Here is a 144179-nt window from a genome sequence, read left to right on the forward strand (position 1 = left end):
CCCACCCCCAAATACATAAATAAATAAATGAAATCTTAAAAAAAAAATAAATTTGAATGTTCTTTAGGGAAGCCTGTGTTCTCATGCTCCACACAGCCCTGGCACTCTGTTTGGTCTTCATCAGATCACCTGCCTGGCACCTGAGTTGCGGCTCCCAATGAAACAGCCGTGGCTTGCTCTTAGTGGCCACACTGCACGGTTCCCACATTGGATCCCCAGGGCTGCTGTTCCAATTACTGCACATTTGGTGGCTAAAACAACAGAAACTCATCTTCTCACAGTTCTGGAAGTCAGAAGTTTAAAATCAAGGATGCTAGCAGGGTTGGTTCCTTTAAAGGCTCTGAGTTAGAATCCATTCCATGCTTCTCTTCCCACTTCTGGGGGTGGCCAGAAATCCTTGGGGTGCCTTGGCTCATGGCTGCATCTCTCCCATCTCTGCCTCCATCTTCATATGGCCTTCTCCCTGTGTCTTCCTGTATCCCCGTGTCAAATTTTCCTCTCCGTTCTCTTATAAAGACACCAGTCTTGGATCCGAGATGATCTCATCTTGGGATCCTCAGTGTAATTGCATCTTCAGAGACCCCATGCCCAGATATGGTCACGTTCACAAGTACCAGAGGTGAGGATTCCAACATATCTTTTCTCGGGAGCACAATTCAACCCAATACAGGTGGACTGCCAGGTGGGCTGGGGAGAGCACAGCTGTGCAGGGGTGGGTGTGAAGCAGGATGATGGCGGGGATACTGCCGGCTCCCCTGGGAAGGCTGGGGAGAGCTCTCCAGGAAGAAATCCTTGAGACGGGTTTGAAGACTGAATGGAGTTTGGGGGCCGGAGAGAGAGGCTATGGCAGCAGAGGAATAAGCAAACCACAGAAGTGTGGAAAAGCCCAGGAGGCCACTAGTGCAGGGTGTGTGTGTGTGTGTGGGCGGGGGTGTCCTAACTCGCTTGCAGTCCTGGAGCAGAGGGTGTAGAAGGGAGAACTGGAAAGGGCAGTTGACCAGGCAGGGCTTTGGGTGTCAAGTTACGGTGTTTGGCCTTTATCAGGAGCACGCAGAGGAAATGAATGCCGAACTGTACGTCCTCACTGCTTTATGCACAAGACCCTAGATGGAAGTGGCAGAGACTGGCAGGTTGTTCACCCACGGAATCTTGTTTCCTCCTGGGCACATTAAGTGAACTACAGGTCCCAGGCTCCCTTGCTGTTTGGTGACCGTGTGAATTCTGGCCAATGAAACATGGAGGAAGCCATGTATGCCCCTTCCAGACCTGGCCGTGGAAATCGGCCACTCAGTCCTGCATACTCTCTCCTTTCCCTCGTCGGCCTGCCAGCTGCAGATATAGCGGGGGACTCGGAGATCAGACAGAAGAGGCCTGGGGGGCTCACTGACTGCACGAGCCCGGCTCCCCACGAGCCCGTATTGGGCTGCAGTGTGGGTACAAATAAACCTTATTCCGGGAAGCCACTGACATTTGGGAGTTTATAACTTCTAACTATTCCTAGGGCACAGTCCCCTACAGACGACGGGAGCCCGTGAGTCGAAATCCGCGGGATTAAAGAACGGGGCCAGACGGAGGCCTGGTGTGGGAGCGGCTAACGTGGCTCGGAGCGGGTGGCCTTCAGACCCCTTACTCCTGCCCTGTTTGGACCAGGTGAGCTCACCTGGTAAGACTAAGTCTCTAGGGACTGGCCACGGCAGGCCCCCTTCCCAACGAGGTACGAGGCAGAAAGACCAGAGGGGCCAGAAGCGTTTAGGGGGCGTCGAGTCCGCAGGGAGGGAGTCCCCCGCCGAAGGGCGCAGTTGCTGGAAGCGTGAGCGGAAGCAAAGGCTGGAGGCCGAGGCGGGGAACTCAGCGCGGCTTAGGTGCACAGTAGGACCGTGAGAAGGTGTCGGGGCTGCATGTGGGAGTCCAGCCCACGGCAGCACCTGCTGGCTGCGAGGCGACGGCGGCTGTGACATGAGGTGTGCCGGGGGTTCTAACGATACGGGACGGAAACCCCGCGGAGCCCCTCCGGAGGCAGCAGTGGTCTTGGCGCTCTTTCACTCATTCATTGATTCATTCCACCCGTGAGACGGCGTGAGCGGCTCACACAGCCTGGCCTCGGAGGCGTAGCTGGTGCGGAGGGAGGCTCACAGGCCACCGTAGGGGGGGGGGGGGGGGGTCCTAGAGCGGAGCATGCGCACTGCCCCGACAGAGGGCAGACGTGGGTGTGGAGGGGGCTGTAAGTGGCCCCTGTCCAGAGCCCCGGGGCAGGGTGCTTCCGATCACAGTGGCGGCCCCGAAGTGGACCCCTCCCTCACCTCCGGAATGACGCAGGGGGTGCTCTCCAGGTACGGAACTGTGCCTTCCTAATTTACCAGTGAAAGCCTCCTTTGTCCCTCTTCCTTAGGAAGGACAATGCCGTGGTCTGGTCCCCTTGTGCTGAGGGACCGGAAGGCTCTTGGTGGATGTTAAATGCAGTAACACCCACTTATTTTAGCAGTTTCTGCTTTGGTGCCCACTGGTAGCTCGAGAACACACACACACACACACACACACACACACACACAGCCCATGGGGTCTGACATATGCAATTAGCCTCTGGGTCCCTCAGAATTAGATGCAGGTGGCTAATTGTCCATGCCAGGAGGCAACTGTGGGCACAATTAGTCATGTCTCTCCCCCCACTCGGGGCTAATAATGGGTGGGGAATCTGAGGGGGGAGGGAGAAAATCCGATGGGGCTCGGTCTCTCCCTTAGCCCTGGGCTCTGACACGCAGCCTTGAGTGGGAGTGCTCATCCTTTGGGCCTGGGGAGGAATAGGGTTTCCAGGGCAGGTGAGGGGGAGGGTGGCAGCTCTTCTGAGGATGCAGGGGCTCCTCACCTCCCCTTCCCCGCCCTGCTGGGCAGACAGGAGTCTCCACGTCCCAGTCTGCTAATGATGCCAACCCCTGCTTTTGTGTAGCTTGTTAGGGCTTTCAGAGCCCTTTTGCATACATTATTACATCCAACAACCCCATGACTGGGTGGAGCTGTGGTTATTACATCCCACTTTACAGATGAGGAAGTGGAGGTTCCCTTGGCCATTGGCAGAGCCTCTGGTAGAACCCAGGCCTGGGACACTCTGCCCCTGAGCTGCCTTTGTCATTCTCCTTTTTTCCCCTATGGGGGCAAAAGGGCAGCTCCCCAGGGACCAGAGAGAGCTGCTTAGAGCCAAGCAGGCTGTGGAAATTCCAGATGTAAAGTTTACTTCTATAAATTTTAAATGATTGTTTAAGCATTTAAGGTCTTCCCTGTCCAAGACCTGTTCAAGGAGCCATGGGGGTCTTGAGATGGGGCAGGCACAGTTCCGGCTTCTGAGGAATGTACGGTCCAGTAGAGAGAATAAGATGTGGGCATCATATCCATCATCCCAGCCAGAATGCTTCCCTAATGAGCCCCCTAAACTGCGGGGTGTCTCTCTGGGCCTCCGTTTCCCGAGCTGCTAAAGTAGGGTGTTGAGCCTCAGTAATGTCTTGGGCTCTGACCAGTTCTTCCAACTGATTTCTAACGGTGCAATGGAATCAAGAAGGACAGAATTCCTATGACTGGGGAGGAGAAACTGGAGAAGGGGGTGCACTGAGAAGCATATTCCACTTGTTCTTGGCAAGTAGGATTTCAACACGGGAGAGGGCAGAGCAGGTCTGTATTCTAATTCCGGCTCTGCTCAAACTTGCTGTTGGTTGCAAGTAGTGGAAATTTAACTCAGAGGGCATCAAAGGGAATATATTGGCTAGCATATTGTGGTAACCAGTGTCTAAAACTGTGGTCTCAGCAAATCAAGCCTGTCAGCACACATGCCTTGTGTAGCTCCTCCTGTTGAATCTAGGTTGATCCAGAAACTTGCCTGCAACCAGAAGTGGCAGAAATGACGCTGCCTGGCTCCTGAGACTGAAGTGTTGGAGCTTCCACCTTCTCTCGGAACCACTCATCCCAAGGAAAGCCAGATGTTGTATGAGGTTCACTTCTTTTTTTTTTTTTTTAAAGATTTTATTTATTTATTTGACAGACAGAGATCACAAGTAGGCAGAGAGGCAGGCAGAGAGATTGGTAGAGGCAGGCTCCCTGTGGAGCAGAGAGCCCGACGCGGGGCTCAATCCCAGGACCTGGGATCATGACCCGAGGCGAAGGCAGAGGCCCAACCCACTGAGCCACCCAGGCGCCCTGAGGTTCACCTCTGATGATACTTCCATGCTGTGAGGAACCCCAAACCAGCCACGTGGACAGGCTGTGTGGAGAGAGATGTCTGATCAACCCGCAGGGGGTCCACCTAGCCAACAGACATGTTGGTGAAGATGCCATTTTACATATTAAGTTTGCTTGATATTTGAATACAACACCATGAATGATTCCGAATCAGAACCACCTAACTGAGCCCATCAACCCACAGAATCATGACAGTAATGATGAATTACTGTCATAAGCCACGAAATTTTGGGATTGTTTCTTATGGCAGCAATAGATGACCAAAATACGTATGTAATGCAAAAGTCCAGGTGTGGCTAGATCCGGAGGCTCAAATAATATTGCTGGATCTTGTTTATCTCTCTTTTTCATGTCTTTTTCTCTTCCATGATAGCTTCTTTCTAAACCACTGATATTGTCCACTGATATTGTCCAAAATTTCCAGACTTGTATCACCCCTGCTTCCAAAAATCCCAGGAACACACTTGTTCTGTCTCAGTAGGTACATGAAATTCCTGGAAATATATCCCATCAGCCTAGTACGTGATCTTCCTTCAGGTTAAGGGTGCAGAAGGAGCATTCTCCCCCTCTAGAAGCAGGACTAGGCATCAGCCAAAGCCAAAACCATGCTTGAGCATGGGGGATGACACTCTCTAAAAGGATCTTTAAGGGGGATATTATCATGCGAGAGTGGAAAACGGACCCTGGATAGGCACAAAAATAGGTATTCATTTCTGTCATCTTGTGTAAGATACAGAACTTCCCTACATCTTTGTCTCCTTCTGTTTTAGAAAAATTCAGGGAATAATTCCTATTCTGCCCAAGTTATGGTGAGGCTCAGGGTTGGGAACCATGTGCTGGTAGGCCTGTGAAAGCTGTCCACGGAATCTATCTGGAAGAGGTGACCATCAGCACTAGTGGCAACCTAGGGATGCCTTAAGAGCTGAGTAAAGCAGGGCAAGATGTGGCTCCCCCAAACCCAAACCCTGTTTCTAGATCAGAAGGCAGATATTTGTGTCACCGGACACTCTGCCTCTCAGGAGTCGTTTACCCCGTGTTCCCTGGGTCATGCATTTCTTTGCACTAGCCGAGTCTGTGTCATCTAAGGATTTTCTGAAATTGGGGTCCCAGCTTGAAGTAGTGGGGAGGAGAGGTCCACCTGCTGGAAGGAGGAGTTCAGATTTTCCCTAAACCTGAGATCAGAGACCCAGCGCAGGAGGCCCCAATCTAGAACAATCCATCCTACCTGAGAGCATATGTACTGTCTTCTCTCTAGCCATCAATATCAAAAGGCCAGGAACATACCTAAAGAAAAGAGACTTTTCCATTAGTCAAGGGCACAGGGCGAAAACACAAGGCAATATAAAAAAAATAAAAAGAATTCAATGCTAGAAGCAAGAAAACCAACACTCTTTCTACTATGAAAGCAATTCAGTTCTTAAAATCTGGTGTGCACTAAAATGCTATCATGCATTCATCCATGTGTTGATGTGTTCACGCATCTGTCTGTCCCCCTAGCCTTTCACCGTTTGCTCTTTTAACATGGTCAACTATGCCCCTAGTCGTACCCATACTAGCCTCAGTCAGAGAAAAACTCCAGTGCCTGGTAGAGGCCTAGAGAGAAATTCTTAGAGCAGAGAAATAGTTAAAATAAATCAAAATAAAATCGGAGTTGGCTGCGGTGCTTATTCTTAATGACACACAGGAAACTATAAACCAGCCATGCTACATAATTGACCACTGAGGATTTTTCGCTCTCAGTCAGTTTGAGATGTACCGAATCCAATATCATATCAGTGATTTGATTTGTTAATAATCAAATTGCAAATACCTTTTCATTTGGCTTCAAAAAGCAAACAGCCATTCGGAATAATTTTTATGGGTCTCGGAAAGCAATATAAACTTAAAATATTGTGTTTGCAAGTCCTATTGGCATGACCATATTATAATTTATATTGGCCTATTTTGATGTACAGTGGCATAATGAAACTTTAAAAAATATATTCTGCAAAGCTGCATCTAAGCCCAAGCTAGCAGCACAGATTAGTGTGAGAACGTCATGGGGATTCTTTGCATATTTTCTTAAGGAGATTTCTAGGGAATGATGGTTCTACTCACCAAAATTCTAACTGAAGCAGAGATTGCAGTGTTTCAGAGTTTTGCCTCTTGTCACCTTTTCAGACCCCCTGTCTGACACTTCTCCTCCTGCCCTATGCACCCTCACCCCTGCCCTACTACTTGCTTTTTTCCTGAGTGTATTGTTTATGTACATTTCCATATTCAGTTTCCTGTTCCCTCTGTCTGGATTGTCCTTCCTCTCTTCTCTGCTTGGAGAATATCTCTTAGATATTCTTCAGCTCCTGGGTAAAACGTCGTCCCTGCTGAGAACTTTTTCTTACCCTCCCCATGGTTATTACTTCCATTCTCCTATAGCAATTTCAAGGGGACTCTATTATAGCACTTGTCACAGTGTGTTATTGTTATATGTTTACACACAGAAGTATCTTGACCAAGATGGATTCAATTTGAAAGCCCCAGTGTCTACCACTGTGGTGCATAATACATGCTCAATGAGTGTCTGTGGAATGGTGCTGTGGATGGGTAGATGGATGAATGGGTGGGTAGTTGAATGGGTGGGTGGTGGGTAGTAGGTTGTGGGTAGGTGGATGAATGGGTGGGTAGATAAATGAATGCATGGGTTGGTGGATGGATTGAAGGAACAGATCCTCCTAGAGGATAATGTTTTCTTTGGCACTGGAAGCATTCCAGCACAGGTTGTAGAGAGACTTCAGGACCTAGATGGGTTGTCAGACAAACTAATCTGTTAGATTTCTTCCACCCAGAGAGCCCCTGATCCCATTATATTCCTGTAGGGTTTTGCCTCAGCACAGAAATGCAGTAGAGACTTACTACCCTCTCAGAAACTTAGAAATCTCTTTTTACTCTTGTAATAGATAGATGTGTGGGATTCCCGATTATAGCTGAAAAAGAAAGAAGGGAAGGAATAGAATTTACTGAGTGCCTACTATATGTCAGGCATGGGGCTAGGCATTTTCCAGTCATTTTTTCATTTAATCTTCATGAGAATCCCACGAGGAACTATTATTCCCCTTTTGTAAGCAAGGAACTGAGTCTCAAAATCTCTTAAATTTTAGGACTTATTGAAATCTCTTACCATTTCTAGTCGTTCTTAGAAGGAAAGCAGATAATATTGCCCACACATAATGGAAATTTTAATTTTCCTTTTCTAATAGTTATTATTTTTTCTCACCTAATTGCTAGGATATGGCTAGGATATCCAGCAAAACGTTGAATAATACAGAAAGCAGGTATTCTTTTCTTGTTCCTGATTTTAATGAGAATGCTTCTATGATTCACGACTTAAAATTATGTTTGTGGTGACTTATGGTAACTACTGCGTTCCCATGCTGGTTAGGGCCTTGGTTACCGGGCACAACGAAGTGAGTCTAGACTACTGTGGCTTAAGTAAGATAGACGCTAATTTCTCTCCTACGTAAGAGTTCACGGTGATAGTCCAGGTTAAGCAGCCCAGGGCTAGTTCCTCCAGTCTCCCTAAGAAGCTTCCACACTCTCCAGGAAGTGACATTTTCCGGCCAGCTGGAAGGAGAAAGGGAAATTCAAAGGAAAACAGACAGTTCCCTCTTTAGGGCCATAACCTAGCAATTGCAGGTATCATTTCTACTCACATCCTATTGGCTTGAAGTGTATCACCTGATCACACCCAACTGCAAGGAATGCTGGGAAATGTAGTCTCTGGCTCAGTGGCCATATTGCCCTCTAACACTGGGGGGTTAGGTACAACTGGTGAAATGGAGAATGTTTGATGGGGGACTAGAACAATGTCTGCCACAATACCCTTTATCTACTCACATAAATCTCCTTCTATTTCTAGTTAACAAGCAGCTTGTTTTATTTTTTAAGTGTAGGATTAGATGCTTGGTTTCACCTGATGATTTTTCAGTAACTTTTGAAGCAACCGTATGATTTTCTACTTTAATCCATAAGTGAGATGGACTTCCTCATGTTGAACCATATTTGCATTTCTAGCATCCGACTCTACTGGATTAAATTGCATTACTCTCTTAAGAGACCATTAATCATGTTTTATTTAGGATTTGCTTCTGTATTCATAAGAGATATTGACCTATAGTTTTAATGCGTCATTCTTGGTTTTAGTATTGGGACCACCCCATCCTGAAAGGTCCAACTTGGAAACTTTCTGTCCTTTCCCACACTCAGTAACAGAGGACTGTGGAGGATGTATCCTGAAACGCTCTATTTCTTAAAGGTTTGGGATAATTTGTTCATAAAATCATCCAGCATGGTGTTTTAGGTTTTGTTGTGGTTGTTTGTTTGTTTGTCTGTTTTTAAGAGAAAGATCTTTGGCTCCTGTGGCCCACACTGCTGATTGTCCACAGTATCTATTCTCTGATTTTTCAATTTTTAGCTGGGTATAAATGCCTGGAATGAGACAACTTTTCCTAGCTTCTCTTAATGGCTGGATGTGACCAAGTCCCAAAGTTCAGGTTGGGGAATGCAAAAAAAAAAAAAAAAAGTTTCAGAATGCAGGTTGTAAAGGAAGTGAGGTTTGTGTGCGGTTCCTGGCACGTGCCTTTAAATGTGGGAGTGCTTCCCTTCTTTCCCCAATGTGCTGCTTGGAAGGGCCACTGAGAGCTGACAAGGAGCTGAGATGTGGATCAATAGAAGGAGCCCAAGGTGAGACCTTAGTGATATAGCCTCTTTGTTTTTTGCTACAACCACTGACCCACATCTAATTAATATAAGCTACATTTTCAAAAGCTTCTATTTAAAAACAAAAAAACAAGGGGCACCTGGGTGGCTCAGTGGGTTAAAGCCCCTTCCTTCGGCTCAGGTCACGATCTCGGGGTCCTGGGATCGAGCCCCACATCGGGCTCTCTGCTCAGCCAGGGAGCCTGCTTCCTCTTCTCTCTCTCTCTCTCTCTACCTGCCTCTCTGCCTATCTGTGATCTCTATCTGTTAAATAAATAAATAAAATCTTAAAAAAAAAAAACCTCCTCTTTGCCTCTTTGTTGTATATTTTTTCTCGCCCCACCGCTCCCCATCAGTATCTTTCTTGCCTCCTTTGCAAACATACCAGGTATATGCCTCCTTGAGCGTATTTGCACTTGGTCTTCCCTCTGCCAGGAATACTTTTCCCCAGATATCTTCAAGACTTTGTTCCCTCCTTCCCCCTGGTCTTTTCCCAAATGTGCCTTCTCAGTGAGTCTCCACCATCCTCTTTGTAATTGTGAACCAACCCAGTCTAAGGTTCTGTATCTTTCTTCCATGCCTTTTCCCTCTCTAGAACATTCATCCTCATCAGACATTTTAGATTGACTTGCTTATTAATTTATTGTCTCCCCACTTCCACTAGAGCATCATCTCTACAAAGGTAGGGGCCCTTTGCTCTGCTCAGTTTCTTTTGCAGTGCCTGGAACAATACCTGGTTCATTGCCTATGTTCCAGAATCTTCAGTGAATCTCTGATTAAACATACTTGCCGAAAGTATTTCTATTCCATCTGCCTCTCAAAGTGCAAGTGTTTGTTTTTACTGACTGCCTATTTTCTGGTTTTCTATTTAACTAATTTCTGCTTTTGTATTTATTAATTTCTTCCTTCTACCATTTTTTGGTTTATTTTCTTGTTTCTCCCAGCTCTTCAGTCTCCTGAGTTAAATGTTTAGCTCATTTATTTTCAATCTTCCTGATAGAAGGATTTTCAGATAGAAGATTTAGGACTATAGGTTTTCCTCTGAGTATTAATTTGGCTGCAATCCATGGGTTTTTATATGTTGTGCTCTCATTATTGCTCATTTCTTAACAGTTTTTAATTTTGATTTGCTTTTCTCTTTTATTCAGGAATTACTGAAAATGACATTTTAACATTTTGCAGCAGTTTGACTCTATTTAGCTATCTTCACAGTTGCTGTTAATTTCTAATGGTATTGATTTGTGGTCAGAAAAGTGTTTGTGTTCACCTTTTTTTTTTTTTAAAGACTTTTTATATGGCTTACTATATGATCACATTTTGTGAGAATTCCTTGAAAAGAACATGGGTTCTCTGCCTGCTGGTTCAAACTTCTATGCTTCTATTATATGAAGCTTGTTAATTGTGCTATTTGAATCTTCTACACATTTCTTTCTTCATTTGATCCCTTCATTTTTGAGAAAAGTATGTTAAAGACTTGCAGTATGATTTTAATAGGAGTAAATTTCCTGCTCTGCATCCATCTTTTAAAATAATGTTGTCAGGTGCAAAAAAAAGTCATAACTATTAACATTTTCTTGTAAATTATACTTTTTATTAATATGAAATGTTGATTTGGGTTGTATTCAATGTAGTCTTCTATTAACATTATTACCACAATGGCCTTCATTTTTGACTCACTGCTGGTCTTATGTCTTTATTTCAGTCTTTGCGTGCCATTTTTAAATTGTACCTCTTGAACGTGATAGGCATTTGATCGAAACAACTCATTCTGAGCTTCTGACTTTTAACGTAAGAATTTAATGCATTTACATTTCTTTTTCCACAGACATGATTTTATGTTTTTGAGTTACCATGCTCCTTTCCGCTCTTTCCAGACTTTTACTGAAAAGATTGGTTTTTCTTTGTTCCATTCCTTTTTCTTTTCCTAGCATTTGGAAGCTCTGTGTCTCATTCATATCTATTAACTTTCACCCTTTAACCACAGCATGTATATTTAAACATATAGCCTTGGCATCAGCTAGAATGGATATTCTTCCACACAAGACAAGAACTGCTGTTGATTTGATGTGTATCCCTGCAGAGCCTTTCCTGGGCATTTAGACACATGTGGATAGTCTCCTACAAGGTAGACAGACTTCTAAGAATGACTGCTAATCACCCTTTTCCTATATGCACCTTCTGGCGTATGATTGAAACCCGCCAATATGGTGAGCTATCGTTCCTACAATTGTGTCCCCTTCCATGACAGAGGGAGGTTATCAGGGTGGATCTAACCTAATCACATGAGCTCTTTAAAAACAGAGTTTTCTCAGGCCAATGGCATAAGAAAGATCTGAGGCACAAGAGGGATTTGATTTGCTGTAGCTGATTTGAGAATGGAGGGGACCCCTGGCAAGGACCAGAGAGCAGCCACAATAAGCTGATGTGACCTCCCAGTCCATAGACAATAAGGAAATATGGGTCTTGGACTAAGAACCATAAGGAACTGAATTCTGCCAGTAACAGAAATAGCTTGGAAGAGGACCTGAGCTCCAAAGGAGAAGGCAGCAGGCCAACACCTTCATTTCAGCCATGAGAGACCCTGAGCAGAGAGCCCAAGCCTACCATGTGTGACATCTGACCTACAAAGCTAACTCTTCCTTCCTCCCTTCCTCTCCACTTCCCTTTCTCCTTCTCTTCCTCTCCTCCTTTTCCTTCCCTCCCACCTTCTCTTTCTTCTTTCTTCTTCCGAGGTCATATTACATAAGACACCATATACATATGCCATTGCATAAGACACCTAGACCCCAAGGTGCTATTAAAATGCTCACAGCTTGGGAAGGGAGGCCCCAGAAGGCACACTCAGTGCCTGCATTAAATGGTACAAGACAACATCCTCCAGCTTCAAAGCAGGTGGGCCTTGACTAACCAGGAGTGGGGAATGAAGATTCTGGTCCATTCAGTGACCTGCCTTTTGGGTGTATCCTTCTGGTAGGGCCACAATACCAAAGCACTGCACACTGGCAGCTTAAGCCACAGAAATGACGTCCTCCCCGTTCTGGAGGCTAGAAGTCTGAGATCAAAGTATCAGCACCAGAGAGGCCTGCAGGTGCTCCGGGATGGCTGACGCTGCTTCCTGGGGTGGGCGTTCAGTACCATGCAAAGTTATTTGAGGTATGGTCTCCTGGGAGTCACACGGCTGACCCGTCTGAGTCTCTGTCCTGGACCCCCAGGGATTGGCTTTTGAATTGTTTTATGGTCCCTTCTGTTGATGAAATACACCCAATGTTATGTCCTTATTAAGGACACTTCTAAAGAAAGCTTTGAGTAAGGACATTCTCCTCAGATCTGAGCTTCCTTCTCTCTGTCAACTTCAGCTCTTCAAGTAGGTGGATAAAGGGGGTTTTCCTGAAAGAACAGGACTCTATGAAAAAACAAAGCCACTCTTTGAACACTTTGAAGATCTGTCTGGGGCCAAAGGCAAGGCTCTATCTCGACGTGAACGCACAGAGGTGTGTATGTGTGTGGGGGTCATGGCCAACCCACCTGGAAAAGTCAGAAGTCCCAATTTTACAATTCCTCTGGTGCGGGTTTTACTTTTGAGAGTATTATACGGAATAAACTGACATACAGCGAGGAACTAATAAGGAAAATGAGGTAAATTAACATAAAAGATCAATTCATAATAGGCCTCCATTTCACAATAATGTCTACGCACAAAGGCCCCAGGTTAGAGCATTCATTTTGAATTTGTTACTCAATAAGAATAACATAGATGAGGCTTGAATAATTGAAAATTCCCAATTACAGTTCCGACGAGTGGGGTTTTCCAGCCTCTCGTGAGTGACGTGCGAGACAGTCTTGCTAAGCCCAGTCATCACGGGAGAGGGAGATGCTATCCGTCCTACCTTTCTTCCTGCGAACAAAAGCCATGATGGCTTTGTCAGGTCCCATTTGGAAACACAATATCAATCTTGCCTGATCCATGTTATTGATGGGTTGTGGGTATTCTACTGTAATTATGTCAAAAATGAAATATTTCAAAATGTGATTGGCAGGCTGATTACAATAATGCATGTGATTAAAGCCAGGGCTTGCTTCTGTAACTAAAGGGAGCATGTCAGTGGCAATTAACTGTATTTTCTTTAAAGTTTGCCAAGATTTCTCTTGTTTTTCATTGTGTCGTTGGGAAATAACCCACCGAGGCACCTGGCGGTAGACACACTCAGTATTCTTCCTCAGAAGAGCCAATGGGATTGGAGGCAGCGACAAAGGGACTCCTTAGCTCCTGTCTCCGTCCAGAAACTTGGACAGCCTCAGGAAGGAACTAGAACCAGGGACAAAGACTATTCAAATTCCCTCTCCATCTCTCTCTCTCTCTCTCATTCTCTGTCTCTCTCTTTCTCTGGGTCTTCATTTTTGTCTCAGGCTCTCTTGGAGTCCACCTGTCTCTTTCATTATCTCTTTTCCTCATCTCTTTAGTTGAAAACCCTTGGAAAATGTACTCAGTGGGTGCATCAGTGAATACAGTGCATCAGGTCCAGCCGCCTGCCATTTTGCATGATGCGCCATCTCCCTCCTACTCTTGTCCATCGCATTGGCCACGGATGCATGGACGTGATGAATAGGTCCTCAGCTGGCAGGAAGGAGCAGGCGGTCACAGTGGTCTACGTGAGCTGTGCAGACACTCCTAGGCCCCTTGGAGCCCAGTGACCCCAGGAATGGGCTGGCCTGGAGTTCAGTTCTGCTCTCATTTCAGTTCAGGAAACACCTTCAGAGAACCTACCAGGTGCCAGGCTCTGATCGGAATGCTGTTGGGCTTAGAGTCCATGTGCTACAAATCTTCCCTGCCCCAGGGAGTTCATATGGAATTGTGAAATCACTAGGAGTCCTCACTGACCTTCTCCAAGCTTCCAGCTGTTCCCTCTGCTAACAGGAATCCCTGTGTAGAAAAAGGATTCTTGTCTTGGACACATCTTGCCACTTGAGGTTTTATCTTGAAATGGAAGAGCATGAGTGAAGTGCCAGAATCCTCCAGGGGAAACATAACAGTGGGCCTTTTCAAGTGGGGAACCTGTCCCTCACAGCCTGACAGGTTCCTCAAATCTGCTATGTCACTTCCTCGTGGAGCCTGCCCCAACCCCCTGGGCTGGGGGAGGTGCCTCTTCTCAGCCACTTTTGCACCTGCCCTGGTTTTGAACTTAGTGTGTGGCCTTAGGATGAGGTTTTCTCTTTGGAAGGCCCTTGAGTGCAGGGAAGGGGTGTGTCTCGGTCATCTCTGTGTATGAGGCCTGATATGTAGAAGAAACAGGAAACACAAGTTTATCAAATGAATGGCCCATTGTATGAGTTTCCTCTGGCTGCCATAACAAAGTACTACCCACTTGGTGGTGTACAATAGAAACTCACTTTCATGCTTCCAAAGGCTGGGGCTCTGAGGTCAAGGTGTCTACAGGGTCATGCTTCCTCTGAAGGCTCTAGAGAAGGATGTGTTCTGGGCCTCTGTCCCAGCTTCCAGTAGATCCTTGGCTTGTGGCAGATTAACTCCACTCTTTATGTAGCATTCTCTGTGTGTGACTATGTGTGCATATTTCTGCTTTCTTTCTTCTCTCCCCCCTTCTCCTCCTCTTCCTCTTCCTCCTCCTCCTTCTTCTTCAGTAAGTAGGCTCCACACCCAGTGTGGAGCCCAGTGTAGGGCTTGAACTCATGATCCTGAGATCAAGACCTGAGCTGAGACCAGGAGTCAGATGCTTAACTGACTGAGCCACCCAGGCAACCCCATACTTCTGCTTTTCTGTAAGGATACCAGTCACATTGGCTTAGGGGCCCACTGCGCTCTGGTATAACCTGATCTTAGTGTAACAAATCACCTCTACAATGACCCTGTTTCCAAAAAAGGCCATCTTTCTAGGTACTGGAAAGTTACTGGTACTGGTACTGGTACTGGAAAGGTACTGGGAGTTGGGACTTTAACATGAATTTTAGGAAGATGCATTCCACCCTGAACAACCCTCAAGGAAGCTGATCTCAAGGCTCCTTGTCCCAGACAGAGGGTTTGCAACCTTGCCTCTTTGCTGTGTTCCCACAATATCCCCGAGACAAATAAACAGCTGTCATGTTACAGAGACCCTTAGGTTCAGAATCAGAACCTGAATTCAGCTCTCTTGATCACAGAGCAGGGCCAGGGCCTCTCTGGGTTTGGCCTGGTAGGGAGGATGTTTTCTGCAAGGTCCTCTGGGACTATGCTTCTCCTTCCCACAGAGGGCACACTACCTCCCACCCCCTACCCCAGTCCCAAGGCCTCTCTCAGCTCCTGCATTTCCAGTACAGAAAGCCAGGGTGAAGCTGAGCTTTGCCTTTGGCTATGCTAGGCTGACTTTGAGCCTTGGGAGGAGGTGAATGGCTTGAAATTCCCCCAAATACCTTCCTTGAAGGGAGGTTTTTGCTGGCTTTGCACTGAGGTCTTGGATTTGACCCAGGAACATAAGAAAGTGCCGCAGAGATTATCTCACCGCCCCGACTGACATGCTGTTCTTGCTAGGCTCCTGGAATTGCACTAAATTCTTATCAACGAGACCCATCTACTAATAACACTGTCCATATTTACATTGTGTTCTTTGTCCAATTGGCCACCGTCCCTACACCTTCAGAATTGTGGCCACAGAGAGACTCATGCCAGAGTGGAGGTCAGAGCAAGAAGGAACTATGACATAGGAACTGTGTCTGAGAAGTGTGGGTTCATATGTGTGCACGTGTGTGTGCACATGTGTACACTACTTCCTATTTGTTTCAGGAGATATATATATATATTTTATATATATTATAAATATATATATATATATATTTTTTTTTTTTTAACTAGATCTGATGCTTTGAGCTTGTCCAGTGCTCTATTTAGCTCTTGCTGTGTAACAAACCACCCCAAAACTTAATGGCATAAGACAATAGCCATTTAATTACATGCACAATTGCACAATTTTGTGGGTTAGAAATTGGGGCAGAGAGGCATGCAGGACAGCTGGTTTCTGCTCCACAGTGGCTTGGCCTCAGCCCAGAGGACTTGAGCAACTGGAGATAGCTGAACAGCTTGACTGGGGCTGTGGTGCTTGGCCTTGGTCCTCCCTGCTGGCTGGGTTCCTTTGGTTCTTCACATTGTATTTACTTGGGCTGCATTATCCAAGATGGCATCTGTCCTCACATGTCTGATGACTGGGCTGGGGTGACTAGAGCAGCTGGGGAGGCCGGCCATCATGCTCTCAATACACAGCTCCCCACGTGGTTAGCTTGGGCTTCCTTACAGCATGGCTGTCTTAGGGGAGTTGGACAGCTGGTCTCCCTCCAGAGTGAGTATTCCAAGCAGGCTGAGTGGAAACACCAAGGGCTTATACGACCTAGACTTAGAATTCACATGCTGTCCCTTCTTCCATGTTCTATTGGCCAACAAGTCACTAAGGACAGTCCTGATTCAGGAATGTAAATGTACCCCACCTCTCAGTAAGATGATCGACAGTGAATTTGCAGCCATCTTTAACCATCCAAGCGCACCCTGCCTATTAGCCATTGTCCAATGCTTTAGTTGTCTCCCCAAGCCCTTCTCCATGGGGTTTCAGAGCTATTGTTCTTAATCACAGATCTAATGATGTTGTTCCCCTGCCTCCTCTGTCTCTCTCACACACACACACACACACACACACACACACACACACACACAAGCACACACACTCATAAACATGCAGCTCTTTACTTCCTCTGAAGGATTCCCACACTCCCTGGCACACATGCTCAGTAAATTCTTCATGGTCTGGCCCTTCCTTACTTTTGTACTCCTTTTCCCTCCTCCTCTATTCTCCATCCTAATTTTATTACTTGTAATTCCAGAAATCCCTTTATCTTCCTCCTGAGCTTTTGCACATGCTGTCTCTGCAGTATTCCTGCCTCCTCTGACTGTTTTTTTGGGCAGCAACTCGTTCAAACAACGCTTTCCTGACATCCGTCCCATGCCCTATCCTACCCCACAAGGTGCACATTTATCCTATGGGCCTTGTCACTTTGCATATAATTATCTGTTCAGGGTCTGTCTTCCCTTTTAGACAATGAGTTCCTTGCAGCCAGGAGCTGAATTTGGAGGGTGTTCTCTTTGCCTCGGAGACACATGGGAAGCCAAGAATGCTCTGTAAATACAGAATACATGCATGAAAGAATGCTTTGGGAATGGATGGGTGGTGTGGCCCAAGGAATGGCTTCGTAGCGAAATACCTGAATGAAAGCATTTGAAGTATTGGCAGGGATAGCACAACTAAGAAATAGCAGGAAAATTCCATTTCTGCTCCTGAAATCTTGGAGCCTTGTTCCCCAAGTGTGCTCTGCCCTCCATGAGTGCTATGGATCGGTGACAGATGTTCCATGGTGGAGTTTGGGAAGCCCATATTAAACAAAACGAATTTTTCCCTTTGACTATAAAAGCTAATTGGAGATCTCACAGGAAGTATGGCATGCCATGCTTCCCAAACTTATTTCACCCTGGAACCCTGGAAGGGCCACTGGTACATGCTACATTCTCCGGGAAATGTTGTTCAGTTGCTCCGACTTCTCGCTGCTCTCTGACCACAGCTCCTCTCGGGGATACCCCTGCCTTTAGCCCCTGACAACCAGGGAGTGAACCAAATTCCCTCATGCTCAGCTATTAGCAAAGCTCGGTCAGTGGCCGAGAAGTGCTAATCATATTCCTCTTTTCCATGGCAGGTGACTGAGCTGGAGGCTCTCATGGAATCATGGTTGCAAGTGGCCATATTGGCCCATGCACAGCATGAGTGACCATCACAATTCTGTGACATATTCAACTGTCCCTTTACAACAAGGAAGCGGGGGCTTAGAGAAGGGAATGGCCTGCCCAGGGTAAAGCTGAGAGATCGGTGGTCTCTGGGCTCCAAGTGTGGGGTTCTTTCCACTACACCACGGCTCCTGGGGGGAGTAGGGTTAGGCTTAGGGTTAGATATTGAAGAAAGCCTCAGTTATTGAAGAATCACACCCGCCGGGACAGGGACCCCACATTCACAGAGCACCTATCTGTACTAGGCTTCTTAGCAACTGTACTCAACTGACCCCTCACGGGGACACTGGGAGCTGGTCCTGCTAAACTTACTTTGTAGATGAAGTGACCCGGTGAACACACTGGGAGTGAAGGGGACTGAGAACTGGAACTCTGGGCATTCTGCATGGCTGGGTGTTTTTAGCTAGAGCAGTGTACTTGAAGAAGCTCATTACGGTCCAGCCAGAATGGCTTCAATATCTGCAAACGGGCGCATGGGAAGTGTGTCTCCCTCCCTAGCTGGAGGTCCAGCCCCGCCATGGGATTTGCTACCACATGGGCTGCTTCCAGAGCGGTCTTCTGGGGAAAAGGATCAATGGCAAAATTGGTGGATCCAGCAAGGCATTTGCAATAAAAGCTCTTTATGCCTCTTGTTCAAAGCGTTTAAGTGCCTTTTAGATCACAGATTGAACCATCGACATTATAAAGTGGAGCCTTTTAATACCAAAATACACTTCCAGAGTAAAATTCCATTATGGGAAAAAGCATTTCACGGCACCGGGCTAGATAATAATTCTCTCACGTGTAATAGGATGTATGAAATGTTTGATGATAAACAGAGTTTCTCAGCATTGTAATAAGACGACTCACACAGCAGAGTGTGTGTGTGTGTGTGTGTGTGCGTGCGTGCACGCGCATGTGTGTGTGCGTGTGTGTTGTATACACATAACAAGATACGTCTCATTCCGGATACCATTTTCTTTATCTGTAAAGAGTGGAATTGGACTTGATGGGTCCTGAGGTGCTTCCTGCTGTCAGATTACAAGGAAAAGCCACTTTCCACTCCCAGCTTCCATTCCTCATCCTTAAAATGAAGGCTTTTGTATCAATCAGGACACTTAGTTGCAATGACAACTTAAAGTGGCTTCAGACACCACGTGGGGACTAAGCAGCTCTTGTAACCACGAACCTCGGAGGTGTTGTGGGTTCAGGCAAAGGTGTGTCAGATGCTTCAACAGGCTTCCCAGGACTTGGTTTCCCTCCCTCTCTTGACATCTCAGCTCCTCAGACACACAACCTTGTGCTGCCTTCCCTTCGCTTCAGGATCACGTTCTCACGCGTGGCAACACCAGCGGAAGGATAACTTCTTTCTCTCAGTATTTTCAATAAAAACCCTGGGATTGGATCTCACTGGCTCTGATAGAACCACACTCCTGTCCCTGAACTACTCCCCATTTTCAGGGTGCAAACTGCCCTGAGAGGTCAGACCTAGGTCACAGGCCTACTCGGGGGCAGAAGCAGGAATGGGGTCAGTCCCTCCCCACTGTAAAGTCAAAGTTACAGAGGGCAGCTCCCCCTTGGAATAGAGAGGGGCTGCTCTCAGTGGAAGGGTTAAAGGATGACAGGCAGACCCAACATCAGACATCCACTGGAGGATTGAGCCAGGTCTATTTGGCTTGCACACATTCTAGAAGCTGATGAACAACAAGGCAATTTTGAGATGATTAAATTCAACATTTTTGTTTCAACTTGAGGAGACTGAGGGAAGACGTGACCTGCTCAAGGTCACTTGATTTTTTTTTTTGTAGCAGGCCTATCCCTAAGACTCAGGTCTCTAACCCTCAGTTCCCTGCTCTTTACTTCTCCTCTCTGAACTATGCAGGGAGGAGGCCTCCTGGGAAGGGTCAGCCCAAGGGAGCCTTTTGGCCGAGTCTGGCGAGGACCTTGCTATTACCGCTTCCTTCCACCAACAGCAAACCTTTGGCACAGCCAACACAGGATATGCCAAACTGGCTGATGCTTCCAGGTTTTCTTGTGCAGAATCAGGACTCCCGGCTGTGGTTTCCGGTTAGGCTGCTGATTTGCTGCGCGCTCTCGCTCAAGTCACTTAACCTCTCTATGCATCGGTCTCTCAATTTGCAAATTTACCCTCCTCCTTAATACCTCTCTCCCCACATACACACTCTGGGATCTCTTGTGTTCTTAAAAAGGTGAAATATGCATCTCTACAATCTGGGGTTCTACAAAGGCTTGTGTAACCTCTCTCAGGAAGTGTCTGCATTTTAGCAAAGGTGTTTAAAGAATATGGCGACTCTCAGGGTGCCTGGATGGCTCAGTCGGTTAAGGTCTGCCTTCAGCTCAGGTCATGATCTAAGGGTCCTGCAATTAAATCCCGAGTTCGGGCTCCCTGCTCAGCGGGGAGTCTGCTTCTCCTTCTCCCTGTGCCCCTCCCCACTTCTCATGCTGTCTCTCTCTCTCAAATAAATAAATAAAATCTTAAAAAGAAAAAAGAATTGGGTGACTCTCTAATAAGGAGTGTTTCAGGCAGTATGGGATGGGATCTCGCTGGCTTCGGAGAGGACATACCTAAGGTCAACCTTGACTTCGGCATGTGAGTGACCTTGAGCAGATGATTTAACCCATTTGGCCTCTGTTTCCTTCTTTGGAGAGTGGGGACCTTGCAGAGTGGAGGTACATGAGCTGCTCCAATTTGGGGAGGATGCGTTGCAGCAGAACATGCCCACAGCACCTGGGGTCAGTGGGCAATTGTCAGAGCAGGCTCCTGTCTTGATTCCATTAAAGGGAGTGTTGGCAGCAACCTTGGCCATGGCTGTTGTAGTGGGTTCAACAGTGTTTGCCCCAAAGATATGTCCAAGTCCCAACCCCCTCCTGGGATTGTGACCTTGTTTGGACAGAGGGTCTTTTTGCAGGTGTAACCAAGGTAAAAATTTCAAGATGAGATGGTTCTGGATTTGGGGTGGCCCTAGGTCTGATGACTGGTGTCCTTAAAAGAGGAAGGAGAGGCCAATTTTGCAGACACAGAGAGAAGGCGGCCACGAAGGCAGACGCAGACATGGGGGCTATGCAGCCGCAAGCCAGGAAATGCCTGGGGCACTGGGAGCTGCTAGAGACGGGGAAGGATTCTCCCCTGGAGCCTCCAGACGGAAGCACAACCCTGCCCACACTTTGATTTTGGACTTTCGGCCTTCAGAACCGTGTGAGAATAAATGTCTCTTAGGTTACCAAGTTTGTGGTCATGCACGTGGCAGCCACAACCTGTTTATGATAAAACAGGAACTTCAGAAGTTCTGTAGCATTGACTCAAACTGCCTTTCTGACTACCAAAAAAAAAAAAAAAAAAATCTTATCTCTGTCTTTCTCCCCCCCACTCAGTCTCAGCATGCCCTATCTTTATGTTCAGTCTGATTACCCATGGAAATTTTCCCTACTGAGCTGATTAATCAAAATACTGAGTCATTCCTGTTACGCTTAGAAATTCCTGATTGTGCTTAAAAATAATTGGTAGCAGATATGTACAAATAAGCCCAGCTACAAACCAGAGTGTTTATTGGTGATTTAATTCACTCCAGGATCATAAGGGGGTGTGTGAGATTATATGGCAGGAAGGCATTTTTGATCATATGTCTTCACTAATAACAAATATATTAATGCATTATACACATGCAGGCTTTGGTGAGTCATTTATGTGTTCCACAGGTACGTGTTGGACAGTGGGTCAGGCGCCCGGCCAGCCCTCTGCTTGTATGGAGCTTCGGTTCAGTGCGAGGGACTCTTAGCAATGTCATCGGGTGTTGAATTTGGTGACGAGTGCTTCAGAGGAAGGATGTGGGCTGCTTGGGTTGAGGGCTGAGTGCGAGGTCGAGGTTGAGGGCTTGAGTTCTGGAGCCGGGGCCCCTGGGTTTGAATCCCAGCCCTGCCTGGACAAGCTAATGACACGGTGGGGCCTCCGTGTCTTAGTTCTCCAGTCCTTGAGCCTAGCCTTTCTTCTCAAGTCATGGTCTTTTGTGAATTTCAGTGGTGGACAGTCTGACATGTTGATCAAACGCCACCAGCTTGGTAAGACTGGAACCCCTGACTCAGTCTCCCCTGTGGTGGGCAGCAGCTGAGATCTCTGTCTGTTCTTCCAGACAGCCAATTGTGCCCCTCCTTGGGCTTCTTGGAGTGTTGCTCCTGCAGATGGAATTCATTAATCAGCCAAAGATTTCAGGGGTCTTTGTATGGGAGTCTTCGGGCTGCCCCTGTGGCTCTATTCTACCGTCCTTCCCCATTTCCAGTTGCTCCAGCATCCAGATCCCATCCTCCGACTCCTCGGGCTAGTGAGATTGCAACTTTCCTTTTGAGTTCTAGCCACCTTGTGGTGTGTAGACCGGGAAATGCCCTCAGTGGAAAGGTCAGAAAATAAACACGGATCTTCCTCTTCTTTCCAGGATCACGTCCCCTTCAGTTTCTGCGTACTTTTGGCTGCCATCCTGTGGGAGGTTGGTATGCAACGAGCTCCTCCCCATTGCCAGCAGAACTGTCTGACTTCCTTCAGTCTATACTCTTTCCTTAGGTTAGTTCCCCCGTCCTCATAAATAACCCAACGTTTCTAATGAGCCAACTATGTGCTGATGACCTCCAAGTTTTTATCTCTACCCTCTGAAATTGGTGTGGATTTGAATGGAATCTCCTTGAAGACTCAGAAATTGGAGCCAAAGAAATGCTAGCAAAAGGCACAGAAAAGAAGTTTTCAGAAAAGGAAACAGAAACCAGGGCCAAAGTGTATTCTAGACACCAAGAGGAGAAAGTGCCTCAAGAAGTGGAGAATGGCAGGTTGGGGTGGGGGGCACTGCTGTGAGGAGGCCCAGTGACTTGAGCAATGGTCACCATGATTAGTAACATGGGGTCATTGCAACCATCATAAGGGTGATTTTGGTGGCATGAAGGAGGCAGAGGGCATACTGGAGGGGTCAGAGAGAGGGTCAAAAAGGAGATGAAGGAGCAAAGACATAGATGTAGAGAGAGGGCCACAGGTAAGGAAGGTGTAGTCCATGGAGCATCATAAGACAAGAGTAGATTTTTACAGTTTCTCAAAAGCACCGGGCCTCATACTCCCATGCCTTTGCATATGTCCTTCCCTCTGCCAGGAATTGCCCTTCCCAGCACTGTCTGCTTGATTCATATCCATACCTCCTTCAAGACTTCATTCAAGGATCCAGCTTTGGCTACTGTCCTACTCCCCCTGCTTGGTTAGATATTGCTATTCATTCATTCATTCATTCATTCATTCATTTTTATTCTCCTTCAGCTCCTCCTGCTTACCCCTGGTCACAACTACTGGAGTTCAGGAATCTAGTGAACTAATGCCCCATCTCTTTTCTTCTGAAATAAATTTAAATATAGACATAGGATCAAACAGATGAAGAGCAGGGTGCCACCTTTACGATTGGTAAAGCTTCCCTGGAGAATGCGGTTTCACCTGGGGACTTGTGAGCTTCCTTGAGACTTTGGTCCCCAATCTAAACCTTAGCTGGAGCTCGCTGAGCTGCAGACAGCCGGATGCCGTGGGGGGCGGGTGGTCTCTGGCCTACACCTGTTAGCTTCAACAGAGAGGTTCGTGCTTCCAGCCCTGAGTCAAGAAGGCAAGGCCAGCGGCGCCTGGGTGGCTCAGTGGATTAAGCCGCTGCCTTCGGCTCAGGTCAGGATCTCAAGGTCCTGGGATTGAGCCCCACATCGGGCTCTCTGCTCAGCAGGGAGTCTGCTTCCTCCTCTCTCTCTCTGCCTGCCTCTCTGCCTACTTGTGATCTCTCTCTCTGTCAAATAAATAAATAAAATCTTAAAAAAAAAAAAAAAAGAAGGCAAGGCCAGCTAGGACCTGAACCTTCTTCCTCCTTGGTGGCAGGAGCAGGCAGATCAGAGAGAAAGGCCCCGAGCCCCATCCCCGTGCTCAGCGACTTCTCAGTCTACCCATCCTATGAGTCCCTTCTTATTTGCGAGGAGTCAGTTGGGGAGAGGGCTGAAATTCCTTCCTATTGCTGCTTTTCCTGGGATGTGGGATGGAATTGTCCTCGTGGGAATTTGAGGGAAGGAATAGCAATCCCATTTCCTAATGCAGCCATCACTGTCCTGTAACAGTCACTTTGTGTCCATCTGCCCCAGCAGAGTGTGGCCTCTTGGGGACAGCAATCTCATTTTGTTCTTCCCCATCCTGAGAACCAACACTGTGCCTAGGGCATAGTAGGTGCTCAGTAAACTTTGTTCAACAATGCGTGTATAATGTTAAGCAGGCAGTTGCATCAAAGGCATGCTGCAAATGGACGCCAAATGTCCTGAGTCCTCTTAAAGCTGCTTGACAAATTTTCAAAACACCTGAGTCCTTATCATTGCGCTCACCTAAGACCAATGACAGTCGGGGGGAAGAATGATCACGTTCACAAATGATCCTTTGGCTTGTATTTTCATTCCCAGAGATAAATGTTACCACAGTTAATTCATGCCTTATGCTTCTGTTGCAGGTGTTAGCTTATGAAAATATTGGCTGAGCTCAGCTCCCTGGTGTGAAATGCAAATCCGGGGAAATTCAAACATACTGGTGGATTGCAGCCCGAGCTTCTTTTATTAATGGTCACTAATGGTCTGCAATCAAGCCACACCTGCTGGCACAAAACGATTGGCTTGTTTGCTTGAAGTGAGTATAATCCATCAACCTGCTGATTCTTCATCTCTCTCAAGGCATCAGCCAGAAAAAGAGAAGAAAAAAGTCTACTACCTCATTTCAGTGGGCGTTGTGGAGTTACCATAGTTCTGGAGTCAGACCGTCCTGAGTATAAAGCCCCATTCGGTCACTAACTAGCTACAGCCACAGTCAACAGGTCTGTGCCTCATGTGCCAGGTCCTGATAATCACACCTGCCTTTCAGGGTGGATAGTAAGGATTCAAGAAGTCAACACCCTCTCAAAGTCTCCCTTAACAGACATATGACACATTTCCATTCCTGTGCCCTTCTGCTATTTTCCCGAAATTCTATTTGTCTAGCGTACATCTGAAAGCACACTTGGGCCATCATCTCTCCCTCTGTTCACACCTTCGGCCTCATAGAAGTTTCCCTCTAAACAGAGTAACAGGATAAGCACGGGCGCTTGGGCTGGTGGTCAGCCGGGTTGCTGCACCTGCTGGTGCCCAGTAGAGACAGAACGCTAAGCCCAGAGCCAGGTCCTGGAACCTCAGGAACGGGCAGAAGTACCCCGGTGCTGTGGGATTGGCAGCCCAGCTCTGCAGCTTGAGGGCGTGGTTACAGTGTGTATTCATTGGCTTGAGCTGCTGGAGCAAAACACTGCAGACTGGCTTCAACAGAAGAAATGTATTTTCACTGCAAGTCCAAGATTAAAGTGATGACAAGACTGCTTTCTTCTGACGCCTGTCTCCTTGGCTTGTAGGTGGCCCCCTTCTCCCTGTGGCCTCACGTGGTTGTCCTTCCGTGCTTGTCTGTGTCCTAACCTCCTCTTCTTACAACACCAGTCGTGGTGCCTGGGTGGCTCAGTTGGGTGAAGCGTCTACCTTTGGCTCAGGTCATGATCCCAGGGTCCTGGGATTGAACCCTATGTTGGGCTCCATGCTAAGCATGGAGTTTATGTCTCCCTCCCTCTGCTGTTTCCCCAGCTTGTGTATGCTCTTGCTCTCTCTCTCTCTCTCTCTCTCTCTCAAATAAATAAAATCTATAAGAAAAAGAGAACACCAGTCATATTGGGTCAGGGCCCACCCATATGACCTTATTTTAACTTAATCACCTCTTAAAGACCCTATCTATAAATAAAGGCATATTCTGAGATGCCAGGGGTCAGGATTTCCAAATATAAACTTTTGGGGGACCCCCAAATCAGCCCAGAGCACCATGGAAGCAGTGTCCAAGACCCAACAAGCAGCCCAGGGTTTGGGAGACAAGGTGGGCTCCCATGCCTTGAGGCACATCAGATTTGTCCCACATGGGGTTCTAGCACACTCACTGTCTGGGGTTGGTCTTGGGAAGGGGCAGGACACACACGGGACCCTTCTCAGGGACACCTTGGCACCTCATCCTTTCGCCTCCCTCTTCCTTCTCTGTTTCCTCCACCCTCAGTGTTGGTCTTACCTCCGAGACCTTGACCTTTGACACTTAAAAACCCAACCTTTTGAAACTCACAAATCTTTTCTGAATTATATTGCTTCGGCCATGAGTTTCAAAAGTTAAAATTTTAAAATTAAAAAGCTGAGAGGTGCTGTCTCTGTTCTCTGGCTCTCTTCCTTGTGACTTTCTGCCCCTGAGGCAGAGGGTACAGAGAGATTAATGGGGGGAGGGAAGAGGAGTAAAGGAATTCATATTAACAAAATCCAGCCCACTGTACTCGGTCTTCTCAAAGAGCCCTGGCTCATTCAGATTTCTCCTGCGTCTGACCTTGACATTTACCTCAATGACGACCAGATCCCAGATTTCTGAAGGTCAGGGGCCCTGTGCCAGTCTACACTGTCAGATACCACATTCCCTTTGACATACAGGAAAAGCATAATCATTGACATTGTACAGATTGAGTTCAAATCTGCCTCCATCACTTACTATATGACTTTGGGCAAGTGGCCCAACTTCTTTCTCCAAGACTCAACTTCCTTGCCTGCAAAATGAGTTAATAATGGTACTTCCCTCACAGAGCTCCTGGGAAGACCAGTTGAGATGGGTATATATCGTGTACTTAGGACCATGCCTGGCACAGGGTAACTGCTAAAATCTTTCAGTCATTTTTTTAAGGATTTATTTATTTTATTTTAGAGAGAGTGAGCGAGCACATGCATGTGTGCATGTGTGCAAGTGGGGGAGGAGCAGAGGGAGAAGGTGAGAGAGAATCTCAAGCAGGCTCCCCGCTGAGCACAGAGCCCAATGCGGGGCTCGATCCCAAGACCCCGAGATCATGACCTGAGCTGAAATCAAGAGTTGCTTTCTCAATTGATTGGGCCTCCCAGGGACCCCATCTTTCACTTACTATTATTGGAAAATATTTGCCTATAGATTAATTGACAGGCTATGGGTTTAGTTAAAGCAAGGTGGTGGAGATGGTGTTGATGTGTGGAAAATGGGAAAAAATGCATTTTGCGGGCAACGACTACATTGGGAAACGAGTCTCTCCAATTCTTTTGTGATAAAATGATTTTGTTTTGCTCAGGGCCCCTTTGAGTCTCATAACAATGCTCACAAATAGTGTCTTTTGTTCTGGAATCTTGGAGCAGCCCTGAAATCAAAACATAATAAGAATTGGATGGTTGAAAAGAAAAGCAACAATTTGCTTTTGTTCTGGAAGAGCATTCCTTCCTTTCCTAGTTTGCAACCTGGCAGCTGATATGAGCATGTACGTGTATTGGACTTGAGTCTGTGGCTAGTCACCGGCAATCAATGATGACAGCCTCTGGCAGGGGTTCCTGGAGGTGGACCTCCTGATGTTTAGAAGGAGAGAAGTAAGAGAGGGATAAACAGGAGAAGGAAAGCAACTTCTACTGAGTGGCCAAGGACCATGAACTTGGCACACACTGTCTCATTTAATCCCGATAACTACAAGCAGTTCCAGGAGAAGAAAGAGGCTCAGTGAGGTTAATAGTATCTACAAGGTCACACAGCAATTAAATGGCGGAAGGAGGTTCCAGACTCCGGTCTGTCTCAATCACAAAACTACTATCATATTACCACCCTGCTTCTCTAAGGACATTTGTCTTCACTTTCAGAAAGTGTGGAGTGGGAGAAAGGAGGAAAGCTCATGCCCCTGAGTGTTTGAGAGTGTCAAATCCAGTGTGTGATGTGGGAAGTGGAGTGAACAGGAGAGATGATCTAGAGAGAAGTTCTAATGAAGCAAGCACCGGATACCCTGGAATTTATCCACCAATCCACCAATCATAACATGCCCCATTATTTTATATGCTACTGATAAAGAAAAGATGAAATCACTGCCAATTACAATTGGCATTGATCACGAGACATATTCTGGTTTCAGAGATGTTAAATAGTGAAAAGCCTTCATATTAGAATTGATACGAGAGGCCCTTTACCAAGGCCAGCTCCTTTCCTGTCTTAAAGTTTAACACAGGACACAACAACCATTCAAGGCATTTTAAGCACAAAGTGGTTTTTTAAAAAGATTTTATTTATTTATTTGAGAGAGAGAGAGAGAGAGAGAAAGAGAGAGAGCATGAGAAGGGGGAGGGTCAGAGGAAGAAGCAGATTCTCCACTGAGCAGGGAGCCCAAAGTGGGACTTGATCCCGGGACTCCAAGATCATGACCTGAGCCGAAGGCAGTCACTTATCCAACTGAGCCACCCAGTTGTCCCAGCTCAAACTGATTTAATACAAGAGGTTAGTGCTTTATAATATTGCGGAAGGGGTGGACTAGCAGAACTAGCTGGAACTCTGCAGAACTGCCTTGCCAGTTGAAGAGGGGAAGGACGAGGAGGATGCCATTGGGACTTGCAAGTTTAGATAATGTTGTGAGAGTTCTAGCCAATTCATGGTATACTCATGGGTAGGATACAGATTAAAATTGCCAAGGGAACAAGCAGAGCCCAGGATTCCAAGTGTAGAGCATCAGTTGTCCTCTTCCCATGGGGTTAGGAAAGCATGACTTCCCAGCATCAATATGGGATGATACTGTTAGTTTTGCCCACCAGACACCCAAGTCTCAATGTCCAGAGTTCTTATTGGGGCTTGGCCCCAAAGTATGATCGATGGCCCACGTGGCTGATCTCAGTCTCTAAACCCTCTGGAGGTTGACTGATATTGCATTACCCAGGGCACCTGCCATAAATGGTGTTGTTGGTACTTCCAACATGGCCCTACCCTAAATCATATTGTTGGACCATCTGGTGACCCAAGGCTCCCAGGCAAACAGAGACACTCCTATCAAACGTGGCATTTCAAGGTCTTCAAGATCACCTCCCAGAAGCTGGGATGAAGGTCAGAGCTCTTTTGGGCAAGGTTAAATTCTTTACTACACATACTCACAACTGTAGCTGCCATCCAGGGATCAGGAAGCTGTTCCTGCCACCAGAGCAATCGCTTTCTGACACTTGTGAAATAAGACACGTGGGATTGGAATGCGGTGGCATAAAATCCCAAGACTCCATGACTGGGTTGATGCCTCACTCTTGCCCTCCAAATCTTCTTGAGGAGTTTCGCCTGGTGGAGCCTAATACACATTTCGAGTCCTAAACACTTAGGGGGCTGGGCAATGCAGGTTTTAGCTTTGCAGCCTCTGTAGTAGGAAGGGGCAGCAGATGATGGTAGAAGTGTCTGCTGAATGTCAGTGACCCCATTTTTCACTCCTCCCGAGTAGGCAGACAGTAATGCATCTACCAGCATCCTCCACTGAGAGCTGGTGAGCCAGGACACTGAGAAGCAGCACAGTCGTTCTTGGAGGTGCACACATTACAATTTCCTGTACCATTAATCTCTCAGAACTTGGGGAAGACAAATAACTATGGTATCTTGAAAACTGGCTGAAGAGATAGAAGCACATGAAATAATAAATGGTTGGTGCGCTGCAGGGGAGGTGGTTAAACATTCAGTCTTCTGAGTTGGTTGAAACCTTGGCTTAAAGTCCACTGCATCACTCACTAGCTCTGTGAGCGTGAGCCAGTTGCTTACCTTCTCTGAGCTTTAGTTTCCTTATCTCTGCAGTGGGGGAGGGAGGGGTAATACCAACCTCCAAGGGCTATTGTGAAGATTTCTTGAAATTTGGTTGGGAAAGTATTAGCACAATTCCTGGAAAATGCTTAAAACAATGAATGGAAGCAGTCATCATCACCATCACCTCCATCGTCATCATCATCAGGATAAAGACAGGGAGGAGGAGGAAGCAATTTCCCAGGCCTTTAAACCTCCCCTTGTCCACTTCTGACCTTTGAATAATCTATAATCATCAATTATTGTGTCATTAAATCCAAAAGGACCTGTTTCTACTGTGGTACTCACCAGATTAGTTCAGTAGAGTAACTAGGTCAGTGTCTGTCACCTTGTTTATGGAGCTTGGCAGAACAACGTGCCCTTCTTTCTGTGTTCTCACTGCAGAGTCTGTGTGCCACCAGTAGTTAGTCCTTACATCATTACCTTTTCCAGTATCAGCAGCTGTAACTGGTATCAGGATGAATATGGAGTCAGACAGCTCTATTGGTCAGCAGCAGTGTCCTTGAACAAATCAGTTCATTTTTCTGGGGCTTTGTCTCCTCACCTGGATACTGGGGATCATATTATGCACCTCTCAGGGTTATCGGGGGTAGTTTTCCCACACATAATACATGCTCATAAAGATTCATGGCTCCTAGAATTTGTAGACATGTCTGGCTTTCCCACTAGATTATAAATTTTTTAAGGAAACTTGTGCCTGGCACATGGTAGATGATCAAAAGTCCTTGCTAAAATGGAAATAATGGCTCTGGGAACCTGGGATGAAAGGAGACATTGAAACCAGGGGCAAGGGACTCAGAAGACCCTCATACACATTCTACCCTTCCCTCTTCTCCCTTTCCCCTCCTCCCAGGAGGTAATATTCCCTGGGGTTGTTGTTAGGTTGCCTATATTAACTAATGACACCCCAGCAGCTTTGTTCCAAGTAGATCAAAGTCCTCTCAAAGTACTGGGGAAGGCAGAGAACTGGTTGGCCCAGGATGATTATTCCCATCCTACAGATGAAAGCAACAAGGACCAGACTCATGAACTGACTCATGAGCAGAACCAGCAACTGCTGGGCAGCCTGCCAGGGCAATGTTTCCTCTTAGTGACTACATTTGTTTGAACTTTGCAGACCTTTTCCACCATGGTCTAGCCAATACCAACATTCTCTCTCGTCGTCAAAATGCCCTGCTCTATTGTTACCTTTCTGTGCCTTTGTACCAGGGTTACAAGAGCTGGTAGGTCTCCTGGAAATAAAAAAAGGGCAATCTGGGGCCTGGCTATCTGGCAAATCAATAAAGATCCCATGCATAGATTTTTGGCTGGTCTCCCTTTGCTAGGAAGCTGGGAAATTTTTATTCATTGAGCTGAGCCCACTTACGGGTCACCCTGCTTTATCTATGATGATCTGTGAGCCAGGAATCCTATTAACTGACGGTGACAGCTTTTTGTACAAATCTCTATTCCTGCATTGAAAATATTTCTTTCTAAGTTTCCTAATATATACTGGGGCTGTGCATATGGAGGCAGTGAAAACAATACTTAGTAGATTCAGGGGACCTGGAATAATTTAAAGTCTTGGAGATATTTTTCCCCCTTTAAGAACTGAAATAATGGATGTGAAAAAGCACAGTGTCTAACAGGTGATAGAGGCTCCTTAAACATTAGTTAAAACAGAATCCCTAGAGTCCCCAGAGGTTAGCTCATACCCTGGCTCAGAGTAAGAGCTCAGTAAGCATCTGTTTGGACTGTAGATGATTTTTGCATAGATGGTAGGGTTATATTCATGAATCTGTCCTCTCTAGTTCAATTCTGAAGTTCTAAAACCCAGCCATAGCAGGTTCTCATGGGTCAACTTTCTGCGCAACCCTGATCTTGTTACCAAGCTACCAACTCCTCAGAATTCAGTGATGTCCCAGGGGTGTATCCCCATCTATAGAGGTATATCCCAGAAGTGTATCCCTGGGATACCTATGTCCCAGGGGTGTATCCCCATCTACAGCATTTCAGACACACTGTCTCCATGACGGCATCTTGGACTGCTCCCTTGCCACGCTCTGCACTGGAAGGACATCTCAGCATGTGTGGGTGGTGCTGGAGGTGTTAGCTACTGCCTTGGAACATAGCTGCACTAGAGTAGCATTTAACAGTAAGCCATCCAACTTTGGGTGACATAACTACAAGCTCCAGAATAAGTATATTCCATTCTCACCTTGGAACACTCCAGGCACTGCTGCTGGCCTAACTGTGCTTTAAGGCCAGCCTGTTGTGAACCCAGCATGGAAGCAGGGACAGTTCTTCTGTGTGCATATGTTGAAGTTAGGGGAACATGGTCACAGTGTGACAGATAAATCCTGTTCCAAGTCTTAGCATAGGAGTGCATGTGCATGTGCATGCATGTGTGTGTGTAGAGTGTAATTTTCTCAATAGATTCTGAACATATTGTCTTGTTGGGGAATTCCACACTCATGAGATGTGTGATCTTGAGACCTCTTTGGTGACAAATATTTGAGTGCTCACCTTGTACATGTGTTTCCTTTGGGGTCTCAACAGAAAGCAGATGACACGTTTGAGATAAGATGATCTGAGGAGGGTTTATTTGCAAGGAGACTATTAACAAAAGTGTGGGTGTGGGAACCACAGGGGTGGGACAGTAACTTGTGGCTCAGAATAGTTGTGGTCCTTGTCTGCAGATCTGAGGCACACAGGGAGGGAGCTTTCATTGTAAGCTGGAGGGGAGGGCCGGGGATCAGTGACCTTCAGCTGAGGCACCCAGCCAACTGGAGGTGCCTTGCCAACAAGGATCCAGGGGAATACCCATCCTCCTCAACAAACCTCCTCACCAATATCCTTCTGCCTATGGCTTTGGTGGTTTTGAGCTAGAACATTGTTCCAGTCCGCAGTTAGCTTACAGCTGCATGGCTGATGGAGGTTTAGACAATTTATTGTAAATATAAAGGAAACCATGGCATAAGATAATTATAGATGAGATGATACAGAAGGTTAGGTAGACATTGAAGTAGGCTTTGAAAGACAGGATTTAGATGTCTGACAATCGTTGGGCAGAATAATATTAATACTATCTACTATTTATTGAGCACCTACTATGTGCAAAATACTGTATAGATCATCTAATTTAATCCTGACAAACAGGAAAGCAAGATTTATAGAGGTTAAGTAACTTGCTTTAGGTCACAAAGCCACAAAGTGAAGGAGCTAGGGTTTGCATTGCGGGCTGTTCTCTTCCAGATCCAGGCCCTGGTGTACTGAACCAAGCTGGGGAGATGGTGAGGGGGACGAGCCTTCCGGGGTGCTGGAGCAGAAGGTGGGAAAACGCGAGCGCAAGTAGGCAGAAGGAGACCCTTAGTCCATGGGACTATAGGGCTTCTTTTACATCCACCCTTTGCAAACACACTTACTTAACAAATCAAGCAACTGCGAACACTGGCAATACTTACATCGATTCCAACAGCATTGAAGGGTACAGTATCTGATCAGGACTGACTCACAAGCGGTAAACCACACTTCCCGGAAGCCCAGGTGGGCGGAGGGACCCGGATCGCCTTGGGCCTGGGAAAGACTCCATTTCCCAGCACACAGTGGGAGCGCCGGCCCACAACTCCCGACATGCATGCGGAGGCGGCACGGGCTGGCGCGGGCCCCGCCCCGCTCCGCGGCTGCCCCGCCTCTCCCGCTCGCCCTCAGCCAATGGGAAGTCTCTATACTGCAGGGTGTGACGGGGCCGACACCGCCGCGGAGTTGCAAGTCGGCGAAAGCGGCGGGAAGTTCGTACAGTGCAGAAGGCGACGCATCTCCGGCTCGGGGTAGGGAGGCCGCGGGCGGCGGGGTCCGAGAGCGCGGGCGCCGAGTGGGGGCCGCGGAGGGGCGGCCGGGGGCTGGGCCTGCGCGGGACGTCCGGGCGTCCGTGACTTCGGGCGGCGCCGCGCGGGCGTCCCTTCCTGCCGCTTCCCCTCAGGCCCGGCGGCGGCCCCGGCTTCCTGCACCTGCCAGGCCGCCCTCTCCCACTCCACCCCTCTCCGCCTGTTTGCTCGCTCTCGCGCGCTCAGACCTGCCTCGCGTCCTGGGCACTCGGGGCCTGGTCTCAGGGCCGGGGACCAGGGGCCAGCAAGGACCGAGGAGGTCCCTCTGGCATCATGAAGTTCACAGTCGGGAGGGGAAACACCGAATAGAAGCAAACGCTGCAGTTTGCAGACCCCGAAATCTCCTTTGAAACCAGGACAGGCGATTGGAGGCCAGAGTGGTGGGGGTGAGGAAGGGCATCCCAGAGGAGGGGAGGTTTGACTGGAGAACTGAGAGGGGAGAAGGAGCCTGTTCCCCTGAGGAGAGCGTTCCAGGCCCGGGACACTTAGGGTGGGAGACTGTCACCTTAGCACCGTGTCAAGGTCCGGGGAGGCCGGGTAAGAGCTTGCCTGGGGGGCATGGTGCCGGGCGTGGAGCGCCGTGGGTCGTTTACATTCTAAGGGATTTCGTATGCCTCCTCCTGCCCTGGCTGACCCGGGCAGCCTGTACTGATGCAGGTGTATCCCAGGGCATCACACGGTTTTTCCTACCGCCGAAATAGTTTTTGGTTCTAGTCTCAGAGCGCTTAGGTGCTGCAGTTAAATTCCACGGGCAGTACCAGAGTCGTTGGGCTGAGAGGTAGAGAGAGGCAGACACTAGGTTCCTCTTGAGGCCCTCCATTTTTTTAAACTTCTTTTTTGTCAAGTCACTCATTTTTGTTTTTCTTTGTATCGACTCTTCCTTTCCTCCCCCCAGCTCCCTTTCTTGCACCAACTTGGAGATAACAGTTTTGCTGTTGGAGAGGCGGTTTTAGGGAGCTGTCGAAGAGCCTCATTAGTCCACCCATCCGACCATCCATCCTCTCTCCCCGCCTCCCCCCTCCTTCCTTCCCTCCCTCCTTCCTTCCCTCCCTCCTCCCTCCCCGAATTGCTTGTCTGTTGAGTCTGAACGCACAAGAGGGAAAAAAATGTTATGATTTATTTTTCAGAGTTCAGAATCAAGACCCCTTTTTACCATATGCTGAGCATCTCTTTGGGGAGAATTTAATCTACAATTTTAAAGCAATTTCAGAGGAAAGCTAGGGTTCTATGTAATCATTTTATTTAGAATATGCTGTTCAAAATGGCGTGTAGTGATTGGAATTGCATTTCTGGATAGATAAGGTTATGTGCATCTACCCATAGAAGGAATGTGACTTAAGTAGTCACCTAATAATAGCTTTCTCTGCTGAAGCGATCCCAGATGGTTATTCCCTGTGCATCTCAAACATTGCTGATCCGATTCTGTTTTAATACAGTGGAACAACTTGAATTTAATAACAAAAAACTTGTGTGAAGTATCACTGTAAATTTAGTGCTAGTATCTGGTACAGATATCAGGTTTATAGTGTAGTGGCTTCTGGTTTAGTACTGCAAAAATTATGAGAGGGTATTTGTTAAACAAATGGGATAATGGAGTAACGTGTCAAGCATAGAACCTGGCATAGAATAAGTTACTAAGTGCCCAGGAAATGGTTCTGTGGAAAGCTTAGGCTAAGTTCTATTCCAGGAAGCAAGTGTATAAATAAAACCAGCAGTACATTCCAAATGTTGACAGACCCTAAAATTTCTTAAATAGGCCACTTTTTTTTTTTTTTTTTTTTTTGGTATTTGAGAACTAATGTGAAATAATGAATATATAAGTGAATGCCTAAATGTCTAGAAAAGAAAAAATACGATTTTTATTTTGACAACTGTATATTTTGCCTTAAAGTCATCGTAATAACAGTGTACTATGAATAGAATTTTGAATTGAAAAATACAGTTTTGAAAGGATTTTTGATTTGAAAAATAAAACTTACTGGAAGCTTTAAAATTTACCTTATATCAAATGAAGGGTGATTCCTGAATTTATGCAAATGTGCAAATGCTGATAACACCATCTATCAGGCAGTGAACCTAATGGGAGTTAAGCACTGCCTCTGGTGTGTGTGGGTGAGGCTTTCATGCAAATTGGTCTTCTTGGGTTATGAGAGTGGATTGATAACTGAATAGGACTGGAGGGTAGTTTTTGGAGATGTAGGATATTTTCCACGCTTGTCGAGGTTATTTTTCAGAGTGAGCGGAAATGGACTCATTGATTCACCAGACATCCTGTACCTGCTCACTGTATGTCGAGAACTGGGCTAGGAACAGTCTGTTCTTGCTATTGGAGAGTTGTGTTTAAACACTTTATTGTTTGTTTCTTTTAAGTTAATAGAGGCCATTTTTTCATTTCAGCACGCAAGAAGTTATTATATGTTTAGGACATATTTTAAAAACTACCTTCTTATTGATAAATTTAGAAAATACGGAATTTTTAATAAGGATGTAATATTAGTTTAGAAGGTGGCAATCTTGACATAGCACTTAGCTAGGATGTGTTTGTAATCTAGAATACGTTTGTCCCCTTGACTGAAACGCCTGTGAATAAGTTCTTACTTGGCACTGTAAATATGAGAAGAAGGCCAGACCCTTTAATTTTTTCCCAGCTTGCTTCCTGAATGCTGTTTACCTAGCATTGAGGTTGCTGTTTTGAAGTAATTGCATTCACTTTCCCAATTCCTTCTGCCCCACCTCTCCCAGTGTCGTCTTTCATCTCTGCACTCAAACCAAACACAGTCCACTACAATTCTTTTTTTTTTTTTAAGATTATTTATTTATTTACTTGACAGGGAGAGAGAGAGAGAGCGCCAGTGAGAGAGGAAACACAAGCAGAGGGAGTGAGAGAGGAAGAAGCAGGCTTCCCGCCAAGCAGGGAGTCCAGTGCCGTGCTTGATAGGGGACTCCATGCAGACTTGATCCCAGGACTCTGGGATCATGACCTGAGCCAAAGGCGGATGCTTAATGACTGAGCCACCCAGGTGCTCTAGGACCTACTACCCTTCCTTCAAAAAGGAACGCTCTCTAGAGAGCCTAGAGAGGGATGAGATGTGTCCTTCCCTCCCAGTAGGAGTTAGATTTTTAATATTCATCAGTAAATACTAATGACAGAAAAACTACTTAATAGTAGCATTCTCCAGTAAATTTATTAAGACATTTGTTAGCCACAGCATCTTTGTCAACTTGGGAAAATACAGTGTGAATCATATTGTTTCTTTAGTCTTCATGTAGATACATGGATTTTGATGATTCTTTGCAATAATTCCTGTCTCTCCATGGGTTTCTGGCCTATTGGATGGGAACCAGTACTCTAGGATTAAATTAAGATCGACACTGTTCACACTGGCTAATATTTAGGAGGAATATTAAACATACGCACATACCAAGATATTTACCAATAAAGCCATATATATTAAATGGGATGATGTAGTAGGTGGAGTCATATAATTAAATTGCAGGGGTTCTTAGTTGGAAGATTTAGGAGTGTTCCAACCTCTACCTTTTAAAGAGATAATATACTTTATTGGAAAGGCACATTTGTCTTAGGACCTCACTATCTAGTTGGTCCCACAAGGGACTGAAGAACTGGATAGTCATTAGGAACGAGGACAGCAGCCCCCCCCACTCCCCCCCGCCAAATCTCCCCCTCTTTCAGGGGAAGTTAGAGTTCTTTCTGTGCATTTTTTTCATCTCTTTGCAGGCTGGCTGTCTTGCTGCTGTTTGCACGTGGATGTCTGCTCCGCAGCTAGCTCCTAGTTTTAAGAACCCAAAAGAGACTCCATTATCCATCTTTGTCAATTATATTTAAAATTTTAAAAAATCATGAATTTGGAAATTTTACAGCTAAGATAACTATAGCTTTACTTCAGATTAATTGCTTTTTCTCCAATTGTTTTACCAAGTAACAGCTGAACAAGTGCCATTGTTTGATGATACTATGTATAAATGCATTGTGAACACATTTCACAATACTAAGAGTTGGAAAGTGCTTTTAAACCTTCAGTCTTCAAAAGCTATGTCTGGAAGACATAGAAGCAAACTTGTACTGTTTCTGTTGGCAGTATTGCCTTTTTTTCACTTCTTATTGCAGTTTACTATATAATATGGCAACAGAGCTTGCTAGCAACAAAGGGATTATATCTAAGTATAAATTTTTTTGTGAGAGGTAGTAAGGAAAAGTCTTTTATTTGGGAATCAAGATAAAAGTTTTAAAAATTCATTTTTTACAAACTAAGCTCAGGTTATGACACTTTAGAGGCTTAGTCGTCCTGGTTTTTCAGGCCTTTAGAAAGTATTTTAGAAACTGTGACTTTGCAAATTTACGTTACCTTTCATGCTGCCGGTAGGAATGTAAAATGGTACAGCTGCTCTGGAAATGAGTTTGGCAGTTTCTTAAGAAGCTAAACATACACTTAACAATTGCATTCTTGAGGATTTATCCTAGAAAAATGAAAACTTTTTCACACAAAGACCTGTACATGAATGTTCATAGCAGCTTTTGAAATAATAGCCAGAACCCGAGAACAAGTCCACCAGTCCTTCAGTGGGTAAACGGTTCAATAAAATGTGGTTTAGCCATATAATGGAACACCCACTCATAATAAAAAAAGGAACAATATTGTCGACATGCGACAGTTTGGGTGGAGCTCAACAGGCATTGTACGGCCGAGTGACAAAAGCCAATCTCAGGGCTGCCTGGGTGGCTCAGTGGGTTAAAGCCTCTGCTTTCAGCTCAGGTCATGATCTCAGGGTCCTGGGATCGAGTCCCGCATCGGGCTCTCTGCTAGGCAGGGAGCCTGCTTCTTCCTCTCTCTCTCTACTTGTGATCTCTCTCTGTCAAATAAATAAAATCTTTAAAAAAAAAAAAAGCCAATCTCAGAAGGGTGTGTGACTGTATCATTTTGTTTATATAGTATTCTTTTTAAAAAATTTTTTTAAAATGATTTTATTTATTTATTTGACAGAGAGAGAGAGATCACAAGCAGGCGGGGGGGGGGGAGCAGACTCCCCACTGAGCAGAGAGCCCAGTGCGGGGCTCGATCCCAGGACCCTGAGACCGTGACCTGAGCCGAAGGCAGAGGCTTAAACCACTGAGCCACCCAGGCGCCCCCTGTTTATATAGTATTCTTGAAGTGATAAAATTGTAGAAATGGAGAACAAATCATTGTCTGAGGGGTCGAGGCTGGTGGGGTGGTGTGTTAACTCTGAAGAGGTAGCACAGAGGAGTTTCTACGTAGTAACAGTTCTGTATCCTGATTGTTGTGATGGTTACAAAAGTCTTTACACATGATGAACTGTCCTAGGACTATACATACACTCAGAAAAAGAATGTAAAAACTGAAATTCGAATAAGTAGTTTAATTACTAATACTGTATCAATGTCAATTTTCTGATTTTGCTAATAGTACTGTGTGTGTCCAGTGTATGGCTCAGTCACATTTCATTTAACTGTTAACCCACTGAAGGAGCTGTGGATTGTTTCTGGTTTTTGGCAATTACAGATAAAGCTGCTATGAACACTCAAGTTCAGGGTTTGTCTGCCCCCCCCCCCCCGATTTATTTTGAGTATAATTGACACAACGTTACATTAGTTTCAGGTGTACAAAAGTTATTGGACACATTATGGATTCCACTGCCTACACCACACATATAGCTACCATCTGTCAGGAGGCATCGCTGTTACATTATTAACTATATTCCTTACAATGTGCCTTTCTGTGACTCATTCATTCCGTAATTGGAAGTGTGTATTCATGTACAGGTTTTAGTGTGAATTTAAGTTTTTATTCTTCTAGGATAAATGCCTGGGAGTACGAATGTTGGGTTGTGGGGTAAGTGAGTGTTTAACTTAAGAAACTGCCAAACGTCTCCACTATAGCTGCCATTTTACAGTCCTATCATCACTCTATGAGAGATGCAGTTTTGTCACATTCTCGCCAGCATTTGGGGTTGGCAGTATTTTTTATGTTAGCCATGATGATAGGTGTGCAGTACTATCGCATCATGGCTTTAATTTGCATTTCCTAGTGGCTAATGATGTTGAACATCTATCTTTTTTGGTGACTTGTCTGTTCGTATATTTTGCCCATTTTGTGTTTGGATTGTTTGTTTTCTTACTGTTGATTTTATTTTATTTAATTAATTTATTTTTTTAAAAAAGTTTTTATTTATTTGTTTGACGTACAGAGATCACAAGTAGGCAGAGAGGCAGTCAGAGAGAGGAGGAAGCAGGCTCCCTGCTGAGCAGAGAGCCCAATGCGGGACTCGATCCCAGGACCCTGAGATCATCACCTGAGCCAAAGGCAGAGGCTTAACCCACTGAGCCACCCAAGCGCCCCTTATTGTTGATTTTAGAGTGTCCTTTGTATATTGTATATTCTGAATACGAGCACTTTGACAGATAAGTGATTTGTAAATATACTCTCTCAGTCTGTGGCTTGTCTTTTCCTCTATTAATATTGTCTTTTTTAGTCCAAAAGATTTTAATTGATGAATTCCAACTTATTGATATATGAATTGTGTTTTTGGCATCATGCATGTGTCAGAACTCTTTTATCTAATCCTAGGTCAGAGAGATACTTGGAATTTGATGTCTTACATTTAGATCTGTGATCCATTTTGGGTTAATTTTTGCACAGGATAGGAGGTTTATGTCTTTAGTCTTTGTTTTTCTTTTCCTTTTGCCTGTGGATGTCCAACTGTTCCAAAACCATTAGTTGAAAAGACTACACTTGCCCCATTGAATCATATTTTACCTTTATGAAAAAAAATCAGTTGGCCATACACGGTAAACTTCATACCAAAATGAAGATAGGGAGTGAGTGTGCAGTGAAGTATGAAAATTGATACAGATTTATGTAAGTATGGCATGGCTTGAGTCTTAAGTATGTACAGATTTGAGAGGAGTGGGAAAACGCTCTAGAGAATAGCATGAGCAAAGACAAGTCCTGGAAAAAATAAGAACTGACTGTTTTCAGGAGCATGTTCTGAAGGGGAGGAAGGAAATGGATAGTTGTTCAGGAATGTAACTGTTGGCTAGATTATAGTGTTGCTAACTGGTTTCATTTGATCCTGCGGATTCTTGAGCAGGAAAATGATACAGCAGAAATGGCATGCATAGAGGTTGTTGTAGACCCTATGTGGCGATAACAGGTTCACAAAGAAGAACAGGGTATAACCATGGCCCTTGGCTTAGCGCTTTGTGTCACAGCTGTCTATTGGAAACTCGAAAAGTGGTGTAATGTCAGAGTATGAAGTCCCTAGTATTTTCTGGAAGAATCCTGGTAGATTTCAGACTTTTGCCACTGTCTTTGGCAAACAGAACTCTGCTGCACTTCCAAACTCTTTCAAATTAATACTACTTCCGGTACATTTCAGTACACGTGGGAGGAAGAGTAGTTTCTATTGACTCATTGTTGACATGGTTGACATTTCTTATCAACCTGAGGGTCCTCCAGGTGAGCAACTGAAATGGTGAAAACAAAGAGTTAATAAGTTGGTCCAATGAGGAGAGCTAATGCCACTGCCTTTATTTCATCACGGCAGAGAGGAGACTTGGGTTATTTGGTCAGTGTGTCCTGCTGCTTGTATATGAAGAGCTCTACAGAGAATGAGGGCCAGCAATCCTAAATTACTGAAGGCTAAACAAGGACACGTGTTTCAAATTGCAGCATCAGGATGAGTTATAGGTCAGAATCTGGAAGAATTTCCAGACAATAAAAACATTAGATACTTCATAAAAGCGACCCGACAGATCCTTAAGGTCAGAATAGGAACTTCCCTGTACTTTGGGAGCGTTTTCCTTTAAGTCAGGAGGATGTGATAGGGACAGGCCATGAGTCCTCATTTGCTAATTTGTGACCCAGATTACTCAGTTTTTGTTTCTTAGCACCTGTTTCCTTTCTTGATTTCTTTATCTAAACAAATTATACTCCCCCCTCCCCCACCATTCATCTGTGGGAATCTCTTTTGGTTTCTGCTTTCTTTCTTGCATTTAAAAGATTATCTTGGATATTGATTGGACTTCTGTCATTTAAAAAATAATCACCCAACAAATAGAACTTAATCTCAGGCAGATTGCCAAATATCAGTGCATTTCTGCTTTTTTTACTTAGAACATGGAAAAGCATGTCATCCCATTTTCTAAAACAATGATGACTTCAAGAATTTACTGCCTAAAAGATCACTGTGACGTGTGTTAATGAAAGATTGGCAGTGTGAAAAGCTTTGGTGCAACCGCTTGTCTTCAGAGTACCTTTCCTGTTTGATTTAATTTCTTTAGTCTGATTCTTTTCTACCAGTCTAGATCTTTTTCCCATTGAAGTGTTGAAATTGACCAAGAATATTTCATTTGTGATTGCAGCCCTTCAGTATTGTCACGGAGGTTTTTTTTTCTTTTTTTCTTTTTTTCTTTTTCTGCAGAAGAGCAAGCTCTTACAGTGCTATGCAAGCTGCCCATTTAAAACTATCATTGCTTGGCACCTATGCCCTAGTGACAGTTTGACCAACATGTGAGCAGGCACACCGCCATCCTGACAGATGGGCGGGCGCATAGGCAGCCAAGAAACCATGTATCTGCATCTAGTGTATTTGTTAAGGGCAGGGTTCCCAGTCGGGGATGTTCAAACGTCTGTCCATCCTGAGCTTTCACGCCTATGGATAAAGGGATGTCATCATTAATTTCAGCTTCTGACTGAGATTCCATGGGTATATAAGAGCTTCTTGGCTCTTACAGAAGTAGGCAATTGGGGACAATCAGGATAATTGTTCTCTCCTTCATCACAGGACTACTACAAATAATCCTTTCCTCTTTCTTCTGGCCAGCTAGGTTTGCAGTGAGTACAAACCTGTTCAGTCCCTATACTTCTAGAATATGTGCTATTCATTTATGTTCTAGAGAACAAAAGCTTTGAAAGTCATTTAATATTTGTGCTTTGGACAGCAAGCTATATGATTGAAGTCAGGTAGATCTGGGCTCAAATGTTAACCCCTGTATGACATTAGGGCCACCTGATTTTACCATCAAATCAAGTTAATATAATACCTTCGGCCTGGCTGTGATCATGAACTGTGAGATGTGTATGTGAGTTACTTGATATAACGTCTGGCCCACAGTGTGTGTTTAGTCAGTGTTCATCATCACTACCATCATTGTTGCTTTAACATACCTGAGGGAATTTTTCTCTGGAGAATTTTTGGAAACAGGAAATCTTTTTTTCAGCTTATCTCCCACCATTTTTTAAAGTCATGTATTGGATATTAGTAGATTAGTCTACAATGGAACGCTTCCAGTGACAGGGAACTCACTACCTCTAGAGCAGGTTATTCATCCATGGCACTAGTGACATTTTAGGCGGGTCATTCCTGGTTGGGGAAAGGGGTTCTCCGAATTGTAGGCTGTTTAGCAGCATCTCTTGCCATGGGGACAAAATCATCCCAGGTTGAGAATCCCTGCTCTACAGACAGCCTATCCTGTTTTTTGTTTTGTTTTTTGAAGGTTTTATTTATTTGGGAGAGAGCAAGAGAGAGGGAGAAAGTACAAGAGGGGGAAAGGATCAGAGGGAGAAGAAGACTCCCCCTGAGTGGGAGAAGCCAACGCAGGACTGGATCCCGCAACTCCTGGATCATGACCTGAGCCGAAGGCTGACACCCAACTGACTGAACCACCCAGGTGCCCCATATCAGCCTGTTTTTAATCAAGTTAGCAAGCTTTTTCTTATATTGAGAGGAAGTTCTTTCTGATTTCTGCTACCCAGTTCTGTCTTTTGGAGACACTTAGAACAGGTGGCGTCTCTGTTCTGTGTAGTCTTTTCAAATACTTGAAGATGGTCATCAGGTTTTCTCAGTCTTCTTGAGCTGAGACATCTCTAGTTCATTAGCTGTTCCTTACAAAGCGTGTTTTTGTGTCATTTCACCCCATTGGTGGCTTTCCTTTGATTTAATTCCATTTTTAGACTGTAGTGCATAGGATTGAATGCAGTACTCTGGGGCTGGTTTGATCAGTAAAAATAGAGTCGTATCTCTTGTTTTGGATATAGCATTTCTATAAACTTGTATTAGTTGGGGAAGAATAATACCTTTCTTCTTCATACTGTGTTCCTATTATCAGCTATATAATAGCTTTGATGACCACATCATACATCGAACTTGGATGATGTTGAGTAGATATATCTAAGCTGTATCTTTAGCCTTTTCTTAGGCATTAGTTTTAGGGTCCAACACGGGAGCTTATGTGTATCCTGTTAAATTTTTTTTTCAATTGGATTTAGCTAACTACAATATTAATTCTTGGTTGACTTGGAAGTTTTTTTTTTAAAGGAAGTAGGTGATGATGCCATCAACTAAGATTGAAAATACAGGAACAGGGCCTTTGTGTTTGCATGTGTGTGCATTTGCGCATGGAGATTGAAAAGAGGATTAAGATGGAAGCCTGGGGAACCCTGATACTAAGAAGCATCTGGGAGAAAGGAAGGAAAAAAGGCTACCAAGGGGAGAGGTGGTAGAAGGTAGGATGAAATTGAGAGGAGTGTCTTGGAGGCTGGAGTGACTGTGTGAAGTACAGAGATAGATACTTGAATACAAAATGAATAGGATGTGGTCTGCTTTCTCTGCCCATTGGTATTTGCCCTATCATTTAACTGTTCAGTTAATGGCATTACCTAGTCAGTTATAGCTGGAAAATTAGAGTCATTCTTCATTTCTTCTTCACACTCTTGCATCTCTTTGAGTTACCAAGTTCTACTGATTAAAAGGAAATTTTTTTCCCCCTGAAGTATAATATACATACTGGAGAAAGCACAAATATTAAGGACCTACCTCAGTGACTTTTTTTTTTTTAAACAAAGTGGACATACTAAAATCACCACCACCCACAGCAAGACGTTCACTCTTCTAGCACTCCACATGCCCCTGTTGTACCTCTTTCCAGTAATTGCTCCCACCCAAAGTAACCAGTAGTCTGACTTACATAACTATAGCTTAGTTTTGCCCGCTAAGTGCAATCTTACTGTATATACTCCTTTTTACCAAGCTTTCTTCATGCAGCGCCGTGTCTGAGGTTCATCTTTGCTCTGTGTAGTTTGTTGTTTTACAGCTCTGTTGTTCTGGTTATCTTTTACTGTACAGTCATTAGTTTTGGTTTTTGATTACTGCATGATGCACCACTCCAAACTTAGTGGGGTGAAACAGCAGCCGTTGTGTTGGCTCACGGATTCTGTGGGCTAGGAATTTGGTGGGCATAGCTTGTCCATGCGCTGTGATAGTTGCGGTCTAGAATCGGTTAGAGGCTCCTTCACTGACATGCGTGGTACCTTGGCTGGGATGTCTCAAAGACGAGGTTCATGTGGGATTGTTGACCACAACAGCTGCACATAGAATTCTCCACTAGGCCTTGGGTTTTCACAGCGTGTCGGCTGGGTTCCCAGAGGAAGCTTCCTGAAAGTGACTTATCCTTGAAATTCATACAATGTCACTCTGCTGTACGATTGGTTGAAATAGATACAAGCCTGCCTGGATTCAAGAGGAGGGAACATAGACCTCATGTCTTTCTGGGAGAGGTGTCTGAAATTGTGGCCATTTCTAAAAGTCCTCACAAATTATAAACTACAGTTTATCCACCTTTTTGCAGATGAATTTGAGTAATGACTACTTTGGAGCAGTTATGGATAATGCTGTCTTAATAATTCTTACTCATATCTTTTGGTTCACATATATATTCATTTTAGTTGGGTATGTGAGAGTAGAGTTAATGACCATAGTGTGTATGTATCTTCAGCTTTGATGAACATATACTGCTGACAGTTTTCCAAAGCGGTTGTACCAATTTATGCTCCTACTGATAATGTGTATGAGATCTAGTTGCTGTGCGGTCTTGCCTCTACTTGGTACTGTCATTTAAACATTTAGAACTTTTTTAAACCATTCCTTGGTTGTGTAGAAGATCTCAGTGTGATTTTAATTGGCGTTTCCTTGATAGGCGTTTTGAGCACCTTTTCATATACTTGTTACTCATTTGGTTATTCTGTGTTGCAGAGTGACTGTTCAAGTCTTTTGCCTATTTTAGTTTAAGTTGGGTTGTCATTTTCTTATAAAAAACTATTGGAGTTTGCATATATTCTGGATATAAATTCTGTGTCGAATACATGAATTATAAAAAATCTCTTCTCACCCTGTGGCTTGCCATGTCATTCTTGTAATGTGTCTTTTGATGAACTAAAATTCTAAATTTTAATCAGTTCCATCTTACCGGTCATTTCTTTGTGGTTAGTGCTTTTTGTGACCTGTTTACTTTTGCTACCCAACAGTCATGAAGATTTTTTTTTTTTAAAGATTTTATTTATTTATTTGACAGAGAGAGACACAGTGAGAGAGGGTACACAAGCTGGGGGAATGGGAGAGGGAGAAGCAGGCTTCCCGCCGAGCAGGGAGCCCGATGTGGGGCTCGATCCCAGGACCCCAGGTTCATCACCTTAGCCAAAGGCAGAGGCTTAACGACCAAGCCACCCAGGTGCTCCGAAGATTTTTTTTTATGTTATCTTCTACTGGCTTTATTATTTTACCTTTCATATTTAGATCTGAGTCTCCAGGAATTGATTTTTGTGTGTTATGAGTTAGGGAGGTCAGGATCCTCTCTACCCTCCTCCCCCTGTATATTTAACCATACAAGTAGTAGCCGGTAGCATTGGGTCAGGTGGACACAGCTGGGAATTAGGGTTCCTATATTCCTAGCCTTAACCTACCTTTCATGCACCTTCTGAACTCTGGCTTATTATTAAACCCTTCTGGCCTTAGCTTCATCTGTAAAAGGAAGGATTTGAAAGAAACGTGTTCCGATTTTTGTTCTGACTCTGGTTTATTAGATCATTCTGTGTAGTTCTACAGTTTTATTTAGGCTTGTTAGACTCTTAGATCTGAATTCTATCTGATGTGTTCCTGGTAACTCCCAGCTTTCTGCTATTGCCAGTAGTGATGAGTATGCCATTTAGAGCTTCATCTAAGCTACCGATGAAACACAGCTTTTTGATCATGTTGGCAAGTTACTGCCCAGACATGGTCTTCTGATCTTCTTGGTATTTTTTGTCCCCTGCCAGGAACTCATTATTCTGTTTTAGTAAGCCATGGTGCAGGACACGAGTTCAATTTTTGAAAGCCTTTTGCATATACTATTCCTTAATGCTTGTCCCTTACTTCAGTTTCTACTTGAACTTCTAAGAGTCACAGATATGGTGTAGAGTTTCATGAATCATCAGAAGTCATTTGTGACTGGTGAGTTCTAATCTCAACAGTCTCCCTTCCGAGCATCTTGCACATGCGCTTCTGGAAAGTGGTGTGCCTTTGAATGTCAGGTTTACACACTGTAATTGTGTCCTAAGTAGTCAGGAACCACCGGGATGACAGAACAGGAAATCTGTCATTTGCTGGTTCCTTTGTGTTCTTTGGGGCCTGCTTTGGGGTAACTTCTACCCTTCTTTCAGGAGGTAAAGTTTTGTTTCTACAAAACAGTGTAACTCCAGTATAGATATATTGTTCCTTCCTTCATTATCCTTGATACTGCATTTTTCTTCTCATTAACTTCTTTAAACACCTTTATTGAGATGTAGTTCACATAACCTACGATTCCCTCATTTAAGGAGTATTGTTCAGTGGTTTTTAGCATCTCCCCAGGACTGCAACTATCGTCATAATCTAATTGTACAATATTTTCATCAACCTTAAAAGAACCCTCCTACCCATTAGCAGTCACTCCATTCTCTCCTCACCCCCCACAGCCCTAGGAAACTATTAGTCTGCTTTTGTCTCTGTAATGCCTATTTTGGAAGTCTTGCATAATTGGAGTTGTAAAATATGGGGTCTTTTGTAACTGGCTTCTTTCACTTAGTATAATGTTTTCAAGGCGCATCCATGTTGTAGCAGGTGTCAGTGCTTCATTTTTTATTGCTGGGCAATAGCCCATTGTATGGGTAGAGCACGTTGGTTTATTCATTCATTCGCCCAAGGGCAATGAAGTTGTTTCCGAATTTTGACTATTATGAATAATACTGTTATGAACATTTATGTACAGTTTTTTTGTGGGTGTATGTTTTTATTTCCTTTAAGTTATGTGCCTACCAGTAGACCTGCCGTGTCATGAGATAATTCTATGTTTAACATCTTTAGAAGAACTGCTGGGTTGTTTTCCAAAGTCAGCTGCACCATTATACACTTTGAGTAGCACTGTAGGGGGGTTCAGATATCCCCATATCCTCACCAGTGCTTGTTATATTGTCTCTTTTTGTTAGAATCTTTGTGAGTGTGAAGTGGTATCTCACTGTAGTTTTGGTTTTCATTTCCCTAATGACTACCATTGTCCAGCCCCTTCTTGTGTGCTGTTGGCCATTTGTACATCTGTTTTGGAGAAATGTCTGTTTAAATCCTTTGCCCATTTTTAAATTGGGCTGTCTTTTTATTATTGAGTTTGTTAGCCTTTTAACGTTTAGTTTGATTTATTTGCAACTAGAAATATTCTTTTGCCTTGGTTTTCTTTCCTTTGTTTTTCTTTCATTTTGTTACGGGACCATCCATTCTTTCTGTAGTAAGGGAAGAGGGTGAAGAAGGTTTTCAGGCCATTTGCATTCTCTTGGCGGCAGCGTCCCTTGGCGACCCACAGAATTGTGGGATACCGTAGGCTGCAAAATGTACATCTCCTGGTTATTGGAATAGATCCTTTACGGTTCATACTGGTTCTAAAATGAACCATGCTTCTTTCTCTACACATCAGTAGGTAAAACTCCTGGCTTAGACTTTAATCCAAGTAATTTTACAGGTGAGGAAGAAAGACCTGGAGAAGTTGCATCATGTATAGGTTTACAGCAGATAGACCTGGAGCATAGCTTTAATTCAGTCCGTTCTTAAGAAAAATCTGTTGGTTTCTCACAAGGTGACAACTTCATGTTAGACTTGGGATACCAGGGCTAGGGTCTTTAATTTCCAGATTCTCACAAAAAAATGTCAAAAGAGCGTGACATAAGGGCGCTTGGGTGGCTCAGTGGTTAAAGCCTCTGCCTTTGGCTCAGGTCATGATCTCAGGGTCCTGGGATCGAGTCCCGCATCGGGCTCTCTGCTCAGCGGGGAGCCTACCTCCTCCTCTCTCTCTGCCTGCCTCTCTGCCTACTTGTGATCTGTCTGTCCAAAAAAAAAAAAAAAAAATGTGACATATATGCAATTAATGGTAATATAGTGTCATAGTGCTGTGAAATGTGGGCAAGGTTGTAGAGTCTAGTGCTCTTAACACCACTCAGTGCTGAAATTTGCATTTTACTTTCCTTTGCATGTAGGCAAAATTAGATTTTTGAATTGTTGATTTTGTCTGGACCACCTAGTAAAGAATGGTAACAAGCGTGCCATCATTCAGATGCTGAGTTTGCGGGAGAAACGGACTTTAGAATGTTTTGGGTTTTACACCGGAACCTGAAGGTAGTCTCATCAAGTACAGTGTTTCTATACATATGCCATTAACTGTTTTTTTTCAAATACTCTGCAGTGGTTTATAACATTTCCCCCCCCCCCGAGTTTATGTCAATATTTTATGTTAAAAACAACAACTAAAAACTTCTTTTTGAAGATCTTTACATCAGTGATTTATTTCATTACTACTTTTGTTCTTTTGATCTTTGGAAGTCATTCTTTTTATTCAGAGTTGGGCTGGGTATTTATAGTAACATGTGAATGTATTTCTCTTTTATTTTTTATATTGTTTTGATGGTGTTTGTAATAGTATTCGGTTGTAATATTAAAGCAAATATTTTACCACCTAAAGACTTCTTGTTTTGCAAATGATTTATTACGTGGTATGTGCTCTCTTTTAATGCTTGTGTTAAGTAACTAAAAGGCATTTTTGCAAAAATTTTATTTTTCATACACGTGTTTTGAATCTTGGTTGGCCCTCCTAACTTATTGGTTGTAAAAGCCATGGACAAATTATTTAACTTCTCTTACTCCCAGTTTTGTTATATGCAGTCAAGATAATGCCACCTGTGTTTTGTGGTTATTTTAAGAGTCAGAGATCATGCATTTAAAGTAGCCAACATAGAGCCTGCCATATAGGTGCTTAATATTGAGGGTAGCTGTTGTTATATGTTAGTTCATTCATATGTAGGAACTGTAATTAATGGTTAATTCTTTCTCGTATAGATTCAGTCATCTATATTTTTACTCATTTAGGATTACTTGGCCAAAAGTAAATGATCATATTAATGTAAGAACTTCATGTCAGTATTCACTTTCAGTCGGTAGTCTTTCAGATTGTATTGCTCTTTAAAGACTGACTGAGGCTTTACCTCAAAACCATAAAGGTATGGTCTTGTTTGCTAATGTAGGCACTGAGAGTTGTTTCTCTACATAGTCGATTGCTCTGTTTTTAATTTGAAGCGGTGGCTGGGCTGACTTAGGCAGATCTGAGTACAGGCAGATTCCAAAGTAACAACACTAGAGAGAGCTACTTGGTATTTTATGTAATACAAGTTCCTTCATTATTCATGAAGAACATTTTAAAAATATTTTAATTGAAAAATAAATGCAGAGAATGAGAAATTTAGACAATATAGGAGGATAAAGAATGGAAACTAAACCTACCATGAAGGCATCTTTCCCCTATTGATTATATAGGGTACCAGTAATATGCTGTCCCCAAGCATGGTGCGTTGTTGCACAAGTCCTGGGAGTGCTGGTCATATATATCCAAGCATATGCAGCATACATTTTTCACTTAACTGTATCTTGGAGGCTGTTCCATACTGATGTATATATAGGTTTACCTCATTTTTTAAGTTGCATGATCATTCTGTGGATATGACATCATTCACTTAATAAGTTCCCTTCTGATGTAAATTAAGGATGTTTCTAGTCTTTTGTTACATTATGCTGCAGTGAATATCCATGTACATGTTAACCTTAAAATAACATTTATTTTACTAGCAGAAATGGATTCTTTCAGAAATAACTGTAATTCAGGACAAGCAAACTATGGCAAAACCTGAGGGTAGTTCCACAAAGGAGAGGAACATTATTTTATGGAGAAGAAAGAGGGAGCTGGGAGAGGTTGTTCTCAGTGAAAGTCCGCTGGAGAGAAGCAAGGATTCTGGGTGCTGAGGTTCCTCATTGGCTGAGCTGGGCTGGTGACTATTTCTTGTGGGAGATATAATGTACGTCTATTCCTGTGGGGCCTGTAATTGATGGTTTTTTCTGTTGACCATTCTTTTGCTGGGTCTGTCATGGACAATTCTTCTAGTAATTGATGTTGAGTGGTATGGCTCCCCTTCTAGCCCCCTGATTCCACTTCAGTGAGATTTCCCTTCACTAATTTTCACATACATTTGACAGGATGTGAGTGTACCTATAGGACGAATTGCTAGAAGTGGGCTGAGCCATAGGGCTGTGTATGTAACATTTTGGTAGCTAATGCTAAAGGAATGGGCCTCATACTCTTGTCAACCCAGTGTATTTTCTAACTCTTGGAATTTAGCTAATCTGATAGCTTAACAATGTGATTTTAGTGCTAAATTAAGTCTTAACTGTAATTTTGCATTTTATTAATGAATGAAGCTGAGCCTATTTGCTATTGATCTTTAGGATATAGTGTTAGTAAAAGAAATCATGATGACAGACAAGGTATAAATATTTTGCCTGTTAACCTAAGACACAGGTGATACAGATAAATGTATTTTACTTGCTGCTTAAAAAGAAAAAATGAAGGATAAACTAAAAACTAATAAAAACAGTTACGTGGAGGGAAAGGACAGGAAGACTGGGGAATAGAAGCTAGATTTCTGAACACACCTTGTGTTGTTTTAGTTTTGGAAATATAAATGTTTTATAAAACAACAAAAATTTGGAAGGAAGAAATATGTATCAGTTAAGTATTTAGGTTAATGTTTGGAATGAAGAATTTTGATACATGAGAATAGAGACAGATAGAAAGGCAAAGAAGTTAAGCAAAAACCCTTTAATCTTAAATTTGAATAAAATATATCAACATAAACTTGTGATGTGTTTTCTCACTGAAAAGAATTCTTCTAGCTTTGTCCACTAAAAAGATCCAGAAATAATGACAACCTGGGACCAATGAATATTGTAGGGCCCAGATTTTGGTCTCTAATCCATTTTCCACTAAAAGGAGACAGGCTTTTTGTAGAAGTGATTGATTTTAGGTTTGGGACAGGAAAATGTGCATGAGGAACCTGGAACATCTTATTCTAGAAAGCAAGGAAAATATCTAGGACCGTTGGGGTTGAATCAGAAGGATACAGTGGCCAGCCCAAAGGGCTTCCATTGTTCAGTGCAAAAAGGAAAGAGCAGCCCTGGCCGCAGAAGCTGCCTGACATTCACAGACAGGTCGTGTTGTCCTTGGGTTAAATATAAGCAGTCTCACAGAATACCTCAGACGGGGTTTCACTCACGTTATGATAAAATGAAACCAGGCACAAAGCCAAGGTCTCTGCGTCATCCACAAAATTCTTGACCAAAATGAGTGATGGCTACTTCTTTACTACTTACAGCCTTATCTTCATTCTAGTATCCCCTCCCTGACATAGGATTTATGGAGATACCCATTCATAGAATTACCCCACTTTCTGACATCTAATTTAGGGAAACTCCTGCTTCCTTATATCCTCCCCCAAATTACCCAACCAAAGCCTGAATCCTATAATAGATTCTTTTTTAAAAATTATTAACATATAATATATTATTTGTTTTAGGGGTACAGGTCTGTAATTCATCAGTCTCACGCAATGGACAGCACCCAGCACAACAGATACCCTCCCCCGTGTTCATCACCCAATCACTCCATCCCTCCCACCCCGCTCTACTACAGCAACCCTCAGTTTGTTTTCTGAGATTTAGTCTCTTATGGTTTGTCTCCCTTTCTGGTTTTATCTTGTTTCATTTTTTCCTCTCTTCCCCTATGATCGTAGGTTTCTTTATAACATAATCTTACTGAGCCACCCTGGTGTTCCCTGTGGAATGTGTTCTCCCACCTTGTTTCACTCTAGGTGTGTTCCTGGTGTTCTTTTACTGAGGGGCTCTGACATCAAATAGATGGCAGAACAGTTTGTGCAAAGACAGTAACAAAGGATGGAGGGAACACATTCAGTGACAGTAGAGGGACCTATTTAGCAAAATTCACAAAGGGGAAATTTTACAAAACAAATGACAAGGGAAGGAAAAAAAAATATAAGAGGGAGGTGGCATTTGTCCATTAAAGAGATTGAAAGACTCGTTTGCCAGATGTGGCAAGTAAAAGATAAGCTCTAAGTGCTTGGGGCACCTGGGTGGCTCAGTGGGTTAAGCCTCTGCCTTTGGCTCAGGTCATGATCTCAGGGTCCTGGGATCGAGCCCCGCATCAGGCTCTCTGTTTAGTGGGGAGCCTGCTTCCCCCTCCCCCTCTGTCTGCCTCTCTGCCTACTTGTGATCTCTGTCTGTCAAATAAATAAATAAAATCTTAAAAAAAAAAAAAAGACACTTCTTGAGACAACTAGAGAGTCTTTGAACTTGGTAGTAGATGATATTACAGAATGATTGTTAATTTTGTTAGGTGTGAAGATATTTATTGACTATATTTTTAAAAAGTAACTTAGAAGAATTTGTGTATGAAACGATGTAATGTGTGGGGTTTACTTTGAAACTGTCTGGAGGGGCGAGTGGATTGGGTAAAGGGAAGAAACAGATTGGCTGTGTGGGTTTAGTTGTTGAAACTGGGTGACGTGTATGCGGGAGTTTATCATACACCTTCTCTGCTCCGTATGAATTTGAAAATTCTCATAGTAAGGAGTTTCTAGAATCCTTTTGTATTTGTTTTTCTGTGAATTTCCGTCTGCACCTCACTTCTCCATTTTTCTCTTGGATTTTTGTCTTTTTTTTTCTTTAGAATCTTTAAATACTAAGAAAGTTAGCCTTTTTTCATGTTTTACAGATTTCATATGTCTTTCAGGTTTGTTTATGCTATTTTTAACCTGTGGAGTATTTTTATTTTGTCATATATATAAATTTTCTTTATGGCTTGACTTTTATTTTGTTGTCTCAGAAAACCTTCTTGTCTTTGGGAGTCTTTAAAGTTTTTCTTTTATGTTTTCATGAAGACTTTTTTAATGACTGGACTACACTTCTGATACGCTTGTACTGTTTGGTCATCCTAATTTCCTTTCTGAGTATTTAGAGCTATTCTCCCCTTAAGCCCTGCTGCAAGAATATATAAGGAAAAATGTTGTGTAGTTGCTATCCTGTGTAGATTTAAATGTGAACATCCAGTGAATTAACTCTAAACAAAGCTTCGTTGTTAATTTTGCCCCCAGATCAGAGAACTAATGGGAAATCTATCATTTACAAAATTCCCAAACATGCTAAGTGGTGTATAAACATAAACAGTATAGTTCAACCTTTCCAATTTTAGAACAGTTTCAGTGTTTGCTTAACATATGGAAGCATTCCTTTTAGTTCCTTTCGTAGGGCCTATGGGTCACCTACCTTTGAAGTCAGCATCTTCACACTTGGTCCCCTCTTAGATGCCATGCTTTATTGTGGGCAGAGCAGGACATTCCCAGCATCTGCTCTCTGTAGGATGAACAAATGTTACTGTAAAGTCTTCTTCATGATTGGTTCCTGGAGACCTGTTAGGACTCCAGGGATGGATCTTCTAACCAGCACATCTAAAGTCAGAAGGAGAGATAGACAGCGAGACCTCACTAGATCCTTTGCTTTTCCGGGAAAGTGTTGACAGCAAGGCTTCCTGAGCTTGTGTTTGAAATTGGACCATCCTGTGTATTCTCGCTTGAAAATTAATTCTGCAGTTAGTGCTACTCTTTTAGAACTTCTAGAAATCATTTAAAGGAAATAAAAGTTGAGGAAGTACACTTGATATACTGTATTTTAAACATTTGCTATACCAAAAAATGTTATAGTGTAATGTAAATCAGTTTCTCAATACAACTGGAAAACATTCTGACTAGGAAGAAATTTTTCTTCTCTGAAAATACCCACTTTCTTTCTCAGAATTAGAAGCGTGAGTCTTCACCTAGTTCTTTCCAGCATAGGTGTGAAAACCTGACTAGTGTGACAATTGCTTCCAAAGATGGTGTCACAGTTTGAGTTTAGCTTAATGTTTTTCAGGAATAAGTCTATGAATTTATAGGATCATTATCTCTGGAGGTTCACTTCTGTATGCTCATGGATTGTTGTGCTGTAGTTGACTCTTGTTTTGTTAATGTCCTTACAGATACCATACAGCCGTGAATCCTTTTGCAACTTAAGTTGATATGCCTAGTTCTCAGAGTGAGACCTGGGAACTGATTGATTGAGTGTCCCTAATAGGAACTCAACAATGAGCTTTTCTTTGTCACAGGTTTTTATGTTAAATGGTATTGGTAATAAGTATAATTTTATTCCATGGATATCCTTACAGTTCAGTCTCAGCCATAGGATTTGTGGGAATAAAAAAAGTAAGTATATGAAGACCATTGGTATGATTGGGAAGGGGCTATATAAACTCAAGATGCTGTATTTTAGTTTTTAGATGATTTCTTCACGGTAATCAAATGTATTAATCAACTTCTGATTAGCTGGCTCATATGTAAGAGAATTGTCTTTAAATATATTGCTTTGAAATTGTTCCTGAAGTAATTTAGCAAAAGAGGTGATGAAGTTCTTTGTTGACTGATTATCTATTTGCTTTTATTCTTTGACTTACTATAGTTTGGCAGGAAGCCATTTATACCAAAACATGTAATTACTTTTTAATCCCAACTAAGTTTGAAGTGTAAATGAGTGATCTTTGATTTGGGATGCGGTGGGATGGGAAAAGGGTGGTCTTTTGGGGAGCTCCTCTTGAGTCCTTCATTCACTAATTTGTATTTTTTTTCCAACTTCTGAAACGAACTAGAGGGAGCCTTTATTGACATCCTCTAATACGGTAGAGTTGTGTGTAACAGAGCTAGTATGTTGAAAATGAGTGACTGAATGAAGAAAGGAACATGTGCCGGCGTATCTAGATCGGTGGTCCAGTCTGTGCATCACCTCCTCTGTGTGGCATTTCAACTCACGGACTCACCAGGGCTCCTGAGGAAGAGGGCCTTTCTGGTTTCAGAGTTCTGCTGGTAATTACCATGTGTAGCCAGGACTGAGAGCTACTCCCTCAGACCATGATACTTATGTAATTGAAGTTTATAATTTTACTCTGAACTTGCTGGCACTAGTTGAAAAAATGAGAAAACAGGTTTTAGAGCTCTTGCTGTCTGAAAAACTTGTACCCTACTGGAAGAGGTACTTTCTCCCTGCCCTGAAACCAACAGAGTTTGGTTCTGTAGATGTCTACGACTGCTCACTGTCTCTAATAAATTGTTTTATCAGAGGATTCAGAAACATTCTTTACCTGGAGGGCTTTTTATTGATCCTTGTTTGAAGCTGATGATATAAAAATCCTAACTGTATGAAGGTGTTTCTGCATGAAACTAAGTGCAGCTTCTTGAGGCCAAAGGTTGCATTTTATCCATGTGCATTTCCAGCTCCACACATCAGTTTTGGAGGTGTTTTGTAAATGCCTTTGGAATAAAGGAGTTGAGATATTTGATATTCTGGTGAACTACTTTGTTGTAAAGATCGAGCTTAGAAAATCTAGAGTAAGAGATGATTAGCATGTTTCCTAGACCATCTGTCACTAATATCAATTGTTTCTACTTGGCACTGAAGACTTGTTTGAGGGTTGGGGGCTGGTAGCTGGTGTAAAGTTTAAAAAAATCTAAAAAACGTCCTAGGTTATTCTGGACCCCTCTGTTTGGTGGTTAAAAGTAAGTGCAGTGTTTAAAAAATTGAGATCCTTATTATCCAGGAAGGATTAATGCAGTTATTGGTTTTTCCAGTAGCAACACCATTGTAATAAGTGGTAGCTGTTTCTGCTTTGCCCCCTCCTCATCTGTTTGATGGATTCACCAGAGCGAGCCTTTGGAAAACGTAAGCCAGAACATGCCACTTCTCTGCGCAAAACCTTCCCTGGATTTCCCATCTCCCTGAGAGCTAAAGTGGGTGTCGTTACAGTGAGTGGCCTGTGTGTTGGGTGTGACCGCCAACCCTGTGCCCTTGTGTATCTGTGACATCAGCTAATGCTCTCCCATGGCGGTTTCTTTTGCATCTGCCCCCACCTCCCTGCTACTTCGGCTTCCAGAACAAGCTGGTCATACTCTTGCCTTAGGGCCTTTGCACTTGCTGCTCCCTCTGTGTGGGCTGCTCTTCCTCTAGATCACTGCATGGCCAGCTTCCCTCACTGTGTTGCAGGTCTTTGCCCAAGTGTCATTTTCTCCTAAGGGTTTACCAGATCATCTTTTAAATTTCACCCCCCTCCCTCATCCCCTCTCCTTGCTTTTTTTTTTTCCTTAGCACTTATTACCATTGGACACTGAGCATGTTTTAATATTTAACAAGTTATCTTAAATTTAAAAAAGCTTAATGAGGGCTGGATTTTTTAAAAAAGATTTTATTTATTTATTTGACAGACAGAGATCACAGGGAGGCAGAGAGGCCGGCAGAGAGAGAGGGGGAAGCAGGCTTCCTGCCGAGCAGAGAGCCTGATGCAGGGCTCCATCCCAGGACCCTGAGATCATGACCTGAGCCGAAGGCAGAGGCTTACCCCTCTGAGCCACCCAGGCGCCCCGAGGGCAGGAATTTTTATCTGTTCTGTTCACTGCTTTATCCTTGTGTTCTAGAACAGTTCCTGGCACAGAGTGTGCGCGACATAAATACTTGTCAGCCAGGTGAATTAGGGAAGCAGGCGCTACGCATTAGAGTGGTACAGAAGTGCATGGAGCTCAGTCTTATTTTTATTTGAAATTAGGAGGTGTAGCATGGTAAAAATTTTTATATTTCCTGCCAAAAAGTTACAAACCATTTACTCTAATAGCACTAGTAAGTTACTTAATGTTAAAGTTAAGGAGAAACTAGGGCTTTGTCCTAGGCTCTACTTTTTAGGAATGGAAGCTGATCCGTTATAAACCCATTCCTACCTGGGGTGACATTAGTGACAGAGGCACTAAGATTTTGAATTTCTATCAGGCTTACATAGTTTAGCCTATGGATAGAGTGGATTCTGAGAATGGAATAACACATTAGCAAAAACTATCAAACATATGAAAACTTCGGTGAGAAATAGGTCAATGAGAGAATTCTTGACTCGTGTTCAGAATATGATTTTTATTTTGAAGTATTGTGAATTAAAGTACAAGCATAATACATGTCCCCAAATCTTGAAGAAGTACGTTTCCCCTTTTGCTAAAGTCAGAGTCCTGAAGTGGACTGCAGGGCTCTGTTGGAAGCGTTGCTCCCATGTTACCTGGCTGTCCCCTCCCCCCACCACCTCCCCTGTTCCCGAGTAAGCCACACCAGAATCCTTCTTCGTTCGTGTGGTGTGCTCTTACCTTAAGATCTTTGCACTGCTTGTCCCTCTGCCCACAATATCCTCCCAGTTATACCACCTGTGAGTCTGCTCAGATCTCACCTACCTTCTCAGTGAGGCTCACGTGCCCCCCGCCATCCTGCTCTCCCTGTCCTCTACCCTCCTGATCTCTGTTACTTTCCTTTCCTTTTTTTCCCCTCTAAAGCACAGCACCTACATTTTATAAAATATTATATAGTTTACCCATTATGTCTGTCTGTCTTCCTTTCCTTCCTTTCCCTTTCCCTTCCTTTCTGTCTGTCTGTCCATCTGCTAGAATATGTGTCAAAAGAACAGGACCTCTGGGGCGCCTGGGTGGCTCAGTGGGTTAAAGCCTCTGCCTTCGGCTCAGGTCATGATCCCATCGCCCTGGGATCGAGCCCTGTGTCGAGCTCTCTGCTCAGCGGGGAGCCTGCTGCCCTCTCTCTCTCTGCCTGCCTCTCTGCCTACTTGTGATCTCTCTCTGTGTCAAATAAATTTAAAAAAAATTAAAAAAAAAAAAAAAGAGCAGGACCTTTGTTTTGTTCCTTGAGGTCAAGTAAGCATCGAGAACAGTGCTTGGCACATGGCATATATTCAATAAATATTTGTTAAGTGAGTGAATGAATTAATGCAATTCATATAACAAATTCATATAATTCACAGTTAGCCTTTATTTACTATTGTGGTAACTAGTAGATTTCGCTACAGGCATACCTTGGAAATACTGTAGGTTCGGTTCTAGACCACCACAATCAAGTGAGTGTTATGGTAAAGCAAGTCAAATGAGTATCTTGGTTTCTTAGTGCAAATATAAATGTTACATTTACACTGTTCTGTAGTGTTTTGAGTGTGCAATAGCATTATGGATAAAAAACAATTATATACTTTAATTAAAAAACCTTATTGCTAAAAAATGCTATCATCTGAACTTTCAGTGAGTTGTAATCACTGATCACAGATAATAAGTAAAATAATAATGAAAAAGTTTGAAATACTGTGAAAATTCCAAGATTACACAAGAGACATGAAGTGAGGAAATGCTGTTGGAAAAATGGTGCAAATAGACTTGCTCTGCCGAAGGTTGCCACAAACCTTCGATTTGTAAAAAAACACAGTATCCCTGAAGTGTAATAAAGCAAAGTGCAATAAAGGGCAATAGGCCTGTAATTAGCATCTGTAAGGACAACCTTTGAAATAACACCACTTGTAATGCTTTTCCAATTCTGAGTGTGCACATGCAGGGGAAGGGTGATTTCATAGTCTCCAAGAATATATTGGGGTTGTACTATGTCTGTTTTACCTTTTGTGTCTATAAACTCTTCATTCTTTTTTTTTAATTGTGGGAGGAAAATAACAACATAGAATCACAAAATTTACCATCCTGTTTTTTAGTGTACAGTTCAATAGTGTTAGGTATGTTCACACTCTTGCGTAACCAGTCTCCTGAACTCTCTTTATCTTGCAAATTGGAAACTGTACCCATCAAACAATAGCTCCCTTCTTCTCCCTCCCCTCAGCCCTGGCAACCATTCTATTTTCTGTTTCTATACATTTGACTTCTGTAAGATACCTCGTATTAGTGGAATCCTACAATAGTCGTCTTTTGGGGACGGGCTTATTTCACTTAGCATAGCGTCTTCCAAGATTTCACCCTTACTGTCGCAGGTGTTAGAATGTCCTTCCTTTTTAAGGCTGAATAATACCACAATGTATGTATACACCACACCTTGTTTATTCACCTGCGCACAGACACTTGGGTTGCTTCCACCGTTTAGCTCTTGTCAGTAGTGCTGCTGTGAACATGGGTATGCGACTCTCTTTGAGACCATAGTGTTTTCTTGAGATCTGTTAGCTTACAGGAAAGGCGTATCAACCAGTTCTGTTTTTGTATATGCCTCCATCTTAATTTCAAAGCCTTAATTTTATTTCTAAGATCTTCAGTTTATTGAGTAACATGTTTTTTCTTTTATGTAATTTACTTTCACATTATAAAATGTGTACTTTGGTGTAAGCTAGGGAAGTGTAGGTGGTCTGCTTTTTTAACACGATTCCTCCTGGAAAACTGTATGTGAACAAGCAGGACAAACTCCCTGAAAAAACAGGCTGTTACTCATTGTTGTGTTTCCCAAATTACCTAGACTGTGAGTGGCCTAAACCATAGAACGAGCCCCAGGATAGTATTGTGTTGTGAAGCAAAGGAAGAGAATGTTTCCAGAAGGAAAGAATGAACTACAGTGTCACACCTCCTGAGCAGGCAGATGGGAGGGTGCTGTGTCATTTGCACTCAGTGCCCTTAGCAAGAGCAGTAGGAGCGGATCCTGAAGACAAAGTCGGCAGGGATGGACATTTGGCCCCAGGGAGGAGAGCAGAGATGGTAGTAGGGCCACATGATCACTGAGACATTTGCATGAGAAGAAGAGGAAAGTTGGGATGATAATGGGGAGAGACTAATTAATAGTGTAAGTCCTAAGAAGGCTGGGGGGATGGGATACAAGACAGAGGTGAAGGGCCTGATGTTTGGTAGAGGAACAGAGCTTCCCTGAATTGTGATGGGGGGACGGAAGATACAGAGGAGTGCCCAGGTGGGCTTGATGTGGGTGCAGGTGGTACGCAGGTTTTGGTCTTAGAAAGATAAAAGAATTCCTACTTAAAGCTTCAGTTTTCTCTCTGAACTGGGAGCTGAGGTTGTTTGTTGAAATTTGTGAGTTAAGAAAGGGAAAGATGGTTATGAGGAACATAAGCAGTGTTGGCATAGTCATTGGAGGGAGTGGGAAGAGCTGTCCGCTGCCAGGCTTGTAGGAGGAGGGCAGTGTCCATTGCAGTTGAGGGAGGTACAGTAAGCATAAAGTTAGACATCAGATACTTGAGAAGAAAAACCCTTTTTGCTGTTTGACACATTTATTGAATTCTACCTACTGCATGTGTTGGAAGATAGTTCTTGTACCCAGGGAGCTTAGAAACTTGCAGAACATTTATTACAAAAAAGAAGAGGTGACAACAGTCCTGAAACTTCAGAGATCAGATCTGATTGAAGAAGAGAGAGCTCTTTGGGTTTGGAAAAGACTTGAGTCAGTGTAGATGGGGGAGGGTGAGAAAAAGCTTTATACCGCTGAGTGGAGAGGAGTCTGAGTCCTTAGGTACCATGTTAATGGATGGAATAGTGAATAGTGCAGTTTGTTCAGAATTATCCCTGAGTCAGTGTGTCTCCATGCAGTTTAAAAACATATCAGAGAAACTTATGATTTAAAGATTCTGTAAAAGTGTGTGACCCCCCCCCCCCACCGCCCCAGGGGAGCTTCCGTGCATATCTGTTGTAAGGGAACGAATGACTAGTCGTCCATGTATGGCAGGCTCTGTTGCTGCCCTGTAAATTCCCAGTTTGGATCGGATGAATTTGTAGAGCTCATCAAGTGTAAGTGGTACTTTTCGATCCATTCAAGCTTTTTTTCTGTCTTGAAAATTTCAGATTGGAATCCAGGACTTGAAAAATGTCAGTTGTCTAAATACAGTACCATATTGTGATAAATATAGCTATTGAAATTAAAAAAAAAAAAAAACTCTTCACAAAACTTTATTTTAATATTCACAGCAGAACTTTTTGGGGAATGTTATCTGAGAAACAGGACCATTTTATTATCAGAGCTGACTATTAATTAGGGTATTGTTTCAGATATAAAAGTTGATCTGCCACTGAAATTCTATTTGAATATGTATAGTTCCAAGCTTGCTTTGTGTATTTAATAACTTTAGTACCATAATTACTCTGTTTACAATTAAATTTTGGTGGATATGCTAATACAGAATATGGCAGTGAGTGATTTCAGCAAAGGGCAGTGCTGATTTGCATCTTGATGTGCTTTTCACTTGCATCTGCATTTCATTTAATATCACTGGGAAGAGAAATGGTCAGATTATGTAATGGATTTTGTGACAGTGAAGTTTTCCTTCTCTTTGAAACCTCCTGTAAGCTACCACGATAGTGGATTTGCTTTGTTCTGAGTGGGCAGATAGTGATGCCGAAGGGTTGAATCTGGTTGAGGCTTGTGCCCTCCAGCGTATTGTTTAGTAGGAACCTGATGTAGGTACGGGCTTCATCATTAGAAGGAACCTGTAATGTATTGAGGTGATTGTAGAATTCAAATTAGTGTTGTAAGTTCTTTAGGAAAGTCACTGAGGAACTGAGGCAAATGCTTATGGTTGTAAAACTTAATAGTTTTTGAGCAGGGGAGTCTGGTTTTAATACTTAAAACTTTTTTCTTTTCAGAAATCACCTGAAAAGGAACAAGGAGATTGAGAAACACAGCTCTCATATTCTCTGAGGGGAAATCAGAGGGGTGGCCAAACGCTGTGCCAGTCAAATGGGGGTGTGGCAGGATGTGGAAAGGGGGTGCGCTAGGGGCTGAGACCCAGATCTTGGACCAAGCTGGCGGCAGAGGGGTGTTCTTCAGAGCGAGTGGAACACAGCCGGTTGAGGCACAACCAGTAAGCCTTTGTTTAGAAGAACAGGAAATGGGTATTGCCAGAACAACTTTATATGAAAAAAAGAGAAAGAAAGAAAAAAATAATAACTGTGTATGAGCTTTTTTTGTCCTTAGTTTACTTAGGCCGTATAGTATTTTTAAGTTCCTCGAACCCTGTGGATCTCCCTAATATGCATGCGTGACCGAGGAAAAGAAAAGAAACTGGATAACCATTTGGAAAATCCAGGATTCCTACCTCTGATTATCTTATACCAGTATAAGTGTAAACAAATCAAAATTTTACCAGCAAAATATGAAATAAACTGCAAAATAACTAAACCGTAATAAACCGTACAATAACTAAAAGAAGACATGATATTTGCAAAGAATAATTTGGGTGGGGACTTTCCAAGGATGACATAAAGTCCAAAAGCTAAAAATAAACAATATCAAAAGACAAACAGGGAAGACTATTTGCAATATCAAGAGCCAATTTCTTCACTAGAGAATATATAAGAAGTGCCTATAAATAAAAAAGCAAAAGGCAACCAATAGTTCTTAGAAAATGAGGTACAGATTTTACTTAGGACTGCGTGGGTGTGTGTGTCTGTCTGATTGGACAAGCTCATAAAATATGAAAAGATTCTCAGTTTTGGTCCCTTGATAATTGTTAATTATAGGAACAGCAGTTTTTTAATGCTTAAAACCATAAAATATTTCACAATACAGAAGACCTTATTAAGCAGATACAGACTTAATGAATTATAAGGTACTAATAGAACCACCACCCATGTCATGAAATAGAACCACTGGCCTGTCCCCATCACAACTTCTTATACTTTCTGAAAGTAACTTCTGTCTTTTATGGCAATCACTTCCTTTTCTTTATCGGTTTACCACTCAAATGTGCGTCCTGAAACACCGTGGTACAGATTTGCCTGATTTTGTTTTGTTTTGGCTGTGTTCTTTCAAGTATTTCCGCATCTGGCTCTCTTCTCTCCCATCTCTTCTTTTTTTCCCTTTATCTGTTGAAGAAATGGGATTATATGTACTCTAGGGTTTCTCACCCTTGGGACTTTGCTGACTGCATTCCTGTGTTATAGTTTATCATGTTCTACTGTTCTTTTCATATCCTGTGAATCAGGACCAGGCTTGATCAGATTCGGAGTCTATTAATTTTTTATTTTTCTTTTTTGGCAAGATTACTTCATAGGTAATGGCGTGGTCTTTTATCAGGAGACGTATAATGTCTGGACATTTCTCATATTTTGATGTTAGAAACTATCAGTGCTCAGTGTCTGGATCCATTAATTCATTAGGAGGTGGAAATGTGTTAACCTAAAACCATCCTTATTCATTTATTAGCTGAAATTTTTCCATAAGGAGATTTTTCTCTTCATCTAATATTTGGTTACGCAGTGGTACAATTCATGTAAGAAAGAGGGTAAGTGCTTGATTCTTTTCCCTCCTTCCTTTTTTCTTTTCTTTTCTTTCTTTCTTTTTTTTTTTTTAAGCAGCTTTCAAAATTGAGTGGTTTCCTATTATTCTCTAGTGGTGACCGCTTAGGTTTTCTGGCTATTAGAAACTCTTGGATTTACTTCCATTTTATGTGTTTTAATCCATAGTGGTTATTATCTTTATTGACTCAAATTGGCCCATCTTTGGTCAGTGGAAACACCTAAGTTGGCTTCTTAGACATATCTGACATCACTCTAGTAGTTTTTGATAGCTTCCTTGACACCTAGAAATGACAAGATGTTCCAAGTCTGTCTTGTACGTTTCTGGTTTCACATCTGGAATCAGTCCTCTCTTCAAAGAATCTGGTTTCTTTTACAAGAAACTGTAGTTTTAAGAATACAATTTGTATACTAGAGGTACTCATTACTACTAGGTTGGTTATTTGTTTCTAAGCTCTTTTTGTGGCTCGGGCTGGGAAATGGAAAGCGGTGTGTGTGTGCACGTGCGCGTGGTGTGCTTGTGCATGTGTGCTTTTTTAAAAGATAAAATAACTTCTGAATTAAAAATATTTCCGAATAAAGCATTTTTAGCTTTCACTCTTCTTTCATTTCTTTCCCCTTTCTTTTGTATTTGAATCTCGATTTCTAAGGACACAAGGGGGTGACTGAATTAAAATATCATGGAATTATTCACTCGCATTATTGCACAGATACGTGTACAGTAACCTTCGTTTACAAAACCAAGTATCACTTACGGTGTGATTATTGGAGAGTTGGGTTTTTTTGGCATATGTTCTCCCATTTTTTACAGTCGTACTGTATCTACTTCGTCAGAGCATATACCCATTATGTATTCTGTCCTCTTCTTACAGTCCTTGTTGAGTCTCATTCTACAAATCAGTGTCTGCTTACTGATCACTACCAGTTCTTACAGTGACGTTTCTTTAGGCATTTCGGATATCTAAGGCTTGTTCTCTGATGGATTCTTAATTCTCTTTTTCTATGTTGAGAACGCTCTGGTCTTTATACTTGAAATTTGACTGCGTATAAAATCTTCGGTTCTTGTTTTCTTTGTCTTAAGTATGTTACTTCCCCTTTCTTTTCTGGCATAAGTGTCACCGTCAGAGTGACGACAGTCTGATTTATTTTCCTTATAAAAGATCTGCTTTTGGCCTGGATGCTCAAAGAATACTTCTTTTCCATGGAGTTCTGTAATTTTATGAGGTGGTATCAGAGCGTGGGTTGTCCTGGGCTGATTTCTCTGTGTATGGTGTGAGATGTGAGCTTTCATTTTGTAGTTTTTCTTTTTTATTTTGTTTTTTAAGTTTAGGAAAGTCTTCTTAGATTAAAGCATTTTAGTATTTTGTTCTCTTGCTTTGATTTTCTTTGTTACATGTTCACTGGCTTTTCTTTTTCTGCTTTCTGAATCTATGATTTTCTCTTGAAATGTTTCTCTTTTTCACCCTTTTTGATTTTTAGAATTTTTTCCTTTTCACTTTCTATCTATTAAGTCACTGTGTTTCAGTTGCCTTCAGTCTGATGTTCCTTCTAGTTTAGTTTTCATCTTTTAAATGATTGTGACTTTAGTTATTTCCTTCTACCGCTTAGTCTCTGAGTTTTTCTAATTCTGATCTGTTAATCTTTCTATATAAATTTTTTAAGTTTGTATTGAAATATTGGTTCAGAGCTCTCGACTTTTTGGCAAGCCTGTTTTATGTATTTTTCTGCAGGAACTTTTAAAAAAATTCCGTTTGCACAGACTAGGTTTTGTTCCTTTTCTGCTGCTGAGTTCTTCAAGCAGTTATTTTTCTTTTAAGTGCGATTAGTTCTAGATGGTATAGTTCAAGTTGACTTTATGTCATTTTCTAGAGCCTCCTCTTCTGTTTTGTTCTGTTTTGTTTTGGTGTAGTGTTCCAAAACATGGAGGCTAACTTGACATATCTATCTTTGTATTTGAACCTTCTTTTTCCTTTCTTTGTATTATCTTTGTGATGCTCATTTTGGATTCCGTTCCCAGCCCTTTCTCACCCACCCGGGGAGGTTTTGACCTGAGAGCTTTTCCACTGGTTGGTCCTGCGAGCTGTGGAGGCCAGCCTGCTCCACCCCTCCAGCAGAGCCCCACACAAGCTCAGGGCTGGAGAACTCAGGGCTGGAGTGCGCACGGCACTTCCCGGCTTCGGCTACTGTTCCTACGTTCTCTCTGTGCTTCTGAGAAGTGACTTGGGGTCACTTGGGGATTCTCAAATTCACCAGAGACACCACCCTTGCTTCTGCTGCTTCCCTCACCGCTGCTGGTAGCACGTAGGTCATCTTGCTCTAAGCGACCTCTTCACCCATTCCCATTTTGCGGTTTTGTAGGGAATAGTGTCGCCTAGTTTTGTTGTGGTTGCTGTCCACTGGGTTTGACTCCTGCTCTCCAGTTGTCCTATTTGGCTTTATGGGGGAAATCTTGGGAGATTAGACGTGTGCACAGCCAGCCCTACCGTCTTCAGTGGCAGCGAGACTTTGGACGCCGTGGTGTGTTCAGGGATTCGGCAGACTCACAGTGACGGCTGACTCTGTGGGACCGCTTTCAGGAAGGAAGAAAAGTTATTCCAGACTGCATTAATTGTTACAAGTAGGCTGTAGGAATAAAACTCAGAGTAAAAGCTAACCACTTAATTTGGAGGAAAAAACACACTTTTTGTTGATTACAATTTATATTGAGTGGAAGGTGAGCTAGCATATTTCTTGAAATATGGTCACTTTGGGAAAGAAATTCCAGTAAAACCCAAAAGATAGTATGGTTACTCTCTTGAGTTACAGAAAGAGGAAAAGTTTTTTTTTTTTTTTAAACTCATTTTAAATTGTCTTAGCTTCTATAAGGAAATCATCAAATAGGAGATTACTCTGATGATTTGTTACAGTGGGGTAAATTCAGAAGGCATCCATTTTAGTATTTAGAAGTGCTATGCCTTGGTTTGTTCTTTTTTTTTTTTTTTTCTTTTTTTTTTTGGGTCTTGGTCATTTCTTGCACTCAGTCTACAACCATAGCTATAAAACTCACCTTGTCTGGTGTACTGAGTCTGGTCTGTTGTGGTTTACACTGAAACTCCATTCAGGAAGATTTTACAGTGATTAAAAATACACATTAAGAGAGCTGTTTGATAGGAAGAAATAATAGCCACACTCATTTATTTTGAAGATTTATTATTTATTATTTGTTAGAGAAGATTTCGACAATGAAGGAGGATTGGCATCCTATAGGAAAAATTAAATTTAAAAATCCCCAATAAGTTAATAAAGAGCATTTGCATGTATGGAGTTTATGTATGTGGTGTGATAGTGGGTGGATATTTGCTAACAAAAATCCGCATCTAGTATTGTGTGTATGTACTTAGGGTATCCAGGCTCCAAAGCAAACCACCTTACATATTGTAAGTTGTCCGGTCTTAACAAACCTGTCTTTCACCTGAAGAGCCATTTCAGGTGTTGCAGACTATAGCCTCTGAGAAAGTATTTGTTTCAAAATATTTATTTATTTATTTGAGAGAGAAAGAGAGAGTGAGAGACAGCACGAGAGGGGGAAGGGGCAGAGGCACAGAGAGAAGCAGGCTCCCTCCTGAGCAGAGAGCCAGACAACCGCGGGCCTTGATCCCAGGACTCTGGGATTATGACCTGTGCCAAAGGCAGGTGCTTAATCGTCTGAGCCACCCAGGTGTCCTCGAGAGAGTATTTGTTTTAAATCTTTTTCAATTAGTAGTTGTAGAGCTGAGAGTTTGAGCCCTCCTCGTCCACCCCCCCAGTGCTTTCTCTCAGTGAGGTAAGCTACGTCTCAGGGCAGTTAAAGCCCAGAGAGAAGTGACTTGGTTACGGTCACCAGACTAACTGGTGTCATAGCTGCACCGGAATCTGGGGCTTTTGATTCTAGCCCGGGGCGGTTTACACTACAGCACACTGCTTTCTCTCAGTGTTACGTTCAACTTGGCTGTGAGTGAGAAAGGTGAATCCAGATTCACTGCCAAAAGCATAGGGGTGAGAAGGGAAGCCTGGAGCGCTGGGTGTCGCCAGCTTTGCCTTTTCTGTGAAGCCAAATGACCAGACAGCCACCATTCCCTTGTCGCTGTTCTGGAACGTCCTCTCCTCCACTGTGGTGACTTGTAACGGTGGCCCACGGCGTTGAGGCTGTGGAGCCAGGTTAGTCCTCAGCAGATTTCTGTTGCTTTGCCACCTTCTAGGTGCATAGCCTCGGACAGCTTGCTAAGCTTTGCCGAGTCTCCATTTCCTCATCTGTGAAGTGGGATGATGATGTGATCTTCATGGAGATGTGAGGATGGGTCGGGGGCTGTGTATAAAGTAGCTGCTCTCGTGTCGTACGTCCTCTTCCACATTTGAAAAGCGCCTTCATAGCACAGAGCTTTCCTTAGTGGAAGATGTTTTCAGCACTTCGAGGATTGTAATTCTGAGTGTCGCTTTCTTTCGTTTTATAGTGAAAATGCCTCGTGTAAAAGCCGCTCAAGCTGGAAGACAGGGCCCTGGAAAGAGACGACTTGCGGAAAACTTTGCCCCTGGGGAGGTAATCACTGACATGACGAAGAAGGAGTGGAAGCTGGGCTCTCCCATTGGCCAGGGCGGCTTTGGTTGTATATATCTTGGTAAGTGTAACCAATTCTTAAAATAGTTTCTCAGTTGGGAGAGGTTCCTAATTATCTACATTCAACTTAATACTGTATGATTTGGCAAAAATGTATCAATGACACAGGAGTGGACAAAAAGTTGATTTAGTCACAGTAGAAAAAGAAGGTGATATATCTGCAGTATTGTGCTTTAGATTTTAAAGATACTGTGTAAACCTGCCCTGGTGCCGCTCATTTTCAGGCTCGTTTGGATCCTCACTGCGGCAGTGACTCTTCTCTGCTGGGTCTTGTCCCTTTGCATCCGTTGTCCACGCTGTGGCTTGAGTGACCCAGCCTAGTTGAATTTCTGGAATGGCTCCCCCCGGCCCTGGGGATAAAGTCGCAGACACAGGAGAATGGCATAGAGACCCTCCCTCTCGTTGGTCCCTCCGTAGCTTTAATCTTCATCCCTCGCATTCCCTCAGGGTCTGCGCTTTGGCCGTCCTGCTGCCCTTTGCCTCTTGATCTCCATATGTGATGCTTCTCTGGTTTCATTTTTCCCAAGCTCAGGCTAGGGCGGGTACTGTCAATTTATAGGCCCTTTGTGTCAGCCCTTTCACAGTCCTTTCCACGGTGTGTTGAAATTACTTTTCCGTCTCAGCAATAGGGCATCTCTTCTTACTGTGTTCCTCGTGCCTGGCATATTTTATAACACGATGTTTGAATGAATTATCAAGCTTCCTTTTCCCCCTTTCCTCATTTGAATTGTGCAGTATTATTGGGATACTATCCTTATTTTGTACACTAAATGCTTATTTAAAAAGTTCTAATCTTGCCGTATTACTAATCAGCCTCTGAACGATGTGTCTTGGAGCTCACACCTTTCCATCTGCCCATGGTAGTTGTTTTTTGCGACTGGGTGTTCCTTCTTCTCTCTGAACTACTGTAGCTGCCATTTCTTCAAAATCCTTCTGTTCCCAGTTGGTTGGTGGTTTCTTGTTTTCCTTTGCCGTTCTCCGTCTCTTCACATCTAATGTGAGAATGCCTTAGGACTCGGGCCTAGCGTTTCTTCTTTTCTCTGGTACACTCATGCCCTAGGGGCTCTTCCAGAGTCATGGCTTTAAATGACTAGTGTTTCAATGTCAGTGACTCTCAAACTTATTTCTCCAACTTGGGCCATTCTTCTGAACTCAAGACATGTATATCAACTGCCTCTTTAGCACGTGAACTTTGGATGTTTACTAAGCATCTCAGACATAAGGCTCGCCAAAGCACCAGCTCTTCCTGCAGCTTCCTCCATCTTAGTAAGTAGCAACTTCCTCTTTCCAGTTGCTTAGGCTGTAAACCTGGAGCCCTCCTTACCTCCTTTCTACCTTTTGCCCTCCTATCCAGTTTATCAACAAATTCTGTTGGCTCTTCTTTGAACATATGTCCACAGTGTGACCACTTACCACCACCTTGACTGCTACCATGTCTCGTCATAGCCTGGCTGACCTCCCTGCTTCTGCCCTTGCCCTCTGCACTCCGTTCTCCACTAAGAAGCCTGAGGAATTCTTAAATCAAAGTCTGATCTTGCTAGTTCTCTTCCTAGAACCTTCCCGTGGCTCTCCAGCTCAGTCATAGTGACAGCCTTATGTCACCTGTCGTGCTGGTGTTTGGTCCCTGCTGCTTTTCTGATCTGTCCCTTGTTACTTTCCACCTCACTTACTTTTCTCCAGCTGCTTTGGCCTCCTTGCTTTCCTCAGACTTGCAGAGGCTTCCATGTCAGGGTGTTTGTGCTGGTTTGCCTGGAATATTCTTCCCAGGTATTTATGTGGCTTATTCCCTCATTGTCACCTCACTGTCACAGGGTATCAGCTCCAGGGACACCCTGTCACGTTTCTCTTAGGAGCTTGCAGCACATCTTCCTGCCTCATTTTCCTGCTGTATCACTTACTACACCATCAAGCATTCTTTATATTTTAATTGTGGTCTGTGTCCTACCACTGAAACGTTAGCTTCATAAGAGTAGCGATTATATCCCTGCTCGTTACTAAGTCAGTTCCCTAGAAACTGGCATATCATAGGTACTTGGTAAAAATACATGTTTCATGAATGTGGGCAGTCTTATGTTCCTGACTGGAATACTGATTCCAGGGCACCTGTGCTTTATTTGCGTGAAATAAAATGACAGCCGTGTGACAGTTATGGTTGGCAGTTCAAAGTTCTAGTGCCAACATCCTAACTATTGATACAGATGAATTTCCTCTCCCAAATTAGTGTTTCTGGAACTTTAGCTCCCTTTTACCTCCCCCCGCCCACCCCCGCCCTTCTTAGGAAGGTTCCTTGGTTTGTGAAATTTAAGAAACGTCATCAGTTATCATCCTCTTTGGACTTCACAACCTACATTAGCATATCAAAAGCCATGAGTACGTTTAAATTAAGGAAATCTTTAACTCAGAGTTTTCCATACTTAATTGATGATCGTATTGAAGATACCAGCAATTATAAAAATGCATTCCAATTTCAGACATGTTAAATCATGAAAAAAAAAAGTCTTCAAATTGATGAAATACACTGTAATGATATGCTGAGACACATACTTGGGAACTGAAATTTATTCTATCAAGGAGTTATAGATATACAAACCGAAAGATTAACAAAGGGTTAGTAACAGACTAATTAAAATAATGCTACTTCTTGTTCTGATATTACGTATGTCACTTTTTCAAACAGCTGATATGAATTCTTCAAAATCGGTGGGCAGCGATGCACCTTGTGTTGTAAAAGTGGTAAGAAAATATTTTAGCTGATTTTCTTTTTTGTTGAATGGGTGTAGTGTTTATAAGGATAAAGGATATTTTATATCCTTTTTGATAACTAGAATTAATTAAACCATAAGGTACTACGTTTTTAACAGTGTTTAATAAGACACAAAAGTATCTTTATAGTTTTAAATAATTTGAATTCAAAAAGTCCATTTCCTCTCTTTTAAATTAGAGTGATCCTAGTATTTGGGGGAAAAAATGAACGAAAGTATGGAGGTGTACAAATGTAGAATAAAAATATTCAGCTCATTCTTATTATTTCAGCTGTATTTACAATAGATGAGATACTTTCTTATTTACATCCCACAAGACCATACTACTTTAATGAAACTTTACTGTATTTTATCTAGCATTTGCTTCTGAACTTCCACTTGGTCAATCTTTTTTCATTTTATTCCCAGTTTTCTTCCCTTCCACATCCATTTTAGTAAATTATATATTTAATTGTGATCACTTTGAACCTTCTTTTTGCTCAACTAATGTTGAAATTGGTTTGTAATGAGTAAAGGTTAACAGCATCCCATCTGATATGAGCATACTTACACACTTATACAGCTTATGCACTGGTGCACTAAAAGGCATTTAACTACTATTTTTTGTTAAGAATATATGATGCATCTTTCTGCTTACAGACTTCCATTTTTAACTCTTCTCTTAAAGTTCTTTACTTGTGTGAAGAATATGTTTTTGTTAAATAATAGGAGAGATAACAGGGTCTGTTATTGGGGCAAATTACTATCATAAGTTCCCCATTTGTCCTTTTTTTCTAAGGGCTACAGAAGACAGAATTATCCTGGAATTTTGTGTGTTGGTTTATTTCATGTTCTTTTAAATGAGGAATATATTTGATCCCTTGTGAATTAAATCTTTTGGACCTGAATTGTTTTAGTGATTGTTTTTAATACTTTTTTTTTTTGAAGATTTTATTTATTTATTTGACAGACAGAGATCACAAGTAGGCAGAGAGGCAGGCAGAGAGAGAGAGGAAGGGAAGCAGGCTCCCTGCTGAGCAGAGAGCCCGATGCGGGGCTCAATCCCAGGACCCTGAGATCATGACCTGAGCCGAAGGCAGAGGCTTAACCCACTGAGCCACCCAGGCGCCCCGTTTTTAATACTTTTTTATTAAGGCATAGTTTTTACAAGGAAAACCATAATATATATTAAATAATTTGAATACTTTTGACAAGTGCCTATATCTGTACGGCTTCCACCTATATCAAAATATACAGCATTTCTGTCAACCCAGAAAGATTTCTTATATCCTTTTTTGGTTAGACCCCTACTTCAGGGACCCTTTGAGGTTTTATTTTGTTTTGTTTTGGTTTTTTTTTTGGTGCTGTGGATTAGTCTTGTCTAGAACATCATATAAATGGTATTATACAGGGTATACTGTTTTGTTTCTGACTTCTCATGCTCTGCAGAATGTTTAATAGGCTCATTCGTATTGTTGGTATGTCAGTCACTCATTCAGTCTTACTCGTCAGAATATTATATAGACATAGTCTTTTTTTTCCATTTCCTGTTGATTGTCAGTTTTTGGCTATTATAAATAAAGCTTTTATGAAAGTTTTTCTACAGGGTTTTTATTTTTCTTGGATAAATACCTGGAAGAAGAATTGCTGGTTTATAGGGAAGATGTATATTTAAATCTATAAGAAAGTACCAGACAGATTTCCCAAGTGGTTGTGCCATTTTGTGCATCCGCCAGTGATGGAGGAGAGTTCTGTTGCTCCAGATTCTCCAGAGTGTGTGGTTGTCGGGTGGGTTGGAATGTTTTGCCGCCGTGATGTTGCGTGTGTAGGAAGGTCTCAGAGTTTTATCCGATGGCTCACTTTGATTAGTTTTTCCAAGTAATTGTGCTTATTGGCCATTCATGTATTTTCCTTTGTGAAGTGCCTCCTCAGTTTTTGTTTGTTTGCTTGAAAGACCTAGGTAGTTTTACTCGTTATAATTGAGTAGTAAGAAAGTTGTTCTGGATGCGGGTCCTATTCCAGATGTGTGCATTGTGAATATTTTCTCCCTGTTTGTCGTTTGCGTGTTAGTTGAATGCTTTTTGTGCACCTTTTGAGGTGGATCATAGGATTTCTCTCCTTCATTCTGTTAATGTGGCAGTAATATCGACTGGTAATTTGAATGTAAAACTTGTATTCTTAACATACACGCCACTGAGTTCTGATGTATTATACTTTATACGTAACATTGGCATTGATTTGCCAGTATTTTGTTAAGAAATTTTCCATTTTCGTTCGTGAGGGATATTGGTCTTTGTTTTATCTAATATTTCTAAATTTTAAAAATGTCCAATCTCATTGTTTGGTTTTGGCATCAGGGTTATTGGCGCCTGGTCTCCTTTTTGCCCTGCAGAACCCTGAATCGCCTCCTTTTTACTCCTTGTGCCTCTGTGAGGAAAGCGGAGGCTGGCCTGGGGCTCACCGTGTTGGTTCCCCCCCGCCTTTTTAAGATGCTATTTATTTATTTACTAGAGCGAGAGAGAGAGTGTGTGTGCGAGCGGGAGGCAGGGCCGGAGGGAGAGAATGTCAAGCAGACTCCCTGCTGAGCGCAGAGTCTGACTCGGCCGGTCGCGGGACCCTGAGACTGCGGCCTGAGCTGAAACCAAGAGTCGGCCGCTCAGCTGTCTGGGCCTCCCACATGCCCTGATTTGTTTCCCAATTTTTAGAGGTCACAGTCTCTACTGCCGATTCTGTCTAATGTCTGAAAGGAGTGATTCCATCTGTTTTTGTCCAATTTTTACATTTGTTTACAGCAGGGGGCTAATTGGCTCCCAGTTACTCTGTCAGGCCTGTAAGTAAAGTTGATACCCTGATGGGTGTGTCCTGGCATTTCGCTTTTCTTTAAGCCCTTTCATTTTGGATTTTTCTCTCTCTTTGTGGACTAATATTTCTTTTGAAATATTTACTTGCTGCTCTATCAGAGGAAGGAAAATTCTTACTATTAAATTGAGTTGTTTATATGGAAACGCAGAATGTTATCTGCATTTGCCTTTGATATGACAGATTAAAATTAAAAAGCTAAGGGCAAGACTACTTTCTTCTTAGGATCTTTAAGAAGTTTCCATTGTGAGAAGAGAGCAAGTCCACTTATATATCTATGACTTCTCATAATCTTGAGGTTCAAAAATGTGGTTGGCTGTGACCACCTTGCAGCTGGCTAACCTGCACTGCCCTCCCCATGTGTTGGAAGGACAGTGCCAGGGCCGCACCTTATGGGTGGGACTGGTGGGGCACTGTCTTTCTTCTGGAGAGCCCGAGGTTCTCCCAGCCATGGTTTAGTTTAGAATGATGGTACTCTTTTTTATTATGGGTCATTATAAATTTTTTAGTTGTTACTTAATGTAACGTCACTTGTACTACCTGTTTTACTTACAGAGTTATAAAAAAAATGGGTAGGAACAAGTATTTCTTAACTGCTTAAAAAGGTAGTAAATTACTCTCTATTTCTAATTTTAAAGCCTTTTGTTATCAAAACTAGTTTAGCGCTCTGCATCTCTCCTGTCTCCTAATTTAGTTCTGTTTCCATTGGCTGGTATTACTCCTTCTCTTTGTAATGAGGACAATGATAAATATTCAGTCCATTCCTCTTTTGCATTTAATATCTCAGTAACATTTTCAGTGTGGTAGTTTGTGATCCTGGAAGAATGCCGTAAACAAATCAGTGTTACTGACGTTCCCTTTTCTCTCTCAGGGAGAGCCCAGTAGCTGCTATTGCTGATTCCTCTCCGGATCCTCATCCCCTCTGAACTCCTTGAAACTCTAGTAGCATTCATTCTGTTTACATTTATTTTACCATTTCAGATGCTAATATCCTTCCCAGGCCACAGTTGCTTTTAATCTTGCAAGTGTTTTTTTCCTTAGCTGGATTTCAAGTTGTTTTGTTGTAAACTTACTTTGTTGTTCTTGTTGTAAACTTGTTTTCTTTATGACGTTTATAAATGCCTGTTTATTCTGAAAACTTTGTAACCTGTAACCGTAATTTCCCAGCACCTTTTGATTTCTTGGGGCCACCCACTTTCATCTGCAGTCTGTGTCTTTTCAAGTAGCATCATTTGCCTTCACTTGTGGCGTGCTGTGACGTAGCTCTGTCCGCAACTACTCTGTAAGTCTTTGCTCTCAGAGCTTTATAATATTAAAGGTGGAAATGGTTTGTCAAACACAAACCTGTACAATGAGTGTCAGTTCTTTCCGGTGTGAAATCAACTGCTTATGAACATTGGCCATTTAAAACATTAGGGTCTATTAAAAATCATGTTTTCAAAGAACAGGTACTACTCTTTGGAGACATTTCATAAGTAATTACTAAAAAAAAAAAGCAAAATACAAAACTATTGTAGTATGGAGGTAATTTTATAAAATAACCATATATGTGAAGAAAATATGTCAAAATATTTCCAAATTTTCTAACATAAGCACATATATTATCTTTGGAGAAAAATCACCTTAGCAAATGTTATTTAAAAAATAATGGAAGACTGGGGCACCTGGGTGGCTCAGTTGGTTAAGTGTCTGCCTTCAGCTCGGGTCATCATCTCGGGGTCCTGGGATGGAGCCCGCATAACCTTCCTGCTCAGCTGGGAGTCTGCTTCTCCCTCTCCTTTGGTGCATGAGTTCTATCTCTCTCTCTCTCTCTCTCTCATATAAATAAATAAATAAATCTTAAAAAAATAGTCAAAGGCAAGTTGATTTTTAACGTGAAGTTAGACTTAATAATGCAGTGGCATATCAAATCAAACAGTGGTTCTCTACTAAGAAGTAGAGTGACTATACCGCAGTGGTAGTGCGCTATAATCAGAATCTCTGAATGCAGAGCCTGGTTATTGGTATTTTTAGTAAAGCTCCCCAGGGGATTCTTTTGTGCCTCAAGGTTGAGAACCGCTGGTAGAGTGTGGTGCACAGAGCACCTTAATTATTTTCCGTGGAATCATGCGTGCTCATGTGTACCTTTGGGGATCCTTTCATTCAGTGGAGGCGGCAGGTACCCCGTGCTTCTGTTAGGGCTTCCCCTTTGGGTGGAAGATTTGTCAGAAGACGTGGCTGCTGCTAATACGTGTCCCTGCTCCGTGAAAGAGCCTCTGATGGTTAACCTGCAGATTCTTACATTTGGTCTGGAAATGAAGTGAAGACAGACATATTCAAGATAGATATTTAGGTACATACTAAGTATTTTCTTTCTCCTACCAAATGACCGCTCTGGTTTTGCTTAGGGCCTTACTCTGTATTGACTTAGGGAGCAGCCTCAGAGTCATGGTGCTAAGGTCACCAGAGATGGTAAACTTGTATTCTTTGCCTTTAGATAACTGAGACACCCTGTCTGTATTTTATCTCAGGAAAGATGATGTGCCCCGAGAAATGGGAAATTGGTAATAAGTTGGATAATGCAAGAAGAAAAAAAATACTCTTTTGTGTTTTCTTGTTAACAGCCTTGATAACAAATTAGTTTTCAGTTATACTCCCCTTTTGCAGTCACGTCAGTGAGCTCAGAGCAGAACTGAGGGGGAGGGCGGACTTTTGGGTCTTGTACCCTAACAGTTCTTTATATCCTGGTCACTTTGAACGGACATAAAGTCTTTGTTTCAAAGTTCCGTGGCAAGAAGTTTGCAGACTGATGTTTAATTTCTTTCACTGACTTTATGAGAAGTGACCTGAATTTTCAATTCATATATCATAATTTTTTGGTAGGAAGGGGAAACTTTATACAGCTTCATTTTTAAATGGCAGCCAGTTGCTTTTAGAGGGTGCCACTGAAATATATCACATTTTAATTTTTTTTCTGTTGTCATCTTCATTTTGACACTTAGAAGTCTTAAAGAAACGTTTAGTGATATTCTAGTTAAAATGTCAGTCCCAATTTCTTTTCTAAATCTTGGCTATTATGGAGTTGGCAAAGTATTTTAGATTTGAAATATGTTAATAAAATTTTAGTTATGAGTTAAGGTATTTTCTTCCACAGAAATAGCGAGCTTTGGCCAGAGTGCAATGCCAAGGAAGTAGCTCCTTTATTTTGTTATAATGGAACCTTATTGGATTAGAAAAAAAGTATGAAATGAGCTCAAAGAGCCTTCATTGTTGTGGGGCTTTCATTATAATAGTCTGATTTATATAGGTTGATTCTTATTATTATAAGTTTAATAAATTATTGCCCAAAGGGAAGCTTGGAAATTAAAGTTGATATGACATAGGTTGAAACGGAATGAATCAGAATTTTATACTGATGGTAATAAGCCAGGATTTGTCTTAGGAAAACCCCTTTCAAACCTGAATTATATTAATAAGCTATTCTAAAAGTTAGCCTTTGGAGAGTAACTTCACCAAAATGTCTTCTCTTGAATTTCCACTACTTTCTTCATTTCTTTCACTGAGACTGCTGCTCCTGCTGAGGGCCTGCTGTGGGCCCTGAACAGGGACAGGTGTCTGTCCAGAGAGCATCGATGCCAAGGAATGAGCCACAGGTTATGGTGAAGCTTGAGGTACTGAGTCCAAAGATGAGGGACTTGCATTCATACCTTATGTGTTGGTTAGTTTCTGTTTCTTAAGAGGTGTTGAGATGCCAAGCCCTGTGTACCATTCTGTTTCAAGGCTGTGCTGACAAGTACACCTGGAACAAGGCACGTTTATTTTCAGGTTCTGGTCCATGTGTTGGTTATGCATGTTGCCTGTTTGCTGTTGACTGCTTGTTCTTAGCTAGGTGCTGCCCGATTCCTTGCAGATTGGCTGACCCGTCTTCCTATACGCACTTTAACTGGGGATTCCTGAAGCTAGTGGGCCTCATGGTCATTTCTTCTAATGCTCTGCTGACCTTGCAACTCCAGCTACACGGCTGTTCTGTCCAAGATAACTTTCTTCCTGCATTTCCTAAAGGAAAAGCAACCCTATAATTTGTTTAGAAATGTTAGCTTCCTTGTTCGAAGTTTTCACTGCTTTTCAGAATTTTTCTCGGGTTCTTGATAAACAAGATAATACCAACAGAAATGATCAACATGATATACAAACCACTTTTTTTTTTTTTTAAAGATTTTATTTATTTATTTGACAGACAGAGATCATAGGTAGGCAGAGAGGCAGGCAGAGAGAGGGGAAGGGAAGCAGACTCCCCACTGAGCAGAGAGCCCAGTGCTATGTGGGGCTCGATCCCAGGACCTTGGGATCACGACCTGAGCCAAAGGCAGAGGTTTTAACCCACTGAGCCACCCAGGTGCCCACAAACCACTTTTGATTCAGATACAATGTACTATTTAAGAAGTCCACAAAATTGTAATATCTTTTTTATCTTTCCATGTCTATTTAACAAGGCGCAAAACTCCCAACAGGCTGATATTTCTTGTTTGTCCGTGCCTTTTTGTGCATATATAATTCTTTACAAATCATTTTAACTGTTAGTAGCCTTTAAAATGTAAAATGAATGTAGTCTGGTAAAGTTGGTTGGAAACAGTTATTACTGAGCCCTAGTTTCCTCTTGACTTTGAATTCTCACGTGGGAAGGTAATCGTGGGGCTCCTTAGTTTGAAAAAGGCAGGAATCAGTGTCAGCAAGGAAGGGATGCCACTGAGTGGACAGTGCTTGCTCGGGGCTCTGGAGTTCCAGAAGATTCCCTTTGTGACAAGGTTGGTGTCTGCCAGTCCTGATCAACTAAATACAACTGTACTGAGAAACAGGGAAAAGAGTTGGATTTTGTCACTAATTGGTTAAGTCAGGTATTGGAATTTTATTGGATCTCAGAAACATCTGGTAGCCCCTTGGTTCACATGGTTGCCAATCATTGCTTAAGAGAAAGCTTAACAAAGATGAAAATGAGTTTAAAGATTTTTCTTAAACTCCTGCAAAGACAGTGCTGTTTATCTGATTTTGAACATTTTATCACTTACAGAAATGGACTTTGAGAAAAATATAAGATTCACGGACTCTTCTGAGAATATCTAAAACGTTTTGAAAGAGTGTGTGCCATAAATATAGTTACAAACTTAAGTATCACAATTACATTGGAAAGAAACACTGATGTTAGTGTTCTTTGAAGTTTCATTGAAAATGACTCCGTAATGTTAATGACTGCTAGCGCCAATAACCTCTTACGTTTTAAGGAGCCCAGTGACAACGGACCTCTCTTTACTGAACTGAAGTTCTACCAGCGAGCTGCCAAACCAGAGCAAAGTAAGGAGCACAGCACACATATGTCTACCTTGTTAAAGTGACCGCTGCTTGTTGTGTGAAGTCAAGACAAGGGCACTGGATCTGATATTATGATGCTTTGTTATATTTATTTTTTCACTTTTTAAGTAAATTTCATTTTAATGAGATTTGTATGAAAGAATTTTGATCTCTTACTGGGTTTGATATGATAAGATTTCATCTATATTGATATAGAATAAAGTTAGTTAGAGGATATAGGATTTAGGAAATATCATAAAAAATTGAGAAGTAATCCTAATTCATGCATGGGACTCCCAGTCTTTTTGAAAATTTTTTCTAAACTTTGGGGAACATAACCTGGGTGGAGGGGGGATGCTATAATTGATGATTTAGAACAGCCTGCAGGGAAGAGAGCAGGACCTCTTCAAGCTCCTGCCACCCCTTGAGTGTCATTTCCTGGTTACTGACCTTTAGAAATGAGGTAAACAACTTCTAGGTTAGGTAAAAAGTAAGTCTTTCTGGAGAAGTGAGTAACCATTTACATCATTAGCGCTCGTAACGACAGCTAGCATGCTGTGGTTGGATTTTCTTTTTTTTTAATGCCTATCGGAGATTTTTCATTTTAAAGACAATGTTTAGAGCAGGATAAAATTTTATATGTTAATAAAAATGCTTTGATTGAAAGGTACTTGTTATTGGTTATTATAATGTACTGTTCACTTTTTTATGAAAAAAAGATGAAATCTTATTACGTGTGCAGGTGCATTCTGCTCTTAATGATTTAAAAAATCATGTAGAAGAAAAGTGAAATCACAAGCCTGTGTTTTTTACTTGTAGTTCAGAAGTGGATTCGTACCCATAAACTGAAGTACCTGGGTGTTCCTAAGTATTGGGGGTCTGGCCTACATGATAAAAATGGAAAGAGGTAAAAATTTGCATGCTTTGTGTTTCTTCTCCCTCTTTTGATCACTCACTGTCCACGGTTTACTGAGCACCTGCGTTTCTGCTGGGTCTCCCTCTGGGCTGCGGGGCACGCACTTGGCAGAGACGAGCAGGACATGAGCCCTAGTCCGGAGGACTTGTGTGGAGCACTGGCACCTGCCTGGAGCCCAGCTGACGAGCAGGAACAGAGCAGATGCTCCTGCATTTTCTCCTCTTATAAATAAGCAAGCAAGCAGACGAGAACTCCATGTCATGTATGGGAAAGGGAGCCCTCCAGGCTTCAGTTTGGCCTTTTGTATTAGATACACGATCTGCCCGCAGCAGCGTCCTCTTTATGACATTTCAGCGTGGCTGGTGAGAGAAAACAACACGTATGAGACAATTACAGCCACGAAGTGCTCCTAAACTCTGTGACTCTGATTTGTTCGTGTCTTAGGAGTTCTGAGATTGGAGAGAGAACATTGCTGGCACTGCTGAGTTGGAGAAAACCTCCCGTGCTTTGGTGCATGATTGACATTTTTTAAAATACTTGCATGAATGAATGGAACTTCCTGGAGTAGGCTGGCAGCCGTCCGAGGAGTAGATTTAGTTCGGCCCTGGGGGTGTATTGGTTAGGGTGCTTTCAGCTGTAAGTAAAGGAAAACTTTGCTCTCTGATGTGGCTGTCAGGGGCCCCGGTTCCTTTATCTTGCCCTTTTGCCCTCCTCCGCTTGGCTTTGTGCTGTATTAATTCTCCACTGTACGGCCTCAGGTGGCTGCCCCATTTCTGGGCGTCACATGCAGACAGACACAGCAGTCCGCGGCAGTAGGAGGTATTGCTTGTTGTGTGTTTTCCTTTCCTGGCAAAGGAACCTCCCTTCGTCTCATGTTTCTTGGTCCGGGTTTTATCGGTGCTCGTTGTCAAACCTGCCACGGGCAGGGGCTGAGCGATCAAGCGGCTGGCACGGTGAAGCGCGCGGCCGTGTGGCAGGGGGACTGCTTGGACGCGGTTGCTGCTCCTTTGGGAAGGGTGCAGAGGAGAGGTCGTTGCTGGGTGGGCAGCCCGCGCTGTTTTATGTTTGGAAGTTCTTATCCTGTATCTGTATCTCTTAGGAAATAGGATGAATTTACTGAAGTGACAGCGTTTTTTTTACATACGGTTTGCTGGGACAAGTCTCTGTAGTTTTTATGAAAATTTCTGGAGAAGTCGGAAAGAACCAGGAATAATTACACATATAGCAGGGGTTCTACATCTGAAGTAATTAGAATAGTGCCGTGTTCAGAAGGCTTCAGTCCATGCTCACTGTTGTTATGATGGTCATCACTCATCTTAGCCCAGCTGGAAGGGACATTGTGAATGTGGTCTTAGTTTTTACTGATTTATGGAGTGATTTAACCAGTCGAGTCAGAATCTGGAAAACTGGGTAAAGATAAAAGTGATCCTCAGAGCATACAGTGAACTGTGTTACTGGAGTGAGGTGTTGCTTTTCAGGTACACATAGAAATGTCACTTATGGTTGTCGAATGTTGGAATTTGAGTGCCAGAAAAGACCTCAGCACGCATGAGGCCCCACGCTGTCATTCAGTACCTGTGGGAACTGGGGCTTACAGAAGTAATGTGACTCGGCCAAGGTAACATAGTGGGTTTGTGGCAAAAGCAGAGATCTGCCCGTTTCCCCAGGATATTTGTTCTTCGCTAGGTTTTGTCCTTTGAGTATTTAACATACAGCCCCTTTATACCTTTTACATAATTTTATGGAATTTAGTTATTGTGACAACATCTCTTTATAGTCTCAATTTTAGTAAAATGTTAATACTGCTAAAATGGACCCTAAAAGTAAAGAAAAACAGTCACAGACAACAAGCTAAATACAGAAACATAAATTAACTTCAGTTTGGGGAAAATCCGTGATACCAGTCTTACACGGATTGTTCTATCTTTCCTGTGAATGTATCTGCCAGCGTCTTGTCTGTGGACTGGTCACCTTACGTTAACCAGTGTCTCAGGAAACTCCCTGGCTGCCACCAGGAGGCCCTCAAGGCAGCACAGGGAAACACTCCCAACTCTTGAGATTTCTAGTTGGAAGAAGGGGTTTCAAACATTTGTCTTTCTTTCCTTCTCTCTCCTTTCTTCCCCTTTCATTCTGCTCTCTCACTAAACGTGGCCTTGGAAAAATTACTGTCAAGGGAGACTAGTCACCGCAAAGTAGGTTTTTTCGAGTTCTGTTTAGTTCATTGACTTTTCTTGTTTGTCTTTAGTTACAGGTTTATGATAATGGATCGCTTTGGGAGTGACCTTCAGAAAATATATGAAGCAAATGCCAGAAGGTTTTCTCGGAAAACTGTCTTGCAGCTAAGCTTGAGAATTGTATGTGAGCTACATTCCTCTTGTTTTAATCCAGTAAAGGCGAGTTGTGTTGAAGCTCGGTCCTCTGCTGGCTGGTGTTAGGTACTGCATTAATTTATTCTATATGATGCTTTCGTAGCTGGATATTCTGGAATATATTCACGAGCACGAGTATGTACACGGAGATATCAAGGCCTCAAATCTTCTTTTGAGCTACAAGAATCCTGACCAGGTAGTTTTATTAACTTTAATTTCTACTATTTAAAAGCTGTTGTTTGAAAATAAATATGGTTGCTTTGAACTTTTGAACTTGTGCAGAAGTTTTACTTTTTGGAGTAGATATGGTAATAATAATATTTCTTCTTGACGCTTTTATCTAGTTAACATTCTACACTTTTGATGCGATTTGTTGGCACTTTATCAAGTTGGCTATTTTGCCCTAAATAATATTCAGAAGAAGTGCTTGTGATACAAAATGAATTTCAAATAGCTATTTGGGGGTGGAAGCTTAAAATTATATAGTGCACCGATGAATTATGTTTGCCTGTCTGCTTTGTCATTTTTTTATTTCCTTTGTTCAAGAAATCCATCAAATATAAGTGTTCTGTTACTTGGAAAATTTGGTCTTTAACATGTTGATTATTCAAATCAATTGGTTTACAGAAATATCTTAGCTGTCTAAATTTGTATACCCTTAGTGTTTAGAATTCAAATGTGCATTTTTTTTTTTTTTTAGTTTATTACATTCACTGTAATTTTTACTTTTTAAGGAAAAGAGAAAAGCTAATGTTATTATACCTTTATTCAGATCAGTTTAGTTGGAATAGAGGGGTTTATACAATTTTCTTGAAGCTGTTTTCACAGTTTTGTTTAAATTAAGGTTTGGCTGGCACTCCTGGTCAGGCCACTGCATGGAATCGGCTCCATGTGTGTTCTTGCGTCTTATGTTGTAGAAGAAAGGGTTGTCTACATATTTTAAGTGTGTTTATGTTGACATTCCATTTTATTTTTTTCCCTCAAACCAGTCTTTAACTTTGTCTTGCCTAGCTTTCCCTTTCTCCTTCGCCTTCCCTTTATTTTCTACCATCTCAGGTATTGCCCCCAACCCCTGTCTTTGTCAGGGATCTCCCTGTACAATAGAGGAAAGTTGCTTAACTCTAGCATGCTCATGGGGAAATCTTACAGGCACTCACAGGACTCCTAGAGGTCTTGTGTTAGATGTTTTTAAAAAGGTTAAAAGCGAGCGAGCAAACAAACAGGACACACTGAGAACCTGAACCATAAGGATTCCATTAATTGAAATGAACTGGACGTATACAATGTAATAAATAAAAATATAGTTCAGTTTGCAGTTAGCTAAAATATGCTGCCTCTTGTTTATAGGAAAATATTTTTGCAGCTCTGTTATCCTTCGGGCATATGCTTTGGATGGGATTATTTTTCTGGTGTTAGATGTGTGTGCTAGATCTGTCCCCATATTTTTACTTTAGTTTCCTCTTGTGATCACATGCATACATTTCTGAGACAGTTACCCAGAATTGGAGTTGTGGTATGTGACTATGGAATAGAAGAAAGCCAAATTTACTGGCTTTGTATGCTCATCAGACCCACATGTACATGCCCACAGATATGTGCTATTAAATATTAAAATTTAGTTTCAATTATGAAACTTGACTTTTTAAAAAAATTTTATTTATTCATTTATTTGACAGAGAGAGAGAGAGAGAGAGATCGATCACAAGTAGGCAGAGCAGCAGGCAGAGAGAGAGGGAGAAGCAGGCTCACCACTGAGCAGAGAGCCCAACGTGGGGCTTGATCCCAGGACCCAGGAATCATGACCCGAGCCAAAGGCAGAGGCTTAACCCACTAAGCACCTGAAACTTGACTTTAATATACAATATTTAAATGGAGATAAGAGCCTTAGCTGAAGGTTATTCAGATCATTATTGTTATCCGAGATCTTTTTGAGAAATGAATTGATAAATTGATTATTTCATAAGTGGAGGAGCAGAAGAATAGAAAATAATTAATGTATCATGTGTCATCTAAGTCAGTAGTCTTATACTTGGTGTGGGGCTGTTGTTTTGCAACAAGTATTGGTTTCCTCTGTGCTCAATTGTGTTTTGGACTCTGAAGAAAAAAGTATAAGATTTATAGTCTTTGCTCAAGTTGAGGAAACAGGATTAATTACAAGTATAATATATTTACCTAAAGAAGTATACAGAGTCAGGTGATATTATCTGGACTATAGTGACATGGGCATTCAGCATTTTTCTTGAAATAAAAGGTCTTTCAGAATTGGGGCATGTGGGTGGCAAAGTCAGTTAATTGTTTGATCTTGGTTTTGGCTCAGGTCATGAACTCAGGGTCCTGAGATCAAGCCCTGCATTGGGCTCTGCACTCAGTGTGGAGTCTGCTTAAGATGCTCTCTCCCTGCATCCCTCCCTGCCTGTACACTCATGCACCCACTCTTTCTCACTCTAAAAATAAATAAATAAATCTTAAAAAAAAAAAAGTCTTTCAGGATTAAGTATTTGCTATTTTTAGCATATTGGATTTCACTTGTTCGGGGTACAATGTTGTGGTCTTGCAGATGAATCCACCCTCGAATGACAGTATTTTGTCTCTGGGCCATAGAGGAGTGTATGTGCAATCATTATGGCTTTGATTTTTCTTGGTGCTTGGACATTTGTAGGTGTACTTGGTAGATTACGGCCTTGCTTACCGGTATTGCCCAGAAGGAATTCATAAAGAATACAAAGAAGACCCCAAAAGATGTCACGATGGCACTATTGAATTCACCAGCATCGATGCGCACCATGGTGTTGGTATGTCAACAGTGCCTGACCAAGAAATATGCTGCTGACATTTCAGCTGGAGTCTTACATAGTTCCTGATTTTGTACAAACAAACAAGCAGATGAATCAGAATTGCACAGGCAGCATAGGGTGGGGAAAGGGTCGGGGGAGGAGGCCGGACTCCTATAGTTGCAGAACAGGGCCACAGCTCACTGAGGATTTCTTTTTGGTTCTGTTTAGCTTAGTCAAATGGAGGGTGTTTTTTTTTTCCCCCTTAAAAGTCTGTCCGTTTCTTAGGCAGCCACAATTTTGTAGCAGACAAACTGACTTTGTCACCTGAAGTCAGCCTGTTCCTTTAGCAGGTGGTTTGCCTTTCTGTGCCCAGCACTGTGGAGGAGCCGAGACCCCCAGCTCTCTGGGCTTCTCCGTAGCTTATAGCATTTTAGTGTCTTTGAGTTTTCCAAGGACAGTATTAAATGTGTCTCTGTTTTATAATTTATTTCCTAGACCAGCAGTCTTAGTTTGCAACTCTAGAGTTTGCTAGTTGGATTTTAAAGTAAGTCGTTAGGTGGATGTAAATTCATATTTTGATATTGCCCAATATTTATTCAATACTTTTATTAAACACAGGGATAAGTTTTGATGCAAAACAAGACCATAAGATTGACTGTTTTACCTTACTGGTTTATGTATATTTGAGACTGTTCCTCAACGTGATTTTGGTGCTTGGCCTGTTTCTCTTACACGCACAGCCCCGTCAAGACGCGGCGATTTGGAGATCCTTGGCTATTGCATGATCCAGTGGCTTAGCGGTCGCCTTCCTTGGGACGATAATTTGAAAGATCCTGACTATGTTAGAGATTCCAAAATTAGGTAAAGGAAAACTTATAATAAATTATTTTGGGCAAAATCTTGATAAGGTACATGTATTTAAGTCAGAATTTCTTGACGGATACTACAGTTTTAACTGCTCCTAATGTAGAAATAAGAAAGTACTTGCTACATAGGAAGAGTCTTTGGTCTTCTGTTCAGTTTGTTTTAGAAGAAAGGCTGTAGGCGGATTTAGGATGTAACACAGCGCCGCTTATTGTGCTATTTACTGTTATCAAATATTAATAAATTTCCATGGAGTAAACCTTCAAACAGTGATTCATTCTTTAACTTTTAACAGATACAGAGAAAATATTGCAGATTTGATGGACAGATGTTTTCCCGAGAGAAACAAGCCAGGTAGGACTTCTTAAATGCTTATATGGGTTTCATTTAATATGAAAAAAAGATGAAAAGTCATGATGTCTACAGCATTTCCTGTAATTTGAAAGCTTAGGTATTTGCAAGTGTAGTCATTGTAGTGGGGCCTGTTCTCATCACCACAGCAGTAACCTTTCCAGAGGTGGGCTAAAGGGGTCCTTGAACTTCCTTAAATTATTATTCAGCTTTCAGGAGAGAAACCAGATTTCTTTCATTCATTCAACGATTTTTTTTGTTGAGGCTTGATTGTGTGCCAGGGAGCATTCTAGGCACTAGAGATAGACCAGTGAGCAAAATAAAGCAAAATTCCTGTCTTTATGAAGTTTGCGCTCTAGTCGGGAGCGAGGGACAGTAAACACGTGAATGAATTGTACAGCATATCATGTGGTTAGTACTACGGAAAAAAAAGAAAGCAGGGGTTAGAGTTAGTGGGTGTGGGGATGAAGTGAGGAATAGAGTGGGAGGGAGTTGGAGTTTTAAATACAGTGGCCAGGATGGCCTTACTGAGGAGGTGACATTTGAGCAATCGGAGATCAGGAGTGAGCTGTGTGGAAGTCTGGGGAACAGTGTTGGAGGCAGAAGGCATCTAAGTTCCTGGTGTGCTTGCGGGGTGCGTTCTTCTAGGGCATCCATCAGAAGAGCTTTGGTTTTTACTTTGAGCAGGAGTATGAGGTTTGGAATAGAAGAGTGGCATCGATGTCTGCCTTTAAGCAAAATCTCCATCTCCTGTCCTGAGCATAGACTGCCAAGGGAGGAAGGCAGGTATGAACAGGAGCAGGCTCGATGGCCCCCCAGTAATCCAGGCAAGGGGAGTAGCAGTGGGGGTCTTGAGAAGTGGTCACTTGGCATATATTTGATGTGTTTTTAAGCCTTTGCTCATTTGTCTCCTTTTCAGGGAAGTCCACCCTGACCTCATGCTGTTTAAGATTACAGTCCTGCCACCGACACAGGAAATGGAACCATATAGGCTTCTCAGAGACCCCCCTTGTGCCTTCTACCAATCACAAGCCTTTCCCGCTGGCTTAATAAATAACTAGCCTAACTCCCAACCCCAAAGATTTGTTTGTGAGCTATGTAAAAATGTAATCATAGAGTGAACAACATAGAAAAAAATCCCTGTCCTCGTGACATTAACTTCTAGCTCTGTTAGAGTCCTGTTTCTTTTACTCAGTATTGGATTTGTGAAATTCATTCCTATTGTTGCATGGCTTTTTTTTTTTTAATATTTCTATTTATTTTTTTTAACTTTATTGATGAATATAATTGTATACATTTAAAGTGTACAGAGTAATTTGACTTACACTTATATCGTAGAATGATTAACAAGAACAAGATAATTAACACTTCTATTACCTTACAGTTAGCGTTGTGTTTGTGTGTGTGAGTGTGTGTGGTGAGAATGCTCAAGATCTGTTCTCAGCCACTCTCCAGTCTCAGTACCAAATTATGAACTGTAGTCCCCATGCTGTGCACTGGGTCCTCCTGGGACCCTGTTGTTGCACGTTTAACAGGGATGTGTTCGTTATCATTTCTAATAGTATTCTGTTGTGTTTATATCCTATTACCTATTCTGCTGTTGGCTGTTTCCAGTTTATGGCAATCACAGACCACCAGTTACACATATAGGTGTATAGTCCCCCCATAACTGATTATCACGCCTTACACGAAGAGGGGCCAGATTTCTTCCCCATCCCCATATTTATAAACAGTTGTTTATAAACAGTTCCATTGTTTATAAACAGTTGACCCAGTAGCTTTTCTTGAAAGAAACAAAAACAAAAACCCGCTCTTTCCATATGGTGCTACCTTTGTCTTAAATCAGCTGTGGATCTGTGGATTGGTTTCTGGACTCCTTTCTTTCTATTATTATTTTTGTCCCTTCTTGGGCTGCAGTGTCAGAATGATTTTAGCTTTATCGTGAGTCTTGACCTCTGGTCGTGTAAGTCCTCCAGTACTGTTGTTCTTTTAGCTTGACTTTGCTGTTTTGCAAATCTTGACCCTTTGAGTGTCTGTATACATTTTAGAGCCACCTGTCAGTTCCACGCACATCCCCTCCCTTTCCGGGTTGCTGGAATTTTGAGTGGAGTTGCACTGACTTTAGATCGGCTGATGTTCTCACGCTGTTTAGTCTTCCGATTCACTAATGGGGCGTGTTCTCCACTTCATTTCTTTCACTGTGTTTTGAATTTTGTCCGCAAAAAAATCTTGCCTGTCTTCATTGTATTAGTTGCCAGGTGTTTGATGGTTTTTCATGCCATTGTAAATGATCTGTTATTTTATTTTAAGATTTTATTTTATTAGAGAGTGCATGTGCATGAGTGAAAGGTGGGGCAGAGGGGGAGGGGAAGCAGACTCCCTGCTGAGTGTGGAGCCAGCTGTGGGGCTGGATCTCATGACGCGGAGATCATGACCCCAGCTGAACCAGGAGTCGGGGGTTTAACTGATTGAGCCACTCAGGTGCCCCGGAATTTTTTTTTTTAATTTTATTTTCCAATTGCTTGTTGCTAGTACCTAGAAAACAATTTTTTACTATTTACTTTGTATCCTGTGACCCTGGTAAATTTCCCTATTAGTCCCACTAGTTTTTTATGGATTCCTTAGGATTTTCTGCATACATTGCTGTATTTTTGAATACACCATTCCACTCTATGCCCTTTCTTTTCTTGTCTTACTGTACTGACTATGACACTGAATGGAAGTGGTGAACATGGACATGCTTGACATTTCACCCTCTCAGAAGGAGACTTTTCCATATGAGACCACATAAGGTGATGTTGCTTTAGGTTTTCCATAGATCCCCCTTATCAGGTTAAGAAAGTTGAAGGGAGGGATTCTCATTTATTTTTCCCTCATCTTTCTCAAGTACCTAGAATTGTGCCTGCTGCTGAGTAAGTGCTAGTCAGTGAATGAATGGAGGGTGTGTGTGTGTGTGTGTGTGTGTGTGTGTGTGTGTAGCACTGACACGATCTCTTGGTTTATTGCATGTGGGGTGTGGGAGGAGATTTCTGGTTTGAGGAGCTGGAAGAATGGAATTCTCAGTAACTGGGGTAGGGGAAACCACAGGGGAGCAGGTTTAGGGGTAGGTCAGGAGTCTGGATTTGCATCTGTTGGGATTCCAGAGGACAGTTAGAGATCCAGGAGTCAGTGTATGAGGCCATGGGCACACAAGTTCCTGGAGGCTGGTGGAAGGGTGAGGCTGGGGAATGTAGGAGTTGTTAGCCCAAACATGGATTTCTGGTGTTGAGGAGTATCGATCTTGACTAGTAAGATTTCTTTTTAGGGGAGTGGTCCTGCCTCAGCGTACAGTGGGTCTTTCATCATTCAGAAGCTGATTTTTCTCTTTTATGGGAAAACTAGGTCTTGCTTCTTTTTTCCTTTTTCAACCTGGTTTTGGTATGTTTTATTTCCCATTTATACAAAGAATGCAGCTGTTTTCTATAGAACTAATGGCTTTCATGGCAAAAAAAAAAAAAAATGGACTGTGATATTCCTTGTACTTTAGTACCTTTTACTTTATAATCTATTTGAGGTCCTTTCCTGTTTTGTTTTTGTACCCTTAAAAGTACAGCAGTTATTTCGTGCCTGTTTAAATTCTAGTATGTCTCTTATCTTTTGTCCCTTTTACATAATATCTCTTATATCTTATCTTTTGTCCCTTTTACATTATATCTCAAAATAAGTTTCTTATTTCACTACCTGACAATTCCTGACTTCGAAAACATACTTTCCATTGAAGAAGTGATTTATGTAAAAAACATGGTCTAACAGGATACACATTTGCATTCTAATGTTGCTATAACCGTGAGTCATTTTCTTCAAAGAGATAAATTTGTTGTATTTGTAATTAAAAAATTACAGAATAATTGTGTTACTCTTTTAGATGAGATTGCTAAATACATGGAAACAGTGAAATTATTGGACTATGCCGAGAAACCTCTTTATCAGAACTTGCGAGACACTCTTCTGCAAGGACTGAAAGCTATAGGAAGCAAGGATGACGGCAAACTGGACCTCAGCCTCGTGGAGAATGGAGGCTTGAGAACAAAGTCAATAACGAAGGTGAATTTTGTCCCTCAGTTATCCTTTGGCTTCCTGTGATGGTAATTGCAACAAACACTAATTTTAGGGAAATAAATCAGTAAAGAAAAGTGTGGCAGACTGCTTGGCAGTTACATATCTGTCACCATTAGGTAAAGGAACATTCTTTATGAGACATGAAAGATGTAGACGGTTGTAGAAGAATAGATAGATATCTTTTTCTTTTGTCCGGTGGCAAGGCTGTAAATTCCTGGAGGAGTCTAACTTGGCATACTGACATCTGACAGGGCGATTTGGATGGGGCACTCGATTCACGGCGTGGGTATTTTTTCCTCCCAGGCTACCTAGAAGGGATGGTCTTGTCTCTTAGCTCTTCCTCCTTTGTTGGTGGGCTCAGAGCGTTTCCATTCGAAAATTGGTATTTGAAAGTTACTATTTGAAAATGAGTGTTCGAAAGTTACTGTGTGAAAATTAACATTCAGAGGTTTCCTTGTTTGGTGGTGTTTACCATTTGAATGTTATTTTGCTCTTTATAGAAATATTATATAAAACTATGTATCTGCATATAAAGAGGTTAATTTATCGGAGAGATAGGTTAACAGTGAACTTTATGGGCAAATTATGGTGCAGGATGTAAATAACTCCTGGTATCCTTTAAAATTTAGATTTTACAGGTATGCACTAACTTACTGGTTATTATTAATAGTTAAGTTATTGATTAACTCAGAGATTTCCTCGATAGTTTGAAATTATTGAATAAAACGTGCTAGCTGCTTTTAAATGGGAAAGATCTACTTTTAGAAGAAAAATATATATATATATTTTAAAGATTTCATTTATTTATTTGAGAGTGGCAGTATGAGAGTGAGAGCACAAGGAGGGGGAACTGCAGAGGGAGAGGGAGAAACAGGTTCCCTGCTGATGCGGGGCTCAATCCCAGGATCCTGAGATCATGGTATGAGCTGAAGGCAGAACAACTGAGCCACCCAAGTGCCCCAGAAAAATATTTTTTCTACAATATTGACTATTTTTACTGTCATTGACTCTGTAAATTCCAGTAGATTCCTTTGGAAATCTTATATTCTGAGCTATGAGAAAAAGGGTTTAAAAACAAATTTTCTGTCTTTAAAATAAGAAGCAGCATTATTAAAAGGTTTCTGTAATTCTTTTTAACTTAGAAAGGAGATGGGAATTTTGAAATTGTATTTTGAATTTTACTTTTTGGCAAATAATAGGTATTTTTGTAGTTCCGCTCCAAAATCTGAATTAGACACATACATCTACATATACATTTTTTTTTCTTTTGTAAGTTTTGTCTTAATTGCATCGCTCCATTTTTGTGGTCAACAAGTGTGCTGAGAGCCACATCCAGCTCTGAAATGAAGAGGATAAAATGGCAGCCCGAGTGGAACTTTTCAGTAAGGAAGTGGACTGAGAGTTTGCATGTCTGTATAAACATACAGCATGGGTCTTCGTGCTCAGGACAGATTTCTATGCATTAATATTTATAGGTAGCTTTTGTGGTGTTTTCCTCTAAAATTTTGCTGATTGAGCTGTGAAGATCTCTGTTGCAGTGAGAACTAGTCCAGTGCCATACCCCTTACTTTGCAGATCGCTGTTACTTGGACTTACGCGCTGGAGAAAATTTGGTTTCTGCAGCTGGGCTGACTTCTAGCTGGATAGGTCAGTCTGCTGCAGAGCTAACATCTGTGACCTTAAAATTCTCCTGTGCCCTTGGGTAGTTCAGAAGGCTGAACATTTCCTGCTGGATCATCCCCTATGAGTATAAAGCTTTATTGAGAGGGGGAACAATAAATAACAAGTGAAGTATTAAATTTCCTTTATTAGTTTACTGCCCCCCCTCCCATAGCTGACACAGGGCTATTCTTTGTATTAAAAAGAAGTTGATAAAAGTTAAGATTAGGTAAGATCATGAAGCTGCTTGATGGTTATGTAACTGGAGGTGAGTTGGTAATTTGGTGGCCTTTTGTCTTGCATTTTAATGTGAAAGAGTTGGACCAGGCCAGTTTTCCTTTTTAAGGGTTAGTTAGTTTGTTTGTTTCTTTTCTTCTTCTTCTTTTTTTTTTTTTTTTTTCCCAAAAGCCCCAGAACATTTTCTTCAAATAAACTGTAAATACTCCACATTTAAAGCAGGTAAGAGCAGAGTTCCACCAACTGAGAAGTCAGGGGCTCTCTGCAAGGAAAAGCTTTTCCTTTGATAAGTTAGTATTCCCTCTCCCTTTTTTTTTTTTTTTTTTTTTAAACAAGGGGAATATAATCAAGATGTCGTTTTTTGCTCTGGTTGCTAGGAAGCTCAGAGTTCATTATGATGCTTAATCAGAAATTGTATTAATCCTTATAATTAGCATATATTCTCCTTTCCTTTTGTCATGATTTCTTAAAACTTTCTAAGTATATGCTCTTTGTATTTATGACACTCAAATCTCTTTCAGAAAGGAGGGATAGTTTTAATCAATTCAATAGTTATTTCTCTTTATGTTTCTGAGTGTTGTCCATTATGGTAAAAACCTATGAGAATTAATTAGCAGTGGACTGAAACAAGGTTTCTCTCCATTTTTAAATAACCATGCTTGATTATGGTACAGTAAATTTGGAAACTAGAGTGAACTGTGAATTTACGACTTGAAAATATTTTCAGCCTCAGTAGCCCAAGAGTTTTATTTAAAGCACAGGATATTGGGATGACATAAAGCTGAAGTAGAAAAAAAACTAAGTATCAATCTACCCTTAGGAAGTACATAGCCAAAGATTTTCATTGTTGATTAGAACTGAACACTTGCATTAGAATTGGGCAGTCTAGTTCCAGCAGTTATTGGATTCAGTGTGTACTCTTAAACCAACATTCAACAATATAAAGGTCTAATTTCTGTACCTGGTCTAGGCTAGGTCCCTGGGGCTATAAAGATCAATAGCATGTAGTTCCTTCCTTAAAGAATTCCTCCCTGTCCCGTCTGGGTTAAGAACAGCTTAATTTACTGGAAAGAAGTCAGCAAGTTAAAAGGACATTAATACCTCCATTAGCTATTTTCTTGTAAGGTTTTGATTAAGTTGCTTGCCCAAGCCGACAAAAAGGGCTGTTCATTAGAATTTCTCAAGTCTCATCCCTGGAGATTCATTGAGTAGGTCTAGAGTGTGGCCCTGCGATTTGCATTTTTTATTTTCAGACAGTATATGCTGTTGTTTCCTATGAATGACTCGCACATACCCTTCTCTCCACTCCCACATTTTTTAGTTCTTTTAAGTTATATTCTAGCTGGCCTTCCTAGAGTTTCTCTGAAAAATGATTAACCATTAAATAAATCCCTGCTGGCACTCAGCCTGGAACATGGTACAAAGAGACAAGTACTAGTAAAGGCCTTCCCTTGCCAACCAGTGGCCTGGGCTGCTCTGGCGGACAGCTTCCTGTCTCTTGAGGAGACGGTACCCCAGGCAGCCGGTAGTTTCACTTAGATAGCCCCGGATAAACCTTGGGAATTTGGTGGAAGTCTAACTTTGGTTAGCATGCTAGAATAATAGAGACAGTATTTTCCTTAGATTAATTTAGATGGTTGAAGTCGAGACGTTTCTTTCTGTTTTCTGATGGGGATTTAGCCTTAGTTATCTATGCAAGAGGATTCATTGTTTACTAATGATTCTTTCCTTAGGTGCTTGAGCTCTCTATTTTAAAGCTTGTTTTATTTGGCTGGATTTTGTCAGGTAGCTTTTTTCCCCTATGTATATACATATTTTGAAAGATTTTATTTATTTATTTGTCAGAGAGAGAAAGCTTAAGCGGGGGGAGCAGCAGGCAGAGGGGGGAAGCAGGCTCCCTGCTAAGCAAGAAGCTTGATGTGGGACTTGACCCCAGGCCCCCACAATCATGACCTGAGCCAAAGGCAGATGCTTATCTGACCAAGCCACCCAGGCATCCCTTTTCTCTTTATTTTTAAGTCAGATTATGACATATGTACAGAAAAACGCACAAGTAAGTGTGCAGTGTGAACTTTACAAAGTGGGCATACACATTTAAACATCCCCCAGATCAAGAGCCCCAGAAACCTCTCTCAGGCTCCCTCTTGGCCTTATCCCTTCATTAAGAATAACTAGTGTTTTAACTGACAACACTGTAATTTTGCCATTTAAAGAAAATTCATAGTAGTAGCACCATACAATGTGTACTTTTATTGGGTCTGGTTTTTATTCATTATATGTCTGAATTTCCATGCTGTTGTGTGCAACAGAAGTTTTCTATGTCTTGTTACTGTTTAGTGTGGCACTCCATTATGTGAGTACGTCATAATTCCTTGATCTCTTCTGTTGGTGGACGTTTATACTGGTTCCGGTTTCTGGCAGTTGTAGTAATGCTGGTTAAGAACATTCTTGTAATTTCTTTTGGGAACTGCATGTATTTATTTCAAGTGGGCTCTATCTGTGGCAGAAGTACTGGGGTAGAGGCTTACTTAGGTTTAGCTTTCGCAGGTGCCGCAAGCAGTTTCTCCCAGCAGCTGTCCTAGTTGATGCTCTCACCACCAGCGCATGAGAGGTGCCGTTGCTTGTCAACACTAGATGTTGCATTATATTTAATTTTATCCACTTTGGTAGATGTGTACTGGTGTTTCTTTGTGGTTTTAATTTAATCTCCTTTATAATATTGATTTTGAATACCTTTTCATATGCCTCCCCGTCTCCATTGCCCTTTTTCTGTAAGGTGCATTTCAATTCTTTTGTTCATTAAAAAGGGGGAGGTTGTCAGTTCTCTTTTGATTTGCCAGACTTGACTACTTTGGACATATACAACCTATGTATTACACATATTTTTTTTTACAGTTGGTAGTTTGTCTTTTCATTCTGTTAATGTGGTAATATCTCTTGATGAACAGAAAGTTCTTTGTTTTAGTGAAGCCTAATATATCAGTCTTGTTTATGGTTAGTCTTTGTATTCTATCTTGGGAAAATTTTGTCTACCAAGATCGTGAAGATATTCTGTTATTATCAAGAAATATTATCTTTTATATTCAAGTCCATAATTTCACAGCAGCTGATTCTGTGCATGGTATAAGTCTATGTTTATTTACCTTCTATGGATAACCAGTCTGTAATGTCCCCACAACAGGTAGCAGACTTTCAGGTAACCATATGTGTTTGGGTCTGCTTCTAGAAACTCTGTTTTGTGCCACTGGCCCACTTATCTTTTTTGCCAAGCTGCACTGTTTGAACTCCTGGCTTCATAATGATACCATGATGATGGTGTAAGTCCTCCAACTTTGTTCTTCTTCTTCTTTTTTTTTTTTTTTTTTTAAGATTTTATTTATTTATTTGACAGACAGAGATCACAAGTAGACAGAGAGGCAGGCAGAGAGAGAGGGGAAAGCAGGCTCCCTGCTGAGCAGAGAGCCCAATGCAGGGCTCCATCCCAGGACCGTGGGATCATGACCTGAGCCGAAGGCAGAGGCTTTAACTCACTGAGCCACCCAGGTGCCCCTGTTCTTCTTCTTTTTGTCTTAGCTATTCTTGGCCCTTCAGCTTTCCATATAAATATCAGACTCAGCCTATTAATTTCTATACAAATATTTCTGGGATTTTGATTGAGATTGTATTGACTCTATCAATTTGGGAAGAATTGACATCTTCACAATATTCTTTTCTGTCCATGAATATGGTACACCTGGGTGTTTATTTAGGTGGTCTTTCATGTATCTCAGTCATGTTTGCAGTTGTCCCTGGCTGTGTAGAGATCATATGCATCTTCCATGGCTATTTTCTTGTAAGTGCTTAATTCTTTTGTATTATCTGTAATTACCACAGAACTTCCCTTCATGTCATTTGGTTGTCAGCTCTGTCTGCTGTTTTTTGATGTTTCTAATATATTTATGAGTTCTGTAGTGATTATTATTCTATTTATTGGCTATGCAGTTTCCTTGTAACCTCTTCATTTTCTTTTTTAAATGATAATTTCTCATTTACTCAATTTTTAAAATCTTTTTCTTTTTTTTTTAAGCCTCCAGTGCATGTTATAAGATTTTCTTCTTTTGGGAGTACTGTGTTTTCTTTCAGAGTGGAATCTTCAGCTGTCTTTTGCATGCTATGACCATTTATTTCATCTTCTCTTTTTGTCCCCAAGGATTCTAACTTTGTTGGCATGCTTCTTCTCTGGGTCGTATTAATATTGAATAGAATAGCTTTACGTGGGCTTAACAGATAATTGTATTTGTGAATCCTTGGCTTTCCCATTTGATTAAACTGTTTTGTTTTTCCTCAGAGATTGGGTTTGAGGGTTTGGCATTGCTAAGGGACTTTCCTTGCCTGTAGTTCATACTCTGGGAGGATCTGGAGAGCCATGGCTCAGCTGGTACTGCAGGTCAGATTACGCGTCTTTCCTCAGTAACTGCTCCATTCCCTTTCTGGCCAGACGATGCCAAAATTTGGTAAAATCTAAACCCGAAGAAAGAGAAACCCCGTTGGGGATTCTTCTCTTAGCTATGCTTTACTCATTTTCTCTTTTGTAATCTATTTTGGTAAATCATTGTTTATTGCTGAAAATAATTAGTCTTGAATGATTATGGTTATTTGGCCCTTTCTCCAGGCTTCTATTCCAGGGAAGAAACAGAATCACATGTTCTGATTTCGCTGAGGGACTGTGTGGGAATAGGGAAGGTCTTTTCCAGGGGCTCTTCCAGTCTTTCTTTTCAAGCTTCCTATTTATATTTTATAAATTGAAGGTCAGTGGTGAAAAATTTCTGAATGGTGTTTGCTCATATTCTTTTCCCCAGTATGGTTCAGGGGTGCGTAGGAACCCCATGCTGCTTTCTAGCAGTGTCTGACTCTTCTTGGCCACCAGTTCCCAATGGTTATGGTGAGAGGCTCTGTCACTGTTGCTGCTGAAATATTACTTGTTATTTTGTGTTCATTTCTTCAGAGTTTAGGCGAGGCAGAGGTTGAAATACTACCCCCCAGATGTCCCTTATTTTTACACACAGTTTAGCTTGTTTGTGGGTGTGACATATCGGGGCCACTGGAATCTATGCCCTTCCCCCACAAAAGACCATGCGTGTTGTACTGTCACCTTCTCAGCTCCTCATAGACTGTCTCCCACATTACAGTCGCCTGGCAGTTCACTTTTGTACACGTGATAGCATTAATTCATTGTCGGATAACAACAGTAAATTCTTCATTCCTCATGGTATCTTAGGAGTGGAGAACTTGAACTAGTGAAGAACACAGTATTCCAAACTTTGTTAGTCACATGTGGAAACATTTTCTTTGGCTAAACCTTTTCCCCCAGACCTGTTAACAATTAGCGGAATTCATGAGTTGTACTTGCTTTCCCTACCTCCGGAGTAGATGAGCTAAACGTGTTGACAGGACATCTGAACGTAAGCAAATAGCAACAGCAACTGCAGATGAAATGAAGTCCTGCATGGGCTCCATTTACGGTGCGTCGATACTGCACCACATGGCGTTCGTGCACGTGGGCTTACCTTGGACGCTTCCTTACGATGATTTGCAGAAGCCTGAAGTGATTTCTTCCAGGACTTAACAGTTATAGAAACTTGATGTGTATGTATTTAATGTTTTGGTAAAAACTAAGATTACTCTTTTGCTTGAATCTGTTTTTTTAGCATGTATTTTTCAGCTTGAGAATGCAGCCCGTGACCTTGCCAGGCACACAGTAGGTGCTTAGTAGATAATGTGGTGGGTTCTCTGCCCCGGCAACGTGAAGGCCCGTGTTACTGCAGAAGGAAGTTGTAATAGTCATGATTCTTGTTACAGCCTTTATCACTAGAACTCATTTAAAATAATAAATCACTTTAATGCATTCTAGCAGAATATTTTTAGATTATTCTCCAAATTAATCTGCTCTTCTTTTTAAATCACTCACTTCCTGGCCTGCTTCCCATCTTTTCATTTCTCCTTTTCCTGATTATGTCTGACCTTTTCCTGCTTTTTCTCAAAATATATCTGTAATGACTTAATGTGCACTTAAACGTCACACAGGCTGTAGAAGGCTTGGTGCGAAATAGGAAGTCATCTCTTCATTATCACGACACTAGTTGAATGGTTGCTCGGCAGCTGCAGCCCCGTAGGTATTTCTGTGTAAACTACCATGCTAGGCCCCACGGGAGCTGCACAGGTGAGGAGCCGTCGTCCCTGCTGTCTGGGAGTACGTGCAGAAGGGGGAAGCAGGAGTGCGGACGAGGCTCTGCTCTGTGGACTCTCCCTCTTTCGGAAGCGAGGCACTACCGTGAGAGCACAGCCGCCAGGAACTGTAAGGGAGGCGGTGTCAGTCTGAGACGGCCCCTGGAGCAGGAGCGAAGGGCTCTGAGTTCTAGTCTCTCCCACCCCAGCTGAGAAACACTGAGCCAGTTCTCTTAGCCTCCTGCTGTCTCCAGCCTCCGCGTTTTCTGCCTCCATTGTGAATTCTAACTAACTCCACAGGTTTTGTTAGTACTGTGTAACACACGTGTCTGCTTTGCTTTCATAGAAGATATGTGTTCTGTGGTTTTTTAGTTACTGTCGAGTAACAAATAATGTTTTTTTTGGTTGCTATTAATGAATGTAGGAACTTAAGTAAATAACGCTATTAGTTTATAAAGTACATACCGTTTGCACGGTGACTTCAGGTGGCCTTAAGTAAATAAATAAGACAAACTGGCACAGTCAGTCTCTAAATAATTGTATTTAGAGTTCTCTGTTCATCGACACACGTACAGTACCAAACATTTAGAAATTTTAGGCTGTATATTCAAAGTTTCTATAGTAAACATTTGTGGTTTTTGTAATAAAGAGTTAAAAACCAACAACAGTCCTAAATACTACTCACCTTTGATATAGCCGTGGATCTGATTGGCTTTTCTTAGAGGCTGTTGAAAGAATCTAGAGGTGATCTTTTGATGTGTGACCTGGGAAGCAAAGAATGAACGGGTCTTCGGTTTTTGTCTCACAAGATTTTTATTCTTTGTCCTGTTAAAACAGCTTTAAGTCTCTAAGTGGTCTCTAGTCAGTGTTTAGACTATTAGTAAATTATCAGTCCAAATGCATCTAGCTGATTTGTCTTCCTGTTTCTAAGCTGGAAGTGAGAAGCTGCTAATTAACTAAATTTTAGCCTAGCATATCTGAACACTTCAGAAATACAATGTGTAATACATACGCTAATGCCCTTTGAAATAAACCTAATTTTCTGCAGATATTTTAGCTGTGTTGAATTAAAAGAAAACTCTATTCTAAGTTTATAAGTCATTCTGGTGTGTCGTATAATATTTTGATTTCACTTATAAATGCAGAGGCACTTTGTGGGACCTGGTGTGGAACATGACAGAATCAGATTCACGTAGTCCCTTTCTGAAGCCGTTTTCTGTTCAGAAAGAACCCAAATATACACGATCTGAAGCCCACGATGTTGACAAATAACAAAATGAAGCATTAGGAGATAATCAGGAGAAAGAAGCTGCCAGTGGATTGTTTGGAATTTTACTCATTGCCTTATAGAATCAGTAACACACTTAGATGCTTTTAAACATGAAGGGTTTTTTTGTTTTTGTTTTGTTTTGTTTTTAACTGGTCTTTTCCTATAGACATGGGCCCCTTTTGTCAAAACTAAATACACTCTTAGAAAAGTTGGGCAGGAGATACCCAGCTGGAGTATGGTCTAATGAAATTCAGTACTTTACCTATTGCATGGATGCTTAAAATACAGGTGTTTTTTTTTTGTTTTGTTTTGTTTTTTGTTTTTTGGTTGGTTGAATACTGGCTGATTTTCATTCCTATGTAATTTACTTGCATGGAGATTAAGATAGCTCTTTTTTATTAAATAAGCTTGAGAACAAGATGAATGCACTAGGTTCTTAGGTAGAATGTATTGGAGAGCTCCCTTTATAATGAGCATTTAAAAATCTGCCTTCTTAAAATCAGAAAATGCATTCTTTCCTGTATGGAAAGCAATGTAGTAGTGAAATATTCCTCCTTAATTTTGGTCCGAATGAACAAAAGTGTCTGTGTTTATTCCTACCTAATGCATCACAAATCTGCTGACATGCTAACCTTGGAGTCTTGGCTGGCGTTAATCAGGCCTGTGCACCGGCAGGAAAGATGTACCTAATGCACTCCATCAGTGCGGTTTGCATATGGAAGTTCTCACAGGGGAGCTGCCCTGTGCCAGCTGAGGGTTACCTGCCCACTGCAGTTATTGTATGTAATTATCGAACCAATCTGTTCAGCCCAGCAGGGTCTAGATGGTAATCATGAAGCAACACTTTGGAAAAGAAAGATGTAAGGCACTCTCCCCTTCTCTCATCAGTTATATGAAGTTACAGCCACTCTGAACAGCTATTCTTGAGAGGCAATACCTCCATATACAAATCTGCTAAATGAATGCCTTTGAAGTTTTCTTAAGGGTTAGTCAAGTTATTTTTGTCTGGGTGAAGCCTTTTCTTAAGGAGCATGGCGGGGATCTTGGAGCTCTGGTCTTTCTACGGCCACCTTAAGCATATTTTGAAACAGTGGGATTATTTGTAATATGTAGATAATAACAGTTTTGACCATTTGGGGGTTTTAAGATAATGCGGTTTGAGTAGAGTGGAGCTTTTCCACGCAGCTCTCTGTGGAACAGAATCCGCGGTTGCCATCAGGCAGGAGAGCGGTGTGCTGTCAGCAGGCAGTGTGCAGAATGGCCTGAAGCAAGGGAAATTCTCAGATGAAGTTCAACTTAATATTAATTGTTAGAAAATAGAAGCGAGGACTTTCTGGTGCATTGTGAACCTGAAATTTGGGACAGATGAGAGGATTTCCTAAATGAAATCTGGGCAACCCAGGGAAGCTTTGAGTTATCATTTGGATTTTAACACATTTAAATTTGAGACTACATGGGATAAAGCTATAATAGGAGAAATGCAAAGTTGTAAAGTTATTACTGAGTTCTTCCATAGTCATTCCTACATGTAGATGTGTTGAGTAATTTAAAAACTTCACACAGGACTGAATTAGAAAATGTCGTAGTGGTAGAAAATAATGAAAAGAAACTGAACGAACACTTGGGAAGGCTGGCTGGTGACAGACTATAAGCATTAACTCCTAAGTAACCCTTAACTAGAAAAATAAATAGAAAGTTGGAAACGCTTGAGGGGATGGTGGAAAACCCAACCTGTTTTTGAGATTTTAGGAGAGCTGTGTACTTTTAAGACTCTTCCTTTACAGGAAGGTGTCCCCCCTTAAACTTTTAATGAGAAGTATACCAAAAGAAGACATTTCTTGGAAGTTTGTCTTTATTGATTCATGAGTAGAATTTTACCACTGATTGATAGGGTATAACCAGTGATACACTATATGGACAAGGTGTATATTTTCCCATTATCAAGTGGATTACCGCACCTCCCCCCGCATACGCCACACACATTGTAAAATGGGGAGAGTAAGTGTCATTGGCCTGAGTGTGAAACCAGATTTGTTAAATGGTTTGCTTTTAAAAGAGAGTTTCTGTATCATCAATTCTGCTGGTTAGGCTGTCAATGATGAACTATAAGAAGGGCAAAAAGTTCGAGTTGGCTGTAACAAACAAGCTGATGTTCAGACTAACTGCCCCATTTTCTTCATCCACAGTCCCTTCCCCTTAGGTAACTACCACACTGTAGTCGTGTGTATTCTTACTGTATGTTTTGTTACACCCACACCTTGATAGATTTACAAATATACTAGTATCTGGCAAGTTTGTGTATTTACTTATTTGACCATCAGACCGAATCTCTCTTTCTCTCTCTTTTAAAAAATCTATGTGTAACAAGCGCAAGAAAGGAATTGAGGAGAGCACCAAATCCAGTGTTGAAGATATGGAATGCTCCAATACACAGACAGAAGAGGCCACAAAAACCCGTAAGTTGAACAATCTTGCCTATTAGCTTTTTCCATATATAAACACACATTTCATTTCCTTCCACTAAGTAAGGGGTTAGCTTATAGTCATAACATTTTGATTTTATAATAAAATATCCTACAAGAAGATCTTCTATTTGTATAGTATCATATCACAGTGTTCTTTGTACATACATTGTACTGTTTACTGTTCACAGTGATCACAAAGTTGGGGTGGGAAGCTACTCTGCTTTTGCATCGAGGGAGCCCAAGACACGGAGCCCTTAAATGGCAGAGCCGGAACTCTTAACCTCTCAGGCTACCTACCGTCTCTCCATTTCTGCACATTGATCCACGTTACGGGATCCGAGGGAAGGTCTGGATCAGACGAGTGCAGTCTGGGCTTATGTGGCTGCCAGTTCTACTGGCCTGAGCCACCCCAGTGCTCCTCACTGAGTCTGCCACCTCTTCTTTTCTCTCAACAAGTTGGGACTCAAGGAGTTAAAGCCTCAGTCATCACTTTTCCAAGCCCTTGAAGCAAAAAGCAGAGTATAAAGTCATTTCTGAGATGGTTCGTGAACTGGTGGTGAAGCCTTTTACGGTATGGAGCCGAGGCAGCATTGACATCAGCAGGGCCACATCTGCGAAGGGCGCAGCGGGGCTGGGGCTGGGCGTCCTTCCGCGTGCTCCACTTAGGAGATGGCCGGTGCGGGACGTGTAGGCACACCTTGGGTAGCTCAGAAAAGGGAAAACAGTTTCTAGGTTTCATGGGAGATAATTTCTTTGATGCAATGAAGAGATTCAGTGCTGGCTGCAGTACCATGTTTTTCTTTTTCCAGATTTCTTTTCTATCTTGCTGCCTTTTCATTTATTTATTCTTTTGTTGGTTCTGAAACATTTCCCACTTTGTAATAGAGAAGGCTCATTTTTGGTAAAAGTTTCATTAAAGCCCAAGTGCCCTGTTGAATCAGGCTAGGGAGGTATTTTACCTTTCCTTTGATCGTGTCGCCTGTGCATGTTTGTGGAAGACAAACATTTGACTTTCAAAGAGCATCTTCTGCACTCAGTTCTGTTAGCGTTGTCTTTCTTGTATAGTATGACTAGAACATCCTTAGGTTTACACGAATTCACCGCAGAGAATCCTGGGGGTATCTAGAGAGGGAGGATAGAACTTTACCCTGGAGGCTAAAGGTTTTGAAGAAGTTCCTTTTTCTCTCCTGCAGCCATTTTCCAAGCCCTACTGTTCTCCCCGCCTCCCTTCTTGTTCGTTTTGTTATTAGGAAGTGAGGAGTCCCGAGGAGCAGTGCATGGAAGCCTGTCTCAGCCAGAGGCTAGCAGCAGCAGCTATGACAGTGAGTGGGAGCAAAATTAAGGAGCATTTGTAAAGATAGAGCAATATTCTTACTTTAAAAAAATCCCTTATATTTTTAAAAGGCAGTTTTAGTTCAGCAAAGGGCCCACATTGTGGTAGTAAGGTTGAAACCCATTTAGACCAGAGTGAATTCACAGCTGTGCATGGAGAAGACTCATGCTTCTTTTGGCTGCCTGAAGGTCATTTGTTACCTGAACTTTGCTTCAGTGAGCATCAGAGTTATTTGTTTTGATACATCAATGATTTTAAAATTGGACTATAATTATGAAAAAATGTTTTTTATACCTAAAATTTTAATTTAAGGTCCTTACGTTGCTGGTTTTTATGGGGAAAAAATATATTAGTATTTTCGTTTTATTTATTAATAACAAAAGAAGAGTGTGGACCCCGTTGCATATTTAAGGAGAACAATCCAGATTTTTTTGTTTCAATTTAAACAAAAAGAAGATAGAGAATAATCGAATTCTCCCTTATTCATATAAACTCCAAATTGCTTTACTTAAATACTATTTCTCTTCTTATTATAATTTTTCCTTTCTCCTAAAGTTCAGGGCTAGTTAAAGTATTTTACTGTCTAAATATTCATAAATGAGAGAAATATTACCTGAGATGGTAAAATGTTATTGCTTCTGAAAAAAAAAAAAAAAGGCCAGTGTTCATGAAAATATATATTTGTATTCATCATTTTAAAGGAACTTGAAGGAGGAGGCGCATTATTATGTTTGAATTTTGTTTTAAGGAAATCTATAATACAATTCAGTGACTTCTGTGTTCTAGAGCTTTAAGATTTTGTGTCATAAATGTGTTTCAAGAATGGTTACCTCTAACAGCAGCAGCTTTAGAAATGTCAGTTTCTTCATTAACAATTTTATTTTCAAACACAATTTATGGTTTACAATATGGTAAGAGATTTTTCTCACTGTGTGATCTTTCAGAATGCTGTGCCTGGCAAAATGGGAGCAACTTTCCTTTAATATCTATTTAGACCATTTTAAAAATGCGTATAATTTTCTTGATACACCTAAACTCATTTTGACTAGTTGGGGGTCTATTGTGTAAGAACACATTCTGAAAGCTTTCAAAATGTGTATTGTGTAGGTTTTCTCAAAGAAAGAGAGGGGGTGACGGGGTGGTTTTCAAGAAGAACAGAGGCCTCTAATCCTTTTATTTTTATGCAAGGCATAATTTTTACCAATTGAGAAAATTTGGTTATTTGCTGCAAGTAATTTTTTCCCCCACAAAATGATAAGCCTTAAAAACCATGCATATTCTGGCATTTCAGAACTGTCCCACTACTTCAGAATTGTACTAAAAATTAGTTAATGTAGCCATGATATTTATGGCTAGCTGCTTTGTCCCTCCCGTTCATAAAATGGACAGTAATCCACAACCTTCTCTTGTTAATGTTGTATTTGAACAATCTTGAATTTTGGTCCATTCTTGAGAAATCTGAGGGAAGCAGAATTGACAGTTACCTCTCGAATATCTATGATCCGGTCAAAAAAGGGATCTTTTAAAGGGCACACTACAAAGACACTTCCCACTTGTTTTAAATTTTTGCATTAATAAAATTAAACAAGAGTATCCAGACTTATGCTTTTCCTTTTTCAAAAAGATTTTAAATTTTACACATTAGTCTTTTACAGTAGTAATATATTATGAAAATGGGTACATTTTCATAATATATGAGAAGAGGAAAAATATTTTTTCTGCCACAGTTAGAATTATTAGAGAAAATACTGAATTGATACGTGCAGCAAAGACTCCACATTGTAGAATCCTGATTATATAATAAATTCCAGGTAGTGTTTTTAGTTGCAGTGAAAAATTTTAAATCTAGATTGCAAGGTATAAGCAGCGGTGGTATTTAAGAGTAAAATGACAAATTAGGATGTTAGTGAGAATAATACTCCTTGAACATGGTGATAGCTATTGTTAAGTGCCCTTTGTAATGTGACGATAGATTCCAAATTTTATTGAAATGAAGATGTACTATAGTACTGATTACTGACCTGGATTTTGTGATACCCTCTTACACCCCAACTTAGCCCATCACAACATTCTTAGATTTCTGTGCAAAATTGATTTCAAAATTCTTGAAATAAAAAATTAGAAATCTACCTTGGGATATATTTTTATCTATCACAAAAATTGAAGAAAAAGCTCAAAAGTTTAAACCATAGCATAGGTATGCATATCAATGGCAGGAAAAAAATATCCATGTAAATTTGAAGTTTGCTTTAATTGAAGTATATGGCAATTAAATAAAAACTGGAACTTGGAAAAATAAAAAAACACTAATTTTTAAACTGATCTTCCACAAAGTAACTAACTAAGCCTGTAAACAGGAAACCTTTAGAATTTATTATTAGATGTACGGTAAGTATTTTGTCCTAGATTCAAAGAATGTTTTGTACGTTTCAGGAGAGAAGTATTGATCTGTTGTTTAGTGCATTCATTGATTAACTATGGGTGACCATGCTGCCCCTCACCGTGGTACTGTTGCTCTTTTCCTGACCAAGGGAGTCATGAGGCGGTGGGAAGGCACACTTTGTTTGCCAGCGCTAGGCAGCCGTGATCAGGCTTACATATACTCTTCCGACTGCTGTGCTTGCCTTGAGGTAGAGTGGGGGTGCTGGGTGGGAACAGAGTCTCCTTGGTGAGGTGGAATTCCCATTCAGAACTCTGCCCCCAGTAAAGAATCACTGATTTATTCCAACTCAGGAGTAGTTGGATAGAAACTGTCATAAGGTACTTAGACCAGGATCAGGTGTGATGTTTCTTTAGAAGGCTACTCAGTTGGGGTCTCTTTAACTCCTAGTGGAAAAGACTTCATGTCTTGGAATGGCCCAGTGCTCTCCTGCCTAAAGAGTATAGGTAACAGGCTTTAAAAAGCAACACATTTTATTCCTTGCTTCTCAGAAATATGCATTACTTCATCGCTTCCCTCCCAGAAATGAATGCCTGTCTTGTTGCTATAGGTTACATTAGGACATACTGTTTTAAATTGCAAATAAAAATTTTGGGGAGAAATATTTCAGTGCCCTTGTAAATTGGATGTGTTTTTTACCTTTGGGAGAGTTCTGTTGTGACTTAAGACTGAAAGGTAGATGTTAGCATATTTTTTGACATATTAAAAAATTGACACAATTTCCAAAGATTTTCAGGCTATTAACCCTTACCTTTGTGTGTGAATTTTATCTCCACCAGTCATCATAGTCAATTAGATTTTTAAATACGAATAAGTATCTATGGAAATGCTTGTATTTCTCTTCTTTAGCTTTTATAAGTTAATGATTAGAATTTCTTTGTTTTTTCTCTTCAAGGTTCAAAAACCAGAAAGAGAGTCCAGAAGTAAATCAGATGCTGTAAATCGACTTTCTTCCTGTCATTTGACTTATTCCTCTTTTTCTATTTTAAATGTTATATTTTCATGTGAGTCTTTGAGGATGGGGCTGACCATGAAATAACTGTCTTTGAAAAATATAAACTTTTTTTATTAAGTACATACTGTGTACAATTTATTAAAGGCTAGTTTATAAGATTGAAAATCTTTAGGTCATTCTCTTTAAGCTTATCCTGAGCTGTATGTGTTAGAGGCTCTGCAATAGCTACAAGAAAAACCGCCATGGTGTTACTTTCTAATCACTGTCCGTTGTCCCGAGTGTTTAGAAATGCTTGGCAAATTCCTCACCTTTAAGCAGATATACAAACCTTAAAATAAAGGTCTCTTTTTGTGTGATACAAATACACCATTTGTTGTGGCTATAAGATTGGGATTGCATTGGTTCTGTTTAGTTCCACAAGCATTTACTGGGCACCTGCTGTATGAAGCAAGAGGAACAAAGAAGGGAAAGGGTTAAGAAGGCCAGAGCGGGGTAGTAAGTAGGTCTGTGGGAGAGCAGACTCAGGTATTTGAAAGTTAGATTGTAGAAGGACCGCATAAGCACGCAAGTGGCATGAGATGAAAACAGGTTGATAAAGTGTTGGGTGGCAGTGTGAGTGCCGATTTACAGACTGGCTTCTTTTAAGGAGGTCCTGTGGAACAAGTAAAACACAGCAGGCTTACTGCTCATTCACAGGAGGTTATTGTAAGTGTTGGCTTTTTGTGGCATATGATGTCTGCAGTAAACCAAGCACTCGAGAGTTTTAATGATCAGACATTTTTAGATTTGGACTTTTTATAGTTGCCCTGACAATAAAAGCTTGGGATTTAAACCTTTATGAACAATTTCAAGGTTTACTTTGTTGCAGAAATTGAAATTGGGTTGGATTTCCTAAAGGGCCGTCCGTCTCACCGCTTAATGGCATGTTCCATGTTTGTAGATGGTGTAGAGACGCACTTTTATTTCAGTATTTAAGCATTAAGCATGTATTCTAATATGTATTCAGAACCTAAGTAGTACATGAAACTAGTGATTTCTCTTTTGCTCAGGACAAGCCTCAAGTAGGTATTTCTGTTTTTAAAAAACTGCGTTGATTTAAAGAAAATGGTAAGTAATAGTGCAGGTGGGACGTCGACATACCCCAAATTTGTCAAGGCGGTGCCACGTTTGAGCAACTCTGAGCCGACACTGAGACTCGAAAACTTTGGCCCCTAGTGTGGGTGTTTAGGTGTCACGGCCGTGGTCACATGCTGGAAAGTGCAGACCAGATTTGCAGACTTTCCTTTGAAAGTTCATCCTTTAAAGGCCTCCTGAAGTTCTCGAGCGTGTGTCTTTGCAGAAGCGAGAACTAGATTTTGGGCAGAGCCTCCTGTTTTCTGTAGAATGTTGGATTTCTGTGCTCATCAGTGTTATGGTCCCAAGTTTATTTGTAACACCTAAATCAACTCTCAAGTTCTGTTTCAGACACACTGATGCTTAAAATAGGATAAAATGTGTGTGGTGTGTTTTTGTGTGTATGCCTTAGCCTTTTTTATTTTTCAGAACACAAAAACATAGCAAAACCTGTTGGTTAAATATTAAGAAAACAAATATTTCCTCACATATTGTTTTTAACAAGTGCTGGCATCTTCGCGAATGTTACTCCGTTGGCAGAGCTGCAGAAATTAAAAACCAGTAGCCAGAGTAGCCAGTTGGATTCATTGGCTGCATCTCCTAATTCTGCTGCTCTTCTCCTTCCTACCTACGCTAGGCTTCGTAGGCTCCCTTTGTTTTAAACCAGTGATCAAATGGCCTTGTCATTCGGAGTTATGCTTTTTGTTTTCCTTGCCATTTTCAGTTTTGTACTTACTGTTTTTATCTTGCATCATTTCTGTTTCCTTTCCAGTCTGTGTTTCAGAGGACTTGGCCAGTCTCTGTTCCTTCATAACCCAGCGTCCACGTTCTGACAGGTGTTCTGGCACCACACGATCCTGCCTTCTCTGCCGTTTTCCTTGGTCGTTAGCGAGCTGAGATGGTCTGGTCTCTTGAGGATCGACACCTGTGCCAGGCTCTTGTCCTTCACACCGTGGGGCAGTATGTGCTCTAGATGTTCTAGAAAGCAACTGATACATCTTTGGTAACCAACTGAGCCCTGAAGTAAAACAGCTTCTAGGTAGTCTTCAGGGGTGATCTCATAAGACAAAATGCTAATAGACCAGAGCTATAAAATTCCAGCTATTTTTTCAAATTACTAAATTAAATGTGCATATAAAGGCCCAAGTTACATAGCAGTAAATTAGTGGTGGAAATACAAATAAATTATATGTATTTATGTGTATGTGTTTATATGTGGTTGAGCAATCTGTGCTTGATTATCCCTTAAAATGCTGTTTTGTTGGCTATATTCTTGTGATTACCAAAGTTTATTCATAATACCTGGTCACTGTAGGAAATTTGCAACACACAGAAAAGTATGAAAAGACAAACTAGCCATATTACTCCCACTCACAGGAAACCACTGTGAATGTTTTGACACATTTTCTCCCAGGCTTTTCTATTCATTTTTATCTTAAAATAATTATACTTTATATAAAACTTTGTGTATTGCTTTTTAAAGCTAGAATTAAATACTTTCCATGTTAGTATAGATACTTTATGGATATAATTTTTATATTTCTATAATATTTTTTCTTGTGGCTTTATGACACTTTCCTGACTATCTCCCTAATGGTCATTTGGACATTTAAGTTGTCTTCGGTATTAAGATATTACAAGTAATTTTTAAATTTTTTTTTTTTTTTTTTTAAAGTTCATTCAGGTAATCTCTACACCCAGCATAGGGCTCGAACTCATGACCCCATGATCAAGAGTTGTATGCTCTGCCCACTGAGCCAGCCAGGAGCTCCTATAAGTAATATTCTTGATTAAACTAGGCAGGAATCTTTGTCCACATGTGTGAATATTTCCTTAGATTTTCAGAAGGCAACCACTGGGTCAAAGACTATGAAAATGGAAGATTACTGATGCATATTAACAAGTTGCTTTGCAAAAATCCACCAGCCAGCTCTTTGCCCAGAAATCAGAGTGCACAGCTTAGATTTGTCATCCTTGAGTATTACTGATTTTTATCATTTGATAAGGTAATTTTTTTTTATTGTTAGTGAACCTAAGCAATTTTTTATTTATAAACAAATCGCTCTGTTTTCTCCCTTGTGTATTTGTTTGTGCTGTTTGTGTAGTGATGATCTTAATCCTTGGTTATGTTTGTTGCTGACTTTTTCCCATTTGTTTTTTGTTGATGGTAATGTTTTTTATTTTTGTGAAATTTAATATTTATGGTTTTAATCTTTTGATCTTTTTCATTGTAATTTCTACCACTGTTTTAAAATATTCCCCATCCTGAAATCAGAAACATTTACCATAACTTTTTCTAGGCTTTTTGTCTTAATGCTCCTAAATTTTTCATCCATATGGAATTAATTTTGGCACATGTATTCCAAGAGGTGAGGATCACAATTTATTTTTTTTCCAGGTAGCTAACCGGTAGCTCCAGTACTGTTATTAAATAAATCTTCTTCCCCGGCCCCTTATACCCTGGTGTATGATGCCTGCCTTATTCTATATTAAGTTATTTTACCAGGGTCCGTTTCTGTACTGTCTGTTCAATTTTATTGATCTGTCTTTCCTTATGCCAGCACCACCCTGATTTAATTAATGCCATTTTACTTATTAATTCTTACTGTTTCCCAGGTCGCATAACAGAAATCAAAATGAAAGAAAAAATTCACTTACGAGCTTACTGCACTACAGAAATTAGACTCTCGTTCTTTGGCTATGGTATCTTTTAAGTCCTGCTATCATGCCTTTGTTACTTCTCACAATTACAACAGTTGAATAGATGAGGTTTTGTGAGTTTTGGTTTCTTTTAAAGTTCCACAGGTATTCTATGCCCCTCATTCATTAAGCTTTGCGTAATGAGGATAAGGCACACTGAAGACTCAGTACTGGAGAAGGGGCTCTGGGTACACATGCTGCGGCCTCGCGCATTGGATCAGGGATCTTTGCAGTGTACCTCTGACCGGGTGGTTTAGGCAACTCCTTGTTCCTTGGGTGTGATCTTGCAAATAAAATGCTTACCATTTCCACTGTACTAAGCGTGTTATTCATAGAGTGGTGAGTTTTCTCTTATTATGACAGAAGTGTGCAATTTATGAGTAGCGTTCCTGAATTTTTGTAATTTTGGCTCCAGTTAACCTATAATCTTTCTGCATTGAGCAAATTTTGGTTTTATTTAAGTGAGCCACCATAAATGATCTTTGAAGAATTCTTTCCTCTTTTTGATGTAAAGTGCAGCGCTCGTTAGAAGTCTGAATTGTCAGAAGGGTGACTGGAGATGATCTGTAAGGTAACTTTTGTGCCTGGTGCTCGGCGGTGGGAAGAAGTTCTAAAGGCCAGTCCAGAGTTTGCAGGGAGAGGAGAGGGGACAGTGGTCTGAATCTGTTTCTGCTTTTCTGTAGGTTGTCTTTCTGCTGCCAGTACCTTTTAGAAGTGAGTGAGGAGTGATCGTAGTCATACACATGAGAGCTTTGTAACACTCAGGCTAGTTTGTTTAAAAACTGAGAAATTGCTCATTCGGTATTCTTTCTGAACTTGAGACAAGAATCTTAGTACAGAAGTTCACGCTGATCCTTCGTGGTATACTTCTGAGGTGGGAGCAATGCCCCGACGTGCTCTCGCAAACTTTCTTCATGAGTCCAGTTTGTGACAGTACTAAGTGTCCGAGTGGAGCCACTGAAGGGTCTGCTAACTGAACGCTGGAAAGTTCCAGGGCAATAGATCACAGGGAAGGTTACAGTTGGGTAGTACATACTGATTCTATCAATTCTGTTCCATTGCCCAGTGAAAAGAGAGGAAGAGTTCTTGTACTTCCCTAGATAGAGAGATGTGCCCAAGACCCTAAGAAGAGCTCATCGCCCCCCAAAGTGGGGTAAGGAAGCTGTGTTCTTCTGTCTTCTTTTATTTCGTTAACTATACAGAACATTTTGGGGCTAAGGCATGAGTCCATTGAGCTGGAGAAGTATTGTGCACATCCCAGTGGGTTTAACACTAGTTGCAAAGCTGTGTGATCTGGTCCCCCCGGCCCCTGCCCCTTCAGGCTTCTGGTTCAGAGATGCTTGGCAGAGATTGAAGAGCTTATGACAAAGATCCATGATTTGTCCTACCACTTGTAATTTAAAGAAGAATCATTTAGACATTTCTTAAGATACATACATAGTTGTGGTGGGCTTTTTTTTTTTTTCTTTTTCCCTTTTTTTTAAAAGTTCCTAACCAGGTTTTTGAAAGAAGTTGTCTGTATTCCAGGTGCTACAGCCCCCAGACAAGTCTTTTTGCTCTGCCGTGCGAAGTGTTCAGAAAGCAGAGGTGGCAGAAATTACATGAAAATGGTTCCAAGGCCCTGTCTGTTCGCGTAGAGGTCAGAGAAAGCACAGCCTGCAGAAGCACGATTCGAGGTCAAGAATCCCAGACCCCTGCTGTTCCCAGTGAACTGTGTGATGCACATAGAAAATGTTTGGAAGCAAGGGTCGAGCTAAGTGAACAGTCATGATAATACCTGGTTGGTCTTTTAGCAGCAAAATTGGGGGGAAATAGGAAACTTTTTAAAAAATGGTGGCTTATTTTTTAATTTTTTTGGTGTTATTGTTGATACCCCTATTTGGATGTAAAGTCCCTAACAAAAGAAGCAAGCTGCCTTTAGACTGCATTTACTGCTCTTGATGACTCCAGTTGTGTGTAAATATTAGAAAACAGCAGGGTCCTACATTCCAAGAATCACTTGAGCAGTGCCACGAAGACAAGTGTCCTTACTGGTATTGTAGTCATACTCCCAAGCTCTCCCGCTGTTTCTAATCTGTGCGCGCAGCCGTGAAAAAACTGGACTGACATTTACAGGCACAGCAGGGAGACACTTGACTAGGGAATGTTAAAGACTCCAGTACCTCCGATTCAAAGTGGCCACCACACATGATAAATCTTCACAGGAGAGCTAGTCTGCACTTCAGCTGATGCCGTAATGAGGGTATCTGTAATGAAGCAAAGAAGTAGAACGTTTTTTTTTTTTTTTTCCTTAAGCTCAACTTTTTAGCAGTCATGTTTATTGTTGTCTTTTTCAGACCTAGCCATCTACAGGGAGACTCTCCTTCTGGGTAGACGAAGGATCTTTTCCTTTCGAACTGTGCTTTTTGGAGGGCCTCTTCCTTCCATCCTCCGTCCTCAGTCCCTGCCGGGGCTATACAGGAACTTTCCTCAGTGAAACGGCACTTACCCATCAAGTGTGAATAAAAAAAATTTTCCCGGAATCTGCTCTAACTGGGATGTAAAGGAGGGTCAGTTGCTTTCTGACTCAGGTTTGACAGACTTTACTCCCGGTTTTGTCCCAGGGAGCTGCCAGATTTGTAGCCATGATGCCAGTAACGCAGCTAGGTTTGCTGCACATTGTCTGGTTGACGTCTCAGTTAAGGCTTTCTTTCCCTATGGGAATAAGACGAGACAGACTGTCGTTTGCTATTACTAATTCTGCTTAGCATTATCACTGGAGCTTTTTTTTTGTAATTAGCTATCTTAGTTGGCTCTTAAATTTTAATAGCCAATTGAAGCTACATTTTAGCCAAGTTCCATATCTAAATTGCATTCAGTCCATTAACAAAGTTGGTTAAAAGGCTATTAAAGCAAAAGCCAATATATGGTGGTTCACATTTCCGTCTTTGCAGCCGCAGCAATGCCAGCCTCCCGCGCCTTTTCTGAAGGAATTCTCCTCGAGCAGAGTCGCGCACAAGCTGGACTGAACTTGCAAGCGGCAAGAAATTAATGTCGACAACATTCGTGTCACGGTCACACATTCAAAAATGGCACCGCTCATACCCGGTTCCTTGTTGTGAGGGTTCGTTTGGGGTTGGGCTTTATTTGCTTGGTGGCTGGCAACAGAGGGGAAAAGGGGGGCATTTTGTATTGCAACTTAAAATTGACAGTTTTTGAAAGTGAATAATTGAAATGGTGTTTTTCTCCATTTCAGCTGATCAAAATTATTAGCAAAACCATCTGAGGCACCTTCTGGTAGAATTGTAGTCTTGCTGGGTTTAGTGTGTAAAACATTCTGCCAGACATTAAAAAAAAAAATTGTAGCCGAGCCAGCACATAGGCTCCGAGCACCCATTGCCTAATTGATAGTCCCCATTGTCATTATTTTTAAATTCAGAGGACCATTTCTAACACTAACACCCCCGCCCTTTGCAGATTAGTTTATGGTGATTTTAGTTTCTACGTGGTCTTCCTCCTACCAGATCGGAATGGTGGGTCTCTGTTCCGTGTTCAAAGATACTTGGTTTCAAAGATGTGTGTAATTTGTGAGGCAGGCTGTCAGAGGAATTAGACTGGTATGGGACGTGTTCAGTTGACATTTCGTCTCTGAATCCTTGGAACCCCGGGAACGAAGATCTGGGGAGAAACCAACAGGCAAATGAGTCTGTCACCTTGACCGAGCCAAGTGCGCCTGAAGCGCTTCTCCATCCCCACCCTGCCCGTTCGGCCAGTGTCCTGGTTTGAAATGAACAGGTAGTTTTTCTGCTTCAAAAACATGGATTAAGAAAAAAACCCCAACAACTCCAAACAGCGGCCGTTGAGAAGGTATTGGGAGTTGTAGTTTTAGCTTTAGATTTTTTAAAGCAGTGAGTGGGTTTGAGAACTTTTCCATTTCGCAGTGTCTGGCCATTCTCCTTGGCTCTCTGCGGCCCTCAGGACTGCTGTCCGGCTTCAGCTTGGCTGGTGCCGCCGTCCTCACCGGAGGCTGCCCGGCAGGCAGATTCTAGCAAAGGCCAGCCGCTCCTCATACTTGGGTTTCCGGGTGAGAAGCCCCAGCAGCCCGCCTCATGGAGCTGCTTTTGTCCTGAACTGCTTCGCCGGCCTTTGGCAGAGTGGCCGGGGAGCCCTCAGTGGAAGTGTGGCCTCAGTGACAAAGGTGAAGAGCTTCACTTGTCTGAGCAAAGGACAAGCCAGAAATGCTGGAGGGCCTCTCTGGTGATTTTTGTTCTCTGCCAGAAGCTGATGGAAGAGGGCAAGAGAGGCCATTTTATCTGGCGTTAGATTATGTGTTAAAGTGAAAATTAACACACCGTTCAAAAGGTGTATGTGACTAATTAGCCTTTAATAAAGATGGAACTGGTTCTGAAGATTAGATCACAAACTCTAAAAGGTCAGGGCCCGAGGGCCTCTCCCTTGGAAGACTGAGGGCAGGACCAGCCCTGCTGCTGACCTTTCAGGAACTCCTCTTGCTATTTATGGGTGAATTTTGAGGGCTTTAAGTGAATGTCTGGAATGTATGTTAGACCTCACCTGCCCATACATCATTTGAAACTAATCATTAGGAAATTCTCATTTTTTGAATAGGTAGTACATGTATGTGGCACATGATACAGAAATCAGTAGGGAGACAGCAAATAGTGAGAAGTCTTCAATTGAAGATCATGGCGCTCCAAGGGGTCTGGATGGAGAATAATCCTGTTTTATTTGTTGCATTAAAAACTGTGAAAGAATCTGGCAGAAAAATTGAGACCTTTTCCTTCCCCCTAGGACCAGCTGCCCTCTGTTACAGGCTTGAATAGTTTTCCAAAGCCACAGTCCATATATCTGTGTGTGTGTGAGAGAGAGAGAGGGACAGACAGACTGACCGAGACGGAGGGAGAGAGGGTTGGGGTAGATGAAAAGTTCTTATATTTTCTATATTGTGGTTTATTGGATAAAGCCTTTGAGTCAGAGTATGGGACCAAATGCCAGATTTTAATGTAACTCCTCGTGATGTTAGGGGACATAATTGTCTCATCATTTGGTCTCAGTTTTACATCATTATCTTTGAAGATCTCTTAATGACCTGTCAACAGAGGTGACTGGCTTGGCCTGTTCACACTGGAGACAAGTGGCTCTGGCTCTGGAGCCCAGCGCAAACCGTGGGCAGAGATTTGCAGAGCCACCACGTTTGTCTGCACAAGTCTTCCTGGTCCCCTTCTCCCCTACCTGGGGCTTCCTCTGCACATCCCGTGTGTGGGATCTCCTGTTTCCTGGTCCAGCGTGTTCCTCTTTCTGGGTTTACTCCTCTTAGCTGGTGGAGCACTTCCTCCATTAGTCGCTTGAGGAAAAAGATGTGTGGGCGGTAATTGTTTTGAAATCTTCAGGTCTAAAAATGTCTTTGTTCTCCCCTTCCTCTTGACTGATAGTTTGACTCACATAGAATTACAGATTGGAAATCATTTTCCTTTGGTGTGTTGAAGGCATCACTCTGATGATTTCTGGGTTCCAGGATTGCTGTTGAGCACCTGTCTGTCTTGTCCTTCTGGAAGTTCTGTTATGCAGATGTTGGGAATCCTGGGCTGATCTCAGCCCTTGTTTCTTCTCCACCTGCCCTCCCTCCCCCTCACCTGCTTTCTGTCGCTTTTGTCTTTTTTCCTCTACTCCCTGGGAGATTTCTTCAATTATTTCTTCTGTTCTTCTAGTTCTTAAATTTTTTCCAGGCACTCCTTAGTCATCCTACTTTCTTTAAAATATCTGATCTTAGTTTATAGACGCAGGATCTTCTGACCTTGAGGACACTGATTATAAGATCTGGAAGCTTTCTTGTCCTTACCTAGTCTCTTGTTCTCCCAAATTGCATTCCCACTCCCCTTGTTTGTTTGTTTTGGTCTTTGTCTTTCGTTTGAGATGGTTTTCTCAAATGTCTGGTTTTCTTGGTTGTCTGTTCATATAGAGCCACTGAAAAGGTTATTGGGAGTCCGAGTCTGTGTGATGGGGAGGGGTTTGGAGCTGTCATTTATTTTTGGCTTCCCTGTAGTGTGGGTTGTTTTTAGAAGAACCCTGTTTCTTAACATGGTACCTTCAGAAAGCCACCCCAAGAGAAAGACTTATGTGCAGGTGGTTTATTGTGAATGTGGTCCCTGGGAGAGGTGAGGGATAGGCAGGAAGGGAGCCCAGGTACAGGGATACATCATCAGGTTGGCTGTGAACACAGAGTGACTGGCACTTAGACTTTGTAGGACCTTCTAAATAATGCAGTGAAATGCTTCTCACAGCCTTTCTTTGGGTGCTAACTTCCTCACAATTCTGAGTTGCACAGGTGGAATGCCCGCTGTTCCCTGCACATTCCAGAGAAGGAAACAAGAGGAGCTATCAGGTTATCCCCGGGAGCCATCGGAAGCCTGTGCAGAGTCCATTTCTGGAGCTTGGGCTGGAATGAGAGGCTTTGAAGCAACACAAGAGGGACCCCATGCCCTGCCATCTGATTATCTTATTCTTTGCCCTTGGACTGGTCAAGGTTCTTTGCCCTTGGACTGGTCAAGGTTCTCTGGAGAAGATTCTTCCTGTCCCTTGCTCAGAGGATTGAAGTGTTAAGAGAGCCAAACTGTCTTACCTGAGGCTGCTGTGACAAAAATCTAATAGACCTCAGTGGCTTATAAACACCACAAATGTACTTGTCATAGTTCTGGAGGCTGGAGGTCCAAGATCGGCGGGCCAGGATGGTCAGGTTCTGGTGCGGGTTCTGGGTTGTAGGCTGCTGACTTGTATCCTCCCGCGTAGTCGTGAGCAGGGAGGGGAAATAAGCAATCTGTCTCACAACTCTTACAAGGGCGCTAATCCCATTCATGAAGGTTCTCCCCTTGATGTCATCTCGCTCTCTGTTTCCTCCCAAAGACCCCACCTCCTAGTACTATCACACTGGGTGTTGTGAGATACATTTCAGTGGGGGTAATTAAGAGGGCCTGTGAGATTTGTGTGCCAGAGTTCAACATGAATCTGGGGGGACACAAACATTCACCCTTAACACCCATCCAGTGTATATTTTTGCCTTGAATGCATTGTGCCATTGGTGTCAAGTCTAAGAACTCAGCCCTACATTGAAAAGATTTTCTATTTTTCCTAAAAATTTTATAGTTTTATGTTTTTTTTTAATGTACATCTGTCATCCATTTTGTTAATTTTTGTTTAAGGTCTGACTTTTAAGTCAGGTTTCAATTTTTTTGCCAATAGATGTCCATTTGTTCCAGGACGATTTTTTGAAAAGGCCACCCTTTTCCCATTAAATTGCTTTTGCACTTTTGTCAGAAATCAACTGGACACATTCGTAGGTGCCTCTGTGTCAGGATCTTCTGTTCAGTTGATCTGTGTGGCCATCCCTTTGCAGCTGGGATTCTTGTCGCTATATGTCCGCCTTCACTTTAGGTAGAGTGATTTCTTCCACTTTCTCCCCCCCCCTTTTTTTAAAGCTTGTTTTAGTTATTATAGAACTTTTGCCTTTCTGTGTAAATTTTATTTATTAAAGATTTATTTATCAGGGAGAGCAAGAGTGACTGCGTACAGGTTGGGAAGGGGCAGAGGGAGAGAATCCTCAAGCAGACTCTTCACTCACGGAGTAAGGATAGCCCGTTGTGGGTCTCAGTCCTGCAACCCATGGGATCATGACCTTAGCCGAAACCCAAGAGTTGGATGCTCAACTGCCTGAACCAGCCAGGACCCCTGTAAATTTCAGAATAAACTCCAGTATCTTCAAAAATAACGTGCTGAGATTTTGATAGAAATTGCATTAAAACCATAGATCAATTTGGGAGAATTGCTGTCTCTGGTTTGTTGAGTCTTCTGATCTGTCAACACCATATGTCTCTCCATTTACTTAAGTCTTGATTTTTTCATCAGATCTAGAATACAGATCCTCTACTTAATTTCTTTAAGTGTATACCTGGTCTTTCCCCCCACTTCCTTGAAGCACTTGTAAACGGTGGTGTGTGTTTACTTTTGGTTTCCACATGTTTATGGTGAGTATAAAGAAACACAATTGAGTTTTGTGCGTTCATCTTGAATCTTGTGACATTGAAGAACTCACTGTCAAATTTAACACTCTTGTATTGTGTTCTTGTTATGGTAGAGGAGCTCTTAGTTCTTTTCCCTCTTCCATCCTCTCAACACAGTTGCGTTTTTACATGAATTGGTACTTGGTGTTTATATTATTCTGGCTAGGTAGGTATTATTTATTTCAATGTACTGGGATAGTTCTTTCTTTTGTAAAGCTTTTTGTTTCTGTTGGCATTAAAAAGGACCTTTCTAAATTTTGTTATTTTCAAACTTTTCTACATAGTTTCGATCCTTTACAATTATTCCATCGACCCATCATAAGATCTGTCACTGTTTTTTTCTTTTATATGCTTAATCCTATCAGAAAATCCATCAATTTTCTTTATTTTCCTTTTTTAAATTGGAGGCTTCCTTCTTGCTCCCGTCGAATGTCAGTGAGTCCTGGGCTCCCGCACTGCTCTCCACCCAGAACTCCCCTCCCTGCACCACTTGCTCCTCTTTACCACTTGGCTGTATTGTGTCTCCTGTTTCTTATTTCTGTAGCTTCTTTCTTTATTTCCTCTTTTGCTTCCCACTAGTATATCCTCCAGGAGCTTCCTTAAAAACGTGCATGGGAGGTTCTTAATTTTTTAATCCTTGCCTGTCTGAAAATGTCATCTTTAGTCTACCTTCCCATCTGAGAGAAAGTTTGGCTCGGTATAGAAGTCTGGGTTGAAAATTCTTTCCTTTCAGATTTTTTTTTAGTGTTGGACCAGAATCCTCTAGCATTTGATGATTGCTGAGAGCAAGTGTAAGGCACTCTGATGCCCTTTGCTCTCTGGAACTCTTAGGATCTTCTCGTTATCCTTGCTTTGGTGAGGCTTCTTGTCATTTGTTATACTGGGAATCCGGTTGTTTGTCAAATAATTGACTATTACTTTGTCCCAGGTGCTGATAATCCGGCAGGGGGTAAAGATAAGAAATGGAAAAATAGCTCAATAATTTCAGATAGTGACAAGTACAATGAAGAATACAACACAGAAAGGTGGTGTCGGAGGATGTCTGTTGGACAGTGTGGGCTATGTCGGGGCCCAGGGAGGCTCTCCGTGAAGAGGTGATGTTGGCGCTGAGGACTGGAGGGCGAGGAGGAAGCCCCCCGGGGAACAGTTCCAGGCAGAGGCACAAGCTAGCGTAGAGGCCCTCAGAGGAGGAGCGGGGAGTGGAGTGTGGCCGGGAAGGTGTGCACAGAGCTAGCAGGGTTGCAAAGTGAAGTCCCAGAGTTCAGCAGAAGCCGTAGCTCATGTTCAGGATGGTGGAAGGGAGTAAGAATTCTGTCCGATTTGCAGGGAGAAGCCTTGGGAAGGGCCATAGGCTCCACTTTACCCTTTACAAGACACCCCGCTGTTCTGGGAGGACAGGCCGGAGAGGAGCAGGAGTGGGCTGTCTCGGATTTCCACGTGGCACGGCCTGGTGGCCCTTTCAGACCAGAGGACTTTGTTTCTCACTTCCGAGAAATGTTCGTGCATCATAGATTTGTTTCCTTCCTCCTGATTTCTGTTCTGTGTTTCCGAACCTCTTAGCCCTTACTTCTGTTAGACCTCTGTTTTATTTTATTTTTTTGTCTGTATTTTGAGAAATTTGTTTTAAACTTCAACATGTTGAGAGATGTCTTTAAAATTTTTTGGAGCTCTAGGCCATGCTGAGTGGGGAAGGAAGGCCAGGGTCCCTGTGAGCACCCTTGTTTCCAGCCCTGCCCCTTTCCTCGCAGGTCCCGGGAATGGGGGTCCTGTGCTGACCAGGGGAGCCTCTGCTCTGCTGGGTCAGTTACCACCTTTCATCCTCTCTTCAAAAACTTCACTTACTTAACAAATGCTTATTTCATACCCACTATGTTTTCCAATGAAAGGATAAACAGAACAATTTTGTGTTAATTCGTTTCAGTTTTCCTGGTGCAAACTTTTCTTAAGGGATGCTCCAAGCTGAAGAAAAGTACAGACTTGAGAGGCGTACACTCCAGATGAATCCCAGGCACTGCCCTGTTGTCCCCCAGTGGGCAGGGAGGATGTCCTAGTGTGTGGTGGCAGAAACAATGTTGGTGATTTTTTGAGAAATGGAAAAAGTGAAAAATGTCAGAGAATTGGAATGGGCGATTCTCTAAATTTGGATTTAGTTATTCAAATTGTTGATGCTAAACTGAAGCAAGTTTGCTTTTTGTCCTTTGTTCCCTCTTCCTTCCTTGTACACTGACTTTGCTAGCATTTAGGAGGAATAAACAGAGGGAAGCTCTATTTTAGCAAGGGAGAATGTCCTGGAAAAAGTGCAGAAAGATGGGCCTTACACTGTCAGAAGGAGTCATAGCCGGCTGATGAGCTCACCCAGAGTCCCCCCCACCCTTATCCTGCTGTGATTCTCAGACCTTCTCTCCACATTTTAATTGTGTTTTATATAAAGACATAAAAATCTGCGTATTGTATTTACAGATGAAATAGTTTACTAGGACTAGCAGTTTATACTTTGGACGATTCTAAGAGTGTGAAGAGTCGGGGCAGTACTGCTGATTGCTGAGGGGTCTCCCGCAGCCGCTGGTGAGCATCTTGTCGTCTTGGTCATGGAAGCCCCAGTGCCGAGCAGCACAGTGTTTGGCACGTGGTCGATGGGGGATGGATATTTGCTGAACGAATGAATGAGTGGTTGGAAGACAAGGAAAACCAGGAAGTGAAATTAATCCACCAGGCATTTGTATTAAGGGGAGGAAATACGCGTTACCTAAGAGCAGGACGAAGGAGACGTGGCCCAGTAGCAGATGCCGGGGAAAGGGCAGGGAGTTTGGGTTGATCACCATCCTGTGGGTGAGGTCAGCAGAGCGGGATGGCGACAGGGAGGCTCCTTTATGACCCACTAGTCTGCACGCAGTAGCACATCTTGGTGCCCCAGCCTGCGTGGCCCTGGACAAATCGCGGGGCTTCCAAGAGAGGGTCCATGAGGAATCGCTGGAGAAGCCAGGACTGTTCACTCTGGAGAAGACAACAGAAGTCACTGGATGTGGAGGAGAAGGTCCGTGTGTGCAAACATGTGAAAGTCTGTGCTGTGAGAGAAGAATAAGACTTCACTGAGTCGCCAGAGAAGCGGAATGAGGGCCTGAGGAGGCGGAAGTTAAATGGAGCTGGCCCCGGGCAGAGAGGTGACCGAGGGACACGGTCCAAACAGCACCAGCAGCCCTTGGCGGCTTCCCGTCGCGCCTGCCAAATGTAGTGCGTGGGGGAGGGTACTGTCAGACCCTCCGTCTTGAAATAATAAATATGAAGACAAACTAACAGCCCACTTTCATTGAGTGTCTCCCGTGTTCCAGGCACGGTGCTCTATGTATCTGCCTTATCCCCTGTAATCTTCCTAAAGAGCCCATGGCAGGGGTGCTGTCAGTTTCCAGGAGGTTGATGCTGAGGTCCGGCGGCTCCCAGAGTCACAAGTAGGACTAGTACAATGGGGTATGAGGCGAACCTTGTCCAGAGCCACCCTTTCTGCTACGGCCCCCGGTGGCCACCATCTCTGTGAATGACCTGATACCCCATGCTCAGCCATTGTGCCCTAGCCTTGCGCCCCCCAAATATTTTCAATCCTTGTGTCACTGCGGCAGAGGTCATCCTGCAGCTGCAAACAATTCTGGAATCCCAGGGCCTTAAAAATCACAGGGATTTGTCCTTTCCCATGTCTTAGGACCCAGGCTGCCCTGGAAAGGATATCTGGAAATACTTGGTGACCGACAGAGGCTCTCACGTTGGCCAATAGGAAGTTAAAAATAACATGATTGGAGTCAGAGCACGACCTAAAGGTCATGAATATTATGTAACGGGACTTGACGTGTGGCTCCTGGAAGGGGATCTTGTGGTTTTGTCGTTACAAATGGACTGTGGGGACTCCTTCAGCAGCTGCCTGCGGTGTGAGCGTTGGTGGCTCATGTAGTCTGCAGAGGTGTGCAAACTCCCTTCTGCACCCAGCCTTTCCCTTGCCATTTGGTCTGAGAACACTGGAGGAATCAAGGCATTTTTCGTCTACAGCGGAGGGCAAGTCCTGTGCTACACTGGGTTTCCGCTTTCCCTCTGCCTCCCTCCCTGCCCCGCCTTCCCAGGTGTAGCATAGTCCTGACTGTGCTTGGAAACGAAGGCGCCAAATCCAGAAATAAACTGCCTTGTGAAAGGACAGAAGTTCTCATCTTGACTCAGGCCCCCTCCATTCTCAGAAGGGCGTGGAGAACGTGCACGTAGGGGCAGGGTTTGGGCTAACTACTCCTGGGTCAGGAACTGAGGTCAGTTAGAGGACATTCCAGATGGCCCATGCTGTGTTCGATGGGAGCAGTTTGGGGGATCTTTTCCTCTGTTTATTCCCCACTGCTCAGTGATTCCTCCAGAATTTGATTCAGAGCTGGGAAGTTCAATTTCGAGTTGAGAATATTGCCCTACTCCATCTCCTCCCACTGGCGGACCTCTGTCAGCCGCAGTGTACAGGGGTTCCGGTGGGCCAGGGGGACCGTCGACGATGACGCACATCTCCGGTGACATAAAAGAAGGAGACGGACGGACACAGCTTTGTGTTGAAGGTCACAGATTTCTTTTACTCTTTTTGATTTCTGGAAGTTCCCTAAAATTTGGGTTGCCAGGTAAAACAGGATGCCCAATGAAATTTGAATTCCACATAAACAAATAATTTTCTAGTATAAATATGTCCCAAATACTGCCTGGCGTATGCTTTTCCTAAAATCATTTTTCATTATTTATCTGAAATTTAAGTGTAACTGGGTGTTCTGTGTTTCTGCTTGCTAAACCCCACCCGAAACACAAGTGCTGCTAATTTTTAAATACTCCGAGACCGTTCAGGAAAGCACATTGCCGAAGAGCTACACGGAAGCAGTATCTCCGACTTCATTCCCGGTACACGTGGTTTGGGAATTGGTAAGGCACACGAAAGAATGCTGAAGACAAGTGGCTTTCATCTGCTTCCAAGAAGGCATGAGTCTACGTCTTGGGTTACTGGAAATCCCCCTGCTGACCCTCCCCAAGGAGGGAACTCCGTAGCAAACGCACTGCGAGGTGATGATCAGCCCTCCCCGGAAGCTGGATGAAGGTAGAGGGGGCAGAATGAATCTTTTACGAAGCCAGAGTATGACACCGAAACCCAAGACCCTTCCTGATGGAACAACCAGCAGCCTAACAGTGGGGCACACAACAGAGTGGTTCTAAAGACGAGGTCTAATTTAACTATCTGTCCGTTACAAGCCGCTCCTAGAATTCTCAATTGTCTTCTGTTTCTGGCGGCATCAGAGGAGACTTTGGTGCGTGGGGTAGCTGGCTGGCCTTTCTGTCCATGCTGTGTGATCACCGGACACACTGTTGAGCCACCAGGTCCGGGTGAGTAAGGAACCCTGCTCTCGTGGGAGCACCGTCCAGGAGCTCTCCGCTTGTGTGCAGAGAGACTGTCTCAGGCTGGGTGCCAGCTTGGAACCTTTTGTTCACTGGTCTCATTCATTCCTTGGGACAACCTGAAATGATCTCCATCATGTAGATGACTATGGGCTGACATCTCTGGCCGTGCTGGGATGAGATACTTTTTCCATGACCTTACCGACACCCTGCACACCCACACTCCACATAACACGGCCCAGACTCACACATGTAGGCCACGCCTCTCGCTTGAGATGCAGAAACTAAGGCTCAGTGAGATTAGGTGAAATATCCCAGTCCCCGTGGTGGAGGCAGGGCTGGTTTAAAGAGGAGCCCTGCCTGAGGTGAGCTGGCGCCTTCAGTTGGGTCCCCAAGAAACAGACCCTGAGATGGGGAGGAGTCTTGAGCTCAGGAAGCCTAGCGAAGCATGTCATGGGATCGGCCGCATGGGCAGCCATGTGCTGTGCTGGTGAGTGTTTCGTAACAATTTCCTGGTGGGGAAGAGTCCTGTCTTGTGGTTTGCCAATTTCCATGGCGTCAGTTCTTCTACGGTGGCCGATTCCTCATTACCAAGCTGCCCTGACCCCCAAGTTGGGAAGAGCGGCCTAAGATTGGCTCCTGGCTGCCTGCAGGGGAAGAGAGGGACACCGATGGGGCAGAGGGGACGTTCCGCTGCGGTGCAGGCACCATGGAGGGAAGCTGGGACCATCCTGCGGGGCGGTCCCACACTTAGGTGAAGGGCTGTGCCTGTCCGCCCTTCTCCCATTTCAGCCTGCTTCTGGGTTCGGGCTGCCCACTCTGAAGAGCAACCCGCAGCACCTCACCTGTGGCCCTCGTGAGTTCCAAGACTGGGAGGCAGTCACGTCCAACGCTCTTCTTACTGTTCGTTGGCAAGAAACACCTGGCTTCTGATTCCCCTGTTCCCCCCCCCCCCCCACATTTTGGGACATGTGGCTAGTGCTTGGCGAGCACTGGATGACGATAGCTGGGGGAGCGTGTGAGGCAGTGAATGTTTAGTAAAGGTCTGCTGACTAGATCTGTTGAGCACAGGCTCCCGGCTGGATTCTGTTACGTGCTCTTGACTCTTGTGCAGAATCTCGTTCTCCCACTGGAGACTGTGAGCCCCTGGCACTAACCCGAGCCCTCTGCTTCTCCTGGGAGCCACAGAGCAGCTCGCCTCGCTAGTGCTCACTCTCAAGAGAGACTGGGTGAGTCTGGGAACCAGGGCCTTGGCACGATCAATATACCGGATCAGGAATTGCCCTTGGGCAACTTGACTTTTTGGAAGCATTCTGGTTTTATATTTCCCTTTGGAAAAAGATTGGGAAATTAAGAAGTTAAGAAAACAGCTCCACGTTCCTACAGGGTTACGGAATTCCAGGGAGTGGAAAAAGCCCCGGAGGAAAATTGCATTGTATGTTGTGTCAGGGGAACTGCAGAGAAGCAGCGTTTCTGGAAGGCCGCAAGAGGTCGAAGTCGTCTGCTCCCCCCACAGCCACAGACCCTGTCCCTCCTGAGTGGACACGGCGGGGGGGGGGGGGGTCTGGAAGATTATCCTGAGTCTGTGACTGGTGATTCCTGGGACGCAGACGACTCTGGCTCCGCGGTCACTCCTTTCTGACTGAGTGTCTGCCTTTATTTCTGGGTTTTCTCGCCCAGGCCTCTCAGTCACTACTGCCGGTTCCATCCACCCAAATAAGTGACTCGGAGCCGTCCCAGACAGCCTCTGGTTTTGTGTGCGTGTGTGCACCTGTGCGTCGGCGCACGCCTGCGGGGCGGCAGGGAGGGCAGAACGGAGCCCTTTGTAGAGGTGGACTTGAGTCCACTGTTTCTGCCTGTGGTGGTCAGAGGCACTTCCTGCGGCCTGCGGATCCGCGTTTCACCGGAATGTCCGAGAGCCTCACTGCCCTCACTCCCATCCGTCTCTTCAGAAATCTCTGTCACCCTGGCTTAGGGATTTCTCTCTCTGACTGGCTCTCTTCTAAAAAAGTATAGACTTACGGCACTGATTCACGGTCATACCGAGGGAAAAAGAAGGAAGACCCGAGGAGGTGTCCTTTTTATTGTAGGGGAAAACCAACCCGAAACGAAGGGCTTGCTCGTCCTGGTCCGTGTTGGTGCCGGCATCGTGAAGGAGCACAGCGCAGGTCCTCCAGTGAGCTGCCCTGTCCTGCCTCCCTGTCTTTGCACCCGAAACTGCCTCTGCTCCAAAAGCCCTTTCTCCTCTTTCCCCTTTAACTACTTCCTATTAATCCTTTAAGAGTCGGTTCTGCTTCCTCCTGGAAGCCTTCCTTGATACCACCAACATGGCTTAAATATCCTGCTGGTTCATTCTGTTAAACAGCTATTTTTATATTTATATCTATAGGTTGTCTTTTTCTAAAAGCTTATAGAAATACTGAAGCAGTAATTGTCTGCTGACTTAATCCTTAATGTACAATGTCTGGAACATAAGGGACACCCAACAAAATAATTTTTACTGGGGTAAATGAATTATGGTTATTTTAAGGGAATTGTAGTTGTATTGCTTCCAAAGGCATTTGATCCTCGAATGATAAAAACCCCTATTTGCAAAGTTTGGGGCACAGAGAGATTGGAAAGCAAGGAACTCAGGAGGACATGATGGCGGGCGTGATGTTCCCCCTTCTCTTATTTCAATATCTGGCTGAAATAGAAGCCAACAAAATATAATTCATTCAAATAACACACTATGTATGCTTCCAAGCCTAATGGGTGAAAGTTATACCTCCTGAATTTTCATAATGAAATTCAAGGACAAAGAGTAAAAAACAATGATTAGTCACATTATTTAAGTATGAAAGGAATACAAAAGATTCTAATACAAATGACGTTTTCATGCTATTTTTACGGAGGTGGATTTATAGGTAATAATGTGGTGGGGGTGGGAGCTAAAGGTTTTGCTCTTTCCTATGCAGCTGGAGCCCGCTGAGGTCTGGCGGGTCTACACAGCTCCGCGGTGTGCTCCCCCTCGTACACAGCCCTGGGGGTTAGCTGCTCAGAGCAATATATGCTCTTCCATATCTTCCCAGTAATTAGGCAATTTTTATGTACGAGGTGGTTTATAACATGCACACCTACCTCATTCTGACCTTTCTCCCGTTTACCTGCAGCGTGTGGTATTTTGGGAAGTGAACTTTTCTTGGTGAGTGACGGTGTCACACCGCTCTCCAGCTCCCGTGGAAAGCAGGGTAGCCAGCCGCCCCGGTCGCCCTCGGGAGCAGGAACCACAGACCCCGCCAGGGCACCTCCATCTGTAATTCCCAGCCCAGAAATGCCAGTCCTTCTCTCGGATGCCCTGTGCGGGCCCGGGGTTTTGTTTTCAATAGTTCACAGCATGTAATTCCAAGAGCCGAGGTGGATGTTGTAGGACCGCGGCGTCCTCCTTGAGGTGATGGATCCGGGCCGGGGACCCCCCACCACAGCCTGCGGGGGGTGGGAAGTGCCCTGCGCATGAGGATGGGCCCCGAAGGAGAACACTGTGACTAGCACTCTGGTCTGTGAAATGGGCTCTTCATTCCCATCATCTGTCTGGGTTCAGAGTCATGCTCCCTTGAAAAAGATTTTGCCGACATTTCTAATGGAAAATGCTTTGCTACCCTCCTAGCATTGACTGCCTGTGAGGTGTGGCTTTTAATTAATCATCAGAAGTTTTGAAACAAACATGCCACATTGTTTGTATCTTAATGAGTATGTTGTCTCTCAAAACAAGCGGAGCCTTTTTTTTAAATTTTAAAGATTTTATTAGAGTGAGCAAGAGAGAGAGAGCGCACATGAGCAGGGGGAGGGGCAGTGGGAGAAGGAGAAAGAGAAGGAGACTCCCCACCAAGCTGGGAGCCCGACATAGGGCTTGATCCCAGGACCCCGGGATCATGACCTGAGCCAAAGGCAGACGGTTAACCGACTGAGCCACCCAGGTGCCCCAGCGGAGCCTTCTACATTCCAAATCTCGGGGTCCATGGTGGGTTTGCGGACAGGGTGCTACCCATGGGTTCTCAGGGTCCTTGGCCTCTAGGCTCCTGGTCCCCTGCCCAGAGTTGCCCAGCCCGTGTCCTGTAGCCAAGGGTCAGACAGAGATTCCTCCCCCTAGGCAAGGGTGAAGAGGGTGACACATAGAGGGACATCTTATCTACAAGAGTGGGTCTCTTTGAACACAGTGCAGAGGCCATCCCCAACCTTTGGGGCCAGATTTGACGTTTGGAGATAGTTCAGATGCTCTGGAGGCAGATCTAGCAATGGAGCGGGCAGTGGCGCTGAGGAGTTCAGCGCTGGAGAATCAAAAACAATGTATGGCCATAAAAACAAAGCCATTATATGCTTTACAAATGGGCTCCAGTGGCAATTCCAAAATAATCCAAATGAGGTTGGAGCAGTGACAGTCCCAATCAAACGAGTATGTGGCTTCTCCAGGGGACATCCTAAAAGGTCCCAGGCAGGCACAGAGGGGGATGTATTTGCCAAGCGATTAGGTAGCCCACAACCACAGAAATGACGGATGTTGAATCAAGGCCAGGGTCTTGTGGCCAGTCTACACTCTGCCATGCCCCTGGCACACGGTCCTGGAGAATCTCTTCCTCCCCTGCAGCAGGCACTGTTTGCTGCTCTAAGTCGGGTGCTTTTAACCCTCTTGGCCACCAGGTCGGGTCCTAGACATCCTTCAAGACTCAACTTGACTTTCCCTTTCTCAATCCCCGCATAGTCCACTCTCTGCCTCATTTCGCATTTGTGTAGATCTCCATTTTGTAGACTCTCCCAGTGCATTGTTACAATTTGTTTGCTTTTTGTCTCCCCGAACGCCCGCCCCCAGACCGTGCACATCTGAAGGCAGGTGGGGGCTGCCTTACTCACACCTGTACTTCCAATGCTTGGCCCGTAGCAGATGTGCAGTAAAATGCTTTCTGAATGACTGCTCCAACTTTGATGAACACATTGCCTCGTTTATTACGTGTCCTTCTAAACTCGCAGGATCTTGTAGAATGAGAGAAAAGATGTGGGAATTGTGTGATCATGGGCGTGGTTGCTGCGTGCACACGCACGGGACCCCGTGATTCCTTTACACTGACACTTTTGTGAGTGTATCCCATGGGCTTGTGTTTCTTGAGCACTGATGTGTGGCAGGCACTGTTGGGGTGCCCTAGATCTACAGAGCTGGTTCCCCTAATGAAATCCACCTCTAGATCTGATGTGTAGCTCAACCCTGCCAGAAATAGTCCCATTTAAGTGCGATATGTAACAAGTAGTATTTGAAAGTCAATTACCAAAAGGATACCACTGCAGAATAAAAAAGTACTAACCGTGGAAAATTAGAAAGCTATGCAGAACAGTCTTTAGTCTCAATTAGCCACATTTCCCCCTCTTCCAGCAGCTGAACTTGGAGTGTCATTTGAGCGGGGGCTTGGGCCTGGCAGCTCGCGGCACTCTTGCTTCTGATGTCCCCAATTATGCAATAATGGTAATCACGGATCGAGGGCTCAGTTGAGAAATGTCTGTTTCCCCGTGTCTAGAGCTCTGTAATCATGGGGGAGGAGGACGTCAGAGCAGAATTCGTTGATTTCAAATTATTGTTTGAGAAGGCAGCCAGGGAGACCAGGCTTTCACCGCCGGGAATGTGAAGTCTGAGGGTGGGAACACCACACTCAGAAGGATGCCTTGGGCAGAGGGAGCTCTGCCCGCCTCCTGAAGAAGTCGGCCCTAAGCCGGGGCTCCCTCCCCATCCTCAAAAGTTCAAGGACTATTTGAGTTGGAATTTCTGGCATCATCTCACTTCCTGCTTGAAATGACTGGTTTTTGTCATAGAGGGCTGGAAGCAGGAATACGGGATGGGGCAGGCTGGTTTTCCGTTACTCACCCCAGGAGGGCTTCTAGTCTTTCGGCAAATCTGGCCATCGGCAGAGGCTCTCTGAATTCCCGTGTGATGTCTTTAGCATTTCTGAAAAACTCCAGGGCCGCGGTAGGTTGCGCAAATGGCCACAAATTCTTCCCCTCTCATCAAGGGGGGAGTCGACCTCTCTACTTGAAGTGGGGTTGGCAGCGTGGCAAGTTGTGGCTGGTAAGATCTGAGCAGAATGACGCAGGCCAAAGCTTGGTGCGTGCTTGCTTGTCGGGGACTGCTTTCACGCTCGCTTTTGGGGTCACTGCGACGGCCACCAATGCAAACAGATCTGAGCTGGCCTGCTGGGAGGAGGGGGACTCATGGTGCTGGTGCCCCTGTCACCCCGGCTACATCCAGGTAACTGGCACGTGCGTGAGGTCACGGACCACCAGCATGCGCAAGAGTGAGGCCAGCCCAGACCAGAAGAAGACCCTGTAGCGGGGGTCAGCCCAAACTGCCAAAGGACAGATCTGTCAGCTGGACCAGTGACTGCCACTTTAAGTCCCTAATTGTGGTGGCTTTGTTATGCAGCGGAAACTAACTGGTACGGGGCTAACACACAGCATATATCCTGTTCCGGGCACTGTTCTAAAAACCGCAGGCATGAGCTCCTTTCATCCTCAAAACCCTGTGAAGGAGGTGCTACTGTCATCCTTGTTTTCTGCACGAGGGAGGCGGGGCTCAGCGGCTCGCACGGGATTGCACAGCCGGCCCGTGGCGGCGCCTCTGTAGATCCGGAGCCGTCACAGCCCGGCTCAGACTCGCAGCGGCTGCTCCAGCCCCTCAGGGAGGAAGCCACTGCCCTCCGTGGCGTGGGATGGAAGACGTTCTTGATTTCATTCGTCCAGCAAAGCTTTTACCGGGGTCTGCGGGATGCAAACACGGTTCTGGGTACCGGGGTGCAGGAGAGAATAAAGCCCGCAAAGCCCCCGCCCCCGTGGAGGTTACATTCGGCTGGGGCGGAGCAAATAGGTTGGAAGGAGAGAAATGCCAAGGGCCAGCAAAGCTGTCTGCTCGTCAGGTGGTTTCATGGAGGGAGTGGGAACCTCACCCCCTCATCGGCTGCAAGTGGAGCGGGAGACGGAGAAGGGCTGCAGTTCCCGTGGGGTGGGTAGGGGGCCTTATCAGAGCCTTGAACACAGCCCGGCCGGCCATGGCCTCACTTCCACCCTCCTCCCTCCGAGTTCCAGCCAGAGGGAGGTCTACGGTTCTCCCAGCCTGCTTCCCTTTGGGACACCGCCTTTTGCCACAGTGGTTACTCTGCCCCATCTCTCTCCCTAGACTGGGCACAGATGTGGGTCTAGGAGGCTGGAAGGAAGGATGGATGAGGGTTCAGGGGCGGATGCTCGGAACCTCGCCTGGAGGCTCAGGCGGAGGATGAACGTGGCAAAGACTCTCTTGCTGGTCTGGGTACCCAGCCTGCCCATGTGGCCATTCCTGCCTAGCCCGGGCGAGTGCCGCCATCTGACAGGCCAGAGCTTCGCGGTGTGAGAAGGAATTTGCCTCTTCCCTGGCAGGTGCTCCCCTTCCCCCTCCTCGCCAAGGTACAGAGCTGGCTTGGCCTTGGGCTCCAAGTCTTCAGAATTTCTTCTGCCTCCCTCTCTTGGCCGGACACTTTCAGGGACACGTGGGGGAAATAGGCAAATTGTGGGAAGACTAAGTTCTGGAGTCTCAGCCTGGTCCTTCAGAGCTGTGTTTCCCCAAGCTAGAGGGCTCCCTTTCTGAAATCATGCCTGCCTCGGCAGGCCGTCATGAGGTCGAGTGAGTGCCGGGTACACACTGTAAATAAATGGGAGTACCCCCTCTCCTGGACCCCATTCTCCTTCCCACTTTCTCAGAGCCTCCTGGCAGTGGTCAGAGCTGCGAGGACTAAATGAGCTCAACAGGTGACGTCTCAGTGTGTTCGAGGCCCGCTGGCTTTCCCACTCTGGCTCACATTGTTACGTATTTAGCGAGCTGCTCCACTTTTCCCCACTTCCTTTGTCCTTCCCTCCACGTGGACAACCATTCCCACAATGTAACAAGAATACTGCCTTGATTTACATAAGCAGGTGCGTGTGCACACCCTGTCTGAGGTTTCTAGGCACGTGGCTTTCCGTGGTGCCTGTGCCTCCTTCTCCCCGTTGTTCCCAGATGGGCTCCCAGTCCACAAATACCATCTGAGGGATTCTAACAGGCATGTTCTTAGTTATTCTAACATCGTGAAGTTGACTGGTCCCTTGTGCCTGCTGTTGGCCACCGTGACACGTTGCCCCTGCCCGCCTGCCGTGGACGTCACAGCACGGGTGCTGGGACCACCTGTGTGGGCGGCTGTAGCCTGGGAGAATGCTGGGGGCTGGCGGCCAAGCGCTCTTTCAAGAGACGCTCATGATTATTGCTGTGAGGGCAACGCTGTTTAGGAAAGATGGGCACTGCCGATGCCAAAACCTGGAGCGTGATTGCTGGGCCCCGGTGGGAAGGAGAACTAGGAAGACTCCACTCTGTTTCACGAATCCTCTCCTTCTTCTGTGAGCCTACGAACAGAAAATGATTTTTTTTAAAAAGAGCTGTGTCTAAACAAATCAAAAAGAGCCCTTTCGATGAGTATAAAATTCCTAAGTAATAAGAAAGCATTTTGTCATCAATGGCGGTCATTTGCCCGTTCTTAGACCCAGGACTGGTGCTCCTCAGAGTACCGTGACGCTTGGCTTCGGGAAAATACTGTAAGGCCGCGGTGGGTGCCCTCCCAGGGTGTGTTTGTGTTGCGGGGCTTATAATCTGCCACAACCCCATCTTCGCCAACACCTGGCGTGACTCTGCGTTTTAATTTTTACCAGTCCCGTATGTGCTATGTGCTGTTTTAAATAGCACTTCTCAGATGACTACTATGTTCCACCATCTTTTCACATACTTGTTGGTCCTTTTCTTTTCTTCCTCTGTACGTTGCCTGTTCTTTCTTTTTGCCCGATTTTCTATTAGGTCTGCTCTCTTTTTCTTCTTGATCTGTGGGAATCTCTTGCACGTTCTAGCTGCTAACCCATTGCAGGCTCGGACCTTAGGAACATAGTGTTCCTCCTGTGCCCTGGAGCTCTTTGGAAATGGTGGTGTGCTTGGTCAGTTAGAGGTCCTCACTGTCGTATGGAAATGATGACACCCAGCTTTCCGAATGACCACTTGGCCGTGGCCTGGCCCTTCAGTGCACCTCACCTTCCTCTGAATCAGCTCTTCCAGGTGCTGTGTTTCGAGGGGATACTCACGAGACCCACTTGCAGCTGCAGAGGCCAATGCCACTTAACTTCACAGTTACCTCTGTCTGCACCCCTGGCTGTCTCAATCAAGTCACTATTTTCTGAGCATCTTCAAGTAGAAATTAGGCTCTGGGCTTTCAGGGACAAAGGAGGGGGAGCTCAAGCATGACCAAGGCTTACAGATCCACAAAGAAAAATGTGAAAGAAGCTGCTCATCACCTGTCCCCAGGGGACAGAGCAGGGCTGGGGACATCAGGAAGGCTTCCTGGAGGAGACAGCATTGGGATGGTGCTTAGAGGATCAGAGGCATTTCTTGACTTTCTTCCTTCCCAAACTGTAATGTCCTGAGAGCAGTGACCATGTTGGGCAGTTCTGCTTCTTCTGAAGATCAACCATGACTCCCATGTAGAGAGAGCGCTACCCTTTAGAGGTGGCCAAGCACAAGGACAGGAGAGACTGAAGACCACACCCAGCCCTCGGAGATGACTCTGTAGAGATCGAGCTGAGTCTCACTGGGGCTCTCTTGAGATCAGTGACTTTCCTAAGGTCACTCACTCAGAAAATATACTCTCAGGGCACCTGGGTGGCTCAGTGGGTTAAAGCCTCTGCCTTCAGATCTCAGGGTCCTGGGATCGAGCCCCGCATCGGGCTCTCTGCTCGGCAGGGAGACTGCTTCCTCATCTCTCTCTGCCTGCTTCTCTGCCTACTTGTGATCTCTCTCTGTCAAATAAATAAATAAAATCTTAAAAAAAAGAAAAAGAAAAAGAAAAAGAAAATATACTCTCTGCACTCACCCCCAGACTCTCTGGGGTGCTGGAGCAACCCCTGCTCTCTTGGCCAGAGCAGGCCTTCTCTTCAATGGGTCTGAAGGTCCAGAGTCACCAAATCCCTGAGCAGGCCTTCTCTTCATCTGGTGCTGAGGGTTCAGGGTCACCACACCCTGTCTGTCCTGAACCTGAGCACGCACAGGCCCCGAGACCCAACACTTGGGATAACTGTGAAGACTGAGCCTGCACTCTGGCCCCTGGGGGACCTGTTCCCCTTAGGCATGTGAGCAGAGGAGAACCGGGGGCTCGGCAGGTCTGAGCACAAGCCCAGGAGAAAGAATGAACTCCATCCCATGCTAGTTTTCCCTTCTGAGAAGTCAGACAGCCTGTAGTTTAGCATGCATGCCATCTCCTCCTGTAATATCGTGGTAGAGAAAAATTCATTCACGTTAAAAAAAAAAAAAGTTCCAAAAGATACACAGTGATAGAAAACACAATCCTGGGAATAAAAAGAAAGTAATGAATAACATTCCACATAATAGTGACTAAAAGCAAAATAGTCTTCAGCTGAGGTTACAAGTTGAGTTCAAATTGAAGGTGCTTTGTAATACTGATAAAACAGCTGTCCTTTCTGAGGGGAAAGCATTGTACTGTATTTTATCAAGTGGTCCAAAGAGGGGGAAATTAAACAGGAGGAAAACAGCTCCCGGAGGACGGGGATACGGCAGGCGGGTGGACAGAGCCTTGTGCCTGGGTCAGTGTGCTGCTGATTTCAGACAGAAGCCACTGCAGAAATGCAGGGTTTGACCCAGAGGGACAGTTCTTATTCACAGCCATCTGCTTTACCTCCGTCCTCACACTTCTTCTGATGGCGAGGGGAACATCTCTAATCTGACCTCCTGGGCTGGCTCTGGGACCTTCCAGCTCACTCCCCATGTGGCTGAGCCAGAGATGCTCTCTTGTGGTGTAGGAAGCTGGCGCACAGGTCCCATTTCTAGTTCTCTATAAGCCTCATGCTGCACATGACCCTTCTGGCCTTGCCTGGCCGCCCCTCTGAGGTGGGCCTGGACATCTCCATCATGCAGCCTCCAGGATATCCCACTGCAGGGCTGGTTTTGAGTAAGGCTATGTGGAAAGCCTATTCTATACTTCCCTCACCCTTGCTTACCTTCCATGCTAGAGGCTCAAAAATCCCGTTATTCCCTTTGCCAGACTCCCTTGTGTTATATGTAATGGAGTAGTTCTATGTTCCAGTTTGGGATTATGAGATGGACAAGAAAGCTTCTGGGAAAGATTTTCCTGTCTGAGTGAGGAAGGAGGTATATATGAGGAGTTCCTTTTGCTAGAGTCTCCTTTTTGGCTTCTTGCTATGGCTGCTGCAGTATGGAGATATAATGGTTGGGGCTATGGCAGCCATTTTGCAACCATGAGGAATAATTCTAAAAACAAAAGCCAATTCACTGAGTGTGCTGAATCCCACACTTGGGAATTCATTCCTCCTAAATTTCTGTCCTTATGGAACATGCATGTGTCCTTGTAGGGGAGATGGGAAGTAAGCAGCCCCTTCACCTACACCCATCGTCTGAGACATTCCCCTTTCTGTAAATGTGACACAGTTGAACATGGAAACATTGGAAGCCTCACATTGAAGGCAGAATAGCCCCAGTGTGGAAGGAGCCTGGGTCCCCATGTCATACTTTGGAGAGGAGACACCTGCCAGCCAGAAGCCTGCTGTGGACTTTACGGGAATGAACAATAAGCCTCTATTATACTTGGATCCATGAGTCACTGTGAGTTTGCTTTTGCTTGCTGCTAGGATTTCTTTAACTAATAGAGTCTTCCTGGAGTTTACCTTTAAGGTCAAGGCCGTTCAAAATGGAGCTTTGGTTTAATGCAACCATTAGCATCCCAAGTGATTGGATTTTTAGGATCGTCCATTAAGACCCTTGGGGAGCGATCTTAGCAAGCAGTCTTGGGAAACCAGAGGTCTCCCACCACCCTCCCTCCACCCCGACCCTGACACTCTGACTTGAGGTTAGTATTTGAAAAGCAAAATTTAAGTCCTTGAGGTCTCAGTGAAGTGTGTGGCCACGGGAGTGCAGGACCCCAGGCTCGGGCCAGGTGGCCTGGAGTAGCTGGAGGGGCAGCTGTCAGAGTGCCTCCAGAATCAGAAGGACTGTCCCCTTGGGTCACATGGGTAGCTCAGTCGATTAAGCAGCAACTCTTGGTTTCCTGAGCTCCACGCTTAGTGGGGAGTCTGCTTGAGAGTCGCTCCCTCTCCCTCTGTCCCACCTACTCCCGATCGTGTGTGTGATTGCTTGTTCTTTCTTTCTCTCAAATAAACAAATTAAGTAAAATCTTAAAAAAAAAAAAAAAAAAGACTGTGCCCTCCAGCCCCAGTCAACCCAGGAAACACATCACTTCCCTAAAGCTCAGATGGTTTCCTCGTAAGCATCCCTACTCAGGCTTCAAGGGTGATGGGATCTCACTTTGCTTCTCGCTGGTGCAGGGGCCATTCCTCCCCAGCTTCTTGGGCCATCTGAGCCAGCTCCATTCCTGCTGTAGGTCCGGCTCATCTTAAACTCTTCAGGGGCTCTCCAGGCTGAGGTGGTCAACCCCAGAGGGCATGGATTAGCTTGGGAGGGTCTGGAGACCAGTGACTTCAGGTCCCTCTTCTCTCACCTCAGAGTTGGTGACAGATTGCCTTTATCAAAGGTGGTCACTGCAGTTTCTCCTGTCTCTGTCTTTTTCTAGAACATTTCTACCTTCATTCCAGAGATGAAGTCTAATTCCCTTCCCCTTGAATCTGGCTGGGTTTATGTCTTAGTTTTCTAGAGCCACCATCAAAATTACCATGAACCGGGGGACTTAAAACAACAGAAGTTTATTCCCTCACTGCTCGAGGTTGGCAGGACCATGCTCCCTCTGCGGGGCTCAGGGTGGAGGCTTCCTCACCTCTCCCTAGCTTCTGGTGGCTGCCAGCAGTCCTTGACCTTCTGCGTAGCTGCCTTGCTCGAGGCTCTGCCTCCATGTTCATGTGGCCTTCTCCCACTGTGTCTCCTCTGTCCCTGGGTCTGATTGTCCTTCTCATTCACAGAGACCAGTCATACTGGCCCGAGAGCCCAACCTACTCCCATATGACCCATTTAACTGATTCTGCGACAAACCTATTTCTAAATAAAGGGGGCTTCTGAGGCTCTGGGTCTACCTCGCTTTCATGGGGACCCTCTTCAATCCGGTACAGCTTGTGACTCAAAGAAGGCGGAGGGAGTGATGCTCTGCCTGCTTGCCCAGTGGCTGGCGTGTTCGCTGGATCGCACGTGCCGGAGCTCTGTGCTGTCCCAGGAGCAGCCCCGGTGTCTGCACCAGCCCAGACCCGCCCACGTGGACAGATTTCCCAGAGAAGTCTTGAGACTATGAAGAGAGAGAGAAATGCCCTGCTGGCCCCCAGAGGCTCCAGCCCTCCATCAATCCAAGTCCAGCCGCCACCATCTGACTATAGCTGCAAGAGAGACCCTTAGCCTGACTGTCCAGCCGAGCATTCCCAAATTCCCGGCCTGTGGAACCAGTGGCAGACGAGGTCAGGGGTTGAATTTGACCTCTTCCTCCAAATGTGTATGTGGCAGCCCTGACACCCAGTACTTTAGAATGTAGTGACCTTTGGGGTTAAGGGTTTTAAAGAGAAAATTAAGGTTAAATGAGATCCTAAGGGTGGGTGGGCCCTAACCCCATCTGGCTGGTTTCTTGGTAAGAAGGGGAGAGACACCAGGGATGCAGATGCACAGGAGAAAGGCCATCGCAGAGAGAAGGCAGCTGTCTGTGAGCCGAGGAGAGGACTTGGGAAGAACCAACCTTGCCAGCACCTTGATCTTGGACTTCTACCCTCCAGGACTGTGAGAAATCAATTTCTGTTGGTTAAGTTGCTCTCGGGCTGTGGTGGGCTACAGCAGCCCGAGCAAACCAACAGAGACAAGAAAGCAATCGTCATTGTTTTAGGCTGCTATGTTCTGGGGGTGTTTGTTATGCGGCAACAGTAACCAACACAGAACATATGGAGTAAGAGGAGCTAAGGGCAAACACTTGGCAATCTGGGGTTCTGTTCCTGGCTCTGCCACCACCTCCCTGGGGGGCCATGGCCAATTCTTTTCTCCTCTGGGGGACTTGGTGTCCTTATCAGTAAAATGGGCACATCAAATGATGTGTAAGTTCTCTCACAGATCTTTCCAGATGAGCTCTGGGAAGGAGTGAGTTCAACAGGGAACCAGATTTGCAGCTGTGTTCCTGGAGACTTGGTTGGTTCAGGAGATGTTTGCCGAGAGTCTCAGTAATCTAAGAACGACACCTCCTGTCTGAGAAGCTCATTTTGTGTCAGATCTGCAGTGATCTACATACGTCCGCCCATTTAAGTAAACCGTCCTAGTCACTCCACAGGAAAGGGATTCTTTTTATGGTAAGACAGCCAAGCAGAAAAGTTCAGTGACCTGTCCAAGGTCACACAGCAAGTACGTGAGGGACTAGGATCCTGACCACAGTCTGCCTGACTCCCGGGTTCGCGTCGTGTCCTCAAGTTGACACTTAGGGCCAAGGTGGGCGAGTTTCATCTGTTGCCCCCATTAAAGTGGTTTCTCTGCCTGCAGGTGGTTTTGTCAGCCCCACCGACCCATTAAAGTGGCTGTCCCCGGCGCCACCGACCCTCCCAGATGGGGGGCAGACGCGGGAGCAGGCGGTTGTCCAGCCATCTGTGCGGGAACGGGGCATAAAGGCTGTTATTGTTTCTTAAATAAGAACAGATAGGATCTGTACGTCAAGGCCAAGTGAGGGGAGGGCTGCCCTTTGAGGTCTTCCACGGGCCAGACCCAGGACAGGTGGCAAACTTGTCACTTGATATGGAATTAGGCCAAGTCGAAGTTCAGGTTGAGAGACCATGGTTCAAGTTTCCATTCAGCTGTCGGGAAAAATGAGCGTGCTTAATAAAGGGCCCCCCAGCCTCCTGGCCGCTGGGTTCCCCTTTTCATTTTTAAAAACAGTTTTGTGTCTGATGGCTTCTTTTTGATCCCAGCAGCTCTCTTCAGTTGGGTGATTTATGATCAACAGGCTGCCCATACAAAATGCTCCTTTTATCAGGAGCTGGCGTTAGATGTGGAAGATGGTGTCTGTCCTGGAGGGGTGGGAGCGGGGCCCAAATGAGAAGCTCGTCCCAGCAGCTCTGTCCCTGCCTGATCTCTCCATCTGGGCCTTGGGGGTAAAGCTCAGAGCCCCGAGCCCCGTGAGATCCTGAAGGCTAAGTGCTGTCCTGGGACTGTCCCAGATAGTAAGTGCTCATCGAATTTTAATTCCTTTCCCTCCCACTCCTTCCCCTTGGGACTGACTTCTTCACGTCTGCACTTACTTATTCAAGAGGAATTTACTGAGTGCCAACTGTGTGCCTCACTGGTGCACAAGACCCCAAATTCTCCCCTTGCATGGGGGAGGCAGGCCACGGACAGGTGAGCAGGGGAGGACAGTTGGAGGTGGTGAGTGCGATGGGGGGTAAGAAGAGGTGAGAAGAGGTTAGAGAGGGCTGGCACCTGGCCTCTTCTCGGGAGTTTGATGCTCTAATCTGTGGGACTTCCCACAGCAGAGCCCTTCCCCAGTCCTTCCTGGAATGGTTTTCTTAATCTAATAAGAGAGCGTCTGGCACTTTCCCTCACCTCTGTCAGGAAGGCTCTTTTTTTTTCCCCTTCCTACACCTGTTCCAAATTTCAATTACACAAAATATCTTTAACACACAGTTCCGCCAGATTCCTTAGGAGGAGGGGGAAAATGGTGCTGTAAGTATTCATAATGTGTTTGCATTATGGAATAATTATACATAATTGCTCTGCCTTGTAAATAAGTATAAAACATTTACCAGTCTCGACAGTGGGAGAAACCGTGAAGCTGCCTTCTCCCACGGAAGACGCCAGCTGGGGACACGTAGGGACATGGGCTGTCTTTGCAACTCGCTGGACACTTTGGTTTTCTTCCCAAAGGGGGAATCTTAGGGGTTATTCCTAAGCCTGTCCAAATTATGCTCATGGATTGGTTTGTTTTTATATATTCTGATTCTCTCACTTACTCCCACACATGAGTTAAACGTCCACGATGTGCCAGACAGTGGGGACCTAGGACAGTCGTGACACACGCTGCTTGCTGTGGGCACGCGCACACGCTTCACAGGCTGCTCTCCTTTAATCGGCACGGACACGACGTGGGCCAAGTACTGAGATTTTACTCTCATTTTGCAGATGAAGCCACCAGGGCTCATAGGGGCTAAGACAATTTCCTTAGTTCAGAGTCAGTAGAGGACAAAGCTGGTGCTTCAACCCCTGGCGGAGTGTCTGCGCGCTTGACCTCTCACCACAGTAAGCCAACAAATGCCATCCCCGATTCCGCTTGATCCCGCACCCACCTCCCCAACAATGAATGGCTGAGTGGCTTCTGGAAGGATCCATGCCCTTCAGTTGTTGTTCCAGTGTGTGGGTTGAATTGTGTCCCCCCGAGTCTGAACCTCCAGGACCTCAGCAGGTGATGGGGTCTTTACAGAGGTAACTGAGCTAATGGGGTCCTTAGGGAGGCCCCTCGACCCGTATGATGGGTGTCCCTTATAAAAAGGAGGAGCTTGAATTGAGAGATGTCCCCAGAGGGAAAACAATGTAAAGATACATGAAGACAGCTGTCCACACACCAAGGGCTGGAGGCTTCCAGAAGCTGGGAGAGAGGCCTGGAACACTTTCTCCCTCCACCGCCTTTGGAAGGAACCAACCCTACTGATACCTGAATCTCCAACCTCTGGCCTCTGGGACTGGAGATGATATATTCCGTTGTTGAAGCCGCAGTGTGGGACTTGGCTAGAGCAGCGCTAACTGGCCAGCACCTGCCGGGACCTGCCCCACCTGCCAAGGAGGGAAACGTGGTCACCGTGGTGACTGGACTCAGAGTGTCTTGTCTAACACACACACACACACACATACACACACACACACACACACACACACACACACACACACACACACACGGCCCTTGGTGGATGGCTTTTAAGGGCCCAACGCTAAACTGATTTCTCAACAAGATGCATGGCACATGGGCCCGTGGACACCCAGAGGGGGAAATGACAGACCCATGCCGGCCCAGACCAGAATGGGGGGACCCGGGTGGGAACCAGCCTCATTCTCCCCAGCGGCCGCTGTTCGTCTCCCGCGTCTCACGGGCTGTGTTTTGCTCCTTCCTTCCTCCTGCGGGGGACGCCGCATGGGGAGGCCACTGCACCCAGGCCAGAGTAGCCGGCGGTGCTCAGAAACGGCCGGCCGGGCGGATAGGTTTGCTTGTTCCTGGCAGTTACGATGTGACAGCTGCTCTGGATAGTGGGCAAAGCCCAGTCCCCACTGCTGGGTGGCAGGTGGGTCCCGTGTCGGCGGGCCGGCTGCCGTGGCCCGACAGGGCGTTTTCATTGCCCGTGGCTTCTGCCACAACTTACCACAGACTTGGTGGCTTAAAACAACGAAAATTTGTTCTCACGGGCCTGGAGGCCAGAAGCCCTAAATCAAGGTGTCAACAGGGGCCAGGCTCCCTGTGAAGGCTCTGGGGGATGATGGTCACCTTGCATTTTCCAGACTCTGGGGGCTCCTGGCCTTCCCCAGCCTAGGATGGTGTCCCTGCAGCCTGTTTCTCTCCCTGTGCCTCCCTGGTTATCGGGCCTCTCCCTCAGCCTTTCCCTTATAAGGACTCCAGTCCTGGATTTAGGGCCCCCCAAATTCAGGATCTCCTCACACTGATAGCCTCAACCTAATTACATCTCTGAAGACCCCCAATTCTAAGTAAGTTCCCACTCATGGGTTCTGGGGCTTAAGACTCAGACATCGCTTTGGGGACACAATTTAGGCCACCACAGAGGGGCCACTTAGATTTGTTCCAGGACAGCCTAGTCTTCTCTCACCCTGAGGTCCCCAGACTGCCTCCGCTCATGGCACCCTCCATGTCTCAGGACTCCCTCACAAACCCTTCTGCCAAAAGGAATACCCGATGGTTCTGTTTATGAAGTATTAGGTCCAGACGACCTGGTACATATTCATGTCCTAACGGCTTAGTAACCATCTGAAAGAAATAATACATATCAATTTTAAAAATATATATTCTTATTTTATTCTTAAATAATCACAAACACCTCCTTTGGGACTGTGTGCCCCGTCGCGCCCCACACTATGTGCCAAGCCCCGTGGGTGCCAAATTTGCATCTCCTCATGATTTGCGAAGCAGAACATCTTTTTATAAGTGTGTGGCCTCTTGGTGTTTCTTCTTCTGGGCAAGCCGGTTCAAAGTCTTCCTTCCTGGATCCTTTCTGTCTTTCTGTCCTGATCCTTTCTGTCTTTTCCTCACTGATTTGTAGATGTTCTTTATATATGTTCTGATTCTATCCTTTGGTCATACGCAGGGAAAATACTGTCTCCCAACCTGTCCTGTCTTTTCACGTTTGGACAGCCGGCAACGTCAACATCGAGCGCAGTGTGAGTTCGTTCTTCCTGCACCTGCCCCGTGATCAGGTCGTGCTAAAGCCCTCCCCCTGACTCTTCCCCAGCTCTCCCAGCTCTCCCAGCTCTCCCAGCTCTCCGGTTCCTCCCTGCTCGCAGCTCACTGTGCCCCGGGCACTCTGGGGTGTTCAGTTTCTGGACACCCTAGGTCGTTTTCATCTATGGCCCGTGCACAGTGCACCCCTCTTCCTCCCCAGCTCCCTCCTCCCTTGGATCTGCCCCTCCTGGGAGCTCACCTCTGCCCACTCCCTCTTCCCAACCCACTCTGCCCTTCACCCTCCGCTGCAGCCCCCCACCCCCACCCTGTGACTCCCGGCTTCTATGTCATCATAGTTTGTCACCATCCTTGTGATTAATGTCGCTTGTTACCTGTTTGCCAAGGCGTGTCTCCTCCACCCACTCCAGGACAAGGGACCATTTTGTCTGCCCACTACTCTTTCCCCAGTGCCCAGAACAGGGCCCCGCATGTAGCCAGTGTCTGCCCTGGGGCCCCGGCACAGCCCGCAACCCCCACTGCCCCCCACCACGACTGGCACCTGCTGCCCAGAGCAGCCCTGCACCCCTGTGTCCTGCAGGGTTCTCAGCCTCCAAGCCAGTACATCCCGTCCCACACCCGGGCACACAACTGAAACACGTCAACTCACGTTGCCAAGCGGGAGGAACGGGCAGCCTGGGGCCCCGTGTTTTTCACGGCTGAGGCCTGGCAGGGGAGACCTCCTCCAGGGGCAGGCTGGTGGCAGGGAGGGGAGATTGCATGCCCCCCCACCCCAGGAGGAGGTGGGCTGGCTGGGGGTACATTTGCATGAGAACTAGGCATGAGGGGGAAATGAGCAGGGGGAACAGTTGTCCAATGGGAGGTCTGGGATTTGTCTTCAGCAAATTTTCTCTGATTTCCCCAAACACTTGAAATTAATTAGGTGGACCAGAGCCTCTGCGAGCCCCTCTCGGTTGGAGTCTCACCCCTGCCAGGGCTGAATTTGGCAAGCCTACCGCAGGAGCCCCGGGATCCCTCGCGCTGCCCTGGTCTGTCTCATGCCTCTGCCTGCCCCTCGCCGCTCTTCCTCCCATGTAAGGCTCCTGGACACCTGCACCTGCCAAATGCACAGCGGTTGGGCGGCTCTGGGCTCCTGTCTTTCTGGGGCCAGAGGGCAGGGCTGTGTCCCTGGTGGGAGCGGCTGTTCCCGCTGTTAGACGTCCTGCAGAGAGGCCCCCCTTGGGGAGGACAGGAGGGCTGGAGAGGTGTGCTGCCCACTGAGGTCTTTGCTCTCCCCGGGCTTTCTGAGAGGT

At 43.6% G+C, this 144179-nt stretch overlaps 1 protein-coding gene across 6 annotated transcripts; it reads left to right on the top strand.

Moving 5' to 3' along the window:
* Positions 1-33170: 33170 nt before the first annotated feature.
* Positions 33171-112819, top strand: LOC111148483 (vaccinia related kinase 1). Of its 6 annotated transcripts, none has more exons than XM_022505058.1 (13): positions 33171-33247; positions 68160-68324; positions 71001-71056; positions 79182-79251; positions 80068-80155; positions 82410-82518; positions 82637-82729; positions 85193-85325; positions 86048-86168; positions 86467-86525; positions 90427-90605; positions 102359-102446; positions 112524-112818. In XM_022505058.1, exons 2-13 carry the CDS (start codon positions 68165-68167, stop codon positions 112631-112633), a joined length of 1266 nt encoding a protein of 421 aa, XP_022360766.1. In that variant the 5' UTR covers positions 33171-33247; positions 68160-68164; the 3' UTR covers positions 112634-112818. The 6 variants fall into 6 exon arrangements, with proteins under 6 accessions (XP_022360766.1, XP_022360770.1, XP_022360767.1 ...); XM_022505062.1 differs by lacking the exon at positions 112524-112818 and adding an exon at positions 107124-107305 and having other exon boundaries at positions 33172-33247; XM_022505059.1 differs by lacking the exon at positions 33171-33247 and adding an exon at positions 63406-63677 and having other exon boundaries at positions 112524-112819.
* Positions 112820-144179: the final 31360 nt, after the last annotated feature.

Source organism: Enhydra lutris, unplaced genomic scaffold (assembly GCF_002288905.1).
Source record: "Enhydra lutris kenyoni isolate GAN:26980312 unplaced genomic scaffold, ASM228890v2 scaffoldscaffold20, whole genome shotgun sequence".
Lineage (NCBI taxonomy): Eukaryota > Metazoa > Chordata > Mammalia > Carnivora > Mustelidae > Enhydra > Enhydra lutris.

What these genes read in the sequence shown, in the direction of transcription:
- LOC111148483 (XM_022505058.1), top strand. Translation starts at nt 68,165, where the DNA reads ATGCCTCGTGTAAAAGCCGCTCAAGCTGGAAGACAGGGCCCTGGAAAG. An exon ending in CTTTGGTTGTATATATCTTG is followed by an intron (nt 68,325 to 71,000) that starts GTAAGTGTAACC and finishes TTTTTCAAACAG; the next exon opens with CTGATATGAATTCTTCAAAA. An exon ending in GTTAGAGATTCCAAAATTAG is followed by an intron (nt 86,169 to 86,466) that starts GTAAAGGAAAAC and finishes AACTTTTAACAG; the next exon opens with ATACAGAGAAAATATTGCAG.